Source organism: Hyla sarda, unplaced genomic scaffold (genome assembly GCF_029499605.1).
Source record: "Hyla sarda isolate aHylSar1 unplaced genomic scaffold, aHylSar1.hap1 scaffold_723, whole genome shotgun sequence".
Lineage (NCBI taxonomy): Eukaryota > Metazoa > Chordata > Amphibia > Anura > Hylidae > Hyla > Hyla sarda.
Genome location: NW_026610744.1, coordinates 1 through 139,162, shown reverse-complemented (window position 1 = coordinate 139,162; position 139,162 = coordinate 1). Strand labels below are relative to the sequence as shown.

Below are 139,162 nucleotides of genomic sequence, written 5' to 3'. Positions count from 1 at the left end.
GACCCTGAGAAGAAGGAGAGAGGCTTATTTTTCGTAGTGGAAGAGATTTTGTTCAAGCTCTTTGAGCTGAAGAAGGAACAGATATTATCCATGCTGGAATTTCCAAGAAGTGGTATCTATGACGTGGTTCTGGTTTCGGAGGAGGACTGTGGTACGTTCTGCAATAAAGCATTGCTGTGGAAGTCGCACCCTGTGTTGGGAGGGGTAGAGATTACTCCCCATTTTCCGACGCAGGAAAGACTTCTAACTGTAAGGATGTACAGTCCGTATATCCCAGAAGAGGAGATTGTTTTGTTCCTTTCCAGATTCTGTGAGGAGGTGAAGCCAAAAGGCAAGATATATAATCAATTCGGTCTTTGGACAACGAAGTGGAAATTTCAAGTAAAGTTTCAGAAAGGACCTGATGGAAGGCTAAGGTATCCGCCTGGTCGTTTTAAGATTGGTACAGTTAATGGGGACCTGTTCTTTTCTGGCATGGACGACTTTTGTCGAAAGTGTAAGAAGTACGGGCATAGGAAAGATTTCTGCGACATCTTGTGGTGCTATAAATGTCAAGGAGAAGGCCATGAACCAGAAGCATGTAAAGAAAAGAAAAAATGTCACCTATGTGGTGATGAGGGGCATCTGGTAGGCACGTGTCCTAAGAGGAAGAAGAAGAAGAAGAAGGAGGGTATGAAAAGAAATAGAGAGGAGGAAATTGAGGTGAGTGAAGAACCGGAAGGGGAAGAAGCTCCAACTAGAAAAGTGGTGGAGGAGAAGAAAAGGAAAGAAAATGAAGAAGATGAATTTATACCGGTAAGGTATGGAGGCTCTCTTGATGTTGTTTTCGAGAGTGTGACAAATAAAGAGAAAAAGGCCTTTGACAAGGATTTGGGTAGTCTAAAAGAAAGATTGGGATACAAAATCAATGAAGCAAGGGATAAAGTTTATCGTTTGTTTCACGCAGATGTGGATAGATTTGTGGAAACATACAAAGTTCCGGCGTGGCTGGCGGTTCCAGCTAAAAGTGAGATGCAGAGAGGTGCAATAACTTGTGGTTTCCTAGAGTTCTTGATGGTTTTTGCATGGAGAAGAGGAATGACCTTTTGGTAATTCTCTTTGGTGAAATATTGCATGGTTAGTTTTGGTTAAATATTTTTTTATGTTTTAAATATGGTTTCTTTTATTGTTAAAAAAGATAAAGAAATAAAGAAAAACGGGTTTTCCTGATGATGAACAAAAAAATCAAGCTCAAATAAGAACTTAGAGCTCTGATGGAGTTCTGAGGGTTAACTTAAAAAAAAAAAAAAAATCTGTTCTTATCAGTTTAATATCTGATACGTCCCCTATCTGGGGACCATATATTAAATGGATTTTTGAGAACGGGGGCCGATTTCGAAGCTTGCTTCCGTCGCCCTATGCATTGACCCGATATGGCAGTATCTTCGGGTACAGTGCACCACCCCCTTACAGGGTTAAAAAGAAAGATTCCTACTTTCATTGCTACCTGCTTGCTGGCTAGCCAGCTAGCCAGCCCTGTGGGCCTTGCTGCTGCTGCAGCCAAAAAACAAAAGGTGGTGCTGCTGCTGCTGCTTCTGCTTCTGCTTGTGTCTGGCCGCTGTTGGAGCGTCCAGGCACAGGACTTCTGCTGCTGCTGACTAAATGGCCTCCTTAATTGGATCATTTGAGTAGCCAGCACACCTGTGCAGGTAGGGCATGACATGATAGGCAGCTGCCTTGATAGCGGGTGGGTGCTGAATGTTCCTAATTGACAAAATAAGATTAATGCTTATGAAGAAATATAAAATCTCATCCCTTCCCCAATATCGCGCCACACCCCTACCCCTTAATTCCCTGGTTGAACTTGATGGACATATGTCTTTTTTCGACCGTACTAACTATGTAACTATGTAACATAACATGGGGGGGGGGGTCTCCTGGCTGTTCACACAGGTGTGTCATTGCTGTACATTGACCATGCATTGCTTCTGTGGTATTGCAAAGGCAAAGACAAATGCTTCCAGCCATCCATTGCACTAATGGATTGGTCATCAGCTGGCTGTCTATGTCCCGCATCAATATAGACCAAAGTACAGAGGGTTAGGCTATGCTATTGTGCACCTACCTGATGCATCAGAAGGTGCGAGGCCCTTGCTAAATTCTGTGCACAGACTTTGAGATCTATGCTTTAGACTGTATCTAAACCTGCTCCAACATGGACTGACATTCTGGCCTACTTTCAGCCGATGCGACTTGTCTGTCGCTGAACAGTCGCTTTTTATGTATTCAGCACCTATGTATAATGTTGTAAAAAGGCTCTAGAAGCTAAAGTCGCAGAAATGTCACACATATTTGGCCTGCAACTTTCTGTGCGACAAATTCAGACAGGAAAAATCAGTATAAATCCTTAGAAAATTATCCCCCAGTGTCTCCATCTGCTGGCGGTATTGAATAAGCATTGCTGCACTGATGGGGTATGCATTAGACGAAAAAAAAGAAGAAAAAGAAGAATAATACGCCCAGAAAAGAGGCGAAAAGGAGAAAAACGTAAAAAAACGTGAAAAAAAAGTAAGAGGAAGAGAAGGGAAAAAAAGGTGGAAATGGGTTTAAAAGTGATTTCGGCGGAGAAATATATATATATATATATATATATATATATATATATATATATACGCGCACACACACACATATATATAAACGTATTCTCCGTTGAGATATTGCAGCCGCTGCTGTGTCCAGGCCCAGGAGCCTTAGCACTGTGCTGTGATGTCACTCAATACCACTGACATCACTAGGTGTAAACAACATCTCTCCTTTGCTGTGTATGTGACTATGGAGCTGTTTGGTGATGTCGTCTATTACGGCCTTCATAGAAGCAACAGGAGATTGTTGCATCCATCTAGAACCCTCAGAACTACAGTGCTATGATGTCACTCACTTCCACAGGCCTTGCAGAGTGTAAACAACAACAACCCAGCTTTGTTGTGTATGTAACCATAGGGATTTGTGATGTCACCTAGAACCTTCACAGCAGCGACAGCTTTATGAGGAGCATCAGCACTGCTCTGCCTGAGCAGAACCATCACCGCCATAGGTTGTCAAATAACCCGGATTTAACCCACACAGGTAAGTCCAATGGGGTGCAGGCATGTCCTCTATGCTTACAGCTTCCCGTGGGTGTTGGTTTGATACCGTTTGGGGACAGCCAAGGAGGCATCTGCAGGCAACAAAGGTAGGTGTGTGCTTGTGTGTGTGTTTCCTATGCAGATCCTAAGCCCAGTGTCACATGCAAGTAGGAGGAGTAAGAAGGGTTCCTGGCAAATCCGGGTTATGGATTGCATTTAAAAAGGCCCCGTGGGAGTGCAATGGGCCCCTGTCTTGCTGCTTAGCAATAATGGTATGGGTTTAGGTTCTGCTGTGTGTACTGGTGGTTGACTGCCCCCCAGCCCAGAGTGTGCATGGAAAATTGTCTGGCAGCCTCCCTGACAGCAAGCAGTGATAGTGCCCATGAAGGGGACCTTGTTGGGCCCGCCCCTTTCACGGTTATCGCTTCTCGGCCTTTTGGCTAAGATCAAGTGTAGTATCTGTTCTTATCAGTTTAATATCTGATACGTCCCCTATCTGGGGACCATATATTAAATGGATTTTTGAGAACGGGGGCCGATTTCGAAGCTTGCTTCCGTCGCCCTATGCATTGACCCGATATGGCAGTATCTTCGGGTACAGTGCACCACCCCCTTACAGGGTTAAAAAGAAAGATTCCTACTTTCATTGCTACCTGCTTGCTGGCTAGCCAGCTAGCCAGCCCTGTGGGCCTTGCTGCTGCTGCAGCCAAAAAACAAAAGGTGGTGCTGCTGCTGCTGCTTCTGCTTCTGCTTGTGTCTGGCCGCTGTTGGAGCGTCCAGGCACAGGACTTCTGCTGCTGCTGACTAAATGGCCTCCTTAATTGGATCATTTGAGTAGCCAGCACACCTGTGCAGGTAGGGCATGACATTATAGGCAGCTGCCTTGATAGCGGGTGGGTGCTGAATGTTCCTAATTGACAAAATAAGATTAATGCTTATGAAGAAATATAAAATCTCATCCCTTCCCCAATATCGCGCCACACCCCTACCCCTTAATTCCCTGGTTGAACTTGATGGACATATGTCTTTTTTCGACCGTACTAACTATGTAACTATGTAACATAACATGGGGGGGGGGGTCTCCTGGCTGTTCACACAGGTGTGTCATTGCTGTACATTGACCATGCATTGCTTCTGTGGTATTGCAAAGGCAAAGACAAATGCTTCCAGCCATCCATTGCACTAATGGATTGGTCATCAGCTGGCTGTCTATGTCCCGCATCAATATAGACCAAAGTACAGAGGGTTAGGCTATGCTATTGTGCACCTACCTGATGCATCAGAAGGTGCGAGGCCCTTGCTAAATTCTGTGCACAGACTTTGAGATCTATGCTTTAGACTGTATCTAAACCTGCTCCAACATGGACTGACATTCTGGCCTACTTTCAGCCGATGCGACTTGTCTGTCGCTGAACAGTCGCTTTTTATGTATTCAGCACCTATGTATAATGTTGTAAAAAGGCTCTAGAAGCTAAAGTCGCAGAAATGTCACACATATTTGGCCTGCAACTTTCTGTGCGACAAATTCAGACAGGAAAAATCAGTATAAATCCTTAGAAAATTATCCCCCAGTGTCTCCATCTGCTGGCGGTATTGAATAAGCATTGCTGCACTGATGGGGTATGCATTAGACGAAAAAAAAGAAGAAAAAGAAGAATAATACGCCCAGAAAAGAGGCGAAAAGGAGAAAAACGTAAAAAAACGTGAAAAAAAAGTAAGAGGAAGAGAAGGGAAAAAAAGGTGGAAATGGGTTTAAAAGTGATTTTGGCGGAGAAATATATATATATATATATATATATATATATATATATATATATATACGCGCACACACACACATATATATAAACGTATTCTCCCTTGAGATATTGCAGCCGCTGCTGTGTCCAGACCCAGGAGCCTTAGCACTGTGCTGTGATGTCACTCAATACCACTGACATCACTAGGTGTAAACAACATCTCTCCTTTGCTGTGTATGTGACTATGGAGCTGTTTGGTGATGTCGTCTATTACGGCCTTCATAGAAGCAACAGGAGATTGTTGCATCCATCTAGAACCCTCAGAACTACAGTGCTATGATGTCACTCACTTCCACAGGCCTTGCAGAGTGTAAACAACAACAACCCAGCTTTGTTGTGTATGTAACCATAGGGATTTGTGATGTCACCTAGAACCTTCACAGCAGCGACAGCTTTATGAGGAGCATCAGCACTGCTCTGTCTGAGCAGAACCATCACCGCCATAGGTTGTCAAATAACCCGGATTTAACCCACACAGGTAAGTCCAATGGGGTGCAGGCATGTCCTCTATGCTTACAGCTTCCCGTGGGTGTTGGTTTGATACCGTTTGGGGACAGCCAAGGAGGCATCTGCAGGCAACAAAGGTAGGTGTGTGCTTGTGTGTGTGTTTCCTATGCAGATCCTAAGCCCAGTGTCACATGCAAGTAGGAGGAGTAAGAAGGGTTCCTGGCAAATCCGGGTTATGGATTGCATTTAAAAAGGCCCAGTGGGAGTGCAATGGGCCCCTGTCTTGCTGCTTAGCAATAATGGTATGGGTTTAGGTTCTGCTGTGTGTACTGGTGGTTGACTGCCCCCCAGCCCAGAGTGTGCATGGAAAATTGTCTGGCAGCCTCCCTGACAGCAAGCAGTGATAGTGCCCATGAAGGGCACCTTGTTGGGCCCGCCCCTTTCACGGTTATCGCTTCTCGGCCTTTTGGCTAAGATCAAGTGTAGTATCTGTTCTTATCAGTTTAATATCTGATACGTCCCCTATCTGGGGACCATATATTAAATGGATTTTTGAGAACGGGGGCCGATTTCGAAGCTTGCTTCCGTCGCCCTATGCATTGACCCGATATGGCAGTATCTTCGGGTACAGTGCACCACCCCCTTACAGGGTTAAAAAGAAAGATTCCTACTTTCATTGCTACCTGCTTGCTGGCTAGCCAGCTAGCCAGCCCTGTGGGCCTTGCTGCTGCTGCAGCCAAAAAACAAAAGGTGGTGCTGCTGCTGCTTCTGCTGCTTCTGCTTCTGCTTGTGTCTGGCCGCTGTTGGAGCGTCCAGGCACAGGACTTCTGCTGCTGCTGACTAAATGGCCTCCTTAATTGGATCATTTGAGTAGCCAGCACACCTGTGCAGGTAGGGCATGACATGATAGGCAGCTGCCTTGATAGCGGGTGGGTGCTGAATGTTCCTAATTGACAAAATAAGATTAATGCTTATGAAGAAATATAAAATCTCATCCCTTCCCCAATATCGCGCCACACCCCTACCCCTTAATTCCCTGGTTGAACTTGATGGACATATGTCTTTTTTCGACCGTACTAACTATGTAACTATGTAACATAACATGGGGGGGGGGGGGGGTCTCCTGGCTGTTCACACAGGTGTGTCATTGCTGTACATTGACCATGCATTGCTTCTGTGGTATTGCAAAGGCAAAGACAAATGCTTCCAGCCATCCATTGCACTAATGGATTGGTCATCAGCTGGCTGTCTATGTCCCGCATCAATATAGACCAAAGTACAGAGGGTTAGGCTATGCTATTGTGCACCTACCTGATGCATCAGAAGGTGCGAGGCCCTTGCTAAATTCTGTGCACAGACTTTGAGATCTATACTTTAGACTGTATCTAAACCTGCTCCAACATGGACTGACATTCTGGCCTACTTTCAGCCGATGCGACTTGTCTGTCGCTGAACAGTCGCTTTTTATGTATTCAGCACCTATGTATAATGTTGTAAAAATGCTCTAGAAGCTAAAGTCGCAGAAATGTCACACATATTTGGCCTGCAACTTTCTGTGCGACAAATTCAGACAGGAAAAATCAGTATAAATCCTTAGAAAATTATCCCCCAGTGTCTCCATCTGCTGGCGGTATTGAATAAGCATTGCTGCACTGATGGGGTATGCATTAGACGAAAAAAAAGAAGAAAAAGAAGAATAATACGCCCAGAAAAGAGGCGAAAAGGAGAAAAACGTAAAAAAACGTGAAAAAAAAGTAAGAGGAAGAGAAGGGAAAAAAAGGTGGAAATGGGTTTAAAAGTGATTTCGGCGGAGAAATATATATATATATATATATATATATATATATATATATATATACGCGCACACACACATATATATAAACGTATTCTCCGTTGAGATATTGCAGCCGCTGCTGTGTCCAGGCCCAGGAGCCTTAGCACTGTGCTGTGATGTCACTCAATACCACTGACATCACTAGGTGTAAACAACATCTCTCCTTTGCTGTGTATGTGACTATGGAGCTGTTTGGTGATGTCGTCTATTATGGCCTTCATAGAAGCAACAGGAGATTGTTGCATCCATCTAGAACCCTCAGAACTACAGTGCTATGATGTCACTCACTTCCACAGGCCTTGCAGAGTGTAAACAACAACAACCCAGCTTTGTTGTGTATGTAACCATAGGGATTTGTGATGTCACCTAGAACCTTCACAGCAGCGACAGCTTTATGAGGAGCATCAGCACTGCTCTGCCTGAGCAGAACCATCACCGCCATAGGTTGTCAAATAACCCGGATTTAACCCACACAGGTAAGTCCAATGGGGTGCAGGCATGTCCTCTATGCTTACAGCTTCCCGTGGGTGTTGGTTTGATACCGTTTGGGGACAGCCAAGGAGGCATCTGCAGGCAACAAAGGTAGGTGTGTGCTTGTGTGTGTGTTTCCTATGCAGATCCTAAGCCCAGTGTCACATGCAAGTAGGAGGAGTAAGAAGGGTTCCTGGCAAATCCGGGTTATGGATTGCATTTAAAAAGGCCCCGTGGGAGTGCAATGGGCCCCTGTCTTGCTGCTTAGCAATAATGGTATGGGTTTAGGTTCTGCTGTGTGTACTGGTGGTTGACTGCCCCCCAGCCCAGAGTGTGCATGGAAAATTGTCTGGCAGCCTCCCTGACAGCAAGCAGTGATAGTGCCCATGAAGGGCACCTTGTTGGGCCCGCCCCTTTCACGGTTATCGCTTCTCGGCCTTTTGGCTAAGATCAAGTGTAGTATCTGTTCTTATCAGTTTAATATCTGATACGTCCCCTATCTGGGGACCATATATTAAATGGATTTTTGAGAACGGGGGCCGATTTCGAAGCTTGCTTCCGTCGCCCTATGCATTGACCCGATATGGCAGTATCTTCGGGTACAGTGCACCACCCCCTTACAGGGTTAAAAAGAAAGATTCCTACTTTCATTGCTACCTGCTTGCTGGCTAGCCAGCTAGCCAGCCCTGTGGGCCTTGCTGCTGCTGCAGCCAAAAAACAAAAGGTGGTGCTGCTGCTGCTTCTGCTGCTTCTGCTTCTGCTTGTGTCTGGCCGCTGTTGGAGCGTCCAGGCACAGGACTTCTGCTGCTGCTGACTAAATGGCCTCCTTAATTGGATCATTTGAGTAGCCAGCACACCTGTGCAGGTAGGGCATGACATGATAGGCAGCTGCCTTGATAGCGGGTGGGTGCTGAATGTTCCTAATTGACAAAATAAGATTAATGCTTATGAAGAAATATAAAATCTCATCCCTTCCCCAATATCGCGCCACACCCCTACCCCTTAATTCCCTGGTTGAACTTGATGGACATATGTCTTTTTTCGACCGTACTAACTATGTAACTATGTAACATAACATGGGGGGGGGGGGGTCTCCTGGCTGTTCACACAGGTGTGTCATTGCTGTACATTGACCATGCATTGCTTCTGTGGTATTGCAAAGGCAAAGACAAATGCTTCCAGCCATCCATTGCACTAATGGATTGGTCATCAGCTGGCTGTCTATGTCCCGCATCAATATAGACCAAAGTACAGAGGGTTAGGCTATGCTATTGTGCACCTACCTGATGCATCAGAAGGTGCGAGGCCCTTGCTAAATTCTGTGCACAGACTTTGAGATCTATACTTTAGACTGTATCTAAACCTGCTCCAACATGGACTGACATTCTGGCCTACTTTCAGCCGATGCGACTTGTCTGTCGCTGAACAGTCGCTTTTTATGTATTCAGCACCTATGTATAATGTTGTAAAAATGCTCTAGAAGCTAAAGTCGCAGAAATGTCACACATATTTGGCCTGCAACTTTCTGTGCGACAAATTCAGACAGGAAAAATCAGTATAAATCCTTAGAAAATTATCCCCCAGTGTCTCCATCTGCTGGCGGTATTGAATAAGCATTGCTGCACTGATGGGGTATGCATTAGACGAAAAAAAAGAAGAAAAAGAAGAATAATACGCCCAGAAAAGAGGCGAAAAGGAGAAAAACGTAAAAAAACGTGAAAAAAAAGTAAGAGGAAGAGAAGGGAAAAAAAGGTGGAAATGGGTTTAAAAGTGATTTCGTCGGAGAAATATATATATATATATATATATATATATATATATATATATATACGCGCACACACACACATATATATAAACGTATTCTCCGTTGAGATATTGCAGCCGCTGCTGTGTCCAGGCCCAGGAGCCTTAGCACTGTGCTGTGATGTCACTCAATACCACTGACATCACTAGGTGTAAACAACATCTCTCCTTTGCTGTGTATGTGACTATGGAGCTGTTTGGTGATGTCGTCTATTATGGCCTTCATAGAAGCAACAGGAGATTGTTGCATCCATCTAGAACCCTCAGAACTACAGTGCTATGATGTCACTCACTTCCACAGGCCTTGCAGAGTGTAAACAACAACAACCCAGCTTTGTTGTGTATGTAACCATAGGGATTTGTGATGTCACCTAGAACCTTCACAGCAGCGACAGCTTTATGAGGAGCATCAGCACTGCTCTGCCTGAGCAGAACCATCACCGCCATAGGTTGTCAAATAACCCGGATTTAACCCACACAGGTAAGTCCAATGGGGTGCAGGCATGTCCTCTATGCTTACAGCTTCCCGTGGGTGTTGGTTTGATACCGTTTGGGGACAGCCAAGGAGGCATCTGCAGGCAACAAAGGTAGGTGTGTGCTTGTGTGTGTGTTTCCTATGCAGATCCTAAGCCCAGTGTCACATGCAAGTAGGAGGAGTAAGAAGGGTTCCTGGCAAATCCGGGTTATGGATTGCATTTAAAAAGGCCCCGTGGGAGTGCAATGGGCCCCTGTCTTGCTGCTTAGCAATAATGGTATGGGTTTAGGTTCTGCTGTGTGTACTGGTGGTTGACTGCCCCCCAGCCCAGAGTGTGCATGGAAAATTGTCTGGCAGCCTCCCTGACAGCAAGCAGTGATAGTGCCCATGAAGGGCACCTTGTTGGGCCCGCCCCTTTCACGGTTATCGCTTCTCGGCCTTTTGGCTAAGATCAAGTGTAGTATCTGTTCTTATCAGTTTAATATCTGATACGTCCCCTATCTGGGGACCATATATTAAATGGATTTTTGAGAACGGGGGCCGATTTCGAAGCTTGCTTCCGTCGCCCTATGCATTGACCCGATATGGCAGTATCTTCGGGTACAGTGCACCACCCCCTTACAGGGTTAAAAAGAAAGATTCCTACTTTCATTGCTACCTGCTTGCTGGCTAGCCAGCTAGCCAGCCCTGTGGGCCTTGCTGCTGCTGCAGCCAAAAAACAAAAGGTGGTGCTGCTGCTGCTTCTGCTGCTTCTGCTTCTGCTTGTGTCTGGCCGCTGTTGGAGCGTCCAGGCACAGGACTTCTGCTGCTGCTGACTAAATGGCCTCCTTAATTGGATCATTTGAGTAGCCAGCACACCTGTGCAGGTAGGGCATGACATGATAGGCAGCTGCCTTGATAGCGGGTGGGTGCTGAATGTTCCTAATTGACAAAATAAGATTAATGCTTATGAAGAAATATAAAATCTCATCCCTTCCCCAATATCGCGCCACACCCCTACCCCTTAATTCCCTGGTTGAACTTGATGGACATATGTCTTTTTTCGACCGTACTAACTATGTAACTATGTAACATAACATGGGGGGGGGGGGGGTCTCCTGGCTGTTCACACAGGTGTGTCATTGCTGTACATTGACCATGCATTGCTTCTGTGGTATTGCAAAGGCAAAGACAAATGCTTCCAGCCATCCATTGCACTAATGGATTGGTCATCAGCTGGCTGTCTATGTCCCGCATCAATATAGACCAAAGTACAGAGGGTTAGGCTATGCTATTGTGCACCTACCTGATGCATCAGAAGGTGCGAGGCCCTTGCTAAATTCTGTGCACAGACTTTGAGATCTATACTTTAGACTGTATCTAAACCTGCTCCAACATGGACTGACATTCTGGCCTACTTTCAGCCGATGCGACTTGTCTGTCGCTGAACAGTCGCTTTTTATGTATTCAGCACCTATGTATAATGTTGTAAAAATGCTCTAGAAGCTAAAGTCGCAGAAATGTCACACATATTTGGCCTGCAACTTTCTGTGCGACAAATTCAGACAGGAAAAATCAGTATAAATCCTTAGAAAATTATCCCCCAGTGTCTCCATCTGCTGGCGGTATTGAATAAGCATTGCTGCACTGATGGGGTATGCATTAGACGAAAAAAAAGAAGAAAAAGAAGAATAATACGCCCAGAAAAGAGGCGAAAAGGAGAAAAACGTAAAAAAACGTGAAAAAAAAGTAAGAGGAAGAGAAGGGAAAAAAAGGTGGAAATGGGTTTAAAAGTGATTTTGTCGGAGAAATATATATATATATATATATATATATATATATATATATATATATACGCGCACACACACACATATATATAAACGTATTCTCCGTTGAGATATTGCAGCCGCTGCTGTGTCCAGGCCCAGGAGCCTTAGCACTGTGCTGTGATGTCACTCAATACCACTGACATCACTAGGTGTAAACAACATCTCTCCTTTGCTGTGTATGTGACTATGGAGCTGTTTGGTGATGTCGTCTATTATGGCCTTCATAGAAGCAACAGGAGATTGTTGCATCCATCTAGAACCCTCAGAACTACAGTGCTATGATGTCACTCACTTCCACAGGCCTTGCAGAGTGTAAACAACAACAACCCAGCTTTGTTGTGTATGTAACCATAGGGATTTGTGATGTCACCTAGAACCTTCACAGCAGCGACAGCTTTATGAGGAGCATCAGCACTGCTCTGCCTGAGCAGAACCATCACCGCCATAGGTTGTCAAATAACCCGGATTTAACCCACACAGGTAAGTCCAATGGGGTGCAGGCATGTCCTCTATGCTTACAGCTTCCCGTGGGTGTTGGTTTGATACCGTTTGGGGACAGCCAAGGAGGCATCTGCAGGCAACAAAGGTAGGTGTGTGCTTGTGTGTGTGTTTCCTATGCAGATCCTAAGCCCAGTGTCACATGCAAGTAGGAGGAGTAAGAAGGGTTCCTGGCAAATCCGGGTTATGGATTGCATTTAAAAAGGCCCCGTGGGAGTGCAATGGGCCCCTGTCTTGCTGCTTAGCAATAATGGTATGGGTTTAGGTTCTGCTGTGTGTACTGGTGGTTGACTGCCCCCCAGCCCAGAGTGTGCATGGAAAATTGTCTGGCAGCCTCCCTGACAGCAAGCAGTGATAGTGCCCATGAAGGGGACCTTGTTGGGCCCGCCCCTTTCACGGTTATCGCTTCTCGGCCTTTTGGCTAAGATCAAGTGTAGTAATACAGGAGATCTGGTCAGAAGGTACTCGGGTACCCCTCTCCTCGGCCTTGTGGGATCGCCCAGGTTTATTGCCTGGGCTTCACCCACTTGTTGCTATTGGGGAGAGGGCCTAGTCCCAGGGTAACGAGTAGCGATCGCCTCTCAAGACCTTCGGGTGGAGAGAGGTTAGAACCATGGATGATGATCCGGATCCAGGTTCTGTGCCGGCATACGCAAGGATCAAAAACACCGTGAGAGTCATTCTCACGGATGATACCAAAAGGGCGGACGATTTGAAATTCGTAGTAGAGGACGTGCTCGGAGGAGTTTTCGGAATACAGAAGGGCGAGATATTGGCAATCCAGGACTACCCGAAGCGTAAAATTTTTGATGTGACGTTCACACAAAATGGCATCCACAGAGATTTTGTTACCAGAGCTGCTGCGAGTAAAGACAAAAAGCTTCAGGGTGTCCGGATTATTGAGCACGTTCTAGACGATATTAAGCTGGTGGTAGTAAAGATGTATTCCCCTTTCGCCAACCTACACGATGTTGAGTTGTTTTTACAAGTCTATTTTAGTAAGGTTGAGTGCAGAGGAAAAATCATGAACAGCTGTGGCATCTGGACATCTAAGTGGAGATTTCAGGTTACATGCAAAAAAGATGACAGATTGCCAGGGGGAATACAACTACCACCAGCTCGTTTTAAAATAAATAATATGTGTGGCGACCTCTTTTATGCGGGGATGCCAAGCTACTGCAGGAAGTGTCACAGATATGGACACACAAAAGAAAACTGTGAAAGTACATGCAAAAAATGTGGTAGCACACAGCACGAGACAGAGAAATGCACAAGAGGAGGGAGGTGCAATTTCTGTCAACAATTCGGTCACCTTTTCTCCTCTTGTCCCCACAGACATAGGACGGAGCAGCAGTGGCAACCCTGGAGGCAGCAAGGACAGCAACCGGGACACCAGCCGAGGCAAGCAGAGCCAGTGATTACCCCCCCACAAGAGGTAAGCGGTGAGATGGAGAAGGAGAAAGACCCCCCTCAGGCAAAAGGAGGGGACCCTAAAGAGCAGAGGATGGCCAAAAAACGTGCAAGTGGTGAAAAAACTGGCCCCCAGGAGCATGCTGGGTTAAGAGAGGAGCGGACGGCGGCCGAATCCGCTCCTCAGCAACCTCTGGCTCAGGGTCCCCCTGAGAGCGATGATCCGGGTGGAGAGGTGAAGGTTAAAAGGCGGAGGGGCTCCAGAAGACTCTATTCGGAGGCGGTCCAGGGGGAGCCGATGGAAGTACCTGCGGATGCAGGGAACCCAAGTGACGTTCCTCCACAGGTCCCCATAGGGGATACCCCCCCTCCTCCCTGCCAGGAGGAGGTTTCAGGGGTGACCGTCTCTGAGGTACCAGAGACGGAACTAAGTGAACACCCGACCCCTATGGAGGGGCAAGAGGTGGAAGAACCCAATGAGTCTGGAGCCCTGATTGCCAGGATGCCCGAGAACAACTATGCCTCAATCATGATGGAGGAGGGGGGTCGGCTGAGTGATGGTGCCTCCTCTCCTGCTTCCTCTATGCGTACAGTTGAGTCAGATTTTGGGGGGTATGAGGCTTCGGAGGGGGAATCAGAGGTGTAAGACGTTTTCTTGTACATTCCCATGGCTGAGTTGTCCGGTCTGTCCTTGAACGTGAGAAGTGTGAGCGCCAGAGTAAGAAGGGTTGCCCTATTTAATTACTTGTCGGTTTTTGCTGCTTCCGTCCTTTTCCTGCAGGAATGTGGCATCCCGCACAGATTAAATTATAAAGAATATGAAGATGATTGGGTGCACGGTCCATCAGTCTGGTCTGGATCAAATGAGTCCAGATCAGCAGGGGTCGCCATACTTTTTAAAGGGAACGTTTTAATTGAGAGTTTTAACGAAATTTTACCAGGCAGAATTTTATTGGTCAGCGCTTTTATTAATGGTATTAAATGGCAGTTTTTAAATTTTTATGGTTCTCCTGATAAGAATGAAAGAATAAAAATGTTGGAGATTTTACCCCTTTTTATTAACAATTCTAGTCCTCTTGTTTTATCAGGTGATTTTAATTGTATTTTAAGGGGAGAACGCCGTTTTTCGAACGCAGTGAGTAGGAACTATGATAAGACGTCTTTTATGTTAAAAAACTTGATTTTAGATTTTAATCTCACTGATGTTTTTAAAAAATGTAATTTTAACGTACCAGAGGAAGACGGTGTTACCTGGAGCAATGCAAGCTGTAGCTCCAGGATAGATTTTATTTTTTGTTCTTATCAAGTACTGCCTTTTAACTGTGATCTTTTTACCAATGTTTTTTCTGACCATAAATTATTGTATTTTAAAGTTAAAAGTGATTTTAAAAGGAGAACTGGTAGGAATGCCTGGAAGTTAAACGTGTCCCTTTTAGAAGATCCGCAGGTTTTATCAGATTTTATCACCTTTTACAAGGAATGCAGACGAGTAAAAGACCCCAACACTCCCACCAGTATCTGGTGGGAAAAAATGAAACTAAAAATAAAAGAATTTTTTATCCGTGTTGGGGTTAGGAAAGCTAAAGAAAAACGTGAATTTTATAATATTCTAAATACTTGTCTGCAAACCCTGTACAAATTCAGAGCACATGGGATGGAGGTGGAGAAGGAGGTACATGATCTTAAAAAAGAAATAACTAAGTGCCTGGAGCAGAAAGGAAAAGAAATTATCTTTAGGTCTCGAATACAGCATCTTGAGGAAAACGAGACCTGCTCCAGGTATTTTTTTAAGAAAATACATGAAAATAGAAGGTTAATAGAAAACATTGAAGGAGTGAATGATGTACAGGGTATTTTAAAAAAGGTGCAAGAGTTTTATGCGGATCTTTTTAATGTAAAACATATTGATGAATGTTTTATGAATGACTCGTTAAAGGAGATCACCAATTTTTTAGATCCTGTCTCACAGTCTTTTTTATTGCAGAATATTTCAGAGCAGGAGATTTTAGAGACCGTCAAGAGTTTTAAAACAGGTAAAGTGCCTGGGCCGGATGGTATACCCATTGAATTTTATGTTACTTTTTATGGTATTTTAAAAGAAGATTTGTTCTCCCTTTTTACGGAAGTCTTTAAGTCTAAAATCCTCCCAGGCTCATGGAAGAAGGGTGATGTCTCCCTGCTATTCAAAAAGGGAGACCGGTCGGAACTCAAAAACTGGAGACCAATCACCCTTCTGAACTGCGACTATAAAATAATGGCGAAACTGTGTGCTAACCGCTTAAAGAACGTAATCCATAAAATAATTCATACAAACCAAGTCTGTGGGGTGCCTGGGAGGAGTTTATGGGAGAACCTAAACCTTTTAAAGGATGTAATTAGCGACACCAAATTAAGAAAAGGAAAGCTGGCGGTTTTATCCATAGATTTTGAAAAAGCTTTCGACAGGGTGTCACATTTTTATCTTTTTAAGGTTTTAGAGAAAATGGGTATACCTGATGGCTTTTTATTGTCTCTTAGAGCTTTTTATGATAACTGTACTAGTAAAATTTTAGTAAATGGTTTTAAGACACAGGGCGTGATTTTAAATTCCGGAGTGAAGCAGGGGTGTCCCTTGTCCCCACTACTCTTCATTTGCGCAATAGAGCCTCTTTTATGTACAATACGAAAGGATAAGCAGATCCATGGAGTCCCCCTGCCAGGAGGAGGGGGACTAGAGGCGAAGGTAGTGGGGTACATGGACGATGTTGCGGTGTTTTGCAGGGACACCCCATCGCTTCAGAAGACGCTAAAACAGATTCAATATTTTAATTGTGCCTCCGGTTTTAAAGTCAATTTTAACAAAAGTAACATTTTAAACATAGGCGGAATGCCTTTGTATGATGTGCCCGTCCCTGTGTCTGAGTCGGTGCAGATTTTAGGTGTCTCCTTTGACGAGTCTAATAATGGTTTTAATAGCTGGGACTTGGTGGCTCAAAAAATAAATAAGAAAATATGTATGTGGAACATGCGAGAACTTACGATGGAAGGGAAGGTTTTAATTACAAAAATGGTGCTTTTACCTATTTTATTGTATTTAAGTCTGGTTTTCCCACCCCCCGAAATGGTTCTAAAGAAAATAACAAAAGCTTGTTTTACTTTCTTTTGGAGTTCTAAGAGCGAAAAATTAAAGAGACAAATTGTGATAAAACCGAACTCCAGGGGCGGTAAGGATTTTCCAGATTTTAAAGCTTTCCTTTTAATAAAGTTTTTTAGCATGTGTTTTACTACTGTTTTTAAAGATAGCTACTGGTCTTATTTTGTTCGTTTTAATACTGGTTATTTTATGCGGAGGAACGGCTGGTTTTCTACAGTTTTAAGTTGCCCTTATTCTTTGAATTTACCCCCTCAATACATGATTTTAGGAAAAATTTTAAACTTATATAATTTTAAAGGTAAAAGTGTTCAGGATCTGTGCAATAGCAAAAAACTACTAAAGGAAATAAAAGAAACCAGTACCGTGACTCCCATCAAAAATTTTAACGAACAGAAGTGTATACAGATTTGGAAGATGTTGAGTATTAATTATCTTTTTAATTCACAGAAGGACCTGGCCTGGAGCTGCGCACACGAGTGTCTTCCATGCCGGGCATTCCAGCACCGAAGAGGATTATCCAACTCTGCAACCTGCCCGAGGGAGGGATGCCGACAAGAGGAGACCGTGCACCATCTAATATGGACTTGTTTTTACTCGCAGAAAATATGGACAAAGATACTCCCTCTGGTAAAAAGGATAACTGGACTAAAAGACTTAAATATTGCAGTGGTTTTTTATGGTTGCCTGGAATGCCCAACACGGACTCAAGAGACTATTGCATGGAAGATCATAAACTGTGTGAAGGCAGCTCTGTGGAAGGCCAGGAATATTTTATTGTTCAAGCATGAGGTTTTATCTGTGAAGGACATTTTATCTATCTGTTTTTATGAAATGTACCAGTACTATCTTTTAGACAAGAAGAGATTTCCGCTTTTATCTAGAAAATGGTTTTTAAAAGAATGGAATTCTATCTTGTAAAGCCACCAAGTGCCCATTTTATGTTTTAATATGTTGTAAATATGTTATTTATATGTAACTGTATTTATTGACATATTTGCACAACTTTGTCAACATTATTTAATTTTTAATAAAGTTGCCCCCGTAAGGGTAGTCAAGTTAAAAAAAAAAATCTGTTCTTATCAGTTTAATATCTGATACGTCCCCTATCTGGGGACCATATATTAAATGGATTTTTGAGAACGGGGGCCGATTTCGAAGCTTGCTTCCGTCGCCCTATGCATTGACCCGATATGGCAGTATCTTCGGGTACAGTGCACCACCCCCTTACAGGGTTAAAAAGAAAGATTCCTACTTTCATTGCTACCTGCTTGCTGGCTAGCCAGCTAGCCAGCCCTGTGGGCCTTGCTGCTGCTGCAGCCAAAAAACAAAAGGTGGTGCTGCTGCTGCTTCTGCTGCTTCTGCTTCTGCTTGTGTCTGGCCGCTGTTGGAGCGTCCAGGCACAGGACTTCTGCTGCTGCTGACTAAATGGCCTCCTTAATTGGATCATTTGAGTAGCCAGCACACCTGTGCAGGTAGGGCATGACATGATAGGCAGCTGCCTTGATAGCGGGTGGGTGCTGAATGTTCCTAATTGACAAAATAAGATTAATGCTTATGAAGAAATATAAAATCTCATCCCTTCCCCAATATCGCGCCACACCCCTACCCCTTAATTCCCTGGTTGAACTTGATGGACATATGTCTTTTTTCGACCGTACTAACTATGTAACTATGTAACATAACATGGGGGGGGGGGGGGGGTCTCCTGGCTGTTCACACAGGTGTGTCATTGCTGTACATTGACCATGCATTGCTTCTGTGGTATTGCAAAGGCAAAGACAAATGCTTCCAGCCATCCATTGCACTAATGGATTGGTCATCAGCTGGCTGTCTATGTCCCGCATCAATATAGACCAAAGTACAGAGGGTTAGGCTATGCTATTGTGCACCTACCTGATGCATCAGAAGGTGCGAGGCCCTTGCTAAATTCTGTGCACAGACTTTGAGATCTATACTTTAGACTGTATCTAAACCTGCTCCAACATGGACTGACATTCTGGCCTACTTTCAGCCGATGCGACTTGTCTGTCGCTGAACAGTCGCTTTTTATGTATTCAGCACCTATGTATAATGTTGTAAAAATGCTCTAGAAGCTAAAGTCGCAGAAATGTCACACATATTTGGCCTGCAACTTTCTGTGCGACAAATTCAGACAGGAAAAATCAGTATAAATCCTTAGAAAATTATCCCCCAGTGTCTCCATCTGCTGGCGGTATTGAATAAGCATTGCTGCACTGATGGGGTATGCATTAGACGAAAAAAAAGAAGAAAAAGAAGAATAATACGCCCAGAAAAGAGGCGAAAAGGAGAAAAACGTAAAAAAACGTGAAAAAAAAGTAAGAGGAAGAGAAGGGAAAAAAAGGTGGAAATGGGTTTAAAAGTGATTTCGGCGGAGAAATATATATATATATATATATATATATATATATATATATACGCGCACACACACACATATATATAAACGTATTCTCCGTTGAGATATTGCAGCCGCTGCTGTGTCCAGGCCCAGGAGCCTTAGCACTGTGCTGTGATGTCACTCAATACCACTGACATCACTAGGTGTAAACAACATCTCTCCTTTGCTGTGTATGTGACTATGGAGCTGTTTGGTGATGTCGTCTATTATGGCCTTCATAGAAGCAACAGGAGATTGTTGCATCCATCTAGAACCCTCAGAACTACAGTGCTATGATGTCACTCACTTCCACAGGCCTTGCAGAGTGTAAACAACAACAACCCAGCTTTGTTGTGTATGTAACCATAGGGATTTGTGATGTCACCTAGAACCTTCACAGCAGCGACAGCTTTATGAGGAGCATCAGCACTGCTCTGCCTGAGCAGAACCATCACCGCCATAGGTTGTCAAATAACCCGGATTTAACCCACACAGGTAAGTCCAATGGGGTGCAGGCATGTCCTCTATGCTTACAGCTTCCCGTGGGTGTTGGTTTGATACCGTTTGGGGACAGCCAAGGAGGCATCTGCAGGCAACAAAGGTAGGTGTGTGCTTGTGTGTGTGTTTCCTATGCAGATCCTAAGCCCAGTGTCACATGCAAGTAGGAGGAGTAAGAAGGGTTCCTGGCAAATCCGGGTTATGGATTGCATTTAAAAAGGCCCCGTGGGAGTGCAATGGGCCCCTGTCTTGCTGCTTAGCAATAATGGTATGGGTTTAGGTTCTGCTGTGTGTACTGGTGGTTGACTGCCCCCCAGCCCAGAGTGTGCATGGAAAATTGTCTGGCAGCCTCCCTGACAGCAAGCAGTGATAGTGCCCATGAAGGGCACCTTGTTGGGCCCGCCCCTTTCACGGTTATCGCTTCTCGGCCTTTTGGCTAAGATCAAGTGTAGTATCTGTTCTTATCAGTTTAATATCTGATACGTCCCCTATCTGGGGACCATATATTAAATGGATTTTTGAGAACGGGGGCCGATTTCGAAGCTTGCTTCCGTCGCCCTATGCATTGACCCGATATGGCAGTATCTTCGGGTACAGTGCACCACCCCCTTACAGGGTTAAAAAGAAAGATTCCTACTTTCATTGCTACCTGCTTGCTGGCTAGCCAGCTAGCCAGCCCTGTGGGCCTTGCTGCTGCTGCAGCCAAAAAACAAAAGGTGGTGCTGCTGCTGCTTCTGCTGCTTCTGCTTCTGCTTGTGTCTGGCCGCTGTTGGAGCGTCCAGGCACAGGACTTCTGCTGCTGCTGACTAAATGGCCTCCTTAATTGGATCATTTGAGTAGCCAGCACACCTGTGCAGGTAGGGCATGACATGATAGGCAGCTGCCTTGATAGCGGGTGGGTGCTGAATGTTCCTAATTGACAAAATAAGATTAATGCTTATGAAGAAATATAAAATCTCATCCCTTCCCCAATATCGCGCCACACCCCTACCCCTTAATTCCCTGGTTGAACTTGATGGACATATGTCTTTTTTCGACCGTACTAACTATGTAACTATGTAACATAACATGGGGGGGGGGGGGGGGGGTCTCCTGGCTGTTCACACAGGTGTGTCATTGCTGTACATTGACCATGCATTGCTTCTGTGGTATTGCAAAGGCAAAGACAAATGCTTCCAGCCATCCATTGCACTAATGGATTGGTCATCAGCTGGCTGTCTATGTCCCGCATCAATATAGACCAAAGTACAGAGGGTTAGGCTATGCTATTGTGCACCTACCTGATGCATCAGAAGGTGCGAGGCCCTTGCTAAATTCTGTGCACAGACTTTGAGATCTATGCTTTAGACTGTATCTAAACCTGCTCCAACATGGACTGACATTCTGGCCTACTTTCAGCCGATGCGACTTGTCTGTCGCTGAACAGTCGCTTTTTATGTATTCAGCACCTATGTATAATGTTGTAAAAATGCTCTAGAAGCTAAAGTCGCAGAAATGTCACACATATTTGGCCTGCAACTTTCTGTGCGACAAATTCAGACAGGAAAAATCAGTATAAATCCTTAGAAAATTATCCCCCAGTGTCTCCATCTGCTGGCGGTATTGAATAAGCATTGCTGCACTGATGGGGTATGCATTAGACGAAAAAAAAAGAAGAAAAAGAAGAATAATACGCCCAGAAAAGAGGCGAAAAGGAGAAAAACGTAAAAAAACGTGAAAAAAAAGTAAGAGGAAGAGAAGGGAAAAAAAGGTGGAAATGGGTTTAAAAGTGATTTCGGCGGAGAAATATATATATATATATATATATATATATATATATATATATATATATATACGCGCACACACACACATATATATAAACGTATTCTCCGTTGAGATATTGCAGCCGCTGCTGTGTCCAGGCCCAGGAGCCTTAGCACTGTGCTGTGATGTCACTCAATACCACTGACATCACTAGGTGTAAACAACATCTCTCCTTTGCTGTGTATGTGACTATGGAGCTGTTTGGTGATGTCGTCTATTATGGCCTTCATAGAAGCAACAGGAGATTGTTGCATCCATCTAGAACCCTCAGAACTACAGTGCTATGATGTCACTCACTTCCACAGGCCTTGCAGAGTGTAAACAACAACAACCCAGCTTTGTTGTGTATGTAACCATAGGGATTTGTGATGTCACCTAGAACCTTCACAGCAGCGACAGCTTTATGAGGAGCATCAGCACTGCTCTGCCTGAGCAGAACCATCACCGCCATAGGTTGTCAAATAACCCGGATTTAACCCACACAGGTAAGTCCAATGGGGTGCAGGCATGTCCTCTATGCTTACAGCTTCCCGTGGGTGTTGGTTTGATACCGTTTGGGGACAGCCAAGGAGGCATCTGCAGGCAACAAAGGTAGGTGTGTGCTTGTGTGTGTGTTTCCTATGCAGATCCTAAGCCCAGTGTCACATGCAAGTAGGAGGAGTAAGAAGGGTTCCTGGCAAATCCGGGTTATGGATTGCATTTAAAAAGGCCCCGTGGGAGTGCAATGGGCCCCTGTCTTGCTGCTTAGCAATAATGGTATGGGTTTAGGTTCTGCTGTGTGTACTGGTGGTTGACTGCCCCCCAGCCCAGAGTGTGCATGGAAAATTGTCTGGCAGCCTCCCTGACAGCAAGCAGTGATAGTGCCCATGAAGGGCACCTTGTTGGGCCCGCCCCTTTCACGGTTATCGCTTCTCGGCCTTTTGGCTAAGATCAAGTGTAGTATCTGTTCTTATCAGTTTTTCATGCCGGTGTACAGTAACGCCGGTATGGGGCTGGTGGGGATGGGTGCTGCATGGAGGATGCAGGTGTACCAGGGCTTTCCGGGGCTGGTTCTGAGGAATCAGCTCGACGGCTGCCCCGATGTGACCTGTTCCCTCCGGGTCTCGCCATGAGGCTGAGAGGGTCTAGAGCCGAGGTACTTTTGTGCCTCGGGGAGTGGTGACCCCGAGGTGCCGAAACTCACTGGGAGAATAGACTCACTGAGTTGAAGCACGGGCACCATAATCTCTTCACCTTGTGGCACTCACCTCTTGATTCCCGGCCTTCTGGCTAGGATCAGAGAAATTTTTATAGATCCGGCCGGATGTCCGGGCAGTATATCTGCACACATTCACTTATTTATTTCTTTTTTGTCTCACTGTGTCACTTTTTGCGTGTTGTGTGTTCACAGGATTTGTCAGGATGCGGTAGCCCTTCTGGGTGTCCCTCCTGGCGGTCTAGGGGAGGTGTGTGTGGCCATTAGGTTCCGCACCTCCCTGCAAACACCCCGGGTACTCCTGCTTTGGCAGGGTACCTACCGTAATCGGCTCTGCGGGCAGATACCTTGGCTAACGCCAAGGGGGATGCCGGGAGCATTTGTGGTCCCCTAGTAGCTTCGGCGAAAAGGGACATCGAACCTGGAACCTCGCAGGTACCTTTTGGTCCGCAGGCGAAGGGTAAGGTTTGTTGGGGGGCCTCTCTCCTATCGGAGAAGGGCTTGCGATAGACCGCATCCTTTGTGCACGTTTTTTTAGTGTAACACGTTTGCACTTTTTCTTGCACTTTGGGTGAATCGAAAGCACGTTCCTCGGCTTTAGATAAAAAAAAAAAAAAAAAAAATGTACCGAGCAAAAGTGGACAAATTGGAGAAGGATGAAAAGTGTTCAAGATATTTTTTTAAGAAAGTGATTGGGAGAAAGGATGATTTAGTGAGTGTGTATGATAAGGATGGTGGTTTGGTGAGAGGCAAAGCTGTACTGAATGTGGTGAAAGAGTTTTATGAGGACTTATATGCAGTCAAACAGTGTGATAGGGGTTTGGCTGAGGAAGTGCTGGAAGTGATTGATAAGAAGGTAGATTGTAATGAGTATGAGAGTTTAATGAGAGAGATTGGAATGGAAGAAATTAAAAGGACGGTTGATAGTATGGCTAAAAATAAGACTCCTGGAGAGGATGGGTTGCCGGCTGAGTTTTATGTGAAATTGTGGGATGTACTGAAGGATGATATGGAGAGTATCTTTAAGTATATGTGGGCTAATGGAAGATTGGTGGAAAGTATGAAGAGTGGGATAGTGGTTTTGATTTATAAGAAAGGGGATGTGAATGATGTAAGGAATTGGAGGCCGATAACTTTGTTGAATGTGGATTATAAAATATTTGCAAAGCTGATTACAAATAGAATGAGGGACGTGATAGAGCAAGTGATTGGGGAGGAGCAAGTGTGTGGTGTGCCAGGAAGAAGAATTAGTGAGAATTTGTGTTTGTTGAGAGATATATTGTGGGATGGTATGTGTAGAAAGCAGGTGGTTCGTGTGTTGTCAATTGATTTTGAAAAAGCTTTTGACCGTTTGTCGCATGGGTTTTTGTTTAAGGTGCTAGTTAAAATGGGGTTTCCAGGTGATTTTGTGAATATTGTGAGAATGTTATATAAGGAAGTGTATAGTAAGATTCTGATTAATGGATGGATGACTGAGGAGATTAAAGTATGTTCAGGGGTGAGACAGGGATGTCCCTTGTCACCTATTGCTTTTATTTGTGCTATGGAACCATTATTAGAATTATTGCGTAAGGATAAATGTGTGAGAGGTGTGAGAGTTCCGGGGGGTCGTGGTAAAGAGGTTAAAGTGTTGGCTTATATGGATGATGTATGTGTGGTAAGTGAATCTGTTGCGGCTGTAAGAAGATCCAAGTTATTGGTAAGTCTGTTTTGTGGTGCGTCTGGTTTTAAGGTCAATTGGGGAAAGAGTGAATATAAATGTTTTGGTGGTGTGACTCAGAGTGAGGATGTTGGTATGGAAGGGGTGGAAGGGCCTATTCAGGTGTTGGGGGTGAAGATGGATGAACGGTTGGATGGTAGAAATAGTTGGGAGGATGTGGGGAAGAGAGTGCAAAAGAAATTGAATTTTTGGAGGTTGAGAGAGTTGTCAATGGTTGGTAAGGTTATGATAGTGAAGAGTGTGATTTTGCCAATACTGTTATATGTTGCTGTTGTGTTTCCGCCAAGTTATATGGTTTTGCGAAAGGTGAAAAGAATGTTATTTGTGTTTTTGTGGGGTACAAAGATGGAAAGAGTTAAGAGAGAGATTGTAATGAAAGATGGTAAAAATGGAGGAATGGACTTTCCGAATGTTGATGTGTATCTGGGTGTGAATATTGTTTTTGCTTTGAAAAGAATGATGGGAGGTGAAAAGAGTTGTGCATGTATGGTGAGATATTTGGGTGGCAGTGTGTTATGTAAATTGGGTTGGTTGGAAAGAGATTTGAGAGTGCCTTATGCTTTTGTGTGTCCTAGTTGGTATGTATATGTGGTGAAATTTTTGGAGAATTATAGGTTGATTGGTGTGGGTCCAGAAGTGTTTGTGAGTAAAAAGAGTATGATTGGGTACATTAAAAAAGACGAAGTTGAATGTTCAATTAATATGGTGAGAGCTGTAGATGTGGGGAGAGTGTGGAAGAGTATAATGACTGTTGGAGTAACAAATAGACAACGTGAGATAGCATGGCAGAGTTTGCATGGTGCGTTACCGGTAAGAGAATTTCAAAGAAATAGAGGGATTGGAAGGTATGAGAGGTGTCCAAGAGATGAGTGTGATGGGATTGAGAGTGTGATGCATGTATTTTGGAATTGTGAAATGGCGCAAGGTGTGTGGAAAGGGATGAGATTGCTGTTTAAAGAATTGACTGGTATAAGGTATATGTCGTATGATGTGGTTATGTTTGGACTTAGTATGGTAGGGAGAGATAAGGAAAGGGTTTTTTTTGTGTTGCTTGCCATTATTAAAGAAGTACTTTGGGATGTTAGGAATTTATGTGTATTCAAAAGAAAAAACGTGTCGGTGGAGGGTTGTATTAAGATGATTCTAGATAGGTTATATGTTGTTTATTTGTGTGATAGGAAGAATTTGGGGGATAAGGATGCTGAGGGGATATGGAAGTTTTTGAAATGGAGATATCTTGTAAGTTTGTAATTGGTGATGGTATTTATGTTTGTTTGAAATTGAAAATAAAAAGAAAGACCTAATGATGAGTTGGACTTTACTTCAGAAAGTCTAAGTGACGAAGTATGGAGTTGGATTATGATGTTTTAATGTCCAAACCTGAAGGTTTAAAAAAAAAAAAAAAAAAAAAAAAAAAATCTGTTCTTATCAGTTTAATATCTGATACGTCCCCTATCTGGGGACCATATATTAAATGGATTTTTGAGAACGGGGGCCGATTTCGAAGCTTGCTTCCGTCGCCCTATGCATTGACCCGATATGGCAGTATCTTCGGGTACAGTGCACCACCCCCTTACAGGGTTAAAAAGAAAGATTCCTACTTTCATTGCTACCTGCTTGCTGGCTAGCCAGCTAGCCAGCCCTGTGGGCCTTGCTGCTGCTGCAGGCAAAAAACAAAAGGTGGTGCTGCTGCTGCTTCTGCTGCTTCTGCTTCTGCTTGTGTCTGGCCCCTGTTGGAGCGTCCAGGCACAGGACTTCTGCTGCTGCTGACTAAATGGCCTCCTTAATTGGATCATTTGAGTAGCCAGCACACCTGTGCAGGTAGGGCATGACATGATAGGCAGCTGCCTTGATAGCGGGTGGGTGCTGAATGTTCCTAATTGACAAAATAAGATTAATGCTTATGAAGAAATATAAAATCTCATCCCTTCCCCAATATCGCGCCACACCCCTACCCCTTAATTCCCTGGTTGAACTTGATGGACATATGTCTTTTTTCGACCGTACTAACTATGTAACTATGTAACATAACATGGGGGGGGGGGGGGTCTCCTGGCTGTTCACACAGGTGTGTCATTGCTGTACATTGACCATGCATTGCTTCTGTGGTATTGCAAAGGCAAAGACAAATGCTTCCAGCCATCCATTGCACTAATGGATTGGTCATCAGCTGGCTGTCTATGTCCCGCATCAATATAGACCAAAGTACAGAGGGTTAGGCTATGCTATTGTGCACCTACCTGATGCATCAGAAGGTGCGAGGCCCTTGCTAAATTCTGTGCACAGACTTTGAGATCTATGCTTTAGACTGTATCTAAACCTGCTCCAACATGGACTGACATTCTGGCCTACTTTCAGCCGATGCGACTTGTCTGTCGCTGAACAGTCGCTTTTTATGTATTCAGCACCTATGTATAATGTTGTAAAAATGCTCTAGAAGCTAAAGTCGCAGAAATGTCACACATATTTGGCCTGCAACTTTCTGTGCGACAAATTCAGACAGGAAAAATCAGTATAAATCCTTAGAAAATTATCCCCCAGTGTCTCCATCTGCTGGCGGTATTGAATAAGCATTGCTGCACTGATGGGGTATGCATTAGACGAAAAAAAAGAAGAAAAAGAAGAATAATACGCCCAGAAAAGAGGCGAAAAGGAGAAAAACGTAAAAAAACGTGAAAAAAAAGTAAGAGGAAGAGAAGGGAAAAAAAGGTGGAAATGGGTTTAAAAGTGATTTCGGCGGAGAAATATATATATATATATATATATATATATATATATATATATATATGCGCACACACACACATAGATATAAACGTATTCTCCGTTGAGATATTGCAGCCGCTGCTGTGTCCAGGCCCAGGAGCCTTAGCACTGTGCTGTGATGTCACTCAATACCACTGACATCACTAGGTGTAAACAACATCTCTCCTTTGCTGTGTATGTGACTATGGAGCTGTTTGGTGATGTCGTCTATTACGGCCTTCATAGAAGCAACAGGAGATTGTTGCATCCATCTTGAACCCTCAGAACTACAGTGCTATGATGTCACTCACTTCCACAGGCCTTGCAGAGTGTAAACAACAACAACCCAGCTTTGTTGTGTATGTAACCATAGGGATTTGTGATGTCACCTAGAACCTTCACAGCAGCGACAGCTTTATGAGGAGCATCAGCACTGCTCTGCCTGAGCAGAACCATCACCGCCATAGGTTGTCAAATAACCCGGATTTAACCCACACAGGTAAGTCCAATGGGGTGCAGGCATGTCCTCTATGCTTACAGCTTCCCGTGGGTGTTGGTTTAATACCGTTTGGGGACAGCCAAGGAGGCATCTGCAGGCAACAAAGGTAGGTGTGTGCTTGTGTGTGTGTTTCCTATGCAGATCCTAAGCCCAGTGTCACATGCAAGTAGGAGGAGTAAGAAGGGTTCCTGGCAAATCCGAGTTATGGATTGCATTTAAAAAGGCCCCGTGGGAGTGCAATGGGCCCCTGTCTTGCTGCTTAGCAATAATGGTATGGGTTTAGGTTCTGCTGTGTGTACTGGTGGTTGACTGCCCCCCAGCCCAGAGTGTGCATGGAAAATTGTCTGGCAGCCTCCCTGACAGCAAGCAGTGATAGTGCCCATGAAGGGGACCTTGTTGGGCCCGCCCCTTTCACGGTTATCGCTTCTCGGCCTTTTGGCTAAGATCGGGGTTTATTGCCTCGGTCGGCGCTGAGGGTGCGAGTGAACTGCGCCGCGACTAGCTGCGTAGGTGATCAAGACTGTGGTACTCGTTACCGACAGATTTGGAAAGATGGCTGGATCCAACATGTCTGCAGTGGAGAAGACCGTACGCATCAAGGTGCTAACCACGGATCGTCTAAGAAACAGCATTGAATACATCGGCCATACCATTGTGGAGCGACTGGCAGGATTTTCCTTGAGCGACCTCTCTTGTGTCCAGGAGAACAAGCGCCAAGGTATTTATGACGTGTCCTTCTTATATGATGCTGACTGCCAGAACTTTTATGAGTGCTTAAAACGGAACAGTGGAAGTGAGGTTTTGCGGGATGTGTCCTTTTATCCCCTTTTTGAAATGGGGACAAAGACTTTGTTTATCCACATGTACAATCCGTTTGTTGATGTCTCTATGATTAAGAACTTCTTGAGCATCTATTGTGAGTCTATTGCTGGTGGTACTAAGCAGACAAGCAGCATTGGTGTATTTAATGGCACGTATAAGTTCTTTGTGAAGTTGCGGCTTGATGGAGATTGCATTGGAGGCGTTAAGCACCCTCCGGCGAACTTTACCATTGCTGGTTTCAGAGGTTATCTCTATTACTACGGACAGCCATCTTTCTGTAGAAATTGTCTATTGTTTGGACATGTGAAGGAGGCCTGCCCTGGCAGTAAGAAATGCAGGAACTGTAAGCAACCGGGGCATGAGGCGGGTGCATGTCCACACCCGAGGACCTGTGACCTATGTGGGGAAGCTGGCCATGTGTACAAGAACTGTCCAGTGTTGAAGAGGAGGGAGGAGGAGAGGAGAATGGAAGAGGAAATGGTGGAGAGGAGGAGGGCAGCTGCGGCTGCAGTGGTTCCTGCAAGAGAGAGCGTTATTATTGGAGAGGTACAGAGTCCTGTGGTGGTAGAGGAGCAAGTGAAGGTGGTGGAGGAGCAAGTGGTGGTGGAGGAGGAGCAAATGGCGGTGCAAGTGGAAGAAGGGGAGATTGAGGATGCTCCCAGTCCCCCGGCTGAGGAGTCGCCGCAAATTGAAGAGTGGTCTTCTTCTGAGGGTGAAGACCGTGAGGAGAGACATAGAGAGAGAGAGGATGACTTTGATCTTTTTCGTCCCCCCAAGAAGACGGCCAGGAAGCTTTCTGGTGGACAGATGGAGTCGACGCTGGTGGCTACGGACAATCGGTATCAACCGCTATCTGAGAGCGACATGGATGCGTGCTCTGCGGGAGAAGCTTCTCCCACACCGCTGAGGAAAGCTACCTAAATAACTTTCTTCTTTTCTGTCAAATTCTTCCTTAGGGTTGTTAAGATGGTGGTATGTCTTTTTTAGTCGGTTCTATAAACGTTAGAGTCTTTAGAAGTAAAGTCAGAAGGACAGTAATTTTGGAGGACTTGGCAGGGAAAAAAGCGGACATTATTTGTTTGCAGGAATGTGGGCTAAATGATATTCCGGGGAAGGGAGAATGGGCTTATGGTCCTGCTGTTTGGTCGGTGTCTGGGCATAATAGGAATGATGGGGTAGGGGTGCTTTTTAAGAGCTTTAAGTTTGAAGTTTGTAGTTATGTGGTAATAGAGGAGGGGAGGTGTATCATGGTGGAGGTTAAGGTGCAGGGGGTTAAATTTAGGTTGATAAATGTGTATGCGCCGGTAAGGAGGGAGGAGCGGGTGGGGTTGTTGGAGGTAATTAAGAGGTTTCTGCCGGGTAAAATACCTTTGGTGTGGGTGGGGGATTTCAACTGTGAAATTAAGGGGAATGTGGATGTATCTGGGAATATTCTTAAAAGTATGGTGTGTGACTTTAAGTTAAAGGATGTGGCTGAAGCGTGTGGAGTGTGTCCTTTGTTAGATACATATTATTCTGATAGTGGAAGTCATAGTTCCAGACTTGATATGTGTTTTGTGTCTAAGGGTGTGTTATGTAAGAATTATATGCAAGAAAAAGTAGGATATTCAGATCATGAGTATGTGTGTTGTGAGTTAGTATTGGATGCAGATTGTGTGAGTGGGAGGGGTGTATGGAAATTAAATGTTAAATTGTTGGAAGTGGAAGGAGTGTATGATAGATATGTTAATAAGTATAGGGGTTGGTGTAAGAAAAAGAATGATTTTCCTGATATATTGTGTTGGTGGGAATGGGTTAAGGGTCAAACAAAAGTTTTCTTTAAAAGAGAGGGATATAAGCGGAATGCTGGGAGGAAGAAGAAGTATGAATGGTTGAATAAAAGATTGGTGTTTCTCAATAAGTTAAAGAAGTATGGCTGGAGTGTGGGTGAGCAGATTGAGGTTGTGAAGAGTGATCTAAAAAATTGGTTGAATGAGAAAGGTAAAGAGTTGATGTATCAAGCAAAACTTGATAAGTTAGAGAAAGATGAGAAATGTTCGAGATATTTCTTTAAAAAAGTTATTGGGAAGAGAGAGGATATGGTAAGAGTGTATGATGATGATGGCTGTCTGGTTAAAGGTAAAGCTGTATTGGGAGTGGTTAAAAATTTTTATGAAGAGTTGTATGCGGTAAAAGATTGTGAAGAGGACTTGCAGGATGAAGTGTTGAGAGTGCTTGATAAGAGGGTGGATGGTAGTGAATATGGGACTCTGATGAGAGAGATTGGAGAGGAGGAAGTGAAGAGGACTGTGGATAGTATGTCAAGAAATAAAACGCCTGGAGAGGATGGGTTGCCTGTTGAATTTTATGCTTGGATTTGGGATGTTGTGAAGGATGATTTGGTGGAAGTGTATAGGTATATGTGGAGGAAGGAGAGAATGGTGGAAAGTATGAAGAGTGGAGTGGTTGTGTTGATTTATAAGAAAGGTGATGTGAATGATGTGAGGAATTGGAGGCCGATAACTTTGTTGAATGTAGATTATAAGGTGTTTGCTAAAATAATTACAAATAGGATGAGAGATGTGGTTGAGCAGGTGATTGGAGAAGAACAAGTGTGTGGAGTGCCTGGGAGAAGAATAAATGAAAATTTGTGTTTGTTGAGAGATTTGTTATGGGATAGTATGAGTAGGAAACAGGAGGTTAGAGTGATGTCGATAGATTTTGAAAAGGCGTTTGATCGTCTGTCACATAGGTTTTTGTTTAGAGTATTAGTGAGAATGGGATTCCCGGGTGATTTTGTAAATGTTGTAAGGATGCTGTATGATGGAGTATATAGTAAGGTTTTGATAAATGGTTGGATGTCTGAGAAGGTGAAAGTATGTTCTGGTGTAAGGCAGGGTTGTCCGTTGTCCCCTATGGCTTTTATATGTGCTATGGAGCCATTATTAGAGATGTTGCGGCGGGATAAGTGTGTTAGAGGGTTAAAAATTCCAGGGAGTGGTGGGAGAGAAGTCAAAGTTTTGGCCTACATGGATGATGTGTGTATTTTGGGAGAGTCTGTGGCTGTTATGAGAAGGGCAAAGTTACTAGTTGGATTGTTTTGTGGAGCGTCTGGGTTTAAGGTGAATTGGGACAAAAGTGAGTATAAATGTTTTGGTAGTATGCAAGGAAGTGAGGATGTGGGTATGAAGAATATTGAAGGTGGTATTCAGGTTTTAGGTGTTAAAATGGATGAAAGATTGGATGGGAGAGAAAGTTGGGATGATGTAGAGAAGAGAGTGTCCAAAAAATTGAGTCTTTGGAGGTTGAGAGATTTGTCTATGGTTGGGAAAGTGCTGGTTGTGAAAAGTGTAATATTGCCTATTTTATTGTATGTGGCAATAGTGTTTCCGCCAAGTTATATGGTTTTAAGGAAGTTAAAAAGAATTTTGTTTGTGTTTTTTTGGGGTACAAAAGTGGAAAGAGTGAGGAGAGAAGTTGTGATGAAGGATGGTAGTAAGGGTGGAATGGGATTTCCAAATCTAGATGTGTATTTGGGGGTGAATGTGGTGTTTGCGGTTAGAAGGATGATGAGAGGAGAAAAGAATTTTGCATGTATGTTGAGATATTTAGGTGGGCGTGTGTTATGCAAATTAGGTTGGCTGGAGAGAGATTTGAGAGTGCCTTATGCGTTTGTGTGCCCGAGTTGGTATTTGTATGTGGAAAAGTTTTTGGAGAGTTATAGGTTGATTGGTGTGAGAAAGGAGTTGTTTGAAAGTAAGAAGAATGTGTTTGGGTATGTCGCCGCAAGTGAGGTGGAGTGTCCGATTAATATGGTAAGAGGCCAGGATGTGTCTAAGGTGTGGAAGAGTTTAATGACAGATGGAATATCAAATAGACAGAGAGAGATAGGATGGCAGTGTTTGCATGGAGCCCTACCAGTAAGAGAGTTCCAAAGGAATAGAGGTATTGGAAGGAGTGAAATATGTCCGAGGGAAGATTGTAGTGGGGTTGAAAGTGTGATGCATGTGATTTGGAATTGTGACATGGCTCAGAATGTATGGAGAGGGATAGGTCCGTTGTGTAAGGAGTTGACTGGGATAAATAGGTTGTCATATGAGGTTGTGATGTTTGGTCTTAGTATGATTGGAAGAAAGAATGAAAGGGTGTTGTTTGTGTTGTTGGCGATTGCGAAGGAAGTCTTGTGGGATGTTAGAAATTTATATGTGTTTAAGAGAAAAGATGTGACTGTGGAAGGAAGTTTAAGAATGATTCTGGATAGGTTGTACAACGTTTATTTACGTGATAAAAAGAAATTAGGTGAAATAGATGCAGAGGGGATATGGAAATTTTTGAAGTGGAGACATGTTGTAAGGGTGTAATGGTGATGGTATTTGAATTTGTTTTGAATTTGCTTTGAACAAATAAAGAATGACCTAATGATGAGTTAGACTTTACCATGAGTCAAAAATGACGCGTTATCTAAGTGGTGTTTAGTCTAAACCTGAAGGTTTATAAAAAAAAAAAAAAAAAAAATCTGTTCTTATCAGTTTAATATCTGATACGTCCCCTATCTGGGGACCATATATTAAATGGATTTTTGAGAACGGGGGCCGATTTCGAAGCTTGCTTCCGTCGCCCTATGCATTGACCCGATATGGCAGTATCTTCGGGTACAGTGCACCACCCCCTTACAGGGTTAAAAAGAAAGATTCCTACTTTCATTGCTACCTGCTTGCTGGCTAGCCAGCTAGCCAGCCCTGTGGGCCTTGCTGCTGCTGCAGCCAAAAAACAAAAGGTGGTGCTGCTGCTGCTTCTGCTGCTTCTGCTTCTGCTTGTGTCTGGCCCCTGTTGGAGCGTCCAGGCACAGGACTTCTGCTGCTGCTGACTAAATGGCCTCCTTAATTGGATCATTTGAGTAGCCAGCACACCTGTGCAGGTAGGGCATGACATGATAGGCAGCTGCCTTGATAGCGGGTGGGTGCTGAATGTTCCTAATTGACAAAATAAGATTAATGCTTATGAAGAAATATAAAATCTCATCCCTTCCCCAATATCGCGCCACACCCCTACCCCTTAATTCCCTGGTTGAACTTGATGGACATATGTCTTTTTTCGACCGTACTAACTATGTAACTATGTAACATAACATGGGGGGGGGGGTCTCCTGGCTGTTCACACAGGTGTGTCATTGCTGTACATTGACCATGCATTGCTTCTGTGGTATTGCAAAGGCAAAGACAAATGCTTCCAGCCATCCATTGCACTAATGGATTGGTCATCAGCTGGCTGTCTATGTCCCGCATCAATATAGACCAAAGTACAGAGGGTTAGGCTATGCTATTGTGCACCTACCTGATGCATCAGAAGGTGCGAGGCCCTTGCTAAATTCTGTGCACAGACTTTGAGATCTATGCTTTAGACTGTATCTAAACCTGCTCCAACATGGACTGACATTCTGGCCTACTTTCAGCCGATGCGACTTGTCTGTCGCTGAACAGTCGCTTTTTATGTATTCAGCACCTATGTATAATGTTGTAAAAATGCTCTAGAAGCTAAAGTCGCAGAAATGTCACACATATTTGGCCTGCAACTTTCTGTGCGACAAATTCAGACAGGAAAAATCAGTATAAATCCTTAGAAAATTATCCCCCAGTGTCTCCATCTGCTGGCGGTATTGAATAAGCATTGCTGCACTGATGGGGTATGCATTAGACGAAAAAAAAGAAGAAAAAGAAGAATAATACGCCCAGAAAAGAGGCGAAAAGGAGAAAAACGTAAAAAAACGTGAAAAAAAAGTAAGAGGAAGAGAAGGGAAAAAAAGGTGGAAATGGGTTTAAAAGTGATTTCGGCGGAGAAATATATATATATATATATATATATATATATATATATATATATATATATGCGCACACACACACATAGATATAAACGTATTCTCCGTTGAGATATTGCAGCCGCTGCTGTGTCCAGGCCCAGGAGCCTTAGCACTGTGCTGTGATGTCACTCAATACCACTGACATCACTAGGTGTAAACAACATCTCTCCTTTGCTGTGTATGTGACTATGGAGCTGTTTGGTGATGTCGTCTATTACGGCCTTCATAGAAGCAACAGGAGATTGTTGCATCCATCTTGAACCCTCAGAACTACAGTGCTATGATGTCACTCACTTCCACAGGCCTTGCAGAGTGTAAACAACAACAACCCAGCTTTGTTGTGTATGTAACCATAGGGATTTGTGATGTCACCTAGAACCTTCACAGCAGCGACAGCTTTATGAGGAGCATCAGCACTGCTCTGCCTGAGCAGAACCATCACCGCCATAGGTTGTCAAATAACCCGGATTTAACCCACACAGGTAAGTCCAATGGGGTGCAGGCATGTCCTCTATGCTTACAGCTTCCCGTGGGTGTTGGTTTGATACCGTTTGGGGACAGCCAAGGAGGCATCTGCAGGCAACAAAGGTAGGTGTGTGCTTGTGTGTGTGTTTCCTATGCAGATCCTAAGCCCAGTGTCACATGCAAGTAGGAGGAGTAAGAAGGGTTCCTGGCAAATCCGGGTTATGGATTGCATTTAAAAAGGCCCCGTGGGAGTGCAATGGGCCCCTGTCTTGCTGCTTAGCAATAATGGTATGGGTTTAGGTTCTGCTGTGTGTACTGGTGGTTGACTGCCCCCCAGCCCAGAGTGTGCATGGAAAATTGTCTGGCAGCCTCCCTGACAGCAAGCAGTGATAGTGCCCATGAAGGGGACCTTGTTGGGCCCGCCCCTTTCACGGTTATCGCTTCTCGGCCTTTTGGCTAAGATCAAGTGTAGTATCTGTTCTTATCAGTTTAATATCTGATACGTCCCCTATCTGGGGACCATATATTAAATGGATTTTTGAGAACGGGGGCCGATTTCGAAGCTTGCTTCCGTCGCCCTATGCATTGACCCGATATGGCAGTATCTTCGGGTACAGTGCACCACCCCCTTACAGGGTTAAAAAGAAAGATTCCTACTTTCATTGCTACCTGCTTGCTGGCTAGCCAGCTAGCCAGCCCTGTGGGCCTTGCTGCTGCTGCAGCCAAAAAACAAAAGGTGGTGCTGCTGCTGCTTCTGCTGCTTCTGCTTCTGCTTGTGTCTGGCCCCTGTTGGAGCGTCCAGGCACAGGACTTCTGCTGCTGCTGACTAAATGGCCTCCTTAATTGGATCATTTGAGTAGCCAGCACACCTGTGCAGGTAGGGCATGACATGATAGGCAGCTGCCTTGATAGCGGGTGGGTGCTGAATGTTCCTAATTGACAAAATAAGATTAATGCTTATGAAGAAATATAAAATCTCATCCCTTCCCCAATATCGCGCCACACCCCTACCCCTTAATTCCCTGGTTGAACTTGATGGACATATGTCTTTTTTCGACCGTACTAACTATGTAACTATGTAACATAACATGGGGGGGGGGGGTCTCCTGGCTGTTCACACAGGTGTGTCATTGCTGTACATTGACCATGCATTGCTTCTGTGGTATTGCAAAGGCAAAGACAAATGCTTCCAGCCATCCATTGCACTAATGGATTGGTCATCAGCTGGCTGTCTATGTCCCGCATCAATATAGACCAAAGTACAGAGGGTTAGGCTATGCTATTGTGCACCTACCTGATGCATCAGAAGGTGCGAGGCCCTTGCTAAATTCTGTGCACAGACTTTGAGATCTATGCTTTAGACTGTATCTAAACCTGCTCCAACATGGACTGACATTCTGGCCTACTTTCAGCCGATGCGACTTGTCTGTCGCTGAACAGTCGCTTTTTATGTATTCAGCACCTATGTATAATGTTGTAAAAATGCTCTAGAAGCTAAAGTCGCAGAAATGTCACACATATTTGGCCTGCAACTTTCTGTGCGACAAATTCAGACAGGAAAAATCAGTATAAATCCTTAGAAAATTATCCCCCAGTGTCTCCATCTGCTGGCGGTATTGAATAAGCATTGCTGCACTGATGGGGTATGCATTAGACGAAAAAAAAGAAGAAAAAGAAGAATAATACGCCCAGAAAAGAGGCGAAAAGGAGAAAAACGTAAAAAAACGTGAAAAAAAAGTAAGAGGAAGAGAAGGGAAAAAAAGGTGGAAATGGGTTTAAAAGTGATTTCGGCGGAGAAATATATATATATATATATATATATATATATATATATATATATATATATATATATGCGCACACACACACATAGATATAAACGTATTCTCCGTTGAGATATTGCAGCCGCTGCTGTGTCCAGGCCCAGGAGCCTTAGCACTGTGCTGTGATGTCACTCAATACCACTGACATCACTAGGTGTAAACAACATCTCTCCTTTGCTGTGTATGTGACTATGGAGCTGTTTGGTGATGTCGTCTATTACGGCCTTCATAGAAGCAACAGGAGATTGTTGCATCCATCTTGAACCCTCAGAACTACAGTGCTATGATGTCACTCACTTCCACAGGCCTTGCAGAGTGTAAACAACAACAACCCAGCTTTGTTGTGTATGTAACCATAGGGATTTGTGATGTCACCTAGAACCTTCACAGCAGCGACAGCTTTATGAGGAGCATCAGCACTGCTCTGCCTGAGCAGAACCATCACCGCCATAGGTTGTCAAATAACCCGGATTTAACCCACACAGGTAAGTCCAATGGGGTGCAGGCATGTCCTCTATGCTTACAGCTTCCCGTGGGTGTTGGTTTGATACCGTTTGGGGACAGCCAAGGAGGCATCTGCAGGCAACAAAGGTAGGTGTGTGCTTGTGTGTGTGTTTCCTATGCAGATCCTAAGCCCAGTGTCACATGCAAGTAGGAGGAGTAAGAAGGGTTCCTGGCAAATCCGGGTTATGGATTGCATTTAAAAAGGCCCCGTGGGAGTGCAATGGGCCCCTGTCTTGCTGCTTAGCAATAATGGTATGGGTTTAGGTTCTGCTGTGTGTACTGGTGGTTGACTGCCCCCCAGCCCAGAGTGTGCATGGAAAATTGTCTGGCAGCCTCCCTGACAGCAAGCAGTGATAGTGCCCATGAAGGGGACCTTGTTGGGCCCGCCCCTTTCACGGTTATCGCTTCTCGGCCTTTTGGCTAAGATCAAGTGTAGTATCTGTTCTTATCAGTTTAATATCTGATACGTCCCCTATCTGGGGACCATATATTAAATGGATTTTTGAGAACGGGGGCCGATTTCGAAGCTTGCTTCCGTCGCCCTATGCATTGACCCGATATGGCAGTATCTTCGGGTACAGTGCACCACCCCCTTACAGGGTTAAAAAGAAAGATTCCTACTTTCATTGCTACCTGCTTGCTGGCTAGCCAGCTAGCCAGCCCTGTGGGCCTTGCTGCTGCTGCAGCCAAAAAACAAAAGGTGGTGCTGCTGCTGCTTCTGCTGCTTCTGCTTCTGCTTGTGTCTGGCCCCTGTTGGAGCGTCCAGGCACAGGACTTCTGCTGCTGCTGACTAAATGGCCTCCTTAATTGGATCATTTGAGTAGCCAGCACACCTGTGCAGGTAGGGCATGACATGATAGGCAGCTGCCTTGATAGCGGGTGGGTGCTGAATGTTCCTAATTGACAAAATAAGATTAATGCTTATGAAGAAATATAAAATCTCATCCCTTCCCCAATATCGCGCCACACCCCTACCCCTTAATTCCCTGGTTGAACTTGATGGACATATGTCTTTTTTCGACCGTACTAACTATGTAACTATGTAACATAACATGGGGGGGGGGGTCTCCTGGCTGTTCACACAGGTGTGTCATTGCTGTACATTGACCATGCATTGCTTCTGTGGTATTGCAAAGGCAAAGACAAATGCTTCCAGCCATCCATTGCACTAATGGATTGGTCATCAGCTGGCTGTCTATGTCCCGCATCAATATAGACCAAAGTACAGAGGGTTAGGCTATGCTATTGTGCACCTACCTGATGCATCAGAAGGTGCGAGGCCCTTGCTAAATTCTGTGCACAGACTTTGAGATCTATGCTTTAGACTGTATCTAAACCTGCTCCAACATGGACTGACATTCTGGCCTACTTTCAGCCGATGCGACTTGTCTGTCGCTGAACAGTCGCTTTTTATGTATTCAGCACCTATGTATAATGTTGTAAAAATGCTCTAGAAGCTAAAGTCGCAGAAATGTCACACATATTTGGCCTGCAACTTTCTGTGCGACAAATTCAGACAGGAAAAATCAGTATAAATCCTTAGAAAATTATCCCCCAGTGTCTCCATCTGCTGGCGGTATTGAATAAGCATTGCTGCACTGATGGGGTATGCATTAGACGAAAAAAAAGAAGAAAAAGAAGAATAATACGCCCAGAAAAGAGGCGAAAAGGAGAAAAACGTAAAAAAACGTGAAAAAAAAGTAAGAGGAAGAGAAGGGAAAAAAAGGTGGAAATGGGTTTAAAAGTGATTTCGGCGGAGAAATATATATATATATATATATATATATATATATATATATATGCGCACACACACACATAGATATAAACGTATTCTCCGTTGAGATATTGCAGCCGCTGCTGTGTCCAGGCCCAGGAGCCTTAGCACTGTGCTGTGATGTCACTCAATACCACTGACATCACTAGGTGTAAACAACATCTCTCCTTTGCTGTGTATGTGACTATGGAGCTGTTTGGTGATGTCGTCTATTACGGCCTTCATAGAAGCAACAGGAGATTGTTGCATCCATCTTGAACCCTCAGAACTACAGTGCTATGATGTCACTCACTTCCACAGGCCTTGCAGAGTGTAAACAACAACAACCCAGCTTTGTTGTGTATGTAACCATAGGGATTTGTGATGTCACCTAGAACCTTCACAGCAGCGACAGCTTTATGAGGAGCATCAGCACTGCTCTGCCTGAGCAGAACCATCACCGCCATAGGTTGTCAAATAACCCGGATTTAACCCACACAGGTAAGTCCAATGGGGTGCAGGCATGTCCTCTATGCTTACAGCTTCCCGTGGGTGTTGGTTTGATACCGTTTGGGGACAGCCAAGGAGGCATCTGCAGGCAACAAAGGTAGGTGTGTGCTTGTGTGTGTGTTTCCTATGCAGATCCTAAGCCCAGTGTCACATGCAAGTAGGAGGAGTAAGAAGGGTTCCTGGCAAATCCGGGTTATGGATTGCATTTAAAAAGGCCCCGTGGGAGTGCAATGGGCCCCTGTCTTGCTGCTTAGCAATAATGGTATGGGTTTAGGTTCTGCTGTGTGTACTGGTGGTTGACTGCCCCCCAGCCCAGAGTGTGCATGGAAAATTGTCTGGCAGCCTCCCTGACAGCAAGCAGTGATAGTGCCCATGAAGGGGACCTTGTTGGGCCCGCCCCTTTCACGGTTATCGCTTCTCGGCCTTTTGGCTAAGATCAAGTGTAGTATCTGTTCTTATCAGTTTAATATCTGATACGTCCCCTATCTGGGGACCATATATTAAATGGATTTTTGAGAACGGGGGCCGATTTCGAAGCTTGCTTCCGTCGCCCTATGCATTGACCCGATATGGCAGTATCTTCGGGTACAGTGCACCACCCCCTTACAGGGTTAAAAAGAAAGATTCCTACTTTCATTGCTACCTGCTTGCTGGCTAGCCAGCTAGCCAGCCCTGTGGGCCTTGCTGCTGCTGCAGCCAAAAAACAAAAGGTGGTGCTGCTGCTGCTTCTGCTGCTTCTGCTTCTGCTTGTGTCTGGCCCCTGTTGGAGCGTCCAGGCACAGGACTTCTGCTGCTGCTGACTAAATGGCCTCCTTAATTGGATCATTTGAGTAGCCAGCACACCTGTGCAGGTAGGGCATGACATGATAGGCAGCTGCCTTGATAGCGGGTGGGTGCTGAATGTTCCTAATTGACAAAATAAGATTAATGCTTATGAAGAAATATAAAATCTCATCCCTTCCCCAATATCGCGCCACACCCCTACCCCTTAATTCCCTGGTTGAACTTGATGGACATATGTCTTTTTTCGACCGTACTAACTATGTAACTATGTAACATAACATGGGGGGGGGGGGTCTCCTGGCTGTTCACACAGGTGTGTCATTGCTGTACATTGACCATGCATTGCTTCTGTGGTATTGCAAAGGCAAAGACAAATGCTTCCAGCCATCCATTGCACTAATGGATTGGTCATCAGCTGGCTGTCTATGTCCCGCATCAATATAGACCAAAGTACAGAGGGTTAGGCTATGCTATTGTGCACCTACCTGATGCATCAGAAGGTGCGAGGCCCTTGCTAAATTCTGTGCACAGACTTTGAGATCTATGCTTTAGACTGTATCTAAACCTGCTCCAACATGGACTGACATTCTGGCCTACTTTCAGCCGATGCGACTTGTCTGTCGCTGAACAGTCGCTTTTTATGTATTCAGCACCTATGTATAATGTTGTAAAAATGCTCTAGAAGCTAAAGTCGCAGAAATGTCACACATATTTGGCCTGCAACTTTCTGTGCGACAAATTCAGACAGGAAAAATCAGTATAAATCCTTAGAAAATTATCCCCCAGTGTCTCCATCTGCTGGCGGTATTGAATAAGCATTGCTGCACTGATGGGGTATGCATTAGACGAAAAAAAAGAAGAAAAAGAAGAATAATACGCCCAGAAAAGAGGCGAAAAGGAGAAAAACGTAAAAAAACGTGAAAAAAAAGTAAGAGGAAGAGAAGGGAAAAAAAGGTGGAAATGGGTTTAAAAGTGATTTCGGCGGAGAAATATATATATATATATATATATATATATATATATATATATATATGCGCACACACACACATAGATATAAACGTATTCTCCGTTGAGATATTGCAGCCGCTGCTGTGTCCAGGCCCAGGAGCCTTAGCACTGTGCTGTGATGTCACTCAATACCACTGACATCACTAGGTGTAAACAACATCTCTCCTTTGCTGTGTATGTGACTATGGAGCTGTTTGGTGATGTCGTCTATTACGGCCTTCATAGAAGCAACAGGAGATTGTTGCATCCATCTTGAACCCTCAGAACTACAGTGCTATGATGTCACTCACTTCCACAGGCCTTGCAGAGTGTAAACAACAACAACCCAGCTTTGTTGTGTATGTAACCATAGGGATTTGTGATGTCACCTAGAACCTTCACAGCAGCGACAGCTTTATGAGGAGCATCAGCACTGCTCTGCCTGAGCAGAACCATCACCGCCATAGGTTGTCAAATAACCCGGATTTAACCCACACAGGTAAGTCCAATGGGGTGCAGGCATGTCCTCTATGCTTACAGCTTCCCGTGGGTGTTGGTTTGATACCGTTTGGGGACAGCCAAGGAGGCATCTGCAGGCAACAAAGGTAGGTGTGTGCTTGTGTGTGTGTTTCCTATGCAGATCCTAAGCCCAGTGTCACATGCAAGTAGGAGGAGTAAGAAGGGTTCCTGGCAAATCCGGGTTATGGATTGCATTTAAAAAGGCCCCGTGGGAGTGCAATGGGCCCCTGTCTTGCTGCTTAGCAATAATGGTATGGGTTTAGGTTCTGCTGTGTGTACTGGTGGTTGACTGCCCCCCAGCCCAGAGTGTGCATGGAAAATTGTCTGGCAGCCTCCCTGACAGCAAGCAGTGATAGTGCCCATGAAGGGGACCTTGTTGGGCCCGCCCCTTTCACGGTTATCGCTTCTCGGCCTTTTGGCTAAGATCAAGTGTAGTATCTGTTCTTATCAGTTTAATATCTGATACGTCCCCTATCTGGGGACCATATATTAAATGGATTTTTGAGAACGGGGGCCGATTTCGAAGCTTGCTTCCGTCGCCCTATGCATTGACCCGATATGGCAGTATCTTCGGGTACAGTGCACCACCCCCTTACAGGGTTAAAAAGAAAGATTCCTACTTTCATTGCTACCTGCTTGCTGGCTAGCCAGCTAGCCAGCCCTGTGGGCCTTGCTGCTGCTGCAGCCAAAAAACAAAAGGTGGTGCTGCTGCTGCTTCTGCTGCTTCTGCTTCTGCTTGTGTCTGGCCCCTGTTGGAGCGTCCAGGCACAGGACTTCTGCTGCTGCTGACTAAATGGCCTCCTTAATTGGATCATTTGAGTAGCCAGCACACCTGTGCAGGTAGGGCATGACATGATAGGCAGCTGCCTTGATAGCGGGTGGGTGCTGAATGTTCCTAATTGACAAAATAAGATTAATGCTTATGAAGAAATATAAAATCTCATCCCTTCCCCAATATCGCGCCACACCCCTACCCCTTAATTCCCTGGTTGAACTTGATGGACATATGTCTTTTTTCGACCGTACTAACTATGTAACTATGTAACATAACATGGGGGGGGGGGTCTCCTGGCTGTTCACACAGGTGTGTCATTGCTGTACATTGACCATGCATTGCTTCTGTGGTATTGCAAAGGCAAAGACAAATGCTTCCAGCCATCCATTGCACTAATGGATTGGTCATCAGCTGGCTGTCTATGTCCCGCATCAATATAGACCAAAGTACAGAGGGTTAGGCTATGCTATTGTGCACCTACCTGATGCATCAGAAGGTGCGAGGCCCTTGCTAAATTCTGTGCACAGACTTTGAGATCTATGCTTTAGACTGTATCTAAACCTGCTCCAACATGGACTGACATTCTGGCCTACTTTCAGCCGATGCGACTTGTCTGTCGCTGAACAGTCGCTTTTTATGTATTCAGCACCTATGTATAATGTTGTAAAAATGCTCTAGAAGCTAAAGTCGCAGAAATGTCACACATATTTGGCCTGCAACTTTCTGTGCGACAAATTCAGACAGGAAAAATCAGTATAAATCCTTAGAAAATTATCCCCCAGTGTCTCCATCTGCTGGCGGTATTGAATAAGCATTGCTGCACTGATGGGGTATGCATTAGACGAAAAAAAAGAAGAAAAAGAAGAATAATACGCCCAGAAAAGAGGCGAAAAGGAGAAAAACGTAAAAAAACGTGAAAAAAAAGTAAAAGGAAGAGAAGGGAAAAAAAGGTGGAAATGGGTTTAAAAGTGATTTCGGCGGAGAAATATATATATATATATATATATATATATATATATATATATATATATATATGCGCACACACACACACATAGATATAAACGTATTCTCCGTTGAGATATTGCAGCCGCTGCTGTGTCCAGGCCCAGGAGCCTTAGCACTGTGCTGTGATGTCACTCAATACCACTGACATCACTAGGTGTAAACAACATCTCTCCTTTGCTGTGTATGTGACTATGGAGCTGTTTGGTGATGTCGTCTATTACGGCCTTCATAGAAGCAACAGGAGATTGTTGCATCCATCTTGAACCCTCAGAACTACAGTGCTATGATGTCACTCACTTCCACAGGCCTTGCAGAGTGTAAACAACAACAACCCAGCTTTGTTGTGTATGTAACCATAGGGATTTGTGATGTCACCTAGAACCTTCACAGCAGCGACAGCTTTATGAGGAGCATCAGCACTGCTCTGCCTGAGCAGAACCATCACCGCCATAGGTTGTCAAATAACCCGGATTTAACCCACACAGGTAAGTCCAATGGGGTGCAGGCATGTCCTCTATGCTTACAGCTTCCCGTGGGTGTTGGTTTGATACCGTTTGGGGACAGCCAAGGAGGCATCTGCAGGCAACAAAGGTAGGTGTGTGCTTGTGTGTGTGTTTCCTATGCAGATCCTAAGCCCAGTGTCACATGCAAGTAGGAGGAGTAAGAAGGGTTCCTGGCAAATCCGGGTTATGGATTGCATTTAAAAAGGCCCCGTGGGAGTGCAATGGGCCCCTGTCTTGCTGCTTAGCAATAATGGTATGGGTTTAGGTTCTGCTGTGTGTACTGGTGGTTGACTGCCCCCCAGCCCAGAGTGTGCATGGAAAATTGTCTGGCAGCCTCCCTGACAGCAAGCAGTGATAGTGCCCATGAAGGGGACCTTGTTGGGCCCGCCCCTTTCACGGTTATCGCTTCTCGGCCTTTTGGCTAAGATCAAGTGTCTTGCCCTAAGGTATTCGGGTACCCCTCTCCTCGGCCTTGTGGGATCGCCCAGGTTTATTGCCTGGGCTTCACCCACCTGCTGCTATTGGGGAGAGGGCTTAGTCCCAGGATAACGGGAAGGTGATCATCGGAGGACGGGTCTGCCGGAGAGGATGGCTAATGCGCCGAACGCTCCTAATACAGTACGGCTGTTTATCGAGGAGGAAAAGAGGAGTGCCTACGGGATTTTGCATGTCCAGCAGAAGGTCGTGGAAGGAGTGCTGAGGATGCCGCATGCTTCCATCTTCTGTGTCCAGGTCTTTCCCAGCCAAGGATTCTTTGACGTGACCTTCTACAACCTGGATGATCTCCGTACCTGTCTCTACCGGAGTAAGGAGAATGCTTCTCACCCTGACCTACAAGGGATCCGATTCATTTCCTGCGAGGCTCGGCCTAAGAAAGTTCCAGTGGTAGTGCATATGTACAACCCTTTTGTGCGGGATGAGGAGATCCAGACCTTTCTAAGAAGGTATTGTGTGTCTGTTTCTGGTGCGGAGAGGAAAAATAACATCCTGGGGACTTTCACAGGCATGAGACGTTTTTGGGTGGAGTTTAGGCCTGCCCCCGAGGGTGGTGCTGAAGGTTTTTGTCACCCCCCGCAGAACTTTGCGATAGGGAACAACAGGGGGTTTCTGCACTACCCGGGGATGCCAAGTTTTTGCCGGGACTGTTTTTGCTTTGGTCATACCAGAGAGAACTGTACAACCGGGCAGGTTTGCAGGAACTGCCACAAGCCTGATCACCGCACTGCAGACTGTCCCGAGAAACGCAAGTGTCATTTCTGTGGTTCTTCGGATCACCTGGCTAGGAGTTGCCCCACTTACCAGTCCGGGGCACCCCGATCATATGCAATGGCTCTTCGAGGTGGGACAGTTCCTGAGGACTCCAATGCTGCCAGGGCAGGCGATGCAGAGGTTAGCGTGCTGACCAGTGAAGCAGAGTCTGCCCCTGTTTTTCCTTCCATTTCTAGGTCTGTTCCGGATGCTTTGGTGGCAGAGGGGGAGAAGGCGGAGTCTGTTTCGGGGGCATCTGTTTCGGAGGCCTCTGATCCCCCAGAGGAGATGACTGTGGACAAAGAATCCTTGAAGAGAAAGATGCCGGTGGAAGAATCGGAGGATGACTGTCCGACTCCTCAGAGTCAAAGGATTGAGGACTTTCCTAGCCCGGGAAGGGAGGAGGCAGGTGGAGGGTCGTCATGTCAGATTGATTCTGACTCCTCTTTATCCTCCCTGGGCACAGGTTATTTGGAGGAATGTTCAGTCAAAAAATTGACAAAGACTCTTAAGTTTAAGGAAGGGGAGGCAAAAAATAAGGGTAGAGGTCGGGGAAAGGCTAGGCCTCCTTTTGATAATGCTTGATTTTGTATTTCCTTTTTTTCCTTCAAATGTTTGAATGAGTTTAACAATTGGTTCTCTAAATGTCCGCAGTATTAGATCTTTAGAAAGGAGATCCGCCATTTTTGATTTACTTTCTAGATATTCTTTTGATGTTCTAGGTCTCCAGGAGTGCTGCTTGGATGGGGAGCCAAATATCTCCTGGCCTTATGGGCAATCGGTATGGTCTGGTTCAATGGAACGTAATTCGGGGGTGGGGATTTTGTTCAAAAGTAATGAGTTTGTTGTTAAAAAAGTTGTCCATATTGTTCCGGGTAGGGTATTATTAGTGCATTTTATTTTCAGGGGTTTCACATATAAAGTAATTAATGTTTATGCTCCAACTGGGAGGAAGGAAAGAGGGGAGGTGTTTGAGAAATTATATTTCTTTTTGAGTGGGAGGGATGATGTGTTCCTTATAGGGGATTTCAATTGTATAATAACAGAGGGGGATAGGAGTAGTACTACGGTGGGTGGTGGGTCTGGTTTAGACAGTACTAGTAAGCAGCTTAAAGAGATTGTAAATTTATTTGGGTTAAAGGATTCCTTTGTTGCCCATAATGATGGTACTATCGGTTATACATATTTTTCTAACAATACAAGTTCGCGTATTGATTTCATTTTTGTCTCAAAACTAATGTCTGTTTCTAATTTCAGACGGAGGAGGTTACCGTTCACGGATCATGCCTGGATTGAGTGTGTGGTAAAAGGTGGTGGTCTAAGTGAGTATGGAAAGGGTGTTTGGAAGTTGAATGTGTCTTTATTGGATAATGAATGTGTATTACAAGAATATAGGGAGCGTTTTGATGGATGGGTGTTGAGGAAGGATGCATTTTATAGTGTGGTTGAGTGGTGGGAGTGGGTGAAGTTAGAGACTAAAAGGTTTTTTATTAAAAAAGGGTGTGAGAAAGGGAGGAAAGATAGAGAAGAGTATGAGAGATGGCAAAGAAGGTTAGAGTATTTGTATGAATTGAGGCGTTTGGGGATGAGTGTTGAGAAGGAGATTGAGGAAGCTCGTGGAAGTGTGAATGAGTGTCTGGAGAGGAATGGAAGGAAGATTATTGCACAGGCTAGGGTTGAAGTGAAAGAGAAGGATGAGAAATGTAGCAAATTTTTCTTTAAAAAGGCATTCAGTAAAAAAACTGAGATGATGAGTGTTTTTACGAATGATGGGGTAGAGGTCTTTGGTAAGGATGAGGTGTTAGAGGAAGTGTGGAAGTTTTATTCTGATTTATTCACGGAGAAGGAGCGGGACGTGACTCTAGAGGAGGAATGTTTGGGATATGTGGATAAGCGTTTGGATGAAATTGATGGGTTCTTTATGGAAGAGGATGTGAGGAAGAGTGAGGTGGAGGATGCTGTGAATGGGATGAAGAAAGGAAAGGTGGCAGGGAGTGATGGTTTGCCTGTGGAATTTTATCTTGTGTTTTGGGATATGTTAGGGGATTATGTATGGGAGGTGTGTAAGGAAGTACTTAGGAGAGGGAAGTTATCTAAAAGTATGAGTGAGAGTGTGACTGTGTTATTGTTTAAAAAAGGGGATAAGAGGGATCTTAAAAATTGGAGGCCTATAGCGCTCTTGAATTGTGATTACAAAATTATTGCTAAAGTTATTGCGAATAGGTTAAAGGATGTGATTGATTGTATGGTAGGTGAGGAGCAAATGTGTACAGTGCCTGATCGTAGGATTTCTGAATGTCTGTTAGGTCTGAGGGATGTATTGTGGGACTGTAAAACTAGGAAGCAAGGTGTGGCTGTTGTTACGGTGGATTTTGAAAAAGCGTATGATAGGGTGGTGCATGATTTATTGTTTAGGGTTTTGAGGAGGATGAATGTGCCGGACAGAATGGTGAAGTGGATTGAATGTTTGTATAGGGACATTTATAGTAAGATTCAGGTCAATGGTTTTCTGAGTAGGGAAGTGAGTATAAAATCTGGAGTGCGGCAGGGGTGTCCCCTGTCGCCAATTCTTTTTATTTGTATGATTGAGCCTTTGTTGGGGATGATTAGGAGAGATAAGGTGATGCGGGGTATAGAAATACCTGGTAGTCATGGGAAGGATATGCGAGTGATTGGTTACATGGATGATGTTACTGTTGTATGTAAGTCAATGGCAGGGGTAAGGCGTGCTAAGTTATTGATTGAGTGTTTCTGTTTAATGAGTGGGTTTAAGCTTAATGTTGGGAAGAGTGGTTGTAAATTTTTTGAGGGGTGGGGAGAGAGTGGGTTGTGCGAGTGGCCTGTGAGAGAGGGGGGTGTGGAAGTGCTTGGGGTGGTGTTTGATAATGATTTGTATGGGAAAGAAAGTTGGGAGAGGGTTTTGGGGAGGGTGGGGAATAAAATAAACTTCTGGTCTTTAAGGACTTTATCGATTGAGGGAAGGATTCTGGTTATTAAAGCTGTTATAATTCCTATTTTGCTTTATGTTAATTATGTGTTTCCTCCACCGGATAGGTGTCTGGCAAGAATTATCAGGCAGATCTTTGTTTTCTTATGGAATTCAAGGATGGAGAAATTGAGTCGTGGGAAGGTGGTGAAAAGCAGAATGCATGGTGGGAAAGGAATGATGAATGTGGAAGTGTTCCTGGCTGTGAAGTATGTCAGTTTTTGTCTCGCTGTAAGTAAGAAGGAATGTGTGTTTGGGTGCATGGTAAGGTATTTGGCTGGTAATGTGTTGTTGAAATATAAGCTAATGGAAAGGGACTTAAGGGTACCTGTAAGTTTTGAGGTTCCTTGGTTCTATCAGAGAATAGGGCGGTGTGTCAGGAAAAATAATCTGGAATGTGTGACTGAATGGAATGATAGTAAGAAGGTGATGAAAGTGTTGGAGCAGAGAGAAACAGTGGAATGTGTGGGAGGTCTGTCTGAGAAGGATTGTAAGGTAGTGTGGAAAAATGTCAGTCACAAGGAACTGACAAATAAACAAAAGGACTTGTCTTGGATGTTAGCTCATGGGTGTCTGCCAACAAGGGAATTTCAGAGGAGAAGGAGATTGGTAGACAGTGAAGTGTGTCCCAGGGATGGTTGCGGTGGATGTGAGAATTATGTACATGTGTTTTGGGAGTGTGGTTATGCGAAGTCTGTGTGGAGAAAAATGTCTGGTCTAATTAAAAATCTTACTGGAATTGAAATCTTATCCTTTAATATGATGATGTTTGGTTTGTGTGCAGTGGAGAGAGAGAAGGCAAGAGTGTTATGGTTCATAGTAAATTGTGTAAAAGAGGTTCTGTGGGATGTAAGGAATATTAGGATTTTCAATCAAACTGAAGTAAGTGTGAAGGAGTGTCTGGGCATGATCCGTGGTAAAATTTACCTTTACGTATTATGTGATAGGAAAAACTATGGTTCTGATGATGCAGAGGGGATCTGGAAACACAAAAAATGGAAGTACTGGTTATGATTGTATTCTTATTTGTCTTTCTTTTTCTTTTCTTACAGATTATATCCTGATATGAAGGGACAGTTGGAGGGACAGAATCCGCTGCAATTTATTTTTTCTGAGGGAAAGTCATGAAGGGAAAGCTTTTTGTTATATGTACATGTAAAGACATGATTCCTGTATATATTGTATATGTCAAATATGTGTTATTCATGTGTTTTCAGATGAATATGTAATTTTTTGAATGATTTACTTGGTTATGTATTGTATATTTCCTTTTCAATAAAAAAAAAAAAAAAAAAAAAAAATCTGTTCTTATCAGTTTAATATCTGATACGTCCCCTATCTGGGGACCATATATTAAATGGATTTTTGAGAACGGGGGCCGATTTCGAAGCTTGCTTCCGTCGCCCTATGCATTGACCCGATATGGCAGTATCTTCGGGTACAGTGCACCACCCCCTTACAGGGTTAAAAAGAAAGATTCCTACTTTCATTGCTACCTGCTTGCTGGCTAGCCAGCTAGCCAGCCCTGTGGGCCTTGCTGCTGCTGCAGCCAAAAAACAAAAGGTGGTGCTGCTGCTGCTTCTGCTGCTTCTGCTTCTGCTTGTGTCTGGCCCCTGTTGGAGCGTCCAGGCACAGGACTTCTGCTGCTGCTGACTAAATGGCCTCCTTAATTGGATCATTTGAGTAGCCAGCACACCTGTGCAGGTAGGGCATGACATGATAGGCAGCTGCCTTGATAGCGGGTGGGTGCTGAATGTTCCTAATTGACAAAATAAGATTAATGCTTATGAAGAAATATAAAATCTCATCCCTTCCCCAATATCGCGCCACACCCCTACCCCTTAATTCCCTGGTTGAACTTGATGGACATATGTCTTTTTTCGACCGTACTAACTATGTAACTATGTAACATAACATGGGGGGGGGGGTCTCCTGGCTGTTCACACAGGTGTGTCATTGCTGTACATTGACCATGCATTGCTTCTGTGGTATTGCAAAGGCAAAGACAAATGCTTCCAGCCATCCATTGCACTAATGGATTGGTCATCAGCTGGCTGTCTATGTCCCGCATCAATATAGACCAAAGTACAGAGGGTTAGGCTATGCTATTGTGCACCTACCTGATGCATCAGAAGGTGCGAGGCCCTTGCTAAATTCTGTGCACAGACTTTGAGATCTATGCTTTAGACTGTATCTAAACCTGCTCCAACATGGACTGACATTCTGGCCTACTTTCAGCCGATGCGACTTGTCTGTCGCTGAACAGTCGCTTTTTATGTATTCAGCACCTATGTATAATGTTGTAAAAATGCTCTAGAAGCTAAAGTCGCAGAAATGTCACACATATTTGGCCTGCAACTTTCTGTGCGACAAATTCAGACAGGAAAAATCAGTATAAATCCTTAGAAAATTATCCCCCAGTGTCTCCATCTGCTGGCGGTATTGAATAAGCATTGCTGCACTGATGGGGTATGCATTAGACGAAAAAAAAGAAGAAAAAGAAGAATAATACGCCCAGAAAAGAGGCGAAAAGGAGAAAAACGTAAAAAAACGTGAAAAAAAAGTAAGAGGAAGAGAAGGGAAAAAAAGGTGGAAATGGGTTTAAAAGTGATTTCGGCGGAGAAATATATATATATATATATATATATATATATATATATATATATATATGCGCACACACACACATAGATATAAACGTATTCTCCGTTGAGATATTGCAGCCGCTGCTGTGTCCAGGCCCAGGAGCCTTAGCACTGTGCTGTGATGTCACTCAATACCACTGACATCACTAGGTGTAAACAACATCTCTCCTTTGCTGTGTATGTGACTATGGAGCTGTTTGGTGATGTCGTCTATTACGGCCTTCATAGAAGCAACAGGAGATTGTTGCATCCATCTTGAACCCTCAGAACTACAGTGCTATGATGTCACTCACTTCCACAGGCCTTGCAGAGTGTAAACAACAACAACCCAGCTTTGTTGTGTATGTAACCATAGGGATTTGTGATGTCACCTAGAACCTTCACAGCAGCGACAGCTTTATGAGGAGCATCAGCACTGCTCTGCCTGAGCAGAACCATCACCGCCATAGGTTGTCAAATAACCCGGATTTAACCCACACAGGTAAGTCCAATGGGGTGCAGGCATGTCCTCTATGCTTACAGCTTCCCGTGGGTGTTGGTTTGATACCGTTTGGGGACAGCCAAGGAGGCATCTGCAGGCAACAAAGGTAGGTGTGTGCTTGTGTGTGTGTTTCCTATGCAGATCCTAAGCCCAGTGTCACATGCAAGTAGGAGGAGTAAGAAGGGTTCCTGGCAAATCCGGGTTATGGATTGCATTTAAAAAGGCCCCGTGGGAGTGCAATGGGCCCCTGTCTTGCTGCTTAGCAATAATGGTATGGGTTTAGGTTCTGCTGTGTGTACTGGTGGTTGACTGCCCCCCAGCCCAGAGTGTGCATGGAAAATTGTCTGGCAGCCTCCCTGACAGCAAGCAGTGATAGTGCCCATGAAGGGGACCTTGTTGGGCCCGCCCCTTTCACGGTTATCGCTTCTCGGCCTTTTGGCTAAGATCAAGTGTAGTATCTGTTCTTATCAGTTTAATATCTGATACGTCCCCTATCTGGGGACCATATATTAAATGGATTTTTGAGAACGGGGGCCGATTTCGAAGCTTGCTTCCGTCGCCCTATGCATTGACCCGATATGGCAGTATCTTCGGGTACAGTGCACCACCCCCTTACAGGGTTAAAAAGAAAGATTCCTACTTTCATTGCTACCTGCTTGCTGGCTAGCCAGCTAGCCAGCCCTGTGGGCCTTGCTGCTGCTGCAGCCAAAAAACAAAAGGTGGTGCTGCTGCTGCTTCTGCTGCTTCTGCTTCTGCTTGTGTCTGGCCCCTGTTGGAGCGTCCAGGCACAGGACTTCTGCTGCTGCTGACTAAATGGCCTCCTTAATTGGATCATTTGAGTAGCCAGCACACCTGTGCAGGTAGGGCATGACATGATAGGCAGCTGCCTTGATAGCGGGTGGGTGCTGAATGTTCCTAATTGACAAAATAAGATTAATGCTTATGAAGAAATATAAAATCTCATCCCTTCCCCAATATCGCGCCACACCCCTACCCCTTAATTCCCTGGTTGAACTTGATGGACATATGTCTTTTTTCGACCGTACTAACTATGTAACTATGTAACATAACATGGGGGGGGGGTCTCCTGGCTGTTCACACAGGTGTGTCATTGCTGTACATTGACCATGCATTGCTTCTGTGGTATTGCAAAGGCAAAGACAAATGCTTCCAGCCATCCATTGCACTAATGGATTGGTCATCAGCTGGCTGTCTATGTCCCGCATCAATATAGACCAAAGTACAGAGGGTTAGGCTATGCTATTGTGCACCTACCTGATGCATCAGAAGGTGCGAGGCCCTTGCTAAATTCTGTGCACAGACTTTGAGATCTATGCTTTAGACTGTATCTAAACCTGGACATTCTGGCCTACTTTCAGCCGATGCGACTTGTCTGTCGCTGAACAGTCGCTTTTTATGTATTCAGCACCTATGTATAATGTTGTAAAAATGCTCTAGAAGCTAAAGTCGCAGAAATGTCACACATATTTGGCCTGCAACTTTCTGTGCGACAAATTCAGACAGGAAAAATCAGTATAAATCCTTAGAAAATTATCCCCCAGTGTCTCCATCTGCTGGCGGTATTGAATAAGCATTGCTGCACTGATGGGGTATGCATTAGACGAAAAAAAAGAAGAAAAAGAAGAATAATACGCCCAGAAAAGAGGCGAAAAGGAGAAAAACGTAAAAAAACGTGAAAAAAAAGTAAGAGGAAGAGAAGGGAAAAAAAGGTGGAAATGGGTTTAAAAGTGATTTCGGCGGAGAAATATATATATATATATATATATATATATATATATATATATATATATGCGCACACACACACATAGATATAAACGTATTCTCCGTTGAGATATTGCAGCCGCTGCTGTGTCCAGGCCCAGGAGCCTTAGCACTGTGCTGTGATGTCACTCAATACCACTGACATCACTAGGTGTAAACAACATCTCTCCTTTGCTGTGTATGTGACTATGGAGCTGTTTGGTGATGTCGTCTATTACGGCCTTCATAGAAGCAACAGGAGATTGTTGCATCCATCTTGAACCCTCAGAACTACAGTGCTATGATGTCACTCACTTCCACAGGCCTTGCAGAGTGTAAACAACAACAACCCAGCTTTGTTGTGTATGTAACCATAGGGATTTGTGATGTCACCTAGAACCTTCACAGCAGCGACAGCTTTATGAGGAGCATCAGCACTGCTCTGCCTGAGCAGAACCATCACCGCCATAGGTTGTCAAATAACCCGGATTTAACCCACACAGGTAAGTCCAATGGGGTGCAGGCATGTCCTCTATGCTTACAGCTTCCCGTGGGTGTTGGTTTGATACCGTTTGGGGACAGCCAAGGAGGCATCTGCAGGCAACAAAGGTAGGTGTGTGCTTGTGTGTGTGTTTCCTATGCAGATCCTAAGCCCAGTGTCACATGCAAGTAGGAGGAGTAAGAAGGGTTCCTGGCAAATCCGGGTTATGGATTGCATTTAAAAAGGCCCCGTGGGAGTGCAATGGGCCCCTGTCTTGCTGCTTAGCAATAATGGTATGGGTTTAGGTTCTGCTGTGTGTACTGGTGGTTGACTGCCCCCCAGCCCAGAGTGTGCATGGAAAATTGTCTGGCAGCCTCCTGACAGCAAGCAGTGATAGTGCCCATGAAGGGGACCTTGTTGGGCCCGCCCCTTTCACGGTTATCGCTTCTCGGCCTTTTGGCTAAGATCAAGTGTAGTATCTGTTCTTATCAGTTTAATATCTGATACGTCCCCTATCTGGGGACCATATATTAAATGATTTTTGAGAACGGGGGCCGATTTCGAAGCTTGCTTCCGTCGCCCTATGCATTGACCCGATATGGCAGTATCTTCGGGTACAGTGCACCACCCCCTTACAGGGTTAAAAAGAAAGATTCCTACTTTCATTGCTACCTGCTTGCTGGCTAGCCAGCTAGCCAGCCCTGTGGGCCTTGCTGCTGCTGCTGCAGCCAAAAAACAAAAGGTGGTGCTGCTGCTGCTTCTGCTGCTTCTGCTTCTGCTTGTGTCTGGCCCCTGTTGGAGCGTCCAGGCACAGGACTTCTGCTGCTGCTGACTAAATGGCCTCCTTAATTGGATCATTTGAGTAGCCAGCACACCTGTGCAGGTAGGGCATGACATGATAGGCAGCTGCCTTGATAGCGGGTGGGTGCTGAATGTTCCTAATTGACAAAATAAGATTAATGCTTATGAAGAAATATAAAATCTCATCCCTTCCCCAATATCGCGCCACACCCCTACCCCTTAATTCCCTGGTTGAACTTGATGGACATATGTCTTTTTTCGACCGTACTAACTATGTAACTATGTAACATAACATGGGGGGGGGGGTCTCCTGGCTGTTCACACAGGTGTGTCATTGCTGTACATTGACCATGCATTGCTTCTGTGGTATTGCAAAGGCAAAGGACAAATGCTTCCAGCCATCCATTGCACTAATGGATTGGTCATCAGCTGGCTGTCTATGTCCCGCATCAATATAGACCAAAGTACAGAGGGTTAGGCTATGCTATTGTGCACCTACCTGATGCATCAGAAGGTGCGAGGCCCTTGCTAAATTCTGTGCACAGACTTTGAGATCTATGCTTTAGACTGTATCTAAACCTGCTCCAACATGGACTGACATTCTGGCCTACTTTCAGCCGATGCGACTTGTCTGTCGCTGAACAGTCGCTTTTTATGTATTCAGCACCTATGTATAATGTTGTAAAAATGCTCTAGAAGCTAAAGTCGCAGAAATGTCACACATATTTGGCCTGCAACTTTCTGTGCGACAAATTCAGACAGGAAAAATCAGTATAAATCCTTAGAAAATTATCCCCCAGTGTCTCCATCTGCTGGCGGTATTGAATAAGCATTGCTGCACTGATGGGGGTATGCATTAGACGAAAAAAAAGAAGAAAAAGAAGAATAATACGCCCAGAAAAGAGGCGAAAAGGAGAAAAACGTAAAAAAACGTGAAAAAAAAGTAAGAGGAAGAGAAGGGAAAAAAAGGTGGAAATGGGTTTAAAAGTGATTTCGGCGGAGAAATATATATATATATATATATATATATATATATATATATATATATATATGCGCACACACACACATAGATATAAACGTATTCTCCGTTGAGATATTGCAGCCGCTGCTGTGTCCAGGCCCAGGAGCCTTAGCACTGTGCTGTGATGTCACTCAATACCACTGACATCACTAGGTGTAAACAACATCTCTCCTTTGCTGTGTATGTGACTATGGAGCTGTTTGGTGATGTCGTCTATTACGGCCTTCATAGAAGCAACAGGAGATTGTTGCATCCATCTTGAACCCTCAGAACTACAGTGCTATGATGTCACTCACTTCCACAGGCCTTGCAGAGTGTAAACAACAACAACCCAGCTTTGTTGTGTATGTAACCATAGGGATTTGTGATGTCACCTAGAACCTTCACAGCAGCGACAGCTTTATGAGGAGCATCAGCACTGCTCTGCCTGAGCAGAACCATCACCGCCATAGGTTGTCAAATAACCCGGATTTAACCCACACAGGTAAGTCCAATGGGGTGCAGGCATGTCCTCTATGCTTACAGCTTCCCGTGGGTGTTGGTTTGATACCGTTTGGGGACAGCCAAGGAGGCATCTGCAGGCAACAAAGGTAGGTGTGTGCTTGTGTGTGTGTTTCCTATGCAGATCCTAAGCCCAGTGTCACATGCAAGTAGGAGGAGTAAGAAGGGTTCCTGGCAAATCCGGGTTATGGATTGCATTTAAAAAGGCCCCGTGGGAGTGCAATGGGCCCCTGTCTTGCTGCTTAGCAATAATGGTATGGGTTTAGGTTCTGCTGTGTGTACTGGTGGTTGACTGCCCCCCAGCCCAGAGTGTGCATGGAAAATTGTCTGGCAGCCTCCCTGACAGCAAGCAGTGATAGTGCCCATGAAGGGGACCTTGTTGGGCCCGCCCCTTTCACGGTTATCGCTTCTCGGCCTTTTGGCTAAGATCAAGTGTAGTATCTGTTCTTATCAGTTTAATATCTGATACGTCCCCTATCTGGGGACCATATATTAAATGGATTTTTGAGAACGGGGGCCGATTTCGAAGCTTGCTTCCGTCGCCCTATGCATTGACCCGATATGGCAGTATCTTCGGGTACAGTGCACCACCCCCTTACAGGGTTAAAAAGAAAGATTCCTACTTTCATTGCTACCTGCTTGCTGGCTAGCCAGCTAGCCAGCCCTGTGGGCCTTGCTGCTGCTGCTGCAGCCAAAAAACAAAAGGTGGTGCTGCTGCTGCTTCTGCTGCTTCTGCTTCTGCTTGTGTCTGGCCCCTGTTGGAGCGTCCAGGCACAGGACTTCTGCTGCTGCTGACTAAATGGCCTCCTTAATTGGATCATTTGAGTAGCCAGCACACCTGTGCAGGTAGGGCATGACATGATAGGCAGCTGCCTTGATAGCGGGTGGGTGCTGAATGTTCCTAATTGACAAAATAAGATTAATGCTTATGAAGAAATATAAAATCTCATCCCTTCCCCAATATCGCGCCACACCCCTACCCCTTAATTCCCTGGTTGAACTTGATGGACATATGTCTTTTTTCGACCGTACTAACTATGTAACTATGTAACATAACATGGGGGGGGGGGTCTCCTGGCTGTTCACACAGGTGTGTCATTGCTGTACATTGACCATGCATTGCTTCTGTGGTATTGCAAAGGCAAAGACAAATGCTTCCAGCCATCCATTGCACTAATGGATTGGTCATCAGCTGGCTGTCTATGTCCCGCATCAATATAGACCAAAGTACAGAGGGTTAGGCTATGCTATTGTGCACCTACCTGATGCATCAGAAGGTGCGAGGCCCTTGCTAAATTCTGTGCACAGACTTTGAGATCTATGCTTTAGACTGTATCTAAACCTGCTCCAACATGGACTGACATTCTGGCCTACTTTCAGCCGATGCGACTTGTCTGTCGCTGAACAGTCGCTTTTTATGTATTCAGCACCTATGTATAATGTTGTAAAAATGCTCTAGAAGCTAAAGTCGCAGAAATGTCACACATATTTGGCCTGCAACTTTCTGTGCGACAAATTCAGACAGGAAAAATCAGTATAAATCCTTAGAAAATTATCCCCCAGTGTCTCCATCTGCTGGCGGTATTGAATAAGCATTGCTGCACTGATGGGGTATGCATTAGACGAAAAAAAAGAAGAAAAAGAAGAATAATACGCCCAGAAAAGAGGCGAAAAGGAGAAAAACGTAAAAAAACGTGAAAAAAAAGTAAGAGGAAGAGAAGGGAAAAAAAGGTGGAAATGGGTTTAAAAGTGATTTCGGCGGAGAAATATATATATATATATATATATATATATATATATATATATATATGCGCACACACACACATAGATATAAACGTATTCTCCGTTGAGATATTGCAGCCGCTGCTGTGTCCAGGCCCAGGAGCCTTAGCACTGTGCTGTGATGTCACTCAATACCACTGACATCACTAGGTGTAAACAACATCTCTCCTTTGCTGTGTATGTGACTATGGAGCTGTTTGGTGATGTCGTCTATTACGGCCTTCATAGAAGCAACAGGAGATTGTTGCATCCATCTTGAACCCTCAGAACTACAGTGCTATGATGTCACTCACTTCCACAGGCCTTGCAGAGTGTAAACAACAACAACCCAGCTTTGTTGTGTATGTAACCATAGGGATTTGTGATGTCACCTAGAACCTTCACAGCAGCGACAGCTTTATGAGGAGCATCAGCACTGCTCTGCCTGAGCAGAACCATCACCGCCATAGGTTGTCAAATAACCCGGATTTAACCCACACAGGTAAGTCCAATGGGGTGCAGGCATGTCCTCTATGCTTACAGCTTCCCGTGGGTGTTGGTTTGATACCGTTTGGGGACAGCCAAGGAGGCATCTGCAGGCAACAAAGGTAGGTGTGTGCTTGTGTGTGTGTTTCCTATGCAGATCCTAAGCCCAGTGTCACATGCAAGTAGGAGGAGTAAGAAGGGTTCCTGGCAAATCCGGGTTATGGATTGCATTTAAAAAGGCCCCGTGGGAGTGCAATGGGCCCCTGTCTTGCTGCTTAGCAATAATGGTATGGGTTTAGGTTCTGCTGTGTGTACTGGTGGTTGACTGCCCCCCAGCCCAGAGTGTGCATGGAAAATTGTCTGGCAGCCTCCCTGACAGCAAGCAGTGATAGTGCCCATGAAGGGGACCTTGTTGGGCCCGCCCCTTTCACGGTTATCGCTTCTCGGCCTTTTGGCTAAGATCAAGTGTAGTATCTGTTCTTATCAGTTTAATATCTGATACGTCCCCTATCTGGGGACCATATATTAAATGGATTTTTGAGAACGGGGGCCGATTTCGAAGCTTGCTTCCGTCGCCCTATGCATTGACCCGATATGGCAGTATCTTCGGGTACAGTGCACCACCCCCTTACAGGGTTAAAAAGAAAGATTCCTACTTTCATTGCTACCTGCTTGCTGGCTAGCCAGCTAGCCAGCCCTGTGGGCCTTGCTGCTGCTGCTGCAGCCAAAAAACAAAAGGTGGTGCTGCTGCTGCTTCTGCTGCTTCTGCTTCTGCTTGTGTCTGGCCCCTGTTGGAGCGTCCAGGCACAGGACTTCTGCTGCTGCTGACTAAATGGCCTCCTTAATTGGATCATTTGAGTAGCCAGCACACCTGTGCAGGTAGGGCATGACATGATAGGCAGCTGCCTTGATAGCGGGTGGGTGCTGAATGTTCCTAATTGACAAAATAAGATTAATGCTTATGAAGAAATATAAAATCTCATCCCTTCCCCAATATCGCGCCACACCCCTACCCCTTAATTCCCTGGTTGAACTTGATGGACATATGTCTTTTTTCGACCGTACTAACTATGTAACTATGTAACATAACATGGGGGGGGGGGTCTCCTGGCTGTTCACACAGGTGTGTCATTGCTGTACATTGACCATGCATTGCTTCTGTGGTATTGCAAAGGCAAAGACAAATGCTTCCAGCCATCCATTGCACTAATGGATTGGTCATCAGCTGGCTGTCTATGTCCCGCATCAATATAGACCAAAGTACAGAGGGTTAGGCTATGCTATTGTGCACCTACCTGATGCATCAGAAGGTGCGAGGCCCTTGCTAAATTCTGTGCACAGACTTTGAGATCTATGCTTTAGACTGTATCTAAACCTGCTCCAACATGGACTGACATTCTGGCCTACTTTCAGCCGATGCGACTTGTCTGTCGCTGAACAGTCGCTTTTTATGTATTCAGCACCTATGTATAATGTTGTAAAAATGCTCTAGAAGCTAAAGTCGCAGAAATGTCACACATATTTGGCCTGCAACTTTCTGTGCGACAAATTCAGACAGGAAAAATCAGTATAAATCCTTAGAAAATTATCCCCCAGTGTCTCCATCTGCTGGCGGTATTGAATAAGCATTGCTGCACTGATGGGGTATGCATTAGACGAAAAAAAAGAAGAAAAAGAAGAATAATACGCCCAGAAAAGAGGCGAAAAGGAGAAAAACGTAAAAAAACGTGAAAAAAAAGTAAGAGGAAGAGAAGGGAAAAAAAGGTGGAAATGGGTTTAAAAGTGATTTCGGCGGAGAAATATATATATATATATATATATATATATATATATGCGCACACACACACATAGATATAAACGTATAATACGTTGAGATCTTGCAGCCGCTGCTGTGTCCAGGCCCAGGAGCCTTAGCACTGTGCTGTGATGTCACTCAATACCACTGACATCACTAGGTGTAAACAACATCTCTCCTTTGCTGTGTATGTGACTATGGAGCTGTTTGGTGATGTCGTCTATTACGGCCTTCATAGAAGCAACAGGAGATTGTTGCATCCATCTTGAACCCTCAGAACTACAGTGCTATGATGTCACTCACTTCCACAGGCCTTGCAGAGTGTAAACAACAACAACCCAGCTTTGTTGTGTATGTAACCATAGGGATTTGTGATGTCACCTAGAACCTTCACAGCAGCGACAGCTTTATGAGGAGCATCAGCACTGCTCTGCCTGAGCAGAACCATCACCGCCATAGGTTGTCAAATAACCCGGATTTAACCCACACAGGTAAGTCCAATGGGGTGCAGGCATGTCCTCTATGCTTACAGCTTCCCGTGGGTGTTGGTTTGATACCGTTTGGGGACAGCCAAGGAGGCATCTGCAGGCAACAAAGGTAGGTGTGTGCTTGTGTGTGTGTTTCCTATGCAGATCCTAAGCCCAGTGTCACATGCAAGTAGGAGGAGTAAGAAGGGTTCCTGGCAAATCCGGGTTATGGATTGCATTTAAAAAGGCCCCGTGGGAGTGCAATGGGCCCCTGTCTTGCTGCTTAGCAATAATGGTATGGGTTTAGGTTCTGCTGTGTGTACTGGTGGTTGACTGCCCCCCAGCCCAGAGTGTGCATGGAAAATTGTCTGGCAGCCTCCCTGACAGCAAGCAGTGATAGTGCCCATGAAGGGGACCTTGTTGGGCCCGCCCCTTTCACGGTTATCGCTTCTCGGCCTTTTGGCTAAGATCAAGTGTAGTATCTGTTCTTATCAGTTTAATATCTGATACGTCCCCTATCTGGGGACCATATATTAAATGGATTTTTGAGAACGGGGGCCGATTTCGAAGCTTGCTTCCGTCGCCCTATGCATTGACCCGATATGGCAGTATCTTCGGGTACAGTGCACCACACCCTTACAGGGTTAAAAAGAAAGATTCCTGCTTTCATTGCTACCTGCTTGCTGGCTAGCCAGCTAGCCAGCCCTGTGGGCCTTGCTGCTGCTGCAGCCAAAAAACAAAAGGTGGTGCTGCTGCTGCTTCTGCTGCTTCTGCTTCTGCTTGTGTCTGGCCCCTGTTGGAGCGTCCAGGCACAGGACTTCTGCTGCTGCTGACTAAATGGCCTCCTTAATTGGATCATTTGAGTAGCCAGCACACCTGTGCAGGTAGGGCATGACATGATAGGCAGCTGCCTTGATAGCGGGTGGGTGCTGAATGTTCCTAATTGACAAAATAAGATTAATGCTTATGAAGAAATATAAAATCTCATCCCTTCCCCAATATCGCGCCACACCCCTACCCCTTAATTCCCTGGTTGAACTTGATGGACATATGTCTTTTTTCGACCGTACTAACTATGTAACTATGTAACATAACATGGGGGGGGGGGTCTCCTGGCTGTTCACACAGGTGTGTCATTGCTGTACATTGACCATGCATTGCTTCTGTGGTATTGCAAAGGCAAAGACAAATGCTTCCAGCCATCCATTGCACTAATGGATTGGTCATCAGCTGGCTGTCTATGTCCCGCATCAATATAGACCAAAGTACAGAGGGTTAGGCTATGCTATTGTGCACCTACCTGATGCATCAGAAGGTGCGAGGCCCTTGCTAAATTCTGTGCACAGACTTTGAGATCTATGCTTTAGACTGTATCTAAACCTGCTCCAACATGGACTGACATTCTGGCCTACTTTCAGCCGATGCGACTTGTCTGTCGCTGAACAGTCGCTTTTTATGTATTCAGCACCTATGTATAATGTTGTAAAAATGCTCTAGAAGCTAAAGTCGCAGAAATGTCACACATATTTGGCCTGCAACTTTCTGTGCGACAAATTCAGACAGGAAAAATCAGTATAAATCCTTAGAAAATTATCCCCCAGTGTCTCCATCTGCTGGCGGTATTGAATAAGCATTGCTGCACTGATGGGGTATGCATTAGACGAAAAAAAAGAAGAAAAAGAAGAATAATACGCCCAGAAAAGAGGCGAAAAGGAGAAAAACGTAAAAAAACGTGAAAAAAAAGTAAGAGGAAGAGAAGGGAAAAAAAGGTGGAAATGGGTTTAAAAGTGATTTCGGCGGAGAAATATATATATATATATATATATATATATATATATATATATATATATGCGCACACACACACATAGATATAAACGTATTCTCCGTTGAGATATTGCAGCCGCTGCTGTGTCCAGGCCCAGGAGCCTTAGCACTGTGCTGTGATGTCACTCAATACCACTGACATCACTAGGTGTAAACAACATCTCTCCTTTGCTGTGTATGTGACTATGGAGCTGTTTGGTGATGTCGTCTATTACGGCCTTCATAGAAGCAACAGGAGATTGTTGCATCCATCTTGAACCCTCAGAACTACAGTGCTATGATGTCACTCACTTCCACAGGCCTTGCAGAGTGTAAACAACAACAACCCAGCTTTGTTGTGTATGTAACCATAGGGATTTGTGATGTCACCTAGAACCTTCACAGCAGCGACAGCTTTATGAGGAGCATCAGCACTGCTCTGCCTGAGCAGAACCATCACCGCCATAGGTTGTCAAATAACCCGGATTTAACCCACACAGGTAAGTCCAATGGGGTGCAGGCATGTCCTCTATGCTTACAGCTTCCCGTGGGTGTTGGTTTGATACCGTTTGGGGACAGCCAAGGAGGCATCTGCAGGCAACAAAGGTAGGTGTGTGCTTGTGTGTGTGTTTCCTATGCAGATCCTAAGCCCAGTGTCACATGCAAGTAGGAGGAGTAAGAAGGGTTCCTGGCAAATCCGGGTTATGGATTGCATTTAAAAAGGCCCCGTGGGAGTGCAATGGGCCCCTGTCTTGCTGCTTAGCAATAATGGTATGGGTTTAGGTTCTGCTGTGTGTACTGGTGGTTGACTGCCCCCCAGCCCAGAGTGTGCATGGAAAATTGTCTGGCAGCCTCCCTGACAGCAAGCAGTGATAGTGCCCATGAAGGGGACCTTGTTGGGCCCGCCCCTTTCACGGTTATCGCTTCTCGGCCTTTTGGCTAAGATCAAGTGTAGTATCTGTTCTTATCAGTTTAATATCTGATACGTCCCCTATCTGGGGACCATATATTAAATGGATTTTTGAGAACGGGGGCCGATTTCGAAGCTTGCTTCCGTCGCCCTATGCATTGACCCGATATGGCAGTATCTTCGGGTACAGTGCACCACCCCCTTACAGGGTTAAAAAGAAAGATTCCTACTTTCATTGCTACCTGCTTGCTGGCTAGCCAGCTAGCCAGCCCTGTGGGCCTTGCTGCTGCTGCAGCCAAAAAACAAAAGGTGGTGCTGCTGCTGCTTCTGCTGCTTCTGCTTCTGCTTGTGTCTGGCCCCTGTTGGAGCGTCCAGGCACAGGACTTCTGCTGCTGCTGACTAAATGGCCTCCTTAATTGGATCATTTGAGTAGCCAGCACACCTGTGCAGGTAGGGCATGACATGATAGGCAGCTGCCTTGATAGCGGGTGGGTGCTGAATGTTCCTAATTGACAAAATAAGATTAATGCTTATGAAGAAATATAAAATCTCATCCCTTCCCCAATATCGCGCCACACCCCTACCCCTTAATTCCCTGGTTGAACTTGATGGACATATGTCTTTTTTCGACCGTACTAACTATGTAACTATGTAACATAACATGGGGGGGGGGTCTCCTGGCTGTTCACACAGGTGTGTCATTGCTGTACATTGACCATGCATTGCTTCTGTGGTATTGCAAAGGCAAAGACAAATGCTTCCAGCCATCCATTGCACTAATGGATTGGTCATCAGCTGGCTGTCTATGTCCCGCATCAATATAGACCAAAGTACAGAGGGTTAGGCTATGCTATTGTGCACCTACCTGATGCATCAGAAGGTGCGAGGCCCTTGCTAAATTCTGTGCACAGACTTTGAGATCTATGCTTTAGACTGTATCTAAACCTGCTCCAACATGGACTGACATTCTGGCCTACTTTCAGCCGATGCGACTTGTCTGTCGCTGAACAGTCGCTTTTTATGTATTCAGCACCTATGTATAATGTTGTAAAAATGCTCTAGAAGCTAAAGTCGCAGAAATGTCACACATATTTGGCCTGCAACTTTCTGTGCGACAAATTCAGACAGGAAAAATCAGTATAAATCCTTAGAAAATTATCCCCCAGTGTCTCCATCTGCTGGCGGTATTGAATAAGCATTGCTGCACTGATGGGGTATGCATTAGACGAAAAAAAAGAAGAAAAAGAAGAATAATACGCCCAGAAAAGAGGCGAAAAGGAGAAAAACGTAAAAAAACGTGAAAAAAAAGTAAGAGGAAGAGAAGGGAAAAAAAGGTGGAAATGGGTTTAAAAGTGATTTCGGCGGAGAAATATATATATATATATATATATATATATATATATATATATATATATGCGCACACACACACATAGATATAAACGTATTCTCCGTTGAGATATTGCAGCCGCTGCTGTGTCCAGGCCCAGGAGCCTTAGCACTGTGCTGTGATGTCACTCAATACCACTGACATCACTAGGTGTAAACAACATCTCTCCTTTGCTGTGTATGTGACTATGGAGCTGTTTGGTGATGTCGTCTATTACGGCCTTCATAGAAGCAACAGGAGATTGTTGCATCCATCTTGAACCCTCAGAACTACAGTGCTATGATGTCACTCACTTCCACAGGCCTTGCAGAGTGTAAACAACAACAACCCAGCTTTGTTGTGTATGTAACCATAGGGATTTGTGATGTCACCTAGAACCTTCACAGCAGCGACAGCTTTATGAGGAGCATCAGCACTGCTCTGCCTGAGCAGAACCATCACCGCCATAGGTTGTCAAATAACCCGGATTTAACCCACACAGGTAAGTCCAATGGGGTGCAGGCATGTCCTCTATGCTTACAGCTTCCCGTGGGTGTTGGTTTGATACCGTTTGGGGACAGCCAAGGAGGCATCTGCAGGCAACAAAGGTAGGTGTGTGCTTGTGTGTGTGTTTCCTATGCAGATCCTAAGCCCAGTGTCACATGCAAGTAGGAGGAGTAAGAAGGGTTCCTGGCAAATCCGGGTTATGGATTGCATTTAAAAAGGCCCCGTGGGAGTGCAATGGGCCCCTGTCTTGCTGCTTAGCAATAATGGTATGGGTTTAGGTTCTGCTGTGTGTACTGGTGGTTGACTGCCCCCCAGCCCAGAGTGTGCATGGAAAATTGTCTGGCAGCCTCCCTGACAGCAAGCAGTGATAGTGCCCATGAAGGGGACCTTGTTGGGCCCGCCCCTTTCACGGTTATCGCTTCTCGGCCTTTTGGCTAAGATCAAGTGTAGTATCTGTTCTTATCAGTTTAATATCTGATACGTCCCCTATCTGGGGACCATATATTAAATGGATTTTTGAGAACGGGGGCCGATTTCGAAGCTTGCTTCCGTCGCCCTATGCATTGACCCGATATGGCAGTATCTTCGGGTACAGTGCACCACCCCCTTACAGGGTTAAAAAGAAAGATTCCTACTTTCATTGCTACCTGCTTGCTGGCTAGCCAGCTAGCCAGCCCTGTGGGCCTTGCTGCTGCTGCAGCCAAAAAACAAAAGGTGGTGCTGCTGCTGCTTCTGCTGCTTCTGCTTCTGCTTGTGTCTGGCCCCTGTTGGAGCGTCCAGGCACAGGACTTCTGCTGCTGCTGACTAAATGGCCTCCTTAATTGGATCATTTGAGTAGCCAGCACACCTGTGCAGGTAGGGCATGACATGATAGGCAGCTGCCTTGATAGCGGGTGGGTGCTGAATGTTCCTAATTGACAAAATAAGATTAATGCTTATGAAGAAATATAAAATCTCATCCCTTCCCCAATATCGCGCCACACCCCTACCCCTTAATTCCCTGGTTGAACTTGATGGACATATGTCTTTTTTCGACCGTACTAACTATGTAACTATGTAACATAACATGGGGGGGGGGGTCTCCTGGCTGTTCACACAGGTGTGTCATTGCTGTACATTGACCATGCATTGCTTCTGTGGTATTGCAAAGGCAAAGACAAATGCTTCCAGCCATCCATTGCACTAATGGATTGGTCATCAGCTGGCTGTCTATGTCCCGCATCAATATAGACCAAAGTACAGAGGGTTAGGCTATGCTATTGTGCACCTACCTGATGCATCAGAAGGTGCGAGGCCCTTGCTAAATTCTGTGCACAGACTTTGAGATCTATGCTTTAGACTGTATCTAAACCTGCTCCAACATGGACTGACATTCTGGCCTACTTTCAGCCGATGCGACTTGTCTGTCGCTGAACAGTCGCTTTTTATGTATTCAGCACCTATGTATAATGTTGTAAAAATGCTCTAGAAGCTAAAGTCGCAGAAATGTCACACATATTTGGCCTGCAACTTTCTGTGCGACAAATTCAGACAGGAAAAATCAGTATAAATCCTTAGAAAATTATCCCCCAGTGTCTCCATCTGCTGGCGGTATTGAATAAGCATTGCTGCACTGATGGGGTATGCATTAGACGAAAAAAAAGAAGAAAAAGAAGAATAATACGCCCAGAAAAGAGGCGAAAAGGAGAAAAACGTAAAAAAACGTGAAAAAAAAGTAAGAGGAAGAGAAGGGAAAAAAAGGTGGAAATGGGTTTAAAAGTGATTTCGGCGGAGAAATATATATATATATATATATATATATATATATATATATATATATATATGCGCACACACACACATAGATATAAACGTATTCTCCGTTGAGATATTGCAGCCGCTGCTGTGTCCAGGCCCAGGAGCCTTAGCACTGTGCTGTGATGTCACTCAATACCACTGACATCACTAGGTGTAAACAACATCTCTCCTTTGCTGTGTATGTGACTATGGAGCTGTTTGGTGATGTCGTCTATTACGGCCTTCATAGAAGCAACAGGAGATTGTTGCATCCATCTTGAACCCTCAGAACTACAGTGCTATGATGTCACTCACTTCCACAGGCCTTGCAGAGTGTAAACAACAACAACCCAGCTTTGTTGTGTATGTAACCATAGGGATTTGTGATGTCACCTAGAACCTTCACAGCAGCGACAGCTTTATGAGGAGCATCAGCACTGCTCTGCCTGAGCAGAACCATCACCGCCATAGGTTGTCAAATAACCCGGATTTAACCCACACAGGTAAGTCCAATGGGGTGCAGGCATGTCCTCTATGCTTACAGCTTCCCGTGGGTGTTGGTTTGATACCGTTTGGGGACAGCCAAGGAGGCATCTGCAGGCAACAAAGGTAGGTGTGTGCTTGTGTGTGTGTTTCCTATGCAGATCCTAAGCCCAGTGTCACATGCAAGTAGGAGGAGTAAGAAGGGTTCCTGGCAAATCCGGGTTATGGATTGCATTTAAAAAGGCCCCGTGGGAGTGCAATGGGCCCCTGTCTTGCTGCTTAGCAATAATGGTATGGGTTTAGGTTCTGCTGTGTGTACTGGTGGTTGACTGCCCCCCAGCCCAGAGTGTGCATGGAAAATTGTCTGGCAGCCTCCCTGACAGCAAGCAGTGATAGTGCCCATGAAGGGGACCTTGTTGGGCCCGCCCCTTTCACGGTTATTGCTTCTCGGCCTTTTGGCTAAGATCAAGTGTAGTATCTGTTCTTATCAGTTTAATATCTGATACGTCCCCTATCTGGGGACCATATATTAAATGGATTTTTGAGAACGGGGGCCGATTTCGAAGCTTGCTTCCGTCGCCCTATGCATTGACCCGATATGGCAGTATCTTCGGGTACAGTGCACCACCCCCTTACAGGGTTAAAAAGAAAGATTCCTACTTTCATTGCTACCTGCTTGCTGGCTAGCCAGCTAGCCAGCCCTGTGGGCCTTGCTGCTGCTGCAGCCAAAAAACAAAAGGTGGTGCTGCTGCTGCTTCTGCTGCTTCTGCTTCTGCTTGTGTCTGGCCCCTGTTGGAGCGTCCAGGCACAGGACTTCTGCTGCTGCTGACTAAATGGCCTCCTTAATTGGATCATTTGAGTAGCCAGCACACCTGTGCAGGTAGGGCATGACATGATAGGCAGCTGCCTTGATAGCGGGTGGGTGCTGAATGTTCCTAATTGACAAAATAAGATTAATGCTTATGAAGAAATATAAAATCTCATCCCTTCCCCAATATCGCGCCACACCCCTACCCCTTAATTCCCTGATTGAACTTGATGGACATATGTCTTTTTTCGACCGTACTAACTATGTAACTATGTAACATAACATGGGGGGGGGGGTCTCCTGGCTGTTCACACAGGTGTGTCATTGCTGTACATTGACCATGCATTGCTTCTGTGGTATTGCAAAGGCAAAGACAAATGCTTCCAGCCATCCATTGCACTAATGGATTGGTCATCAGCTGGCTGTCTATGTCCCGCATCAATATAGACCAAAGTACAGAGGGTTAGGCTATGCTATTGTGCACCTACCTGATGCATCAGAAGGTGCGAGGCCCTTGCTAAATTCTGTGCACAGACTTTGAGATCTATGCTTTAGACTGTATCTAAACCTGCTCCAACATGGACTGACATTCTGGCCTACTTTCAGCCGATGCGACTTGTCTGTCGCTGAACAGTCGCTTTTTATGTATTCAGCACCTATGTATAATGTTGTAAAAATGCTCTAGAAGCTAAAGTCGCAGAAATGTCACACATATTTGGCCTGCAACTTTCTGTGCGACAAATTCAGACAGGAAAAATCAGTATAAATCCTTAGAAAATTATCCCCCAGTGTCTCCATCTGCTGGCGGTATTGAATAAGCATTGCTGCACTGATGGGGTATGCATTAGACGAAAAAAAAGAAGAAAAAGAAGAATAATACGCCCAGAAAAGAGGCGAAAAGGAGAAAAACGTAAAAAAACGTGAAAAAAAAGTAAGAGGAAGAGAAGGGAAAAAAAGGTGGAAATGGGTTTAAAAGTGATTTCGGCGGAGAAATATATATATATATATATATATATATATATATATATATATATATGCGCACACACACACATAGATATAAACGTATTCTCCGTTGAGATATTGCAGCCGCTGCTGTGTCCAGGCCCAGGAGCCTTAGCACTGTGCTGTGATGTCACTCAATACCACTGACATCACTAGGTGTAAACAACATCTCTCCTTTGCTGTGTATGTGACTATGGAGCTGTTTGGTGATGTCGTCTATTACGGCCTTCATAGAAGCAACAGGAGATTGTTGCATCCATCTTGAACCCTCAGAACTACAGTGCTATGATGTCACTCACTTCCACAGGCCTTGCAGAGTGTAAACAACAACAACCCAGCTTTGTTGTGTATGTAACCATAGGGATTTGTGATGTCACCTAGAACCTTCACAGCAGCGACAGCTTTATGAGGAGCATCAGCACTGCTCTGCCTGAGCAGAACCATCACCGCCATAGGTTGTCAAATAACCCGGATTTAACCCACACAGGTAAGTCCAATGGGGTGCAGGCATGTCCTCTATGCTTACAGCTTCCCGTGGGTGTTGGTTTGATACCGTTTGGGGACAGCCAAGGAGGCATCTGCAGGCAACAAAGGTAGGTGTGTGCTTGTGTGTGTGTTTCCTATGCAGATCCTAAGCCCAGTGTCACATGCAAGTAGGAGGAGTAAGAAGGGTTCCTGGCAAATCCGGGTTATGGATTGCATTTAAAAAGGCCCCGTGGGAGTGCAATGGGCCCCTGTCTTGCTGCTTAGCAATAATGGTATGGGTTTAGGTTCTGCTGTGTGTACTGGTGGTTGACTGCCCCCCAGCCCAGAGTGTGCATGGAAAATTGTCTGGCAGCCTCCCTGACAGCAAGCAGTGATAGTGCCCATGAAGGGGACCTTGTTGGGCCCGCCCCTTTCACGGTTATCGCTTCTCGGCCTTTTGGCTAAGATCAAGTGTAGTATCTGTTCTTATCAGTTTAATATCTGATACGTCCCCTATCTGGGGACCATATATTAAATGGATTTTTGAGAACGGGGGCCGATTTCGAAGCTTGCTTCCGTCGCCCTATGCATTGACCCGATATGGCAGTATCTTCGGGTACAGTGCACCACCCCCTTACAGGGTTAAAAAGAAAGATTCCTACTTTCATTGCTACCTGCTTGCTGGCTAGCCAGCTAGCCAGCCCTGTGGGCCTTGCTGCTGCTGCAGCCAAAAAACAAAAGGTGGTGCTGCTGCTGCTTCTGCTGCTTCTGCTTCTGCTTGTGTCTGGCCCCTGTTGGAGCGTCCAGGCACAGGACTTCTGCTGCTGCTGACTAAATGGCCTCCTTAATTGGATCATTTGAGTAGCCAGCACACCTGTGCAGGTAGGGCATGACATGATAGGCAGCTGCCTTGATAGCGGGTGGGTGCTGAATGTTCCTAATTGACAAAATAAGATTAATGCTTATGAAGAAATATAAAATCTCATCCCTTCCCCAATATCGCGCCACACCCCTACCCCTTAATTCCCTGGTTGAACTTGATGGACATATGTCTTTTTTCGACCGTACTAACTATGTAACTATGTAACATAACATGGGGGGGGGGGGTCTCCTGGCTGTTCACACAGGTGTGTCATTGCTGTACATTGACCATGCATTGCTTCTGTGGTATTGCAAAGGCAAAGACAAATGCTTCCAGCCATCCATTGCACTAATGGATTGGTCATCAGCTGGCTGTCTATGTCCCGCATCAATATAGACCAAAGTACAGAGGGTTAGGCTATGCTATTGTGCACCTACCTGATGCATCAGAAGGTGCGAGGCCCTTGCTAAATTCTGTGCACAGACTTTGAGATCTATGCTTTAGACTGTATCTAAACCTGCTCCAACATGGACTGACATTCTGGCCTACTTTCAGCCGATGCGACTTGTCTGTCGCTGAACAGTCGCTTTTTATGTATTCAGCACCTATGTATAATGTTGTAAAAATGCTCTAGAAGCTAAAGTCGCAGAAATGTCACACATATTTGGCCTGCAACTTTCTGTGCGACAAATTCAGACAGGAAAAATCAGTATAAATCCTTAGAAAATTATCCCCCAGTGTCTCCATCTGCTGGCGGTATTGAATAAGCATTGCTGCACTGATGGGGTATGCATTAGACGAAAAAAAAGAAGAAAAAGAAGAATAATACGCCCAGAAAAGAGGCGAAAAGGAGAAAAACGTAAAAAAACGTGAAAAAAAAGTAAGAGGAAGAGAAGGGAAAAAAAGGTGGAAATGGGTTTAAAAGTGATTTCGGCGGAGAAATATATATATATATATATATATATATATATATATATATATATATATATATATGCGCACACACACACATAGATATAAACGTATTCTCCGTTGAGATATTGCAGCCGCTGCTGTGTCCAGGCCCAGGAGCCTTAGCACTGTGCTGTGATGTCACTCAATACCACTGACATCACTAGGTGTAAACAACATCTCTCCTTTGCTGTGTATGTGACTATGGAGCTGTTTGGTGATGTCGTCTATTACGGCCTTCATAGAAGCAACAGGAGATTGTTGCATCCATCTTGAACCCTCAGAACTACAGTGCTATGATGTCACTCACTTCCACAGGCCTTGCAGAGTGTAAACAACAACAACCCAGCTTTGTTGTGTATGTAACCATAGGGATTTGTGATGTCACCTAGAACCTTCACAGCAGCGACAGCTTTATGAGGAGCATCAGCACTGCTCTGCCTGAGCAGAACCATCACCGCCATAGGTTGTCAAATAACCCGGATTTAACCCACACAGGTAAGTCCAATGGGGTGCAGGCATGTCCTCTATGCTTACAGCTTCCCGTGGGTGTTGGTTTGATACCGTTTGGGGACAGCCAAGGAGGCATCTGCAGGCAACAAAGGTAGGTGTGTGCTTGTGTGTGTGTTTCCTATGCAGATCCTAAGCCCAGTGTCACATGCAAGTAGGAGGAGTAAGAAGGGTTCCTGGCAAATCCGGGTTATGGATTGCATTTAAAAAGGCCCCGTGGGAGTGCAATGGGCCCCTGTCTTGCTGCTTAGCAATAATGGTATGGGTTTAGGTTCTGCTGTGTGTACTGGTGGTTGACTGCCCCCCAGCCCAGAGTGTGCATGGAAAATTGTCTGGCAGCCTCCCTGACAGCAAGCAGTGATAGTGCCCATGAAGGGGACCTTGTTGGGCCCGCCCCTTTCACGGTTATCGCTTCTCGGCCTTTTGGCTAAGATCAAGTGTAGTATCTGTTCTTATCAGTTTAATATCTGATACGTCCCCTATCTGGGGACCATATATTAAATGGATTTTTGAGAACGGGGGCCGATTTCGAAGCTTGCTTCCGTCGCCCTATGCATTGACCCGATATGGCAGTATCTTCGGGTACAGTGCACCACCCCCTTACAGGGTTAAAAAGAAAGATTCCTACTTTCATTGCTACCTGCTTGCTGGCTAGCCAGCTAGCCAGCCCTGTGGGCCTTGCTGCTGCTGCAGCCAAAAAACAAAAGGTGGTGCTGCTGCTGCTTCTGCTGCTTCTGCTTCTGCTTGTGTCTGGCCCCTGTTGGAGCGTCCAGGCACAGGACTTCTGCTGCTGCTGACTAAATGGCCTCCTTAATTGGATCATTTGAGTAGCCAGCACACCTGTGCAGGTAGGGCATGACATGATAGGCAGCTGCCTTGATAGCGGGTGGGTGCTGAATGTTCCTAATTGACAAAATAAGATTAATGCTTATGAAGAAATATAAAATCTCATCCCTTCCCCAATATCGCGCCACACCCCTACCCCTTAATTCCCTGGTTGAACTTGATGGACATATGTCTTTTTTCGACCGTACTAACTATGTAACTATGTAACATAACATGGGGGGGGGGGTCTCCTGGCTGTTCACACAGGTGTGTCATTGCTGTACATTGACCATGCATTGCTTCTGTGGTATTGCAAAGGCAAAGACAAATGCTTCCAGCCATCCATTGCACTAATGGATTGGTCATCAGCTGGCTGTCTATGTCCCGCATCAATATAGACCAAAGTACAGAGGGTTAGGCTATGCTATTGTGCACCTACCTGATGCATCAGAAGGTGCGAGGCCCTTGCTAAATTCTGTGCACAGACTTTGAGATCTATGCTTTAGACTGTATCTAAACCTGCTCCAACATGGACTGACATTCTGGCCTACTTTCAGCCGATGCGACTTGTCTGTCGCTGAACAGTCGCTTTTTATGTATTCAGCACCTATGTATAATGTTGTAAAAATGCTCTAGAAGCTAAAGTCGCAGAAATGTCACACATATTTGGCCTGCAACTTTCTGTGCGACAAATTCAGACAGGAAAAATCAGTATAAATCCTTAGAAAATTATCCCCCAGTGTCTCCATCTGCTGGCGGTATTGAATAAGCATTGCTGCACTGATGGGGTATGCATTAGACGAAAAAAAAGAAGAAAAAGAAGAATAATACGCCCAGAAAAGAGGCGAAAAGGAGAAAAACGTAAAAAAACGTGAAAAAAAAGTAAGAGGAAGAGAAGGGAAAAAAAGGTGGAAATGGGTTTAAAAGTGATTTCGGCGGAGAATATATATATATATATATATATATATATATATATATATATATGCGCACACACACACATAGATATAAACGTATTCTCCGTTGAGATATTGCAGCCGCTGCTGTGTCCATGCCCAGGAGCCTTAGCACTGTGCTGTGATGTCACTCAATACCACTGACATCACTAGGTGTAAACAACATCTCTCCTTTGCTGTGTATGTGACTATGGAGCTGTTTGGTGATGTCGTCTATTACGGCCTTCATAGAAGCAACAGGAGATTGTTGCATCCATCTTGAACCCTCAGAACTACAGTGCTATGATGTCACTCACTTCCACAGGCCTTGCAGAGTGTAAACAACAACAACCCAGCTTTGTTGTGTATGTAACCATAGGGATTTGTGATGTCACCTAGAACCTTCACAGCAGCGACAGCTTTATGAGGAGCATCAGCACTGCTCTGCCTGAGCAGAACCATCACCGCCATAGGTTGTCAAATAACCCGGATTTAACCCACACAGGTAAGTCCAATGGGGTGCAGGCATGTCCTCTATGCTTACAGCTTCCCGTGGGTGTTGGTTTGATACCGTTTGGGGACAGCCAAGGAGGCATCTGCAGGCAACAAAGGTAGGTGTGTGCTTGTGTGTGTGTTTCCTATGCAGATCCTAAGCCCAGTGTCACATGCAAGTAGGAGGAGTAAGAAGGGTTCCTGGCAAATCCGGGTTATGGATTGCATTTAAAAAGGCCCCGTGGGAGTGCAATGGGCCCCTGTCTTGCTGCTTAGCAATAATGGTATGGGTTTAGGTTCTGCTGTGTGTACTGGTGGTTGACTGCCCCCCAGCCCAGAGTGTGCATGGAAAATTGTCTGGCAGCCTCCCTGACAGCAAGCAGTGATAGTGCCCATGAAGGGGACCTTGTTGGGCCCGCCCCTTTCACGGTTATCGCTTCTCGGCCTTTTGGCTAAGATCAAGTGTAGTATCTGTTCTTATCAGTTTAATATCTGATACGTCCCCTATCTGGGGACCATATATTAAATGGATTTTTGAGAACGGGGGCCGATTTCGAAGCTTGCTTCCGTCGCCCTATGCATTGACCCGATATGGCAGTATCTTCGGGTACAGTGCACCACCCCCTTACAGGGTTAAAAAGAAAGATTCCTACTTTCATTGCTACCTGCTTGCTGGCTAGCCAGCTAGCCAGCCCTGTGGGCCTTGCTGCTGCTGCAGCCAAAAAACAAAAGGTGGTGCTGCTGCTGCTTCTGCTGCTTCTGCTTCTGCTTGTGTCTGGCCCCTGTTGGAGCGTCCAGGCACAGGACTTCTGCTGCTGCTGACTAAATGGCCTCCTTAATTGGATCATTTGAGTAGCCAGCACACCTGTGCAGGTAGGGCATGACATGATAGGCAGCTGCCTTGATAGCGGGTGGGTGCTGAATGTTCCTAATTGACAAAATAAGATTAATGCTTATGAAGAAATATAAAATCTCATCCCTTCCCCAATATCGCGCCACACCCCTACCCCTTAATTCCCTGGTTGAACTTGATGGACATATGTCTTTTTTCGACCGTACTAACTATGTAACTATGTAACATAACATGGGGGGGGGGGGTCTCCTGGCTGTTCACACAGGTGTGTCATTGCTGTACATTGACCATGCATTGCTTCTGTGGTATTGCAAAGGCAAAGACAAATGCTTCCAGCCATCCATTGCACTAATGGATTGGTCATCAGCTGGCTGTCTATGTCCCGCATCAATATAGACCAAAGTACAGAGGGTTAGGCTATGCTATTGTGCACCTACCTGATGCATCAGAAGGTGCGAGGCCCTTGCTAAATTCTGTGCACAGACTTTGAGATCTATGCTTTAGACTGTATCTAAACCTGCTCCAACATGGACTGACATTCTGGCCTACTTTCAGCCGATGCGACTTGTCTGTCGCTGAACAGTCGCTTTTTATGTATTCAGCACCTATGTATAATGTTGTAAAAATGCTCTAGAAGCTAAAGTCGCAGAAATGTCACACATATTTGGCCTGCAACTTTCTGTGCGACAAATTCAGACAGGAAAAATCAGTATAAATCCTTAGAAAATTATCCCCCAGTGTCTCCATCTGCTGGCGGTATTGAATAAGCATTGCTGCACTGATGGGGTATGCATTAGACGAAAAAAAAGAAGAAAAAGAAGAATAATACGCCCAGAAAAGAGGCGAAAAGGAGAAAAACGTAAAAAAACGTGAAAAAAAAGTAAGAGGAAGAGAAGGGAAAAAAAGGTGGAAATGGGTTTAAAAGTGATTTCGGCGGAGAAATATATATATATATATATATATATATATATATATATATGCGCACACACACACATAGATATAAACGTATTCTCCGTTGAGATATTGCAGCCGCTGCTGTGTCCAGGCCCAGGAGCCTTAGCACTGTGCTGTGATGTCACTCAATACCACTGACATCACTAGGTGTAAACAACATCTCTCCTTTGCTGTGTATGTGACTATGGAGCTGTTTGGTGATGTCGTCTATTACGGCCTTCATAGAAGCAACAGGAGATTGTTGCATCCATCTTGAACCCTCAGAACTACAGTGCTATGATGTCACTCACTTCCACAGGCCTTGCAGAGTGTAAACAACAACAACCCAGCTTTGTTGTGTATGTAACCATAGGGATTTGTGATGTCACCTAGAACCTTCACAGCAGCGACAGCTTTATGAGGAGCATCAGCACTGCTCTGCCTGAGCAGAACCATCACCGCCATAGGTTGTCAAATAACCTGGATTTAACCCACACAGGTAAGTCCAATGGGGTGCAGGCATGTCCTCTATGCTTACAGCTTCCCGTGGGTGTTGGTTTGATACCGTTTGGGGACAGCCAAGGAGGCATCTGCAGGCAACAAAGGTAGGTGTGTGCTTGTGTGTGTGTTTCCTATGCAGATCCTAAGCCCAGTGTCACATGCAAGTAGGAGGAGTAAGAAGGGTTCCTGGCAAATCCGGGTTATGGATTGCATTTAAAAAGGCCCCGTGGGAGTGCAATGGGCCCCTGTCTTGCTGCTTAGCAATAATGGTATGGGTTTAGGTTCTGCTGTGTGTACTGGTGGTTGACTGCCCCCCAGCCCAGAGTGTGCATGGAAAATTGTCTGGCAGCCTCCCTGACAGCAAGCAGTGATAGTGCCCATGAAGGGGACCTTGTTGGGCCCGCCCCTTTCACGGTTATCGCTTCTCGGCCTTTTGGCTAAGATCAAGTGTAGTATCTGTTCTTATCAGTTTAATATCTGATACGTCCCCTATCTGGGGACCATATATTAAATGGATTTTTGAGAACGGGGGCCGATTTCGAAGCTTGCTTCCGTCGCCCTATGCATTGACCCGATATGGCAGTATCTTCGGGTACAGTGCACCACCCCCTTACAGGGTTAAAAAGAAAGATTCCTACTTTCATTGCTACCTGCTTGCTGGCTAGCCAGCTAGCCAGCCCTGTGGGCCTTGCTGCTGCTGCAGCCAAAAAACAAAAGGTGGTGCTGCTGCTGCTTCTGCTGCTTCTGCTTCTGCTTGTGTCTGGCCCCTGTTGGAGCGTCCAGGCACAGGACTTCTGCTGCTGCTGACTAAATGGCCTCCTTAATTGGATCATTTGAGTAGCCAGCACACCTGTGCAGGTAGGGCATGACATGATAGGCAGCTGCCTTGATAGCGGGTGGGTGCTGAATGTTCCTAATTGACAAAATAAGATTAATGCTTATGAAGAAATATAAAATCTCATCCCTTCCCCAATATCGCGCCACACCCCTACCCCTTAATTCCCTGGTTGAACTTGATGGACATATGTCTTTTTTCGACCGTACTAACTATGTAACTATGTAACATAACATGGGGGGGGGGGGGGTCTCCTGGCTGTTCACACAGGTGTGTCATTGCTGTACATTGACCATGCATTGCTTCTGTGGTATTGCAAAGGCAAAGACAAATGCTTCCAGCCATCCATTGCACTAATGGATTGGTCATCAGCTGGCTGTCTATGTCCCGCATCAATATAGACCAAAGTACAGAGGGTTAGGCTATGCTATTGTGCACCTACCTGATGCATCAGAAGGTGTGAGGCCCTTGCTAAATTCTGTGCACAGACTTTGAGATCTATGCTTTAGACTGTATCTAAACCTGCTCCAACATGGACTGACATTCTGGCCTACTTTCAGCCGATGCGACTTGTCTGTCGCTGAACAGTCGCTTTTTATGTATTCAGCACCTATGTATAATGTTGTAAAAATGCTCTAGAAGCTAAAGTCGCAGAAATGTCACACATATTTGGCCTGCAACTTTCTGTGCGACAAATTCAGACAGGAAAAATCAGTATAAATCCTTAGAAAATTATCCCCCAGTGTCTCCATCTGCTGGCGGTATTGAATAAGCATTGCTGCACTGATGGGGTATGCATTAGACGAAAAAAAAGAAGAAAAAGAAGAATAATACGCCCAGAAAAGAGGCGAAAAGGAGAAAAACGTAAAAAAACGTGAAAAAAAAGTAAGAGGAAGAGAAGGGAAAAAAAGGTGGAAATGGGTTTAAAAGTGATTTCGGCGGAGAAATATATATATATATATATATATATATATATATATATATATATATATATGCGCACACACACACATAGATATAAACGTATTCTCCGTTGAGATATTGCAGCCGCTGCTGTGTCCAGGCCCAGGAGCCTTAGCACTGTGCTGTGATGTCACTCAATACCACTGACATCACTAGGTGTAAACAACATCTCTCCTTTGCTGTGTATGTGACTATGGAGCTGTTTGGTGATGTCGTCTATTACGGCCTTCATAGAAGCAACAGGAGATTGTTGCATCCATCTTGAACCCTCAGAACTACAGTGCTATGATGTCACTCACTTCCACAGGCCTTGCAGAGTGTAAACAACAACAACCCAGCTTTGTTGTGTATGTAACCATAGGGATTTGTGATGTCACCTAGAACCTTCACAGCAGCGACAGCTTTATGAGGAGCATCAGCACTGCTCTGCCTGAGCAGAACCATCACCGCCATAGGTTGTCAAATAACCTGGATTTAACCCACACAGGTAAGTCCAATGGGGTGCAGGCATGTCCTCTATGCTTACAGCTTCCCGTGGGTGTTGGTTTGATACCGTTTGGGGACAGCCAAGGAGGCATCTGCAGGCAACAAAGGTAGGTGTGTGCTTGTGTGTGTGTTTCCTATGCAGATCCTAAGCCCAGTGTCACATGCAAGTAGGAGGAGTAAGAAGGGTTCCTGGCAAATCCGGGTTATGGATTGCATTTAAAAAGGCCCCGTGGGAGTGCAATGGGCCCCTGTCTTGCTGCTTAGCAATAATGGTATGGGTTTAGGTTCTGCTGTGTGTACTGGTGGTTGACTGCCCCCCAGCCCAGAGTGTGCATGGAAAATTGTCTGGCAGCCTCCCTGACAGCAAGCAGTGATAGTGCCCATGAAGGGGACCTTGTTGGGCCCGCCCCTTTCACGGTTATCGCTTCTCGGCCTTTTGGCTAAGATCAAGTGTAGTATCTGTTCTTATCAGTTTAATATCTGATACGTCCCCTATCTGGGGACCATATATTAAATGGATTTTTGAGAACGGGGGCCGATTTCGAAGCTTGCTTCCGTCGCCCTATGCATTGACCCGATATGGCAGTATCTTCGGGTACAGTGCACCACCCCCTTACAGGGTTAAAAAGAAAGATTCCTACTTTCATTGCTACCTGCTTGCTGGCTAGCCAGCTAGCCAGCCCTGTGGGCCTTGCTGCTGCTGCAGCCAAAAAACAAAAGGTGGTGCTGCTGCTGCTTCTGCTGCTTCTGCTTCTGCTTGTGTCTGGCCCCTGTTGGAGCGTCCAGGCACAGGACTTCTGCTGCTGCTGACTAAATGGCCTCCTTAATTGGATCATTTGAGTAGCCAGCACACCTGTGCAGGTAGGGCATGACATGATAGGCAGCTGCCTTGATAGCGGGTGGGTGCTGAATGTTCCTAATTGACAAAATAAGATTAATGCTTATGAAGAAATATAAAATCTCATCCCTTCCCCAATATCGCGCCACACCCCTACCCCTTAATTCCCTGGTTGAACTTGATGGACATATGTCTTTTTTCGACCGTACTAACTATGTAACTATGTAACATAACATGGGGGGGGGGGGGTCTCCTGGCTGTTCACACAGGTGTGTCATTGCTGTACATTGACCATGCATTGCTTCTGTGGTATTGCAAAGGCAAAGACAAATGCTTCCAGCCATCCATTGCACTAATGGATTGGTCATCAGCTGGCTGTCTATGTCCCGCATCAATATAGACCAAAGTACAGAGGGTTAGGCTATGCTATTGTGCACCTACCTGATGCATCAGAAGGTGCGAGGCCCTTGCTAAATTCTGTGCACAGACTTTGAGATCTATGCTTTAGACTGTATCTAAACCTGCTCCAACATGGACTGACATTCTGGCCTACTTTCAGCCGATGCGACTTGTCTGTCGCTGAACAGTCGCTTTTTATGTATTCAGCACCTATGTATAATGTTGTAAAAATGCTCTAGAAGCTAAAGTCGCAGAAATGTCACACATATTTGGCCTGCAACTTTCTGTGCGACAAATTCAGACAGGAAAAATCAGTATAAATCCTTAGAAAATTATCCCCCAGTGTCTCCATCTGCTGGCGGTATTGAATAAGCATTGCTGCACTGATGGGGTATGCATTAGACGAAAAAAAAGAAGAAAAAGAAGAATAATACGCCCAGAAAAGAGGCGAAAAGGAGAAAAACGTAAAAAAACGTGAAAAAAAAGTAAGAGGAAGAGAAGGGAAAAAAAGGTGGAAATGGGTTTAAAAGTGATTTCGGCGGAGAAATATATATATATATATATATATATATATATATATATATATATATATATATATATATGCGCACACACACACATAGATATAAACGTATTCTCCGTTGAGATATTGCAGCCGCTGCTGTGTCCAGGCCCAGGAGCCTTAGCACTGTGCTGTGATGTCACTCAATACCACTGACAACACTAGGTGTAAACAACATCTCTCCTTTGCTGTGTATGTGACTATGGAGCTGTTTGGTGATGTCGTCTATTACGGCCTTCATAGAAGCAACAGGAGATTGTTGCATCCATCTTGAACCCTCAGAACTACAGTGCTATGATGTCACTCACTTCCACAGGCCTTGCAGAGTGTAAACAACAACAACCCAGCTTTGTTGTGTATGTAACCATAGGGATTTGTGATGTCACCTAGAACCTTCACAGCAGCGACAGCTTTATGAGGAGCATCAGCACTGCTCTGCCTGAGCAGAACCATCACCGCCATAGGTTGTCAAATAACCCGGATTTAACCCACACAGGTAAGTCCAATGGGGTGCAGGCATGTCCTCTATGCTTACAGCTTCCCGTGGGTGTTGGTTTGATACCGTTTGGGGACAGCCAAGGAGGCATCTGCAGGCAACAAAGGTAGGTGTGTGCTTGTGTGTGTGTTTCCTATGCAGATCCTAAGCCCAGTGTCACATGCAAGTAGGAGGAGTAAGAAGGGTTCCTGGCAAATCCGGGTTATGGATTGCATTTAAAAAGGCCCCGTGGGAGTGCAATGGGCCCCTGTCTTGCTGCTTAGCAATAATGGTATGGGTTTAGGTTCTGCTGTGTGTACTGGTGGTTGACTGCCCCCCAGCCCAGAGTGTGCATGGAAAATTGTCTGGCAGCCTCCCTGACAGCAAGCAGTGATAGTGCCCATGAAGGGGACCTTGTTGGGCCCGCCCCTTTCACGGTTATCGCTTCTCGGCCTTTTGGCTAAGATCAAGTGTAGTAATACAGGAGATCTGGTCAGAAGGTACTCGGGTACCCCTCTCCTCGGCCTTGTGGGATCGCCCACTTGTTGCTATTGGGGAGAGGGCCTAGTCCCAGGGTAACGAGTGGCGATCGCCTCTCAAGACCTTCGGGTGGAGAGAGGTTAGAACCATGGATGATGATCCGGATCCAGGTTCTGTGCCGGCATACGCAAGGATCAAAAACACCGTGAGAGTCATTCTCACGGATGATACCAAAAGGGCGGACGATTTGAAATTCGTAGTAGAGGACGTGCTCGGAGGAGTTTTCGGAATACAGAAGGGCGAGATATTGGCAATCCAGGACTACCCGAAGCGTAAAATTTTTGATGTGACGTTCACACAAAATGGCATCCACAGAGATTTTGTTACCAGAGCTGCTGCGAGTAAAGACAAAAAGCTTCAGGGTGTCCGGATTATTGAGCACGTTCTAGACGATATTAAGCTGGTGGTAGTAAAGATGTATTCCCCTTTCGCCAACCTACACGATGTTGAGTTGTTTTTACAAGTCTATTTTAGTAAGGTTGAGTGCAGAGGAAAAATCATGAACAGCTGTGGCATCTGGACATCTAAGTGGAGATTTCAGGTTACATGCAAAAAAGATGACAGATTGCCAGGGGGAATACAACTACCACCAGCTCGTTTTAAAATAAATAATATGTGTGGCGACCTCTTTTATGCGGGGATGCCAAGCTACTGCAGGAAGTGTCACAGATATGGACACACAAAAGAAAACTGTGAAAGTACATGCAAAAAATGTGGTAGCACACAGCACGAGACAGAGAAATGCACAAGAGGAGGGAGGTGCAATTTCTGTCAACAATTCGGTCACCTTTTCTCCTCTTGTCCCCACAGACATAGGACGGAGCAGCAGTGGCAACCCTGGAGGCAGCAAGGACAGCAACCGGGACACCAGCCGAGGCAAGCAGAGCCAGTGATTACCCCCCCACAAGAGGTAAGCGGTGAGATGGAGAAGGAGAAAGACCCCCCTCAGGCAAAAGGAGGGGACCCTAAAGAGCAGAGGATGGCCAAAAAACGTGCAAGTGGTGGAAAAACTGGCCCCCAGGAGCATGCTGGGTTAAGAGAGGAGCGGACGGCGGCCGAATCCGCTTCTCAGCAACCTCTGGCTCAGGGTCCCCCTGAGAGCGATGATCCGGGTGGAGAGGTGAAGGTTAAAAGGCGGAGGGGCTCCAGAAGACTCTATTCGGAGGCGGTCCAGGGGGAGCCGATGGAAGTACCTGCGGATGCAGGGAACCCAAGTGACGTTCCTCCACAGGTCCCCATAGGGGATACCCCCCCATCTCCCTGCCAGGAGGAGGTTTCAGGGGTGACCGTCTCTGAGGTACCAGAGACGGAACTAAGTGAACACCCGACCCCTATGGAGGGGCAAGAGGTGGAAGAACCCAATGAGTCTGGAGCCCTGATTGCCAGGATGCCCGAGAACAACTATGCCTCAATCATGATGGAGGAGGGGGGTCGGCTGAGTGATGGTGCCTCCTCTCCTGCTTCCTCTATGCGTACAGTTGAGTCAGATTTTGGGGGGTATGAGGCTTCGGAGGGGGAATCAGAGGTGTAAGACGTTTTCTTGTACATTCCCATGGCTGAGTTGTCCGGTCTGTCCTTGAATGTGAGAAGTGTGAGCGCCAGAGTAAGAAGGGTTGCCCTATTTAATTACTTGTCGGTTTTTGCTGCTTCCGTCCTTTTCCTGCAGGAATGTGGCATCCCGCACAGATTAAATTATAAAGAATATGAAGATGATTGGGTGCACGGTCCATCTGTCTGGTCTGGATCAAATGAGTCCAGATCAGCAGGGGTCGCCATACTTTTTAAAGGGAACGTTTTAATTGAGAGTTTTAACGAAATTTTATCAGGCAGAATTTTATTGGTCAGCGCTTTTATTAATGGTATTAAATGGCAGTTTTTTAATTTTTATGGTTCTCCTGATAAGAATGAAAGAATAAAAATGTTGGAGATTTTACCCCTTTTTATTAACAATTCTAGTCCTCTTGTTTTATCAGGTGATTTTAATTGTATTTTAAGGGGAGAACGCCGTTTTTCGAACGCAGTGAGTAGGAACTATGATAAGACGTCTTTTATGTTAAAAAACTTGATTTTAGATTTTAATCTCACTGATGTTTTTAAAAAATGTAATTTTAACGTACCAGAGGAAGACGGTGTTACCTGGAGCAATGCAAGCTGTAGCTCCAGGATAGATTTTATTTTTTGTTCTTATCAAGTACTGCCTTTTAACTGTGATCTTTTTACCAATGTTTTTTCTGACCATAAATTATTGTATTTTAAAGTTAAAAGTGATTTTAAAAGGAGAACTGGTAGGAATGCCTGGAAGTTAAACGTGTCCCTTTTAGAAGATCCGCAGGTTTTATCAGATTTTATCACCTTTTACAAGGAATGCAGACGAGTAAAAGACCCCAACACTCCCACCAGTATCTGGTGGGAAAAAATGAAACTAAAAATAAAAGAATTTTTTATCCGTGTTGGGGTTAGGAAAGCTAAAGAAAAACGTGAATTTTATAATATCCTAAATACTCGTCTGCAAACCCTGTACAAATTCAGAGCACATGGGATGGAGGTGGAGAAGGAGGTACATGATCTTAAAAAAGAAATAACTAAGTGCCTGGAGCAGAAAGGAAAAGAAATTATCTTTAGGTCTCGAATACAGCATCTTGAGGAAAACGAGACCTGCTCCAGGTATTTTTTTAAGAAAATACATGAAAATAGAAGGTTAATAGAAAACATTGAAGGAGTGAATGATGTACAGGGTATTTTTAAAAAGGTGCAAGAGTTTTATGCGGATCTTTTTAATGTAAAACACATTGATGAATGTTTTATGAATGACTCGTTAAAGGAGATCACCAATTTTTTAGATCCTGTCTCACAGTCTTTTTTATTGCAGAATATTTCAGAGCAGGAGATTTTAGAGACCGTCAAGAGTTTTAAAACAGGTAAAGTGCCTGGGCCGGATGGTATACCCATTGAATTTTATGTTACTTTTTATGGTATTTTAAAAGAAGATTTGTTCTCCCTTTTTACGGAAGTCTTTAAGTCTAAAATCCTCCCAGGCTCATGGAAGAAGGGTGATGTCTCCCTGCTATTCAAAAAGGGAGACCGGTCGGAACTCAAAAACTGGAGACCAATCACCCTTCTGAACTGCGACTATAAAATAATGGCGAAACTGTGTGCTAACCGCTTAAAGAACGTAATCCATAAAATAATTCATACAAACCAAGTCTGTGGGGTGCCTGGGAGGAGTTTATGGGAGAACCTAAACCTTTTAAAGGATGTAATTAGCGACACCAAATTAAGAAAAGGAAAGCTGGCGGTTTTATCCATAGATTTTGAAAAAGCTTTCGACAGGGTGTCACATTTTTATCTTTTTAAGGTTTTAGAGAAAATGGGTATACCTGATGGCTTTTTATTGTCTCTTAGAGCTTTTTATGATAACTGTACTAGTAAAATTTTAGTAAATGGTTTTAAGACACAGGGCGTGATTTTAAATTCCGGAGTGAAGCAGGGGTGTCCCTTGTCCCCACTACTCTTCATTTGCGCAATAGAGCCTCTTTTATGTACAATACGAAAGGATAAGCAGATCCATGGAGTCCCCCTGCCAGGAGGAGGGGGACTAGAGGCGAAGGTAGTGGGGTACATGGACGATGTTGCGGTGTTTTGCAGGGACACCCCATCGCTTCAGAAGACGCTAAAACAGATTCAATATTTTAATTGTGCCTCCGGTTTTAAAGTCAATTTTAACAAAAGTAACATTTTAAACATAGGCGGAATGCCTTTGTATGATGTGCCCGTCCCTGTGTCTGAGTCGGTGCAGATTTTAGGTGTCTCCTTTGACGAGTCTAATAATGGTTTTAATAGCTGGGACTTGGTGGCTCAAAAAATAAATAAGAAAATATGTATGTGGAACATGCGAGAACTTACAATGGAAGGGAAGGTTTTAATTACAAAAATGGTGCTTTTACCTATTTTATTGTATTTAAGTCTGGTTTTCCCACCCCCCGAAATGGTTCTAAAGAAAATAACAAAAGCTTGTTTTACTTTCTTTTGGAGTTCTAAGAGCGAAAAATTAAAGAGACAAATTGTGATAAAACCGAACTCCAGGGGCGGTAAGGATTTTCCAGATTTTAAAGCTTTCCTTTTAATAAAGTTTTTTAGCATGTGTTTTACTACTGTTTTTAAAGATAGCTACTGGTCTTATTTTGTTCGTTTTAATACTGGTTATTTTATGCGGAGGAACGGCTGGTTTTCTACAGTTTTAAGTTGCCCTTATTCTTTGAATTTACCCCCTCAATACATGATTTTAGGAAAAATTTTAAACTTATATAATTTTAAAGGTAAAAGTGTTCAGGATCTGTGCAATAGCAAAAAACTACTAAAGGAAATAAAAGAAACCAGTACCGTGACTCCCATCAAAAATTTTAACGAACAGAAGTGTATACAGATTTGGAAGATGTTGAGTATTAATTATCTTTTTAATTCACAGAAGGACCTGGCCTGGAGCTGCGCACACGAGTGTCTTCCATGCCGGGCATTCCAGCACCGAAGAGGATTATCCAACTCTGCAACCTGCCCGAGGGAGGGATGCCGACAAGAGGAGACCGTGCACCATCTAATATGGACTTGTTTTTACTCGCAGAAAATATGGACAAAGATACTCCCTCTGGTAAAAAGGATAACTGGACTAAAAGACTTAAATATTGCAGTGGTTTTTTATGGTTGCCTGGAATGCCCAACACGGACTCAAGAGACTATTGCATGGAAGATCATAAACTGTGTGAAGGCAGCTCTGTGGAAGGCCAGGAATATTTTATTGTTCAAGCATGAGGTTTTATCTGTGAAGGACATTTTATCTATCTGTTTTTATGAAATGTACCAGTACTATCTTTTAGACAAGAAGAGATTTCCGCTTTTATCTAGAAAATGGTTTTTAAAAGAATGGAATTCTATCTTGTAAAGCCACCAAGTGCCCATTTTATGTTTTAATATGTTGTAAATATGTTATTTATATGTAACTGTATTTATTGACATATTTGCACAACTTTGTTAACATTATTTAATTTTTAATAAAGTTGCCCCCGTAAGGGTAGTCAAGTTAAAAAAAAATCTGTTCTTATCAGTTTAATATCTGATACGTCCCCTATCTGGGGACCATATATTAAATGGATTTTTGAGAACGGGGGCCGATTTCGAAGCTTGCTTCCGTCGCCCTATGCATTGACCCGATATGGCAGTATCTTCGGGTACAGTGCACCACCCCCTTACAGGGTTAAAAAGAAAGATTCCTACTTTCATTGCTACCTGCTTGCTGGCTAGCCAGCTAGCCAGCCCTGTGGGCCTTGCTGCTGCTGCAGCCAAAAAACAAAAGGTGGTGCTGCTGCTGCTTCTGCTGCTTCTGCTTCTGCTTGTGTCTGGCCCCTGTTGGAGCGTCCAGGCACAGGACTTCTGCTGCTGCTGACTAAATGGCCTCCTTAATTGGATCATTTGAGTAGCCAGCACACCTGTGCAGGTAGGGCATGACATGATAGGCAGCTGCCTTGATAGCGGGTGGGTGCTGAATGTTCCTAATTGACAAAATAAGATTAATGCTTATGAAGAAATATAAAATCTCATCCCTTCCCCAATATCGCGCCACACCCCTACCCCTTAATTCCCTGGTTGAACTTGATGGACATATGTCTTTTTTCGACCGTACTAACTATGTAACTATGTAACATAACATGGGGGGGGGGGGTCTCCTGGCTGTTCACACAGGTGTGTCATTGCTGTACATTGACCATGCATTGCTTCTGTGGTATTGCAAAGGCAAAGACAAATGCTTCCAGCCATCCATTGCACTAATGGATTGGTCATCAGCTGGCTGTCTATGTCCCGCATCAATATAGACCAAAGTACAGAGGGTTAGGCTATGCTATTGTGCACCTACCTGATGCATCAGAAGGTGCGAGGCCCTTGCTAAATTCTGTGCACAGACTTTGAGATCTATGCTTTAGACTGTATCTAAACCTGCTCCAACATGGACTGACATTCTGGCCTACTTTCAGCCGATGCGACTTGTCTGTCGCTGAACAGTCGCTTTTTATGTATTCAGCACCTATGTATAATGTTGTAAAAATGCTCTAGAAGCTAAAGTCGCAGAAATGTCACACATATTTGGCCTGCAACTTTCTGTGCGACAAATTCAGACAGGAAAAATCAGTATAAATCCTTAGAAAATTATCCCCCAGTGTCTCCATCTGCTGGCGGTATTGAATAAGCATTGCTGCACTGATGGGGTATGCATTAGACGAAAAAAAAGAAGAAAAAGAAGAATAATACGCCCAGAAAAGAGGCGAAAAGGAGAAAAACGTAAAAAAACGTGAAAAAAAAGTAAGAGGAAGAGAAGGGAAAAAAAGGTGGAAATGGGTTTAAAAGTGATTTCGGCGGAGAAATATATATATATATATATATATATATATATATATATATATATATATATGCGCACACACACACATAGATATAAACGTATTCTCCGTTGAGATATTGCAGCCGCTGCTGTGTCCAGGCCCAGGAGCCTTAGCACTGTGCTGTGATGTCACTCAATACCACTGACATCACTAGGTGTAAACAACATCTCTCCTTTGCTGTGTATGTGACTATGGAGCTGTTTGGTGATGTCGTCTATTACGGCCTTCATAGAAGCAACAGGAGATTGTTGCATCCATCTTGAACCCTCAGAACTACAGTGCTATGATGTCACTCACTTCCACAGGCCTTGCAGAGTGTAAACAACAACAACCCAGCTTTGTTGTGTATGTAACCATAGGGATTTGTGATGTCACCTAGAACCTTCACAGCAGCGACAGCTTTATGAGGAGCATCAGCACTGCTCTGCCTGAGCAGAACCATCACCGCCATAGGTTGTCAAATAACCCGGATTTAACCCACACAGGTAAGTCCAATGGGGTGCAGGCATGTCCTCTATGCTTACAGCTTCCCGTGGGTGTTGGTTTGATACCGTTTGGGGACAGCCAAGGAGGCATCTGCAGGCAACAAAGGTAGGTGTGTGCTTGTGTGTGTGTTTCCTATGCAGATCCTAAGCCCAGTGTCACATGCAAGTAGGAGGAGTAAGAAGGGTTCCTGGCAAATCCGGGTTATGGATTGCATTTAAAAAGGCCCCGTGGGAGTGCAATGGGCCCCTGTCTTGCTGCTTAGCAATAATGGTATGGGTTTAGGTTCTGCTGTGTGTACTGGTGGTTGACTGCCCCCCAGCCCAGAGTGTGCATGGAAAATTGTCTGGCAGCCTCCCTGACAGCAAGCAGTGATAGTGCCCATGAAGGGGACCTTGTTGGGCCCGCCCCTTTCACGGTTATCGCTTCTCGGCCTTTTGGCTAAGATCAAGTGTAGTATCTGTTCTTATCAGTTTAATATCTGATACGTCCCCTATCTGGGGACCATATATTAAATGGATTTTTGAGAACGGGGGCCGATTTCGAAGCTTGCTTCCGTCGCCCTATGCATTGACCCGATATGGCAGTATCTTCGGGTACAGTGCACCACCCCCTTACAGGGTTAAAAAGAAAGATTCCTACTTTCATTGCTACCTGCTTGCTGGCTAGCCAGCTAGCCAGCCCTGTGGGCCTTGCTGCTGCTGCAGCCAAAAAACAAAAGGTGGTGCTGCTGCTGCTTCTGCTGCTTCTGCTTCTGCTTGTGTCTGGCCCCTGTTGGAGCGTCCAGGCACAGGACTTCTGCTGCTGCTGACTAAATGGCCTCCTTAATTGGATCATTTGAGTAGCCAGCACACCTGTGCAGGTAGGGCATGACATGATAGGCAGCTGCCTTGATAGCGGGTGGGTGCTGAATGTTCCTAATTGACAAAATAAGATTAATGCTTATGAAGAAATATAAAATCTCATCCCTTCCCCAATATCGCGCCACACCCCTACCCCTTAATTCCCTGGTTGAACTTGATGGACATATGTCTTTTTTCGACCGTACTAACTATGTAACTATGTAACATAACATGGGGGGGGGGGGTCTCCTGGCTGTTCACACAGGTGTGTCATTGCTGTACATTGACCATGCATTGCTTCTGTGGTATTGCAAAGGCAAAGACAAATGCTTCCAGCCATCCATTGCACTAATGGATTGGTCATCAGCTGGCTGTCTATGTCCCGCATCAATATAGACCAAAGTACAGAGGGTTAGGCTATGCTATTGTGCACCTACCTGATGCATCAGAAGGTGCGAGGCCCTTGCTAAATTCTGTGCACAGACTTTGAGATCTATGCTTTAGACTGTATCTAAACCTGCTCCAACATGGACTGACATTCTGGCCTACTTTCAGCCGATGCGACTTGTCTGTCGCTGAACAGTCGCTTTTTATGTATTCAGCACCTATGTATAATGTTGTAAAAATGCTCTAGAAGCTAAAGTCGCAGAAATGTCACACATATTTGGCCTGCAACTTTCTGTGCGACAAATTCAGACAGGAAAAATCTGTATAAATCCTTAGAAAATTATCCCCCAGTGTCTCCATCTGCTGGCGGTATTGAATAAGCATTGCTGCACTGATGGGGTATGCATTAGACGAAAAAAAAGAAGAAAAAGAAGAATAATACGCCCAGAAAAGAGGCGAAAAGGAGAAAAACGTAAAAAAACGTGAAAAAAAAGTAAGAGGAAGAGAAGGGAAAAAAAGGTGGAAATGGGTTTAAAAGTGATTTCGGCGGAGAAATATATATATATATATATATATATATATATATATATATATATATATGCGCACACACACACATAGATATAAACGTATTCTCCGTTGAGATATTGCAGCCGCTGCTGTGTCCAGGCCCAGGAGCCTTAGCACTGTGCTGTGATGTCACTCAATACCACTGACATCACTAGGTGTAAACAACATCTCTCCTTTGCTGTGTATGTGACTATGGAGCTGTTTGGTGATGTCGTCTATTACGGCCTTCATAGAAGCAACAGGAGATTGTTGCATCCATCTTGAACCCTCAGAACTACAGTGCTATGATGTCACTCACTTCCACAGGCCTTGCAGAGTGTAAACAACAACAACCCAGCTTTGTTGTGTATGTAACCATAGGGATTTGTGATGTCACCTAGAACCTTCACAGCAGCGACAGCTTTATGAGGAGCATCAGCACTGCTCTGCCTGAGCAGAACCATCACCGCCATAGGTTGTCAAATAACCCGGATTTAACCCACACAGGTAAGTCCAATGGGGTGCAGGCATGTCCTCTATGCTTACAGCTTCCCGTGGGTGTTGGTTTGATACCGTTTGGGGACAGCCAAGGAGGCATCTGCAGGCAACAAAGGTAGGTGTGTGCTTGTGTGTGTGTTTCCTATGCAGATCCTAAGCCCAGTGTCACATGCAAGTAGGAGGAGTAAGAAGGGTTCCTGGCAAATCCGGGTTATGGATTGCATTTAAAAAGGCCCCGTGGGAGTGCAATGGGCCCCTGTCTTGCTGCTTAGCAATAATGGTATGGGTTTAGGTTCTGCTGTGTGTACTGGTGGTTGACTGCCCCCCAGCCCAGAGTGTGCATGGAAAATTGTCTGGCAGCCTCCCTGACAGCAAGCAGTGATAGTGCCCATGAAGGGGACCTTGTTGGGCCCGCCCCTTTCACGGTTATCGCTTCTCGGCCTTTTGGCTAAGATCAAGTGTAGTATCTGTTCTTATCAGTTTAATATCTGATACGTCCCCTATCTGGGGACCATATATTAAATGGATTTTTGAGAACGGGGGCCGATTTCGAAGCTTGCTTCCGTCGCCCTATGCATTGACCCGATATGGCAGTATCTTCGGGTACAGTGCACCACCCCCTTACAGGGTTAAAAAGAAAGATTCCTACTTTCATTGCTACCTGCTTGCTGGCTAGCCAGCTAGCCAGCCCTGTGGGCCTTGCTGCTGCTGCAGCCAAAAAACAAAAGGTGGTGCTGCTGCTGCTTCTGCTGCTTCTGCTTCTGCTTGTGTCTGGCCCCTGTTGGAGCGTCCAGGCACAGGACTTCTGCTGCTGCTGACTAAATGGCCTCCTTAATTGGATCATTTGAGTAGCCAGCACACCTGTGCAGGTAGGGCATGACATGATAGGCAGCTGCCTTGATAGCGGGTGGGTGCTGAATGTTCCTAATTGACAAAATAAGATTAATGCTTATGAAGAAATATAAAATCTCATCCCTTCCCCAATATCGCGCCACACCCCTACCCCTTAATTCCCTGGTTGAACTTGATGGACATATGTCTTTTTTCGACCGTACTAACTATGTAACTATGTAACATAACATGGGGGGGGGGGGGTCTCCTGGCTGTTCACACAGGTGTGTCATTGCTGTACATTGACCATGCATTGCTTCTGTGGTATTGCAAAGGCAAAGACAAATGCTTCTAGCCATCCATTGCACTAATGGATTGGTCATCAGCTGGCTGTCTATGTCCCGCATCAATATAGACCAAAGTACAGAGGGTTAGGCTATGCTATTGTGCACCTACCTGATGCATCAGAAGGTGCGAGGCCCTTGCTAAATTCTGTGCACAGACTTTGAGATCTATGCTTTAGACTGTATCTAAACCTGCTCCAACATGGACTGACATTCTGGCCTACTTTCAGCCGATGCGACTTGTCTGTCGCTGAACAGTCGCTTTTTATGTATTCAGCACCTATGTATAATGTTGTAAAAATGCTCTAGAAGCTAAAGTCGCAGAAATGTCACACATATTTGGCCTGCAACTTTCTGTGCGACAAATTCAGACAGGAAAAATCAGTATAAATCCTTAGAAAATTATCCCCCAGTGTCTCCATCTGCTGGCGGTATTGAATAAGCATTGCTGCACTGATGGGGTATGCATTAGACGAAAAAAAAGAAGAAAAAGAAGAATAATACGCCCAGAAAAGAGGCGAAAAGGAGAAAAACGTAAAAAAACGTGAAAAAAAAGTAAGAGGAAGAGAAGGGAAAAAAAGGTGGAAATGGGTTTAAAAGTGATTTCGGCGGAGAAATATATATATATATATATATATATATATATATATATATATATATGCGCACACACACACATATATATAAACGTATTCTCCGTTGAGATATTGCAGCCGCTGCTGTGTCCAGGCCCAGGAGCCTTAGCACTGTGCTGTGATGTCACTCAATACCACTGACATCACTAGGTGTAAACAACATCTCTCCTTTGCTGTGTATGTGACTATGGAGCTGTTTGGTGATGTCGTCTATTACGGCCTTCATAGAAGCAACAGGAGATTGTTGCATCCATCTTGAACCCTCAGAACTACAGTGCTATGATGTCACTCACTTCCACAGGCCTTGCAGAGTGTAAACAACAACAACCCAGCTTTGTTGTGTATGTAACCATAGGGATTTGTGATGTCACCTAGAACCTTCACAGCAGCGACAGCTTTATGAGGAGCATCAGCACTGCTCTGCCTGAGCAGAACCATCACCGCCATAGGTTGTCAAATAACCCGGATTTAACCCACACAGGTAAGTCCAATGGGGTGCAGGCATGTCCTCTATGCTTACAGCTTCCCGTGGGTGTTGGTTTGATACCGTTTGGGGACAGCCAAGGAGGCATCTGCAGGCAACAAAGGTAGGTGTGTGCTTGTGTGTGTGTTTCCTATGCAGATCCTAAGCCCAGTGTCACATGCAAGTAGGAGGAGTAAGAAGGGTTCCTGGCAAATCCGGGTTATGGATTGCATTTAAAAAGGCCCCGTGGGAGTGCAATGGGCCCCTGTCTTGCTGCTTAGCAATAATGGTATGGGTTTAGGTTCTGCTGTGTGTACTGGTGGTTGACTGCCCCCCAGCCCAGAGTGTGCATGGAAAATTGTCTGGCAGCCTCCCTGACAGCAAGCAGTGATAGTGCCCATGAAGGGGACCTTGTTGGGCCCGCCCCTTTCACGGTTATCGCTTCTCGGCCTTTTGGCTAAGATCAAGTGTAGTATCTGTTCTTATCAGTTTAATATCTGATACGTCCCCTATCTGGGGACCATATATTAAATGGATTTTTGAGAACGGGGGCCGATTTCGAAGCTTGCTTCCGTCGCCCTATGCATTGACCCGATATGGCAGTATCTTCGGGTACAGTGCACCACCCCCTTACAGGGTTAAAAAGAAAGATTCCTACTTTCATTGCTACCTGCTTGCTGGCTAGCCAGCTAGCCAGCCCTGTGGGCCTTGCTGCTGCTGCAGCCAAAAAACAAAAGGTGGTGCTGCTGCTGCTTCTGCTGCTTCTGCTTGTGTCTGGCCCCTGTTGGAGCGTCCAGGCACAGGACTTCTGCTGCTGCTGACTAAATGGCCTCCTTAATTGGATCATTTGAGTAGCCAGCACACCTGTGCAGGTAGGGCATGACATGATAGGCAGCTGCCTTGATAGCGGGTGGGTGCTGAATGTTCCTAATTGACAAAATAAGATTAATGCTTATGAAGAAATATAAAATCTCATCCCTTCCCCAATATCGCGCCACACCCCTACCCCTTAATTCCCTGGTTGAACTTGATGGACATATGTCTTTTTTCGACCGTACTAACTATGTAACTATGTAACATAACATGGGGGGGGGGTCTCCTGGCTGTTCACACAGGTGTGTCATTGCTGTACATTGACCATGCATTGCTTCTGTGGTATTGCAAAGGCAAAGACAAATGCTTCCAGCCATCCATTGCACTAATGGATTGGTCATCAGCTGGCTGTCTATGTCCCGCATCAATATAGACCAAAGTACAGAGGGTTAGGCTATGCTATTGTGCACCTACCTGATGCATCAGAAGGTGCGAGGCCCTTGCTAAATTCTGTGCACAGACTTTGAGATCTATGCTTTAGACTGTATCTAAACCTGCTCCAACATGGACTGACATTCTGGCCTACTTTCAGCCGATGCGACTTGTCTGTCGCTGAACAGTCGCTTTTTATGTATTCAGCACCTATGTATAATGTTGTAAAAATGCTCTAGAAGCTAAAGTCGCAGAAATGTCACACATATTTGGCCTGCAACTTTCTGTGCGACAAATTCAGACAGGAAAAATCAGTATAAATCCTTAGAAAATTATCCCCCAGTGTCTCCATCTGCTGGCGGTATTGAATAAGCATTGCTGCACTGATGGGGTATGCATTAGACGAAAAAAAAGAAGAAAAAGAAGAATAATACGCCCAGAAAAGAGGCGAAAAGGAGAAAAACGTAAAAAAACGTGAAAAAAAAGTAAGAGGAAGAGAAGGGAAAAAAAGGTGGAAATGGGTTTAAAAGTGATTTCGGCGGAGAAATATATATATATATATATATATATATATATATATATATATATATATGCGCACACACACACATAGATATAAACGTATTCTCCGTTGAGATATTGCAGCCGCTGCTGTGTCCAGGCCCAGGAGCCTTAGCACTGTGCTGTGATGTCACTCAATACCACTGACATCACTAGGTGTAAACAACATCTCTCCTTTGCTGTGTATGTGACTATGGAGCTGTTTGGTGATGTCGTCTATTACGGCCTTCATAGAAGCAACAGGAGATTGTTGCATCCATCTTGAACCCTCAGAACTACAGTGCTATGATGTCACTCACTTCCACAGGCCTTGCAGAGTGTAAACAACAACAACCCAGCTTTGTTGTGTATGTAACCATAGGGATTTGTGATGTCACCTAGAACCTTCACAGCAGCGACAGCTTTATGAGGAGCATCAGCACTGCTCTGCCTGAGCAGAACCATCACCGCCATAGGTTGTCAAATAACCCGGATTTAACCCACACAGGTAAGTCCAATGGGGTGCAGGCATGTCCTCTATGCTTACAGCTTCCCGTGGGTGTTGGTTTGATACCGTTTGGGGACAGCCAAGGAGGCATCTGCAGGCAACAAAGGTAGGTGTGTGCTTGTGTGTGTGTTTCCTATGCAGATCCTAAGCCCAGTGTCACATGCAAGTAGGAGGAGTAAGAAGGGTTCCTGGCAAATCCGGGTTATGGATTGCATTTAAAAAGGCCCCGTGGGAGTGCAATGGGCCCCTGTCTTGCTGCTTAGCAATAATGGTATGGGTTTAGGTTCTGCTGTGTGTACTGGTGGTTGACTGCCCCCCAGCCCAGAGTGTGCATGGAAAATTGTCTGGCAGCCTCCCTGACAGCAAGCAGTGATAGTGCCCATGAAGGGGACCTTGTTGGGCCCGCCCCTTTCACGGTTATCGCTTCTCGGCCTTTTGGCTAAGATCAAGTGTAGTATCTGTTCTTATCAGTTTAATATCTGATACGTCCCCTATCTGGGGACCATATATTAAATGGATTTTTGAGAACGGGGGCCGATTTCGAAGCTTGCTTCCGTCGCCCTATGCATTGACCCGATATGGCAGTATCTTCGGGTACAGTGCACCACCCCCTTACAGGGTTAAAAAGAAAGATTCCTACTTTCATTGCTACCTGCTTGCTGGCTAGCCAGCTAGCCAGCCCTGTGGGCCTTGCTGCTGCTGCAGCCAAAAAACAAAAGGTGGTGCTGCTGCTGCTTCTGCTGCTTCTGCTTCTGCTTGTGTCTGGCCCCTGTTGGAGCGTCCAGGCACAGGACTTCTGCTGCTGCTGACTAAATGGCCTCCTTAATTGGATCATTTGAGTAGCCAGCACACCTGTGCAGGTAGGGCATGACATGATAGGCAGCTGCCTTGATAGCGGGTGGGTGCTGAATGTTCCTAATTGACAAAATAAGATTAATGCTTATGAAGAAATATAAAATCTCATCCCTTCCCCAATATCGCGCCACACCCCTACCCCTTAATTCCCTGGTTGAACTTGATGGACATATGTCTTTTTTCGACCGTACTAACTATGTAACTATGTAACATAACATGGGGGGGGGGGTCTCCTGGCTGTTCACACAGGTGTGTCATTGCTGTACATTGACCATGCATTGCTTCTGTGGTATTGCAAAGGCAAAGACAAATGCTTCCAGCCATCCATTGCACTAATGGATTGGTCATCAGCTGGCTGTCTATGTCCCGCATCAATATAGACCAAAGTACAGAGGGTTAGGCTATGCTATTGTGCACCTACCTGATGCATCAGAAGGTGCGAGGCCCTTGCTAAATTCTGTGCACAGACTTTGAGATCTATGCTTTAGACTGTATCTAAACCTGCTCCAACATGGACTGACATTCTGGCCTACTTTCAGCCGATGCGACTTGTCTGTCGCTGAACAGTCGCTTTTTATGTATTCAGCACCTATGTATAATGTTGTAAAAATGCTCTAGAAGCTAAAGTCGCAGAAATGTCACACATATTTGGCCTGCAACTTTCTGTGCGACAAATTCAGACAGGAAAAATCAGTATAAATCCTTAGAAAATTATCCCCCAGTGTCTCCATCTGCTGGCGGTATTGAATAAGCATTGCTGCACTGATGGGGTATGCATTAGACGAAAAAAAAGAAGAAAAAGAAGAATAATACGCCCAGAAAAGAGGCGAAAAGGAGAAAAACGTAAAAAAACGTGAAAAAAAAGTAAGAGGAAGAGAAGGGAAAAAAAGGTGGAAATGGGTTTAAAAGTGATTTCGGCGGAGAAATATATATATATATATATATATATATATATATATATATATATATATATATATATATATGCGCACACACACACATAGATATAAACGTATTCTCCGTTGAGATATTGCAGCCGCTGCTGTGTCCAGGCCCAGGAGCCTTAGCACTGTGCTGTGATGTCACTCAATACCACTGACATCACTAGGTGTAAACAACATCTCTCCTTTGCTGTGTATGTGACTATGGAGCTGTTTGGTGATGTCGTCTATTACGGCCTTCATAGAAGCAACAGGAGATTGTTGCATCCATCTTGAACCCTCAGAACTACAGTGCTATGATGTCACTCACTTCCACAGGCCTTGCAGAGTGTAAACAACAACAACCCAGCTTTGTTGTGTATGTAACCATAGGGATTTGTGATGTCACCTAGAACCTTCACAGCAGCGACAGCTTTATGAGGAGCATCAGCACTGCTCTGCCTGAGCAGAACCATCACCGCCATAGGTTGTCAAATAACCCGGATTTAACCCACACAGGTAAGTCCAATGGGGTGCAGGCATGTCCTCTATGCTTACAGCTTCCCGTGGGTGTTGGTTTGATACCGTTTGGGGACAGCCAAGGAGGCATCTGCAGGCAACAAAGGTAGGTGTGTGCTTGTGTGTGTGTTTCCTATGCAGATCCTAAGCCCAGTGTCACATGCAAGTAGGAGGAGTAAGAAGGGTTCCTGGCAAATCCGGGTTATGGATTGCATTTAAAAAGGCCCCGTGGGAGTGCAATGGGCCCCTGTCTTGCTGCTTAGCAATAATGGTATGGGTTTAGGTTCTGCTGTGTGTACTGGTGGTTGACTGCCCCCCAGCCCAGAGTGTGCATGGAAAATTGTCTGGCAGCCTCCCTGACAGCAAGCAGTGATAGTGCCCATGAAGGGGACCTTGTTGGGCCCGCCCCTTTCACGGTTATCGCTTCTCGGCCTTTTGGCTAAGATCAAGTGTAGTATCTGTGTTACGCCGAGCGCTCGCTTCACTCTCCCCGCGGCAGCGCTCCGGTCACGTCCTCTGACCCGGGGCGCTGCGATTCCGCTGCCAGCCGGGATGCGATTCGCGATGCGGGTAGCGCCCGCTCGCGATGCGCACCCCGGCTCCCCTACCTGACTCGCTCTCCGTCTGTTCTGTCCCGGCGCGCGCGGCCCCGCTCCCTAGGGCGCGCGCGCGCCGGGTCTCTGCGATTTAAAGGGCCACTGCGCCGCTGATTGGCGCAGTGGTTCCAATTAGTGTGTTCACCTGTGCACTTCCCTATATCACCTCACTTCCCCTGCACTCCCTTGCCGGATCTTGTTGCCTTAGTGCCAGTGAAAGCGTTCCTTGTGTGTTCCTTGCCTGTGTTTCCAGACCTTCTGCCGTTGCCCCTGACTACGATCCTTGCTGCCTGCCCCGACCTTCTGCTACGTCCGACCTTGCTTTTGCCTACTCCCTTGTACCGCGCCTATCTTCAGCAGCCAGAGAGGTGAGCCGTTGCTAGTGGATACGACCTGGTCACTACCGCCGCAGCAAGACCATCCCGCTTTGCGGCGGGCTCTGGTGAAAACCAGTAGTGGCTTAGAACCGGTCCACTAGCACGGTCCACGCCAATCCCTCTCTGGCACAGAGGATCCACTACCTGCCAGCCGGCATCGTGACAGTAGATCCGGCCATGGATCCCGCTGAAGTTCCTCTGCCAGTTGTCGCTGACCTCACCACGGTGGTCGCCCAGCAGTCACAACAGATAGCGCAACAAGGCCAACAGCTGTCTCAACTGACCGTTATGCTACAACAGTTACTACCACAGCTTCAGCAGTCATCTCCTCCGCCAGCTCCTGCACCTCCTCCGCAGCGAGTGGCCGCTCCTGGGATACGCTTATCCTTGCCGGATAAATTTGATGGGGACTCTAAGTTTTGCCGTGGCTTTCTTTCCCAATGTTCCCTGCATCTGGAGATGATGTCGGACCTGTTTCCCACTGAAAGGTCTAAGGTGGCTTTCGTAGTCAGCCTTCTGTCCGGAAAAGCCCTGTCATGGGCCACACCGCTCTGGGACCGCAATGACCCCGTCACTGCCTCTGTACACTCCTTCTTCTCGGAAATCCGAAGTGTCTTTGAGGAACCTGCCCGAGCCTCTTCTGCTGAGACTGCCCTGTTGAACCTGGTCCAGGGTAATTCTTCCGTTGGCGAGTATGCCGTACAATTCCGTACTCTTGCTTCAGAATTGTCCTGGAATAATGAGGCCCTCTGCGCGACCTTCAAAAAAGGCCTATCCAGCAACATTAAAGATGTTCTGGCCGCACGAGAAATTCCTGCTAATCTACATGAACTTATTCACCTAGCCACTCGCATTGACATGCGTTTTTCCGAAAGGCGTCAGGAACTCCGCCAAGATATGGACTCTGTTCGCACGAGGCGTTTCTCCTCCTCGGCTCCTCTCTCCTCTGGTCCCCTGCAATCTGTTCCTGTGCCTCCCGCCGTGGAGGCTATGCAGGTCGACCGGTCTCGCCTGACACCTCAAGAGAGGACACGACGCCGTATGGAGAACCTCTGCCTGTACTGTGCTAGTACCGAACACTTCCTGAGAGATTGTCCTATCCGTCCTCCCCGCCTGGAAAGACGTACGCTGACTCCGCACAAAAGTGAGACAGTCCTTGATGTCTACTCTGCTTCTCCACGTCTTACTGTGCCTGTGCGGATGTCTGCCTCTGCCTTCTCCTTCTCTACAGTGGCCTTCTTGGACTCTGGATCTGCAGGAAATTTTATTTTGGCCTCTCTCGTCAACAGGTTCAACATGCCGGTGACCAGTCTCGCCAGACCCCTCTACATCAATTGTGTAAATAATGAAAGATTGGACTGTACCATACGTTTCCGCACGGAGCCCCTTCTTATGAGCATCGGATCTCATCATGAGAGGATTGAACTTTTGGTCCTCCCCAATTGCACCTCGGAAATTCTCCTTGGACTTCCCTGGCTTCAACTTCATTCCCCTACCCTGGATTGGTCCACTGGGGAGATCAAGAGTTGGGGGTCCTCTTGTTCCAAGAACTGTCTAAAACCGGTTCCCAGTAACCCTTGCCGTAACTCTGTGGTTCCTCCAGTAACCGGTCTCCCTAAGGCCTATATGGACTTCGCGGATGTTTTCTGCAAAAAACAAGCTGAGACTCTACCTCCTCACAGGCCTTATGATTGCCCTATCGACCTCCTCCCGGGCACTACTCCACCCCGGGGCAGAATTTATCCTCTCTCTGCCCCAGAGACTCTTGCCTTGTCCGAATACGTCCAGGAGAATCTAAAAAAGGGCTTTATCCGTAAATCCTCCTCTCCTGCCGGAGCCGGATTTTTCTTTGTGTCCAAAAAAGATGGCTCCTTACGTCCTTGCATTGACTACCGCGGTCTTAATAAAATCACGGTTAAGAACCGCTACCCCTTACCCCTCATCTCTGAACTCTTTGATCGCCTCCAAGGTGCCCACATCTTCACTAAATTGGACTTAAGAGGCGCCTATAACCTCATTCGCATCAGAGAGGGGGACGAGTGGAAAACGGCATTTAACACCAGAGATGGACACTTTGAGTATCTGGTCATGCCCTTTGGACTGTGCAACGCCCCTGCCGTCTTCCAAGACTTTGTCAATGAAATTTTTCGTGATCTGTTATACTCCTGTGTTGTTGTATATCTGGACGATATCCTAATTTTTTCTGCCAATCTAGAAGAACACCGCCAGCATGTCCGTATGGTTCTTCAGAGACTTCGTGACAACCAACTCTATGCCAAAATTGAGAAATGTCTGTTTGAATGCCAATCTCTTCCTTTTCTAGGATATTTGGTCTCTGGCCAGGGACTACAGATGGATCCAGACAAACTCTCTGCCGTCTTAGATTGGCCACGCCCCTCCGGACTCCGTGCTATCCAACGCTTTTTGGGGTTCGCCAATTATTACAGGCAATTTATTCCACATTTTTCTACCATTGTGGCTCCTATCGTGGCTTTAACCAAAAAAAATGCTGATCCCAAGTCCTGGCCTCCTCAAGCAGAAGACGCCTTTAAACGACTCAAGTCTGCCTTTTCTTCGGCTCCCGTCCTCTCCAGACCTGACCCTTCCAAACCCTTCCTATTGGAGGTTGATGCCTCCTCAGTGGGAGCTGGAGCTGTTCTTCTACAAAAAAATTCTTCCGGGCATGCTGTCACTTGTGGTTTTTTCTCTAGGACCTTCTCTCCAGCGGAGAGGAACTACTCCATCGGGGATCGAGAGCTTCTAGCCATCAAATTAGCACTTGAGGAATGGAGGCATCTGCTGGAGGGATCAAGTTCTCCTGTTATTATCTACACCGACCACAAGAACCTCTCCTACCTCCAGTCTGCCCAACGGCTGAATCCTCGCCAGGCCCGGTGGTCTCTGTTCTTTGCCCGATTTAATTTTGAGATTCACTTTCGTCCTGCCGATAAGAACATTAGGGCCGATGCTCTCTCTCGTTCCTCGGATGCCTCAGAAGTTGAACTCTCTCCGCAACACATCATTCCACCTGACTGCCTGATCTCCACTTCTCCTGCCTCCATCAGGCAGACTCCTCCAGGAAAGACCTTTGTTTCTCCTCGCCAACGCCTCGGAATCCTCAAATGGGGTCACTCCTCCCATCTCGCAGGTCATGCGGGTATCAAGAAATCTGTGCAACTCATCTCCCGCTTCTATTGGTGGCCGACTCTGGAGACGGATGTTGTGGACTTTGTGCGAGCCTGCACTATCTGTGCCCGGGATAAGACTCCTCGCCAGAAGCCCGCTGGTTTTCTTCATCCTCTGCCTGTCCCCGAACAGCCTTGGTCTCTGATTGGTATGGATTTTATTACTGATTTACCCCCTTCCCGTGGCAACACTGTTATTTGGGTGGTCGTTGATCGATTCTCCAAAATGGCACATTTCATCCCTCTTCCTGGTCTTCCTTCTGCGCCTCAGTTGGCTAAACAATTTTTTGTACACATTTTTCGTCTTCACGGGTTGCCTACGCAGATTGTCTCGGATAGAGGCGTCCAATTCGTGTCTAAATTCTGGAGGGCTCTCTGTAAACAACTCAAGATTAAATTAAATTTTTCTTCTGCATATCATCCCCAGTCCAATGGACAAGTAGAAAGGATTAACCAGATCTTGGGTGATTATTTGCGACATTTTGTTTCCTCCCGCCAGGATGACTGGGCAGATCTCCTCCCATGGGCCGAATTCTCGTATAACTTCAGGGTCTCTGAGTCTTCCTCCAAATCCCCATTTTTCGTGGTGTACGGCCGTCACCCTCTTCCCCCCCTCCCTACTCCCTTGCCCTCTGGTCTGCCCGCTGTGGATGAAATTTCTCGTGACCTTTCCATCATATGGAGAGAGACCCAAAATTCTCTCTTACAGGCTTCATCACGCATGAAGAAGTTCGCGGATAAGAAAAGAAGAGCTCCCCCCGTTTTTTCCCCTGGAGACAAGGTATGGCTCTCCGCTAAATATGTCCGCTTCCGTGTCCCTAGCTACAAGTTGGGACCACGCTATCTTGGTCCTTTCAAAATTTTGTGTCAAATTAATCCTGTCTCTTATAAACTTCTTCTTCCTCCCTCTCTTCGTATCCCTAATGCCTTTCACGTCTCTCTTCTCAAACCACTCATCCTCAACCGTTTTTCTCCCAAATCTGTTCCTCCCACTCCTGTTTCCGGCTCCTCGGACATCTTCTCGGTCAAAGAAATTTTAGCTGCCAAAAAGGTCAGAGGGAAAAAATTTTTTTTAGTGGACTGGGAGGGTTGTGGTCCTGAAGAGAGATCCTGGGAACCTGAGGACAACATCCTAGACAAAAGTCTGCTCCTCAGGTTCTCAGGCTCCAAGAAGAGGGGGAGACCCAAGGGGGGGGGTACTGTTACGCCGAGCGCTCCGGGTCCCCGCTCCTCCCCGGAGCGCTCGCTTCACTCTCCCCGCGGCAGCGCTCCGGTCACGTCCTCTGACCCGGGGCGCTGCGATTCCGCTGCCAGCCGGGATGCGATTCGCGATGCGGGTAGCGCCCGCTCGCGATGCGCACCCCGGCTCCCCTACCTGACTCGCTCTCCGTCTGTTCTGTCCCGGCGCGCGCGGCCCCGCTCCCTAGGGCGCGCGCGCGCCGGGTCTCTGCGATTTAAAGGGCCACTGCGCCGCTGATTGGCGCAGTGGTTCCAATTAGTGTGTTCACCTGTGCACTTCCCTATATCACCTCACTTCCCCTGCACTCCCTTGCCGGATCTTGTTGCCTTAGTGCCAGTGAAAGCGTTCCTTGTGTGTTCCTTGCCTGTGTTTCCAGACCTTCTGCCGTTGCCCCTGACTACGATCCTTGCTGCCTGCCCCGACCTTCTGCTACGTCCGACCTTGCTTTTGCCTACTCCCTTGTACCGCGCCTATCTTCAGCAGCCAGAGAGGTGAGCCGTTGCTAGTGGATACGACCTGGTCACTACCGCCGCAGCAAGACCATCCCGCTTTGCGGCGGGCTCTGGTGAAAACCAGTAGTGGCTTAGAACCGGTCCACTAGCACGGTCCACGCCAATCCCTCTCTGGCACAGAGGATCCACTACCTGCCAGCCGGCATCGTGACAATCTGTTCTTATCAGTTTAATATCTGATACGTCCCCTATCTGGGGACCATATATTAAATGGATTTTTGAGAACGGGGGCCGATTTTGAAGCTTGCTTCCGTCGCCCTATGCATTGACCCGATATGGCAGTATCTTCGGGTACAGTGCACCACCCCCTTACAGGGTTAAAAAGAAAGATTCCTACTTTCATTGCTACCTGCTTGCTGGCTAGCCAGCTAGCCAGCCCTGTGGGCCTTGCTGCTGCTGCAGCCAAAAAACAAAAGGTGGTGCTGCTGCTGCTTCTGCTGCTTCTGCTTCTGCTTGTGTCTGGCCCCTGTTGGAGCGTCCAGGCACAGGACTTCTGCTGCTGCTGACTAAATGGCCTCCTTAATTGGATCATTTGAGTAGCCAGCACACCTGTGCAGGTAGGGCATGACATGATAGGCAGCTGCCTTGATAGCGGGTGGGTGCTGAATGTTCCTAATTGACAAAATAAGATTAATGCTTATGAAGAAATATAAAATCTCATCCCTTCCCCAATATCGCGCCACACCCCTACCCCTTAATTCCCTGGTTGAACTTGATGGACATATGTCTTTTTTCGACCGTACTAACTATGTAACTATGTAACATAACATGGGGGGGGGGGGTCTCCTGGCTGTTCACACAGGTGTGTCATTGCTGTACATTGACCATGCATTGCTTCTGTGGTATTGCAAAGGCAAAGACAAATGCTTCCAGCCATCCATTGCACTAATGGATTGGTCATCAGCTGGCTGTCTATGTCCCGCATCAATATAGACCAAAGTACAGAGGGTTAGGCTATGCTATTGTGCACCTACCTGATGCATCAGAAGGTGCGAGGCCCTTGCTAAATTCTGTGCACAGACTTTGAGATCTATGCTTTAGACTGTATCTAAACCTGCTCCAACATGGACTGACATTCTGGCCTACTTTCAGCCGATGCGACTTGTCTGTCGCTGAACAGTCGCTTTTTATGTATTCAGCACCTATGTATAATGTTGTAAAAATGCTCTAGAAGCTAAAGTCGCAGAAATGTCACACATATTTGGCCTGCAACTTTCTGTGCGACAAATTCAGACAGGAAAAATCAGTATAAATCCTTAGAAAATTATCCCCCAGTGTCTCCATCTGCTGGCGGTATTGAATAAGCATTGCTGCACTGATGGGGTATGCATTAGACGAAAAAAAAGAAGAAAAAGAAGAATAATACGCCCAGAAAAGAGGCGAAAAGGAGAAAAACGTAAAAAAACGTGAAAAAAAAGTAAGAGGAAGAGAAGGGAAAAAAAGGTGGAAATGGGTTTAAAAGTGATTTCGGCGGAGAAATATATATATATATATATATATATATATATATATATATATGCGCACACACACATAGATATAAACGTATTCTCCGTTGAGATATTGCAGCCGCTGCTGTGTCCAGGCCCAGGAGCCTTAGCACTGTGCTGTGATGTCACTCAATACCACTGACATCACTAGGTGTAAACAACATCTCTCCTTTGCTGTGTATGTGACTATGGAGCTGTTTGGTGATGTCGTCTATTACGGCCTTCATAGAAGCAACAGGAGATTGTTGCATCCATCTTGAACCCTCAGAACTACAGTGCTATGATGTCACTCACTTCCACAGGCCTTGCAGAGTGTAAACAACAACAACCCAGCTTTGTTGTGTATGTAACCATAGGGATTTGTGATGTCACCTAGAACCTTCACAGCAGCGACAGCTTTATGAGGAGCATCAGCACTGCTCTGCCTGAGCAGAACCATCACCGCCATAGGTTGTCAAATAACCCGGATTTAACCCACACAGGTAAGTCCAATGGGGTGCAGGCATGTCCTCTATGCTTACAGCTTCCCGTGGGTGTTGGTTTGATACCGTTTGGGGACAGCCAAGGAGGCATCTGCAGGCAACAAAGGTAGGTGTGTGCTTGTGTGTGTGTTTCCTATGCAGATCCTAAGCCCAGTGTCACATGCAAGTAGGAGGAGTAAGAAGGGTTCCTGGCAAATCCGGGTTATGGATTGCATTTAAAAAGGCCCCGTGGGAGTGCAATGGGCCCCTGTCTTGCTGCTTAGCAATAATGGTATGGGTTTAGGTTCTGCTGTGTGTACTGGTGGTTGACTGCCCCCCAGCCCAGAGTGTGCATGGAAAATTGTCTGGCAGCCTCCCTGACAGCAAGCAGTGATAGTGCCCATGAAGGGGACCTTGTTGGGCCCGCCCCTTTCACGGTTATCGCTTCTCGGCCTTTTGGCTAAGATCAAGTGTAGTATCTGTTCTTATCAGTTTAATATCTGATACGTCCCCTATCTGGGGACCATATATTAAATGGATTTTTGAGAACGGGGGCCGATTTCGAAGCTTGCTTCCGTCGCCCTATGCATTGACCCGATATGGCAGTATCTTCGGGTACAGTGCACCACCCCCTTACAGGGTTAAAAAGAAAGATTCCTACTTTCATTGCTACCTGCTTGCTGGCTAGCCAGCTAGCCAGCCCTGTGGGCCTTGCTGCTGCTGCAGCCAAAAAACAAAAGGTGGTGCTGCTGCTGCTTCTGCTGCTTCTGCTTCTGCTTGTGTCTGGCCCCTGTTGGAGCGTCCAGGCACAGGACTTCTGCTGCTGCTGACTAAATGGCCTCCTTAATTGGATCATTTGAGTAGCCAGCACACCTGTGCAGGTAGGGCATGACATGATAGGCAGCTGCCTTGATAGCGGGTGGGTGCTGAATGTTCCTAATTGACAAAATAAGATTAATGCTTATGAAGAAATATAAAATCTCATCCCTTCCCCAATATCGCGCCACACCCCTACCCCTTAATTCCCTGGTTGAACTTGATGGACATATGTCTTTTTTCGACCGTACTAACTATGTAACTATGTAACATAACATGGGGGGGGGGGTCTCCTGGCTGTTCACACAGGTGTGTCATTGCTGTACATTGACCATGCATTGCTTCTGTGGTATTGCAAAGGCAAAGACAAATGCTTCCAGCCATCCATTGCACTAATGGATTGGTCATCAGCTGGCTGTCTATGTCCCGCATCAATATAGACCAAAGTACAGAGGGTTAGGCTATGCTATTGTGCACCTACCTGATGCATCAGAAGGTGCGAGGCCCTTGCTAAATTCTGTGCACAGACTTTGAGATCTATGCTTTAGACTGTATCTAAACCTGCTCCAACATGGACTGACATTCTGGCCTACTTTCAGCCGATGCGACTTGTCTGTCGCTGAACAGTCGCTTTTTATGTATTCAGCACCTATGTATAATGTTGTAAAAATGCTCTAGAAGCTAAAGTCGCAGAAATGTCACACATATTTGGCCTGCAACTTTCTGTGCGACAAATTCAGACAGGAAAAATCAGTATAAATCCTTAGAAAATTATCCCCCAGTGTCTCCATCTGCTGGCGGTATTGAATAAGCATTGCTGCACTGATGGGGTATGCATTAGACGAAAAAAAAGAAGAAAAAGAAGAATAATACGCCCAGAAAAGAGGCGAAAAGGAGAAAAACGTAAAAAAACGTGAAAAAAAAGTAAGAGGAAGAGAAGGGAAAAAAAGGTGGAAATGGGTTTAAAAGTGATTTCGGCGGAGAAATATATATATATATATATATATATATATATATATATATATATATATATATATATATATGCGCACACACACACATAGATATAAACGTATTCTCCGTTGAGATATTGCAGCCGCTGCTGTGTCCAGGCCCAGGAGCCTTAGCACTGTGCTGTGATGTCACTCAATACCACTGACATCACTAGGTGTAAACAACATCTCTCCTTTGCTGTGTATGTGACTATGGAGCTGTTTGGTGATGTCGTCTATTACGGCCTTCATAGAAGCAACAGGAGATTGTTGCATCCATCTTGAACCCTCAGAACTACAGTGCTATGATGTCACTCACTTCCACAGGCCTTGCAGAGTGTAAACAACAACAACCCAGCTTTGTTGTGTATGTAACCATAGGGATTTGTGATGTCACCTAGAACCTTCACAGCAGCGACAGCTTTATGAGGAGCATCAGCACTGCTCTGCCTGAGCAGAACCATCACCGCCATAGGTTGTCAAATAACCCGGATTTAACCCACACAGGTAAGTCCAATGGGGTGCAGGCATGTCCTCTATGCTTACAGCTTCCCGTGGGTGTTGGTTTGATACCGTTTGGGGACAGCCAAGGAGGCATCTGCAGGCAACAAAGGTAGGTGTGTGCTTGTGTGTGTGTTTCCTATGCAGATCCTAAGCCCAGTGTCACATGCAAGTAGGAGGAGTAAGAAGGGTTCCTGGCAAATCCGGGTTATGGATTGCATTTAAAAAGGCCCCGTGGGAGTGCAATGGGCCCCTGTCTTGCTGCTTAGCAATAATGGTATGGGTTTAGGTTCTGCTGTGTGTACTGGTGGTTGACTGCCCCCCAGCCCAGAGTGTGCATGGAAAATTGTCTGGCAGCCTCCCTGACAGCAAGCAGTGATAGTGCCCATGAAGGGGACCTTGTTGGGCCCGCCCCTTTCACGGTTATCGCTTCTCGGCCTTTTGGCTAAGATCAAGTGTAGTATCTGTTCTTATCAGTTTAATATCTGATACGTCCCCTATCTGGGGACCATATATTAAATGGATTTTTGAGAACGGGGGCCGATTTCGAAGCTTGCTTCCGTCGCCCTATGCATTGACCCGATATGGCAGTATCTTCGGGTACAGTGCACCACCCCCTTACAGGGTTAAAAAGAAAGATTCCTACTTTCATTGCTACCTGCTTGCTGGCTAGCCAGCTAGCCAGCCCTGTGGGCCTTGCTGCTGCTGCAGCCAAAAAACAAAAGGTGGTGCTGCTGCTGCTTCTGCTGCTTCTGCTTCTGCTTGTGTCTGGCCCCTGTTGGAGCGTCCAGGCACAGGACTTCTGCTGCTGCTGACTAAATGGCCTCCTTAATTGGATCATTTGAGTAGCCAGCACACCTGTGCAGGTAGGGCATGACATGATAGGCAGCTGCCTTGATAGCGGGTGGGTGCTGAATGTTCCTAATTGACAAAATAAGATTAATGCTTATGAAGAAATATAAAATCTCATCCCTTCCCCAATATCGCGCCACACCCCTACCCCTTAATTCCCTGGTTGAACTTGATGGACATATGTCTTTTTTCGACCGTACTAACTATGTAACTATGTAACATAACATGGGGGGGGGGGTCTCCTGGCTGTTCACACAGGTGTGTCATTGCTGTACATTGACCATGCATTGCTTCTGTGGTATTGCAAAGGCAAAGACAAATGCTTCCAGCCATCCATTGCACTAATGGATTGGTCATCAGCTGGCTGTCTATGTCCCGCATCAATATAGACCAAAGTACAGAGGGTTAGGCTATGCTATTGTGCACCTACCTGATGCATCAGAAGGTGCGAGGCCCTTGCTAAATTCTGTGCACAGACTTTGAGATCTATGCTTTAGACTGTATCTAAACCTGCTCCAACATGGACTGACATTCTGGCCTACTTTCAGCCGATGCGACTTGTCTGTCGCTGAACAGTCGCTTTTTATGTATTCAGCACCTATGTATAATGTTGTAAAAATGCTCTAGAAGCTAAAGTCGCAGAAATGTCACACATATTTGGCCTGCAACTTTCTGTGCGACAAATTCAGACAGGAAAAATCAGTATAAATCCTTAGAAAATTATCCCCCAGTGTCTCCATCTGCTGGCGGTATTGAATAAGCATTGCTGCACTGATGGGGTATGCATTAGACGAAAAAAAAGAAGAAAAAGAAGAATAATACGCCCAGAAAAGAGGCGAAAAGGAGAAAAACGTAAAAAAACGTGAAAAAAAAGTAAGAGGAAGAGAAGGGAAAAAAAGGTGGAAATGGGTTTAAAAGTGATTTCGGCGGAGAAATATATATATATATATATATATATATATATATATATACGCGCACACACACACATATATATAAACGTATTCTCCGTTGAGATATTGCAGCCGCTGCTGTGTCCAGGCCCAGGAGCCTTAGCACTGTGCTGTGATGTCACTCAATACCACTGACATCACTAGGTGTAAACAACATCTCTCCTTTGCTGTGTATGTGACTATGGAGCTGTTTGGTGATGTCGTCTATTACGGCCTTCATAGAAGCAACAGGAGATTGTTGCATCCATCTTGAACCCTCAGAACTACAGTGCTATGATGTCACTCACTTCCACAGGCCTTGCAGAGTGTAAACAACAACAACCCAGCTTTGTTGTGTATGTAACCATAGGGATTTGTGATGTCACCTAGAACCTTCACAGCAGCGACAGCTTTATGAGGAGCATCAGCACTGCTCTGCCTGAGCAGAACCATCACCGCCATAGGTTGTCAAATAACCCGGATTTAACCCACACAGGTAAGTCCAATGGGGTGCAGGCATGTCCTCTATGCTTACAGCTTCCCGTGGGTGTTGGTTTGATACCGTTTGGGGACAGCCAAGGAGGCATCTGCAGGCAACAAAGGTAGGTGTGTGCTTGTGTGTGTGTTTCCTATGCAGATCCTAAGCCCAGTGTCACATGCAAGTAGGAGGAGTAAGAAGGGTTCCTGGCAAATCCGGGTTATGGATTGCATTTAAAAAGGCCCCGTGGGAGTGCAATGGGCCCCTGTCTTGCTGCTTAGCAATAATGGTATGGGTTTAGGTTCTGCTGTGTGTACTGGTGGTTGACTGCCCCCCAGCCCAGAGTGTGCATGGAAAATTGTCTGGCAGCCTCCCTGACAGCAAGCAGTGATAGTGCCCATGAAGGGGACCTTGTTGGGCCCGCCCCTTTCACGGTTATCGCTTCTCGGCCTTTTGGCTAAGATCAAGTGTAGTATCTGTTCTTATCAGTTTAATATCTGATACGTCCCCTATCTGGGGACCATATATTAAATGGATTTTTGAGAACGGGGGCCGATTTCGAAGCTTGCTTCCGTCGCCCTATGCATTGACCCGATATGGCAGTATCTTCGGGTACAGTGCACCACCCCCTTACAGGGTTAAAAAGAAAGATTCCTACTTTCATTGCTACCTGCTTGCTGGCTAGCCAGCTAGCCAGCCCTGTGGGCCTTGCTGCTGCTGCTGCAGCCAAAAAACAAAAGGTGGTGCTGCTGCTGCTTCTGCTGCTTCTGCTTCTGCTTGTGTCTGGCCCCTGTTGGAGCGTCCAGGCACAGGACTTCTGCTGCTGCTGACTAAATGGCCTCCTTAATTGGATCATTTGAGTAGCCAGCACACCTGTGCAGGTAGGGCATGACATGATAGGCAGCTGCCTTGATAGCGGGTGGGTGCTGAATGTTCCTAATTGACAAAATAAGATTAATGCTTATGAAGAAATATAAAATCTCATCCCTTCCCCAATATCGCGCCACACCCCTACCCCTTAATTCCCTGGTTGAACTTGATGGACATATGTCTTTTTTCGACCGTACTAACTATGTAACTATGTAACATAACATGGGGGGGGGGGGTCTCCTGGCTGTTCACACAGGTGTGTCATTGCTGTACATTGACCATGCATTGCTTCTGTGGTATTGCAAAGGCAAAGACAAATGCTTCCAGCCATCCATTGCACTAATGGATTGGTCATCAGCTGGCTGTCTATGTCCCGCATCAATATAGACCAAAGTACAGAGGGTTAGGCTATGCTATTGTGCACCTACCTGATGCATCAGAAGGTGCGAGGCCCTTGCTAAATTCTGTGCACAGACTTTGAGATCTATGCTTTAGACTGTATCTAAACCTGCTCCAACATGGACTGACATTCTGGCCTACTTTCAGCCGATGCGACTTGTCTGTCGCTGAACAGTCGCTTTTTATGTATTCAGCACCTATGTATAATGTTGTAAAAATGCTCTAGAAGCTAAAGTCGCAGAAATGTCACACATATTTGGCCTGCAACTTTCTGTGCGACAAATTCAGACAGGAAAAATCAGTATAAATCCTTAGAAAATTATCCCCCAGTGTCTCCATCTGCTGGCGGTATTGAATAAGCATTGCTGCACTGATGGGGTATGCATTAGACGAAAAAAAAGAAGAAAAAGAAGAATAATACGCCCAGAAAAGAGGCGAAAAGGAGAAAAACGTAAAAAAACGTGAAAAAAAAGTAAGAGGAAGAGAAGGGAAAAAAAGGTGGAAATGGGTTTAAAAGTGATTTCGGCGGAGAAATATATATATATATATATATATATATATATATATATATATATATGCGCACACACACACATAGATATAAACGTATTCTCCGTTGAGATATTGCAGCCGCTGCTGTGTCCAGGCCCAGGAGCCTTAGCACTGTGCTGTGATGTCACTCAATACCACTGACATCACTAGGTGTAAACAACATCTCTCCTTTGCTGTGTATGTGACTATGGAGCTGTTTGGTGATGTCGTCTATTACGGCCTTCATAGAAGCAACAGGAGATTGTTGCATCCATCTTGAACCCTCAGAACTACAGTGCTATGATGTCACTCACTTCCACAGGCCTTGCAGAGTGTAAACAACAACAACCCAGCTTTGTTGTGTATGTAACCATAGGGATTTGTGATGTCACCTAGAACCTTCACAGCAGCGACAGCTTTATGAGGAGCATCAGCACTGCTCTGCCTGAGCAGAACCATCACCGCCATAGGTTGTCAAATAACCCGGATTTAACCCACACAGGTAAGTCCAATGGGGTGCAGGCATGTCCTCTATGCTTACAGCTTCCCGTGGGTGTTGGTTTGATACCGTTTGGGGACAGCCAAGGAGGCATCTGCAGGCAACAAAGGTAGGTGTGTGCTTGTGTGTGTGTTTCCTATGCAGATCCTAAGCCCAGTGTCACATGCAAGTAGGAGGAGTAAGAAGGGTTCCTGGCAAATCCGGGTTATGGATTGCATTTAAAAAGGCCCCGTGGGAGTGCAATGGGCCCCTGTCTTGCTGCTTAGCAATAATGGTATGGGTTTAGGTTCTGCTGTGTGTACTGGTGGTTGACTGCCCCCCAGCCCAGAGTGTGCATGGAAAATTGTCTGGCAGCCTCCCTGACAGCAAGCAGTGATAGTGCCCATGAAGGGGACCTTGTTGGGCCCGCCCCTTTCACGGTTATCGCTTCTCGGCCTTTTGGCTAAGATCAAGTGTAGTATCTGTTCTTATCAGTTTAATATCTGATACGTCCCCTATCTGGGGACCATATATTAAATGGATTTTTGAGAACGGGGGCCGATTTCGAAGCTTGCTTCCGTCGCCCTATGCATTGACCCGATATGGCAGTATCTTCGGGTACAGTGCACCACCCCCTTACAGGGTTAAAAAGAAAGATTCCTACTTTCATTGCTACCTGCTTGCTGGCTAGCCAGCTAGCCAGCCCTGTGGGCCTTGCTGCTGCTGCTGCAGCCAAAAAACAAAAGGTGGTGCTGCTGCTGCTTCTGCTGCTTCTGCTTCTGCTTGTGTCTGGCCCCTGTTGGAGCGTCCAGGCACAGGACTTCTGCTGCTGCTGACTAAATGGCCTCCTTAATTGGATCATTTGAGTAGCCAGCACACCTGTGCAGGTAGGGCATGACATGATAGGCAGCTGCCTTGATAGCGGGTGGGTGCTGAATGTTCCTAATTGACAAAATAAGATTAATGCTTATGAAGAAATATAAAATCTCATCCCTTCCCCAATATCGCGCCACACCCCTACCCCTTAATTCCCTGGTTGAACTTGATGGACATATGTCTTTTTTCGACCGTACTAACTATGTAACTATGTAACATAACATGGGGGGGGGGTCTCCTGGCTGTTCACACAGGTGTGTCATTGCTGTACATTGACCATGCATTGCTTCTGTGGTATTGCAAAGGCAAAGACAAATGCTTCCAGCCATCCATTGCACTAATGGATTGGTCATCAGCTGGCTGTCTATGTCCCGCATCAATATAGACCAAAGTACAGAGGGTTAGGCTATGCTATTGTGCACCTACCTGATGCATCAGAAGGTGCGAGGCCCTTGCTAAATTCTGTGCACAGACTTTGAGATCTATGCTTTAGACTGTATCTAAACCTGCTCCAACATGGACTGACATTCTGGCCTACTTTCAGCCGATGCGACTTGTCTGTCGCTGAACAGTCGCTTTTTATGTATTCAGCACCTATGTATAATGTTGTAAAAATGCTCTAGAAGCTAAAGTCGCAGAAATGTCACACATATTTGGCCTGCAACTTTCTGTGCGACAAATTCAGACAGGAAAAATCAGTATAAATCCTTAGAAAATTATCCCCCAGTGTCTCCATCTGCTGGCGGTATTGAATAAGCATTGCTGCACTGATGGGGTATGCATTAGACGAAAAAAAAGAAGAAAAAGAAGAATAATACGCCCAGAAAAGAGGCGAAAAGGAGAAAAACGTAAAAAAACGTGAAAAAAAAGTAAGAGGAAGAGAAGGGAAAAAAAGGTGGAAATGGGTTTAAAAGTGATTTCGGCGGAGAAATATATATATATATATATATATATATATATATATATATATGCGCACACACACACATAGATATAAACGTATTCTCCGTTGAGATATTGCAGCCGCTGCTGTGTCCAGGCCCAGGAGCCTTAGCACTGTGCTGTGATGTCACTCAATACCACTGACATCACTAGGTGTAAACAACATCTCTCCTTTGCTGTGTATGTGACTATGGAGCTGTTTGGTGATGTCGTCTATTACGGCCTTCATAGAAGCAACAGGAGATTGTTGCATCCATCTTGAACCCTCAGAACTACAGTGCTATGATGTCACTCACTTCCACAGGCCTTGCAGAGTGTAAACAACAACAACCCAGCTTTGTTGTGTATGTAACCATAGGGATTTGTGATGTCACCTAGAACCTTCACAGCAGCGACAGCTTTATGAGGAGCATCAGCACTGCTCTGCCTGAGCAGAACCATCACCGCCATAGGTTGTCAAATAACCCGGATTTAACCCACACAGGTAAGTCCAATGGGGTGCAGGCATGTCCTCTATGCTTACAGCTTCCCGTGGGTGTTGGTTTGATACCGTTTGGGGACAGCCAAGGAGGCATCTGCAGGCAACAAAGGTAGGTGTGTGCTTGTGTGTGTGTTTCCTATGCAGATCCTAAGCCCAGTGTCACATGCAAGTAGGAGGAGTAAGAAGGGTTCCTGGCAAATCCGGGTTATGGATTGCATTTAAAAAGGCCCTGTGGGAGTGCAATGGGCCCCTGTCTTGCTGCTTAGCAATAATGGTATGGGTTTAGGTTCTGCTGTGTGTACTGGTGGTTGACTGCCCCCCAGCCCAGAGTGTGCATGGAAAATTGTCTGGCAGCCTCCCTGACAGCAAGCAGTGATAGTGCCCATGAAGGGGACCTTGTTGGGCCCGCCCCTTTCACGGTTATCGCTTCTCGGCCTTTTGGCTAAGATCAAGTGTAGTATCTGTTCTTATCAGTTTAATATCTGATACGTCCCCTATCTGGGGACCATATATTAAATGGATTTTTGAGAACGGGGGCCGATTTCGAAGCTTGCTTCCGTCGCCCTATGCATTGACCCGATATGGCAGTATCTTCGGGTACAGTGCACCACCCCCTTACAGGGTTAAAAAGAAAGATTCCTACTTTCATTGCTACCTGCTTGCTGGCTAGCCAGCTAGCCAGCCCTGTGGGCCTTGCTGCTGCTGCAGCCAAAAAACAAAAGGTGGTGCTGCTGCTGCTTCTGCTGCTTCTGCTTCTGCTTGTGTCTGGCCCCTGTTGGAGCGTCCAGGCACAGGACTTCTGCTGCTGCTGACTAAATGGCCTCCTTAATTGGATCATTTGAGTAGCCAGCACACCTGTGCAGGTAGGGCATGACATGATAGGCAGCTGCCTTGATAGCGGGTGGGTGCTGAATGTTCCTAATTGACAAAATAAGATTAATGCTTATGAAGAAATATAAAATCTCATCCCTTCCCCAATATCGCGCCACACCCCTACCCCTTAATTCCCTGGTTGAACTTGATGGACATATGTCTTTTTTCGACCGTACTAACTATGTAACTATGTAACATAACATGGGGGGGGGGGGGTCTCCTGGCTGTTCACACAGGTGTGTCATTGCTGTACATTGACCATGCATTGCTTCTGTGGTATTGCAAAGGCAAAGACAAATGCTTCCAGCCATCCATTGCACTAATGGATTGGTCATCAGCTGGCTGTCTATGTCCCGCATCAATATAGACCAAAGTACAGAGGGTTAGGCTATGCTATTGTGCACCTACCTGATGCATCAGAAGGTGCGAGGCCCTTGCTAAATTCTGTGCACAGACTTTGAGATCTATGCTTTAGACTGTATCTAAACCTGCTCCAACATGGACTGACATTCTGGCCTACTTTCAGCCGATGCGACTTGTCTGTCGCTGAACAGTCGCTTTTTATGTATTCAGCACCTATGTATAATGTTGTAAAAATGCTCTAGAAGCTAAAGTCGCAGAAATGTCACACATATTTGGCCTGCAACTTTCTGTGCGACAAATTCAGACAGGAAAAATCAGTATAAATCCTTAGAAAATTATCCCCCAGTGTCTCCATCTGCTGGCGGTATTGAATAAGCATTGCTGCACTGATGGGGTATGCATTAGACGAAAAAAAAGAAGAAAAAGAAGAATAATACGCCCAGAAAAGAGGCGAAAAGGAGAAAAACGTAAAAAAACGTGAAAAAAAAGTAAGAGGAAGAGAAGGGAAAAAAAGGTGGAAATGGGTTTAAAAGTGATTTCGGCGGAGAAATATATATATATATATATATATATATATATATATATATATATGCGCACACACACACATAGATATAAACGTATTCTCCGTTGAGATATTGCAGCCGCTGCTGTGTCCAGGCCCAGGAGCCTTAGCACTGTGCTGTGATGTCACTCAATACCACTGACATCACTAGGTGTAAACAACATCTCTCCTTTGCTGTGTATGTGACTATGGAGCTGTTTGGTGATGTCGTCTATTACGGCCTTCATAGAAGCAACAGGAGATTGTTGCATCCATCTTGAACCCTCAGAACTACAGTGCTATGATGTCACTCACTTCCACAGGCCTTGCAGAGTGTAAACAACAACAACCCAGCTTTGTTGTGTATGTAACCATAGGGATTTGTGATGTCACCTAGAACCTTCACAGCAGCGACAGCTTTATGAGGAGCATCAGCACTGCTCTGCCTGAGCAGAACCATCACCGCCATAGGTTGTCAAATAACCCGGATTTAACCCACACAGGTAAGTCCAATGGGGTGCAGGCATGTCCTCTATGCTTACAGCTTCCCGTGGGTGTTGGTTTGATACCGTTTGGGGACAGCCAAGGAGGCATCTGCAGGCAACAAAGGTAGGTGTGTGCTTGTGTGTGTGTTTCCTATGCAGATCCTAAGCCCAGTGTCACATGCAAGTAGGAGGAGTAAGAAGGGTTCCTGGCAAATCCGGGTTATGGATTGCATTTAAAAAGGCCCCGTGGGAGTGCAATGGGCCCCTGTCTTGCTGCTTAGCAATAATGGTATGGGTTTAGGTTCTGCTATGTGTACTGGTGGTTGACTGCCCCCCAGCCCAGAGTGTGCATGGAAAATTGTCTGGCAGCCTCCCTGACAGCAAGCAGTGATAGTGCCCATGAAGGGGACCTTGTTGGGCCCGCCCCTTTCACGGTTATCGCTTCTCGGCCTTTTGGCTAAGATCAAGTGTAGTAATACAGGAGATCTGGTCAGAAGGTACTCGGGTACCCCTCTCCTCGGCCTTGTGGGATCGCCCAGGTTTATTGCCTGGGCTTCACCCACTTGTTGCTATTGGGGAGAGGGCCTAGTCCCAGGGTAACGAGTAGCGATCGCCTCTCAAGACCTTCGGGTGGAGAGAGGTTAGAACCATGGATGATGATCCGGATCCAGGTTCTGTGCCGGCATACGCAAGGATCAAAAACACCGTGAGAGTCATTCTCACGGATGATACCAAAAGGGCGGACGATTTGAAATTCGTAGTAGAGGACGTGCTCGGAGGAGTTTTCGGAATACAGAAGGGCAAGATATTGGCAATCCAGGACTAGCCGAAGCGTAAAATTTTTGATGTGACGTTCACACAAAATGGCATCCACAGAGATTTTGTTACCAGAGCTGCTGCGAGTAAAGACAAAAAGCTTCAGGGTGTCCGGATTATTGAGCACGTTCTAGACGATATTAAGCTGGTGGTAGTAAAGATGTATTCCCCTTTCGCCAACCTACACGATGTTGAGTTGTTTTTACAAGTCTATTTTAGTAAGGTTGAGTGCAGAGGAAAAATCATGAACAGCTGTGGCATCTGGACATCTAAGTGGAGATTTCAGGTTACATGCAAAAAAGATGACAGATTGCCAGGGGGAATACAACTACCACCAGCTCGTTTTAAAATAAATAATATGTGTGGCGACCTCTTTTATGCGGGGATGCCAAGCTACTGCAGGAAGTGTCACAGATATGGACACACAAAAGAAAACTGTGAAAGCACATGCAAAAAATGTGGTAGCACACAGCACGAGACAGAAAAATGCACAAGAGGAGGGAGGTGCAATTTCTGTCAACAATTCGGTCACCTTTTCTCCTCTTGTCCCCACAGACATAGGACGGAGCAGCAGTGGCAACCCTGGAGGCAGCAAGGACAGCAACCGGGACACCAGCCGAGGCAAGCAGAGCCAGTGATTACCCCCCCACAAGAGGTAAGCGGTGAGATGGAGAAGGAGAAAGACCCCCCTCAGGCAAAAGGAGGGGACCCTAAAGAGCAGAGGATGGCCAAAAAACGTGCAAGTGGTGGAAAAACTGGCCCCCAGGAGCATGCTGGGTTAAGAGAGGAGCGAACGGCGGCCGAATCCGCTCCTCAGCAACCTCTGGCTCAGGGTCCCCCTGAGAGCGATGATCCGGGTGGAGAGGTGAAGGTTAAAAGGCGGAGGGGCTCCAGAAGACTCTATTCGGAGGCGGTCCAGGGGGAGCCGATGGAAGTACCTGCGGATGCAGGGAACCCAAGTGACGTTCCTCCACAGGTCCCCATAGGGGATACCCCCCCTCCTCCCTGCCAGGAGGAGGTTTCAGGGGTGACCGTCTCTGAGGTACCAGAGACGGAACTAAGTGAACACCCGACCCCTATGGAGGGGCAAGAGGTGGAAGAACCCAATGAGTCTGGAGCCCTGATTGCCAGGATGCCCGAGAACAACTATGCCTCAATCATGATGGAGGAGGGGGGTCGGCTGAGTGATGGTGCCTCCTCTCCTGCTTCCTCTATGCGTACAGTTGAGTCAGATTTTGGGGGGTATGAGGCTTCGGAGGGGGAATCAGAGGTGTAAGACATTTTCTTGTACATTCCCATGGCTGAGTTGTCCGGTCTGTCCTTGAACGTGAGAAGTGTGAGCGCCAGAGTAAGAAGGGTTGCCCTATTTAATTACTTGTCGGTTTTTGCTGCTTCCGTCCTTTTCCTGCAGGAATGTGGCATCCCGCACAGATTAAATTATAAAGAATATGAAGATGATTGGGTGCACGGTCCATCAGTCTGGTCTGGATCAAATGAGTCCAGATCAGCAGGGGTCGCCATACTTTTTAAAGGGAACGTTTTAATTGAGAGTTTTAACGAAATTTTACCAGGCAGAATTTTATTGGTCAACGCTTTTATTAATGGTATTAAATGGCAGTTTTTAAATTTTTATGGTTCTCCTGATAAGAATGAAAGAATAAAAATGTTGGAGATTTTACCCCTTTTTATTAACAATTCTAGTCCTCTTGTTTTATCAGGTGATTTTAATTGTATTTTAAGGGGAGAACGCCGTTTTTCGAACGCAGTGAGTAGGAACTATGATAAGACGTCTTTTATGTTAAAAAACTTGATTTTAGATTTTAATCTCACTGATGTTTTTAAAAAATGTAATTTTAACGTACCAGAGGAAGACGGTGTTACCTGGAGCAATGCAAGCTGTAGCTCCAGGATAGATTTTATTTTTTGTTCTTATCAAGTACTGCCTTTTAACTGTGATCTTTTTACCAATGTTTTTTCTGACCATAAATTATTGTATTTTAAAGTTAAAAGTGATTTTAAAAAGAGAACTGGTAGGAATGCCTGGAAGTTAAACGTGTCCCTTTTAGAAGATCCGCAGGTTTTATCAGATTTTATCACCTTTTACAAGGAATGCAGACGAGTAAAAGACCCCAACACTCCCACCAGTATCTGGTGGGAAAAAATGAAACTAAAAATAAAAGAATTTTTTATCCGTGTTGGGGTTAGGAAAGCTAAAGAAAAACGTGAATTTTATAATATCCTAAATACTCGTCTGCAAACCCTGTACAAATTCAGAGCACATGGGATGGAGGTGGAGAAGGAGGTACATGATCTTAAAAAAGAAATAACTAAGTGCCTGGAGCAGAAAGGAAAATAAATTATCTTTAGGTCTCGAATACAGCATCTTGAGGAAAACGAGACCTGCTCCAGGTATTTTTTTAAGAAAATACATGAAAATAGAAGGTTAATAGAAAACATTGAAGGAGTGAATGATGTACAGGGTATTTTAAAAAAGGTGCAAGAGTTTTATGCGGATCTTTTTAATGTAAAACACATTGATGAATGTTTTATGAATGACTCGTTAAAGGAGATCACCAATTTTTTAGATCCTGTCTCACAGTCTTTTTTATTGCAGAATATTTCAGAGCAGGAGATTTTAGAGACCGTCAAGAGTTTTAAAACAGGTAAAGTGCCTGGGCCGGATGGTATACCCATTGAATTTTATGTTACTTTTTATGGTATTTTAAAAGAAGATTTGTTCTCCCTTTTTACGGAAGTCTTTAAGTCTAAAATCCTCCCAGGCTCATGGAAGAAGGGTGATGTCTCCCTGCTATTCAAAAAGGGAGACCGGTCGGAACTCAAAAACTGGAGACCAATCACCCTTCTGAACTGCGACTATAAAATAATGGCGAAACTGTGTGCTAACCGCTTAAAGAACGTAATCCATAAAATAATTCATACAAACCAAGTCTGTGGGGTGCCTGGGAGGAGTTTATGGGAGAACCTAAACCTTTTAAAGGATGTAATTAGCGACACCAAATTAAGAAAAGGAAAGCTGGCGGTTTTATCCATAGATTTTGAAAAAGCTTTCGACAGGGTGTCACATTTTTATCTTTTTAAGGTTTTAGAGAAAATGGGTATACCTGATGGCTTTTTATTGTCTCTTAGAGCTTTTTATGATAACTGTACTAGTAAAATTTTAGTAAATGGTTTTAAGACACAGGGCGTGATTTTAAATTCCGGAGTGAAGCAGGGGTGTCCCTTGTCCCCACTACTCTTCATTTGCGCAATAGAGCCTCTTTTATGTACAATACGAAAGGATAAGCAGATCCATGGAGTCCCCCTGCCAGGAGGAGGGGGACTAGAGGCGAAGGTAGTGGGGTACATGGACGATGTTGCGGTGTTTTGCAGGGACACCCCATCGCTTCAGAAGACGCTAAAACAGATTCAATATTTTAATTGTGCCTCCGGTTTTAAAGTCAATTTTAACAAAAGTAACATTTTAAACATAGGCGGAATGCCTTTGTATGATGTGCCCGTCCCTGTGTCTGAGTCGGTGCAGATTTTAGGTGTCTCCTTTGACGAGTCTAATAATGGTTTTAATAGCTGGGACTTGGTGGCTCAAAAAATAAATAAGAAAATATGTATGTGGAACATGCGAGAACTTACAATGGAAGGGAAGGTTTTAATTACAAAAATGGTGCTTTTACCTATTTTATTGTATTTAAGTCTGGTTTTCCCACCCCCCGAAATGGTTCTAAAGAAAATAACAAAAGCTTGTTTTACTTTCTTTTGGAGTTCTAAGAGCGAAAAATTAAAGAGACAAATTGTGATAAAACCGAACTCCAGGGGCGGTAAGGATTTTCCAGATTTTAAAGCTTTCCTTTTAATAAAGTTTTTTAGCATGTGTTTTACTACTGTTTTTAAAGATAGCTACTGGTCTTATTTTGTTCGTTTTAATACTGGTTATTTTATGCGGAGGAACGGCTGGTTTTCTACAGTTTTAAGTTGCCCTTATTCTTTGAATTTACCCCCTCAATACATGATTTTAGGAAAAATTTTAAACTTATATAATTTTAAAGGTAAAAGTGTTCAGGATCTGTGCAATAGCAAAAAACTACTAAAGGAAATAAAAGAAACCAGTACCGTGACTCCCATCAAAAATTTTAACGAACAGAAGTGTATACAGATTTGGAAGATGTTGAGTATTAATTATCTTTTTAATTCACAGAAGGACCTGGCCTGGAGCTGCGCACACGAGTGTCTTCCATGCCGGGCATTCCAGCACCGAAGAGGATTATCCAACTCTGCAACCTGCCCGAGGGAGGGATGCCGACAAGAGGAGACCGTGCACCATCTAATATGGACTTGTTTTTACTCGCAGAAAATATGGACAAAGATACTCCCTCTGGTAAAAAGGATAACTGGACTAAAAGACTTAAATATTGCAGAGGTTTTTTATGGTTGCCTGGAATGCCCAACACGGACTCAAGAGACTATTATAAACTGTGTGAAGGCAGCTCTGTGGAAGGCCAGGAATATTTTATTGTTCAAGCATGAGGTTTTATCTGTGAAGGACATTTTATCTATCTGTTTTTATGAAATGTACCAGTACTATCTTTTAGACAAGAAGAGATTTCCGCTTTTATCTAGAAAATGGTTTTTAAAAGAATGGAATTCTATCTTGTAAAGCCACCAAGTGCCCATTTTATGTTTTAATATGTTGTAAATATGTTATTTATATGTAACTGTATTTATTGACATATTTGCACAACTTTGTTAACATTATTTAATTTTTAATAAAGTTGCCCCCGTAAGGGTAGTCAAGTTAAAAAAAAAAATCTGTTCTTATCAGTTTAATATCTGATACGTCCCCTATCTGGGGACCATATATTAAATGGATTTTTGAGAACGGGGGGCCGATTTCGAAGCTTGCTTCCGTCGCCCTATGCATTGACCCGATATGGCAGTATCTTCGGGTACAGTGCACCACCCCCTTACAGGGTTAAAAAGAAAGATTCCTACTTTCATTGCTACCTGCTTGCTGGCTAGCCAGCTAGCCAGCCCTGTGGGCCTTGCTGCTGCTGCAGCCAAAAAACAAAAGGTGGTGCTGCTGCTGCTTCTGCTGCTTCTGCTTCTGCTTGTGTCTGGCCCCTGTTGGAGCGTCCAGGCACAGGACTTCTGCTGCTGCTGACTAAATGGCCTCCTTAATTGGATCATTTGAGTAGCCAGCACACCTGTGCAGGTTAGGGCATGACATGATAGGCAGCTGCCTTGATAGCGGGTGGGTGCTGAATGTTCCTAATTGACAAAATAAGATTAATGCTTATGAAGAAATATAAAATCTCATCCCTTCCCCAATATCGCGCCACACCCCTACCCCTTAATTCCCTGGTTGAACTTGATGGACATATGTCTTTTTTCGACCGTACTAACTATGTAACTATGTAACATAACATGGGGGGGGGGGGGTCTCCTGGCTGTTCACACAGGTGTGTCATTGCTGTACATTGACCATGCATTGCTTCTGTGGTATTGCAAAGGCAAAGACAAATGCTTCCAGCCATCCATTGCACTAATGGATTGGTCATCAGCTGGCTGTCTATGTCCCGCATCAATATAGACCAAAGTACAGAGGGTTAGGCTATGCTATTGTGCACCTACCTGATGCATCAGAAGGTGCGAGGCCCTTGCTAAATTCTGTGCACAGACTTTGAGATCTATGCTTTAGACTGTATCTAAACCTGCTCCAACATGGACTGACATTCTGGCCTACTTTCAGCCGATGCGACTTGTCTGTCGCTGAACAGTCGCTTTTTATGTATTCAGCACCTATGTATAATGTTGTAAAAATGCTCTAGAAGCTAAAGTCGCAGAAATGTCACACATATTTGGCCTGCAACTTTCTGTGCGACAAATTCAGACAGGAAAAATCAGTATAAATCCTTAGAAAATTATCCCCCAGTGTCTCCATCTGCTGGCGGTATTGAATAAGCATTGCTGCACTGATGGGGTATGCATTAGACGAAAAAAAAGAAGAAAAAGAAGAATAATACGCCCAGAAAAGAGGCGAAAAGGAGAAAAACGTAAAAAAACGTGAAAAAAAAGTAAGAGGAAGAGAAGGGAAAAAAAGGTGGAAATGGGTTTAAAAGTGATTTCGGCGGAGAAATATATATATATATATATATATATATATATAATATATATATATATATGCGCACACACACACATAGATATAAACGTATTCTCCGTTGAGATATTGCAGCCGCTGCTGTGTCCAGGCCCAGGAGCCTTAGCACTGTGCTGTGATGGTCACTCAATACCACTGACATCACTAGGTGTAAACAACATCTCTCCTTTGCTGTGTATGTGACTATGGAGCTGTTTGGTGATGTCGTCTATTACGGCCTTCATAGAAGCAACAGGAGATTGTTGCATCCATCTTGAACCCTCAGAACTACAGTGCTATGATGTCACTCACTTCCACAGGCCTTGCAGAGTGTAAACAACAACAACCCAGCTTTGTTGTGTATGTAACCATAGGGATTTGTGATGTCACCTAGAACCTTCACAGCAGCGACAGCTTTATGAGGAGCATCAGCACTGCTCTGCCTGAGCAGAACCATCACCGCCATAGGTTGTCAAATAACCCGGATTTAACCCACACAGGTAAGTCCAATGGGGTGCAGGCATGTCCTCTATGCTTACAGCTTCCCGTGGGTGTTGGTTTGATACCGTTTGGGACAGCCAAGGAGGCATCTGCAGGCAACAAAGGTAGGTGTGTGCTTGTGTGTGTGTTTCCTATGCAGATCCTAAGCCCAGTGTCACATGCAAGTAGGAGGAGTAAGAAGGGTTCCTGGCAAATCCGGGGTTATGGATTGCATTTAAAAAGGCCCCGTGGGAGTGCAATGGGCCCCTGTCTTGCTGCTTAGCAATAATGGTATGGGTTTAGGTTCTGCTGTGTGTACTGGTGGTTGACTGCCCCCCAGCCCAGAGTGTGCATGGAAAATTGTCTGGCAGCCTCCCTGACAGCAAGCAGTGATAGTGCCCATGAAGGGGACCTTGTTGGGCCCGCCCCCTTTCACGGTTATCGCTTCTCGGCCTTTTGGCTAAGATCAAGTGTAGTATCTGTTCTTATCAGTTTAATATCTGATACGTCCCCCTATCTGGGGACCATATATTAAATGGATTTTTGAGAACGGGGGCCGATTTCGAAGCTTGCTTCCGTCGCCCTATGCATTGACCCGATATGGCAGTATCTTCGGGTACAGTGCACCACCCCCTTACAGGGTTAAAAAGAAAGATTCCTACTTTCATTGCTACCTGCTTGCTGGCTAGCCAGCTAGCCAGCCCTGTGGGCCTTGCTGCTGCTGCAGCCAAAAAACAAAAGGTGGTGCTGCTGCTGCTTCTGCTGCTTCTGCTTCTGCTTGTGTCTGGCCCCTGTTGGAGCGTCCAGGCACAGGACTTCTGCTGCTGCTGACTAAATGGCCTCCTTAATTGGATCATTTGAGTAGCCAGCACACCTGTGCAGGTAGGGCATGACATGATAGGCAGCTGCCTTGATAGCGGGTGGGTGCTGAATGTTCCTAATTGACAAAATAAGATTAATGCTTATGAAGAAATATAAAATCTCATCCCTTCCCCAATATCGCGCCACACCCCTACCCCTTAATTCCCTGGTTGAACTTGATGGACATATGTCTTTTTTCGACCGTACTAACTATGTAACTATGTAACATAACATGGGGGGGGGGGTTCTCCTGGCTGTTCACACAGGTGTGTCATTGCTGTACATTGACCATGCATTGCTTCTGTGGTATTGCAAAGGCAAAGACAAATGCTTCCAGCCATCCATTGCACTAATGGATTGGTCATCAGCTGGCTGTCTATGTCCCGCATCAATATAGACCAAAGTACAGAGGGTTAGGCTATGCTATTGTGCACCTACCTGATGCATCAGAAGGTGCGAGGCCCTTGCTAAATTCTGTGCACAGACTTTGAGATCTATGCTTTAGACTGTATCTAAACCTGCTCCAACATGGACTGACATTCTGGCCTACTTTCAGCCGATGCGACTTGTCTGTCGCTGAACAGTCGCTTTTTTATGTATTCAGCACCTATGTATAATGTTGTAAAAATGCTCTAGAAGCTAAAGTCGCAGAAATGTCACACATATTTGGCCTGCAACTTTCTGTGCGACAAATTCAGACAGGAAAAATCAGTATAAATCCTTAGAAAATTATCCCCCAGTGTCTCCATCTGCTGGCGGTATTGAATAAGCATTGCTGCACTGATGGGGTATGCATTAGACGAAAAAAAAGAAGAAAAAGAAGAATAATACGCCCAGAAAAGAGGCGAAAAGGAGAAAAACGTAAAAAAACGTGAAAAAAAAGTAAGAGGAAGAGAAGGGAAAAAAAGGTGGAAATGGGTTTAAAAGTGATTTCGGCGGAGAAATATATATATATATATATATATATATATATATATATATATATATGCGCACACACACACATAGATATAAACGTATTCTCCGTTGAGATATTGCAGCCGCTGCTGTGTCCAGGCCCAGGAGCCTTAGCACTGTGCTGTGATGTCACTCAATACCACTGACATCACTAGGTGTAAACAACATCTCTCCTTTGCTGTGTATGTGACTATGGAGCTGTTTGGTGATGTCGTCTATTACGGCCTTCATAGAAGCAACAGGAGATTGTTGCATCCATCTTGAACCCTCAGAACTACAGTGCTATGATGTCACTCACTTCCACAGGCCTTGCAGAGTGTAAACAACAACAACCCAGCTTTGTTGTGTATGTAACCATAGGGATTTGTGATGTCACCTAGAACCTTCACAGCAGCGACAGCTTTATGAGGAGCATCAGCACTGCTCTGCCTGAGCAGAACCATCACCGCCATAGGTTGTCAAATAACCCGGATTTAACCCACACAGGTAAGTCCAATGGGGTGCAGGCATGTCCTCTATGCTTACAGCTTCCCGTGGGTGTTGGTTTGATACCGTTTGGGGACAGCCAAGGAGGCATCTGCAGGCAACAAAGGTAGGTGTGTGCTTGTGTGTGTGTTTCCTATGCAGATCCTAAGCCCAGTGTCACATGCAAGTAGGAGGAGTAAGAAGGGTTCCTGGCAAATCCGGGTTATGGATTGCATTTAAAAAGGCCCCGTGGGAGTGCAATGGGCCCCTGTCTTGCTGCCTTAGCAATAATGGTATGGGTTTAGGTTCTGCTGTGTGTACTGGTGGTTGACTGCCCCCCAGCCCAGAGTGTGCATGGAAAATTGTCTGGCAGCCTCCCTGACAGCAAGCAGTGATAGTGCCCATGAAGGGGACCTTGTTGGGCCCGCCCCTTTCACGGTTATCGCTTCTCGGCCTTTTGGCTAAGATCAAGTGTAGTATCTGTTCTTATCAGTTTAATATCTGATACGTCCCCTATCTGGGGACCATATATTAAATGGATTTTTGAGAACGGGGGCCGATTTCGAAGCTTGCTTCCGTCGCCCTATGCATTGACCCGATATGGCAGTATCTTCGGGTACAGTGCACCACCCCCTTACAGGGTTAAAAAGAAAGATTCCTACTTTCATTGCTACCTGCTTGCTGGCTAGCCAGCTAGCCAGCCCTGTGGGCCTTGCTGCTGCTGCAGCCAAAAAACAAAAGGTGGTGCTGCTGCTGCTTCTGCTGCTTCTGCTTGTGTCTGGCCCCTGTTGGAGCGTCCAGGCACAGGACTTCTGCTGCTGCTGACTAAATGGCCTCCTTAATTGGATCATTTGAGTAGCCAGCACACCTGTGCAGGTAGGGCATGACATGATAGGCAGCTGCCTTGATAGCGGGTGGGTGCTGAATGTTCCTAATTGACAAAATAAGATTAATGCTTATGAAGAAATATAAAATCTCATCCCTTCCCCAATATCGCGCCACACCCCTACCCCTTAATTCCCTGGTTGAACTTGATGGACATATGTCTTTTTTCGACCGTACTAACTATGTAACTATGTAACATAACATGGGGGGGGGGGGGGGGGGGGGTCTCCTGGCTGTTCACACAGGTGTGTCATTGCTGTACATTGACCATGCATTGCTTCTGTGGTATTGCAAAGGCAAAGACAAATGCTTCCAGCCATCCATTGCACTAATGGATTGGTCATCAGCTGGCTGTCTATGTCCCGCATCAATATAGACCAAAGTACAGAGGGTTAGGCTATGCTATTGTGCACCTACCTGATGCATCAGAAGGTGCGAGGCCCTTGCTAAATTCTGTGCACAGACTTTGAGATCTATGCTTTAGACTGTATCTAAACCTGCTCCAACATGGACTGACATTCTGGCCTACTTTCAGCCGATGCGACTTGTCTGTCGCTGAACAGTCGCTTTTTATGTATTCAGCACCTATGTATAATGTTGTAAAAATGCTCTAGAAGCTAAAGTCGCAGAAATGTCACACATATTTGGCCTGCAACTTTCTGTGCGACAAATTCAGACAGGAAAAATCAGTATAAATCCTTAGAAAATGATCCCCCAGTGTCTCCATCTGCTGGCGGTATTGAATAAGCATTGCTGCACTGATGGGGTATGCATTAGACGAAAAAAAAGAAGAAAAAGAAGAATAATACGCCCAGAAAAGAGGCGAAAAGGAGAAAAACGTAAAAAAACGTGAAAAAAAAGTAAGAGGAAGAGAAGGGAAAAAAAGGTGGAAATGGGTTTAAAAGTGATTTCGGCGGAGAATATATATATATATATATATATATATATATATATATATATATATATATATGCGCACACACACACATAGATATAAACGTATTCTCCGTTGAGATATTGCAGCCGCTGCTGTGTCCAGGCCCAGGAGCCTTAGCACTGTGCTGTGATGTCACTCAATACCACTGACATCACTAGGTGTAAACAACATCTCTCCTTTGCTGTGTATGTGACTATGGAGCTGTTTGGTGATGTCGTCTATTACGGCCTTCATAGAAGCAACAGGAGATTGTTGCATCCATCTTGAACCCTCAGAACTACAGTGCTATGATGTCACTCACTTCCACAGGCCTTGCAGAGTGTAAACAACAACAACCCAGCTTTGTTGTGTATGTAACCATAGGGATTTGTGATGTCACCTAGAACCTTCACAGCAGCGACAGCTTTATGAGGAGCATCAGCACTGCTCTGCCTGAGCAGAACCATCACCGCCATAGGTTGTCAAATAACCCGGATTTAACCCACACAGGTAAGTCCAATGGGGTGCAGGCATGTCCTCTATGCTTACAGCTTCCCGTGGGTGTTGGTTTGATACCGTTTGGGGACAGCCAAGGAGGCATCTGCAGGCAACAAAGGTAGGTGTGTGCTTGTGTGTGTGTTTCCTATGCAGATCCTAAGCCCAGTGTCACATGCAAGTAGGAGGAGTAAGAAGGGTTCCTGGCAAATCCGGGTTATGGATTGCATTTAAAAAGGCCCCGTGGGAGTGCAATGGGCCCCTGTCTTGCTGCTTAGCAATAATGGTATGGGTTTAGGTTCTGCTGTGTGTACTGGTGGTTGACTGCCCCCCAGCCCAGAGTGTGCATGGAAAATTGTCTGGCAGCCTCCCTGACAGCAAGCAGTGATAGTGCCCATGAAGGGGACCTTGTTGGGCCCGCCCCTTTCACGGTTATCGCTTCTCGGCCTTTTGGCTAAGATCAAGTGTAGTTTCGGCTCACTTGGTCTGGCCAGAGGGTGTCTGGGGTACCCGGCTCCTTGGCCTTGGGGGATCGTCCTTCCTAACGGAGGGACTTCACCCCCTTGCTGCAATTGGGGAGCCGGCCTAGTCCCCGGACAACGGGGAGCGATCCCCTTTCACTGCCCACATTCTGTGGGGGAGTGTCTTTTGTTCCTGTTGGACGTGATTTTCTACAAGATGGCAGAAGAACCGGAGATGCCTGGAACCAGAGAAGAGGAGATGCCCTTTTTCGGGAGGATTAAAAATGGCGTTCGCATCCTGCTGAAGGACTCTGCTAAGAGAGGAAGAGGACTTTCTTTTGTAGTGGAGGACATGCTGTTTGGACTTCTGCACGTATCCAAGGTACAGATTCTTTCTATGCTGGAATTCCCCAAGAGGGGGTGTTATGACATAATCTTTGTCTCTGATGAAGATTGTGATTCATTTTGTAAGAAAGTGGATGCCTCTAAGACTCATGTAATCTGGGAAGGCGTGGAAGTTATTCCCCATTTTCCAGGGAAAGAAAAAATATAAACTGTAAGAATGTATAGTCCATATATCCCTGAGGAGGACATAGTTGTTTTTTTGGACCAGTTTTGTGAAGAGATTGTGCCTTTGGGTAAAGTATTTAACCAGTATGGGGTTTGGACAACAAAATGGAAGTTTAAAGTAAAATTTAGGGAGGAGGCGGGAGGGGGAACAGTGTTTCCTCCTTCCCGTTTCAAGATAGGTTCCATAAATGGGGACCTGTTTTTTGCTGGAATGCAGAATTTCTGCCGTAAGTGCAGACAATATGGACACCTGAAAGATGAATGTACGTATCTATGGTGTTATAAATGCCAGAAGGAAGGACATGGAACAGAGTCGTGTACCCTGAGGGGTAAATGTAATTTGTGTAACCAAAGTGGACATTTGTACGCAAATTGTCCAAAGAAGAAAAAGAAGAGAGAAGATGTGGGTTTGCTGCAAGATGAACCAGAAATTAATAAGAAGACTGGGCATTACTCTAAAAACTGCCCAGAAAAATCTGTGGCTATGGAGTTTGAAAGTGAAGTAAAGTTGAAGAGGAAGAAAAAAGAAGAAGAAAGTGGGAGTGAGGCTTCTGAAGGGGAGCCAACAGAGGAATTGAAGAAAAGATTTCTTGGTGAATATTTTGTTGGTTTTTTGGGCGAGGTGCTGGACCAAGCCCCAAAGGAAGAAAGAGAAGTATTTGTGCAAGATTTACTAAAATTTAAAATAAAAGTGAACACTCGACTTGAAACTGCGAGGGAAAAAGTATTGCAGTCCTTAAAGCCTGATGTGGGACGCTTCATGGCGACCTACCAAGTGTCGCCATGGTTGGCAGTTCCAGTTAAAAAAGCTTTGAAGAGTGGAGCTCTTCAATTCGGATTAATTGATTATTTGGGAGTTTTTGCTTGGAGAAAGGGTTTGATTTTGGAATAAGGTTTATTTGAGTTTTTGTTGTTAGTTATGTTGTTTTAATTTGTTTTATTTTGGAAATAAATAAAAAAGTTACCTGATGATGAGCACAAAAATCTAGTTCACATAAGATCTTAGAACTATGATTTAGTTCTGAGGGAAACTTAAAAAAAAATCTGTTCTTATCAGTTTAATATCTGATACGTCCCCTATCTGGGGACCATATATTAAATGGATTTTTGAGAACGGGGGCCGATTTCGAAGCTTGCTTCCGTCGCCCTATGCATTGACCCGATATGGCAGTATCTTCGGGTACAGTGCACCACCCCCTTACAGGGTTAAAAAGAAAGATTCCTACTTTCATTGCTACCTGCTTGCTGGCTAGCCAGCTAGCCAGCCCTGTGGGCCTTGCTGCTGCTGCAGCCAAAAAACAAAAGGTGGTGGTGCTTCTGCTGCTTCTGCTTCTGCTTGTGTCTGGCCCCTGTTGGAGCGTCCAGGCACAGGACTTCTGCTGCTGCTGACTAAATGGCCTCCTTAATTGGATCATTTGAGTAGCCAGCACACCTGTGCAGGTAGGGCATGACATGATAGGCAGCTGCCTTGATAGCGGGTGGGTGCTGAATGTTCCTAATTGACAAAATAAGATTAATGCTTATGAAGAAATATAAAATCTCATCCCTTCCCCAATATCGCGCCACACCCCTACCCCTTAATTCCCTGGTTGAACTTGATGGACATATGTCTTTTTTCGACCGTACTAACTATGTAACTATGTAACATAACATGGGGGGGGGGGGGGGTCTCCTGGCTGTTCACACAGGTGTGTCATTGCTGTACATTGACCATGCATTGCTTCTGTGGTATTGCAAAGGCAAAGACAAATGCTTCCAGCCATCCATTGCACTAATGGATTGGTCATCAGCTGGCTGTCTATGTCCCGCATCAATATAGACCAAAGTACAGAGGGTTAGGCTATGCTATTGTGCACCTACCTGATGCATCAGAAGGTGCGAGGCCCTTGCTAAATTCTGTGCACAGACTTTGAGATCTATGCTTTAGACTGTATCTAAACCTGCTCCAACATGGACTGACATTCTGGCCTACTTTCAGCCGATGCGACTTGTCTGTCGCTGAACAGTCGCTTTTTATGTATTCAGCACCTATGTATAATGTTGTAAAAATGCTCTAGAAGCTAAAGTCGCAGAAATGTCACACATATTTGGCCTGCAACTTTCTGTGCGACAAATTCAGACAGGAAAAATCAGTATAAATCCTTAGAAAATGATCCCCCAGTGTCTCCATCTGCTGGCGGTATTGAATAAGCATTGCTGCACTGATGGGGTATGCATTAGACGAAAAAAAAGAAGAAAAAGAAGAATAATACGCCCAGAAAAGAGGCGAAAAGGAGAAAAACGTAAAAAAACGTGAAAAAAAAGTAAGAGGAAGAGAAGGGAAAAAAAGGTGGAAATGGGTTTAAAAGTGATTTCGGCGGAGTATATATATATATATATATATATATATATATATATATATATATATATATATGCGCACACACACACATAGATATAAACGTATTCTCCGTTGAGATATTGCAGCCGCTGCTGTGTCCAGGCCCAGGAGCCTTAGCACTGTGCTGTGATGTCACTCAATACCACTGACATCACTAGGTGTAAACAACATCTCTCCTTTGCTGTGTATGTGACTATGGAGCTGTTTGGTGATGTCGTCTATTACGGCCTTCATAGAAGCAACAGGAGATTGTTGCATCCATCTTGAACCCTCAGAACTACAGTGCTATGATGTCACTCACTTCCACAGGCCTTGCAGAGTGTAAACAACAACAACCCAGCTTTGTTGTGTATGTAACCATAGGGATTTGTGATGTCACCTAGAACCTTCACAGCAGCGACAGCTTTATGAGGAGCATCAGCACTGCTCTGCCTGAGCAGAACCATCACCGCCATAGGTTGTCAAATAACCCGGATTTAACCCACACAGGTAAGTCCAATGGGGTGCAGGCATGTCCTCTATGCTTACAGCTTCCCGTGGGTGTTGGTTTGATACCGTTTGGGGACAGCCAAGGAGGCATCTGCAGGCAACAAAGGTAGGTGTGTGCTTGTGTGTGTGTTTCCTATGCAGATCCTAAGCCCAGTGTCACATGCAAGTAGGAGGAGTAAGAAGGGTTCCTGGCAAATCCGGGTTATGGATTGCATTTAAAAAGGCCCCATGGGAGTGCAATGGGCCCCTGTCTTGCTGCTTAGCAATAATGGTATGGGTTTAGGTTCTGCTGTGTGTACTGGTGGTTGACTGCCCCCCAGCCCAGAGTGTGCATGGAAAATTGTCTGGCAGCCTCCCTGACAGCAAGCAGTGATAGTGCCCATGAAGGGGACCTTGTTGGGCCCGCCCCTTTCACGGTTATCGCTTCTCGGCCTTTTGGCTAAGATCAAGTGTAGTATCTGTTCTTATCAGTTTAATATCTGATACGTCCCCTATCTGGGGACCATATATTAAATGGATTTTTGAGAACGGGGGCCGATTTCGAAGCTTGCTTCCGTCGCCCTATGCATTGACCCGATATGGCAGTATCTTCGGGTACAGTGCACCACCCCCTTACAGGGTTAAAAAGAAAGATTCCTACTTTCATTGCTACCTGCTTGCTGGCTAGCCAGCTAGCCAGCCCTGTGGGCCTTGCTGCTGCTGCAGCCAAAAAACAAAAGGTGGTGCTGCTGCTGCTTCTGCTGCTTCTGCTTCTGCTTGTGTCTGGCCCCTGTTGGAGCGTCCAGGCACAGGACTTCTGCTGCTGCTGACTAAATGGCCTCCTTAATTGGATCATTTGAGTAGCCAGCACACCTGTGCAGGTAGGGCATGACATGATAGGCAGCTGCCTTGATAGCGGGTGGGTGCTGAATGTTCCTAATTGACAAAATAAGATTAATGCTTATGAAGAAATATAAAATCTCATCCCTTCCCCAATATCGCGCCACACCCCTACCCCTTAATTCCCTGGTTGAACTTGATGGACATATGTCTTTTTTCGACCGTACTAACTATGTAACTATGTAACATAACATGGGGGGGGGGGGGGTCTCCTGGCTGTTCACACAGGTGTGTCATTGCTGTACATTGACCATGCATTGCTTCTGTGGTATTGCAAAGGCAAAGACAAATGCTTCCAGCCATCCATTGCACTAATGGATTGGTCATCAGCTGGCTGTCTATGTCCCGCATCAATATAGACCAAAGTACAGAGGGTTAGGCTATGCTATTGTGCACCTACCTGATGCATCAGAAGGTGCGAGGCCCTTGCTAAATTCTGTGCACAGACTTTGAGATCTATGCTTTAGACTGTATCTAAACCTGCTCCAACATGGACTGACATTCTGGCCTACTTTCAGCCGATGCGACTTGTCTGTCGCTGAACAGTCGCTTTTTATGTATTCAGCACCTATGTATAATGTTGTAAAAATGCTCTAGAAGCTAAAGTCGCAGAAATGTCACACATATTTGGCCTGCAACTTTCTGTGCGACAAATTCAGACAGGAAAAATCAGTATAAATCCTTAGAAAATGATCCCCCAGTGTCTCCATCTGCTGGCGGTATTGAATAAGCATTGCTGCACTGATGGGGTATGCATTAGACGAAAAAAAAGAAGAAAAAGAAGAATAATACGCCCAGAAAAGAGGCGAAAAGGAGAAAAACGTAAAAAAACGTGAAAAAAAAGTAAGAGGAAGAGAAGGGAAAAAAAGGTGGAAATGGGTTTAAAAGTGATTTCGGCGGAGAAATATATATATATATATATATATATATATATATATATATATATATATATATGCGCACACACACACATAGATATAAACGTATTCTCCGTTGAGATATTGCAGCCGCTGCTGTGTCCAGGCCCAGGAGCCTTAGCACTGTGCTGTGATGTCACTCAATACCACTGACATCACTAGGTGTAAACAACATCTCTCCTTTGCTGTGTATGTGACTATGGAGCTGTTTGGTGATGTCGTCTATTACGGCCTTCATAGAAGCAACAGGAGATTGTTGCATCCATCTTGAACCCTCAGAACTACAGTGCTATGATGTCACTCACTTCCACAGGCCTTGCAGAGTGTAAACAACAACAACCCAGCTTTGTTGTGTATGTAACCATAGGGATTTGTGATGTCACCTAGAACCTTCACAGCAGCGACAGCTTTATGAGGAGCATCAGCACTGCTCTGCCTGAGCAGAACCATCACCGCCATAGGTTGTCAAATAACCCGGATTTAACCCACACAGGTAAGTCCAATGGGGTGCAGGCATGTCCTCTATGCTTACAGCTTCCCGTGGGTGTTGGTTTGATACCGTTTGGGGACAGCCAAGGAGGCATCTGCAGGCAACAAAGGTAGGTGTGTGCTTGTGTGTGTGTTTCCTATGCAGATCCTAAGCCCAGTGTCACATGCAAGTAGGAGGAGTAAGAAGGGTTCCTGGCAAATCCGGGTTATGGATTGCATTTAAAAAGGCCCCGTGGGAGTGCAATGGGCCCCTGTCTTGCTGCTTAGCAATAATGGTATGGGTTTAGGTTCTGCTGTGTGTACTGGTGGTTGACTGCCCCCCAGCCCAGAGTGTGCATGGAAAATTGTCTGGCAGCCTCCCTGACAGCAAGCAGTGATAGTGCCCATGAAGGGGACCTTGTTGGGCCCGCCCCTTTCACGGTTATCGCTTCTCGGCCTTTTGGCTAAGATCAAGTGTAGTATCTGTTCTTATCAGTTTAATATCTGATACGTCCCCTATCTGGGGACCATATATTAAATGGATTTTTGAGAACGGGGGCCGATTTCGAAGCTTGCTTCCGTCGCCCTATGCATTGACCCGATATGGCAGTATCTTCGGGTACAGTGCACCACCCCCTTACAGGGTTAAAAAGAAAGATTCCTACTTTCATTGCTACCTGCTTGCTGGCTAGCCAGCTAGCCAGCCCTGTGGGCCTTGCTGCTGCTGCAGCCAAAAAACAAAAGGTGGTGCTGCTGCTGCTTCTGCTGCTTCTGCTTCTGCTTGTGTCTGGCCCCTGTTGGAGCGTCCAGGCACAGGACTTCTGCTGCTGCTGACTAAATGGCCTCCTTAATTGGATCATTTGAGTAGCCAGCACACCTGTGCAGGTAGGGCATGACATGATAGGCAGCTGCCTTGATAGCGGGTGGGTGCTGAATGTTCCTAATTGACAAAATAAGATTAATGCTTATGAAGAAATATAAAATCTCATCCCTTCCCCAATATCGCGCCACACCCCTACCCCTTAATTCCCTGGTTGAACTTGATGGACATATGTCTTTTTTCGACCGTACTAACTATGTAACTATGTAACATAACATGGGGGGGGGGGGGGTCTCCTGGCTGTTCACACAGGTGTGTCATTGCTGTACATTGACCATGCATTGCTTCTGTGGTATTGCAAAGGCAAAGACAAATGCTTCCAGCCATCCATTGCACTAATGGATTGGTCATCAGCTGGCTGTCTATGTCCCGCATCAATATAGACCAAAGTACAGAGGGTTAGGCTATGCTATTGTGCACCTACCTGATGCATCAGAAGGTGCGAGGCCCTTGCTAAATTCTGTGCACAGACTTTGAGATCTATGCTTTAGACTGTATCTAAACCTGCTCCAACATGGACTGACATTCTGGCCTACTTTCAGCCGATGCGACTTGTCTGTCGCTGAACAGTCGCTTTTTATGTATTCAGCACCTATGTATAATGTTGTAAAAATGCTCTAGAAGCTAAAGTCGCAGAAATGTCACACATATTTGGCCTGCAACTTTCTGTGCGACAAATTCAGACAGGAAAAATCAGTATAAATCCTTAGAAAATTATCCCCCAGTGTCTCCATCTGCTGGCGGTATTGAATAAGCATTGCTGCACTGATGGGGTATGCATTAGACGAAAAAAAAGAAGAAAAAGAAGAATAATACGCCCAGAAAAGAGGCGAAAAGGAGAAAAACGTAAAAAAACGTGAAAAAAAAGTAAGAGGAAGAGAAGGGAAAAAAAGGTGGAAATGGGTTTAAAAGTGATTTCGGCGGAGAAATATATATATATATATATATATATATATATATATATATATATATATATATGCGCACACACACACATAGATATAAACGTATTCTCCGTTGAGATATTGCAGCCGCTGCTGTGTCCAGGCCCAGGAGCCTTAGCACTGTGCTGTGATGTCACTCAATACCACTGACATCACTAGGTGTAAACAACATCTCTCCTTTGCTGTGTATGTGACTATGGAGCTGTTTGGTGATGTCGTCTATTACGGCCTTCATAGAAGCAACAGGAGATTGTTGCATCCATCTAGAACCCTCAGAACTACAGTGCTATGATGTCACTCACTTCCACAGGCCTTGCAGAGTGTAAACAACAACAACCCAGCTATGTTGTGTATGTAACCATAGGGATTTGTGATGTCACCTAGAACCTTCACAGCAGCGACAGCTTTATGAGGAGCATCAGCACTGCTCTGCCTGAGCAGAACCATCACCGCCATAGGTTGTCAAATAACCCGGATTTAACCCACACAGGTAAGTCCAATGGGGTGCAGGCATGTCCTCTATGCTTACAGCTTCCCGTGGGTGTTGGTTTGATACCGTTTGGGGACAGCCAAGGAGGCATCTGCAGGCAACAAAGGTAGGTGTGTGCTTGTGTGTGTGTTTCCTATGCAGATCCTAAGCCCAGTGTCACATGCAAGTAGGAGGAGTAAGAAGGGTTCCTGGCAAATCCGGGTTATGGATTGCATTTAAAAAGGCCCCGTGGGAGTGCAATGGGCCCCTGTCTTGCTGCTTAGCAATAATGGTATGGGTTTAGGTTCTGCTGTGTGTACTGGTGGTTGACTGCCCCCCAGCCCAGAGTGTGCATGGAAAATTGTCTGGCAGCCTCCCTGACAGCAAGCAGTGATAGTGCCCATGAAGGGGACCTTGTTGGGCCCGCCCCTTTCACGGTTATCGCTTCTCGGCCTTTTGGCTAAGATCAAGTGTAGTATCTGTTCTTATCAGTTTAATATCTGATACGTCCCCTATCTGGGGACCATATATTAAATGGATTTTTGAGAACGGGGGCCGATTTCGAAGCTTGCTTCCGTCGCCCTATGCATTGACCCGATATGGCAGTATCTTCGGGTACAGTGCACCACCCCCTTACAGGGTTAAAAAGAAAGATTCCTACTTTCATTGCTACCTGCTTGCTGGCTAGCCAGCTAGCCAGCCCTGTGGGCCTTGCTGCTGCTGCAGCCAAAAAACAAAAGGTGGTGCTGCTGCTGCTTCTGCTGCTTCTGCTTCTGCTTGTGTCTGGCCCCTGTTGGAGCGTCCAGGCACAGGACTTCTGCTGCTGCTGACTAAATGGCCTCCTTAATTGGATCATTTGAGTAGCCAGCACACCTGTGCAGGTAGGGCATGACATGATAGGCAGCTGCCTTGATAGCGGGTGGGTGCTGAATGTTCCTAATTGACAAAATAAGATTAATGCTTATGAAGAAATATAAAATCTCATCCCTTCCCCAATATCGCGCCACACCCCTACCCCTTAATTCCCTGGTTGAACTTGATGGACATATGTCTTTTTTCGACCGTACTAACTATGTAACTATGTAACATAACATGGGGGGGGGTCTCCTGGCTGTTCACACAGGTGTGTCATTGCTGTACATTGACCATGCATTGCTTCTGTGGTATTGCAAAGGCAAAGACAAATGCTTCCAGCCATCCATTGCACTAATGGATTGGTCATCAGCTGGCTGTCTATGTCCCGCATCAATATAGACCAAAGTACAGAGGGTTAGGCTATGCTATTGTGCACCTACCTGATGCATCAGAAGGTGCGAGGCCCTTGCTAAATTCTGTGCACAGACTTTGAGATCTATGCTTTAGACTGTATCTAAACCTGCTCCAACATGGACTGACATTCTGGCCTACTTTCAGCCGATGCGACTTGTCTGTCGCTGAACAGTCGCTTTTTATGTATTCAGCACCTATGTATAATGTTGTAAAAATGCTCTAGAAGCTAAAGTCGCAGAAATGTCACACATATTTGGCCTGCAACTTTCTGTGCGACAAATTCAGACAGGAAAAATCAGTATAAATCCTTAGAAAATGATCCCCCAGTGTCTCCATCTGCTGGCGGTATTGAATAAGCATTGCTGCACTGATGGGGTATGCATTGGACGAAAAAAAAGAAGAAAAAGAAGAATAATACGCCCAGAAAAGAGGCGAAAAGGAGAAAAACGTAAAAAAACGTGAAAAAAAAGTAAGAGGAAGAGAAGGGAAAAAAAGGTGGAAATGGGTTTAAAAGTGATTTCGGCGGAGAAATATATATATATATATATATATATATATATATATATATATATGCGCACACACACACATAGATATAAACGTATTCTCCGTTGAGATATTGCAGCCGCTGCTGTGTCCAGGCCCAGGAGCCTTAGCACTGTGCTGTGATGTCACTCAATACCACTGACATCACTAGGTGTAAACAACATCTCTCCTTTGCTGTGTATGTGACT

At 45.3% G+C, this 139,162-nt stretch overlaps 44 non-coding genes and 5 pseudogenes across 44 annotated transcripts; all 49 read left to right on the top strand.

Annotated features, from left to right (window-relative positions):
* The first annotated feature begins 1,253 nt into the window (after positions 1 to 1,253).
* Positions 1,254 to 1,444, top strand: LOC130344591 (U2 spliceosomal RNA). Its single transcript, XR_008883490.1, has one exon. It is a non-coding gene; the product is annotated as a U2 spliceosomal RNA (small nuclear RNA).
* A 2,080-nt stretch (positions 1,445 to 3,524) lies between these two features.
* LOC130344641 (U2 spliceosomal RNA) lies at positions 3,525 to 3,715 on the top strand. Its single transcript, XR_008883527.1, has one exon. It is a non-coding gene; the product is annotated as a U2 spliceosomal RNA (small nuclear RNA).
* A 2,082-nt stretch (positions 3,716 to 5,797) lies between these two features.
* Positions 5,798 to 5,988, top strand: LOC130344639 (U2 spliceosomal RNA). The gene has a single exon (XR_008883526.1). It is a non-coding gene; the product is annotated as a U2 spliceosomal RNA (small nuclear RNA).
* A 2,088-nt stretch (positions 5,989 to 8,076) lies between these two features.
* Positions 8,077 to 8,267, top strand: LOC130344638 (U2 spliceosomal RNA). Its single transcript, XR_008883525.1, has one exon. It is a non-coding gene; the product is annotated as a U2 spliceosomal RNA (small nuclear RNA).
* Positions 8,268 to 10,355: 2,088 nt separating this feature from the next.
* LOC130344637 (U2 spliceosomal RNA) lies at positions 10,356 to 10,546 on the top strand. Its single transcript, XR_008883524.1, has one exon. It is a non-coding gene; the product is annotated as a U2 spliceosomal RNA (small nuclear RNA).
* Positions 10,547 to 12,637: 2,091 nt separating this feature from the next.
* Positions 12,638 to 12,770, top strand: LOC130344605 (U2 spliceosomal RNA; annotated as a pseudogene).
* Positions 12,771 to 17,796: 5,026 nt separating this feature from the next.
* On the top strand, positions 17,797 to 18,001 carry LOC130344594 (U2 spliceosomal RNA; annotated as a pseudogene).
* A 2,087-nt stretch (positions 18,002 to 20,088) lies between these two features.
* LOC130344636 (U2 spliceosomal RNA) lies at positions 20,089 to 20,279 on the top strand. Its single transcript, XR_008883523.1, has one exon. It is a non-coding gene; the product is annotated as a U2 spliceosomal RNA (small nuclear RNA).
* A 2,100-nt stretch (positions 20,280 to 22,379) lies between these two features.
* LOC130344602 (U2 spliceosomal RNA) lies at positions 22,380 to 22,567 on the top strand. Its single transcript, XR_008883498.1, has one exon. It is a non-coding gene; the product is annotated as a U2 spliceosomal RNA (small nuclear RNA).
* A 3,206-nt stretch (positions 22,568 to 25,773) lies between these two features.
* On the top strand, positions 25,774 to 25,961 carry LOC130344601 (U2 spliceosomal RNA). The gene has a single exon (XR_008883496.1). It is a non-coding gene; the product is annotated as a U2 spliceosomal RNA (small nuclear RNA).
* Positions 25,962 to 32,918: 6,957 nt separating this feature from the next.
* LOC130344600 (U2 spliceosomal RNA) lies at positions 32,919 to 33,100 on the top strand. Its single transcript, XR_008883495.1, has one exon. It is a non-coding gene; the product is annotated as a U2 spliceosomal RNA (small nuclear RNA).
* Positions 33,101 to 35,190: 2,090 nt separating this feature from the next.
* Positions 35,191 to 35,381, top strand: LOC130344635 (U2 spliceosomal RNA). The gene has a single exon (XR_008883522.1). It is a non-coding gene; the product is annotated as a U2 spliceosomal RNA (small nuclear RNA).
* Positions 35,382 to 37,478: 2,097 nt separating this feature from the next.
* On the top strand, positions 37,479 to 37,669 carry LOC130344634 (U2 spliceosomal RNA). The gene has a single exon (XR_008883521.1). It is a non-coding gene; the product is annotated as a U2 spliceosomal RNA (small nuclear RNA).
* A 2,082-nt stretch (positions 37,670 to 39,751) lies between these two features.
* Positions 39,752 to 39,942, top strand: LOC130344633 (U2 spliceosomal RNA). The gene has a single exon (XR_008883520.1). It is a non-coding gene; the product is annotated as a U2 spliceosomal RNA (small nuclear RNA).
* Positions 39,943 to 42,029: 2,087 nt separating this feature from the next.
* On the top strand, positions 42,030 to 42,220 carry LOC130344631 (U2 spliceosomal RNA). The gene has a single exon (XR_008883518.1). It is a non-coding gene; the product is annotated as a U2 spliceosomal RNA (small nuclear RNA).
* A 7,191-nt stretch (positions 42,221 to 49,411) lies between these two features.
* LOC130344660 (U2 spliceosomal RNA) lies at positions 49,412 to 49,601 on the top strand. The gene has a single exon (XR_008883545.1). It is a non-coding gene; the product is annotated as a U2 spliceosomal RNA (small nuclear RNA).
* A 2,088-nt stretch (positions 49,602 to 51,689) lies between these two features.
* Positions 51,690 to 51,880, top strand: LOC130344630 (U2 spliceosomal RNA). Its single transcript, XR_008883517.1, has one exon. It is a non-coding gene; the product is annotated as a U2 spliceosomal RNA (small nuclear RNA).
* Positions 51,881 to 53,952: 2,072 nt separating this feature from the next.
* LOC130344658 (U2 spliceosomal RNA) lies at positions 53,953 to 54,142 on the top strand. Its single transcript, XR_008883543.1, has one exon. It is a non-coding gene; the product is annotated as a U2 spliceosomal RNA (small nuclear RNA).
* A 2,095-nt stretch (positions 54,143 to 56,237) lies between these two features.
* Positions 56,238 to 56,428, top strand: LOC130344628 (U2 spliceosomal RNA). Its single transcript, XR_008883516.1, has one exon. It is a non-coding gene; the product is annotated as a U2 spliceosomal RNA (small nuclear RNA).
* Positions 56,429 to 58,517: 2,089 nt separating this feature from the next.
* On the top strand, positions 58,518 to 58,708 carry LOC130344627 (U2 spliceosomal RNA). The gene has a single exon (XR_008883515.1). It is a non-coding gene; the product is annotated as a U2 spliceosomal RNA (small nuclear RNA).
* Positions 58,709 to 60,787: 2,079 nt separating this feature from the next.
* LOC130344590 (U2 spliceosomal RNA) lies at positions 60,788 to 60,978 on the top strand. The gene has a single exon (XR_008883489.1). It is a non-coding gene; the product is annotated as a U2 spliceosomal RNA (small nuclear RNA).
* A 2,088-nt stretch (positions 60,979 to 63,066) lies between these two features.
* LOC130344626 (U2 spliceosomal RNA) lies at positions 63,067 to 63,257 on the top strand. The gene has a single exon (XR_008883514.1). It is a non-coding gene; the product is annotated as a U2 spliceosomal RNA (small nuclear RNA).
* Positions 63,258 to 65,344: 2,087 nt separating this feature from the next.
* LOC130344625 (U2 spliceosomal RNA) lies at positions 65,345 to 65,535 on the top strand. Its single transcript, XR_008883513.1, has one exon. It is a non-coding gene; the product is annotated as a U2 spliceosomal RNA (small nuclear RNA).
* Positions 65,536 to 67,625: 2,090 nt separating this feature from the next.
* LOC130344657 (U2 spliceosomal RNA) lies at positions 67,626 to 67,816 on the top strand. The gene has a single exon (XR_008883542.1). It is a non-coding gene; the product is annotated as a U2 spliceosomal RNA (small nuclear RNA).
* A 2,086-nt stretch (positions 67,817 to 69,902) lies between these two features.
* Positions 69,903 to 70,093, top strand: LOC130344624 (U2 spliceosomal RNA). The gene has a single exon (XR_008883512.1). It is a non-coding gene; the product is annotated as a U2 spliceosomal RNA (small nuclear RNA).
* Positions 70,094 to 72,188: 2,095 nt separating this feature from the next.
* LOC130344623 (U2 spliceosomal RNA) lies at positions 72,189 to 72,379 on the top strand. The gene has a single exon (XR_008883511.1). It is a non-coding gene; the product is annotated as a U2 spliceosomal RNA (small nuclear RNA).
* Positions 72,380 to 74,462: 2,083 nt separating this feature from the next.
* Positions 74,463 to 74,653, top strand: LOC130344622 (U2 spliceosomal RNA). The gene has a single exon (XR_008883510.1). It is a non-coding gene; the product is annotated as a U2 spliceosomal RNA (small nuclear RNA).
* Positions 74,654 to 76,734: 2,081 nt separating this feature from the next.
* On the top strand, positions 76,735 to 76,925 carry LOC130344621 (U2 spliceosomal RNA). The gene has a single exon (XR_008883509.1). It is a non-coding gene; the product is annotated as a U2 spliceosomal RNA (small nuclear RNA).
* Positions 76,926 to 79,018: 2,093 nt separating this feature from the next.
* Positions 79,019 to 79,209, top strand: LOC130344619 (U2 spliceosomal RNA). The gene has a single exon (XR_008883507.1). It is a non-coding gene; the product is annotated as a U2 spliceosomal RNA (small nuclear RNA).
* Positions 79,210 to 86,456: 7,247 nt separating this feature from the next.
* Positions 86,457 to 86,647, top strand: LOC130344593 (U2 spliceosomal RNA). Its single transcript, XR_008883492.1, has one exon. It is a non-coding gene; the product is annotated as a U2 spliceosomal RNA (small nuclear RNA).
* A 2,091-nt stretch (positions 86,648 to 88,738) lies between these two features.
* On the top strand, positions 88,739 to 88,929 carry LOC130344617 (U2 spliceosomal RNA). The gene has a single exon (XR_008883506.1). It is a non-coding gene; the product is annotated as a U2 spliceosomal RNA (small nuclear RNA).
* A 2,089-nt stretch (positions 88,930 to 91,018) lies between these two features.
* Positions 91,019 to 91,209, top strand: LOC130344616 (U2 spliceosomal RNA). Its single transcript, XR_008883505.1, has one exon. It is a non-coding gene; the product is annotated as a U2 spliceosomal RNA (small nuclear RNA).
* Positions 91,210 to 93,297: 2,088 nt separating this feature from the next.
* Positions 93,298 to 93,488, top strand: LOC130344615 (U2 spliceosomal RNA). Its single transcript, XR_008883504.1, has one exon. It is a non-coding gene; the product is annotated as a U2 spliceosomal RNA (small nuclear RNA).
* A 2,081-nt stretch (positions 93,489 to 95,569) lies between these two features.
* LOC130344614 (U2 spliceosomal RNA) lies at positions 95,570 to 95,760 on the top strand. Its single transcript, XR_008883503.1, has one exon. It is a non-coding gene; the product is annotated as a U2 spliceosomal RNA (small nuclear RNA).
* Positions 95,761 to 97,860: 2,100 nt separating this feature from the next.
* On the top strand, positions 97,861 to 97,931 carry LOC130344603 (U2 spliceosomal RNA; annotated as a pseudogene).
* Positions 97,932 to 103,474: 5,543 nt separating this feature from the next.
* Positions 103,475 to 103,658, top strand: LOC130344661 (U2 spliceosomal RNA). Its single transcript, XR_008883546.1, has one exon. It is a non-coding gene; the product is annotated as a U2 spliceosomal RNA (small nuclear RNA).
* A 2,081-nt stretch (positions 103,659 to 105,739) lies between these two features.
* LOC130344613 (U2 spliceosomal RNA) lies at positions 105,740 to 105,930 on the top strand. The gene has a single exon (XR_008883502.1). It is a non-coding gene; the product is annotated as a U2 spliceosomal RNA (small nuclear RNA).
* Positions 105,931 to 108,030: 2,100 nt separating this feature from the next.
* On the top strand, positions 108,031 to 108,221 carry LOC130344612 (U2 spliceosomal RNA). The gene has a single exon (XR_008883501.1). It is a non-coding gene; the product is annotated as a U2 spliceosomal RNA (small nuclear RNA).
* Positions 108,222 to 110,301: 2,080 nt separating this feature from the next.
* On the top strand, positions 110,302 to 110,492 carry LOC130344611 (U2 spliceosomal RNA). Its single transcript, XR_008883500.1, has one exon. It is a non-coding gene; the product is annotated as a U2 spliceosomal RNA (small nuclear RNA).
* Positions 110,493 to 112,582: 2,090 nt separating this feature from the next.
* LOC130344609 (U2 spliceosomal RNA) lies at positions 112,583 to 112,773 on the top strand. The gene has a single exon (XR_008883499.1). It is a non-coding gene; the product is annotated as a U2 spliceosomal RNA (small nuclear RNA).
* Positions 112,774 to 114,857: 2,084 nt separating this feature from the next.
* Positions 114,858 to 115,048, top strand: LOC130344597 (U2 spliceosomal RNA). Its single transcript, XR_008883493.1, has one exon. It is a non-coding gene; the product is annotated as a U2 spliceosomal RNA (small nuclear RNA).
* A 2,086-nt stretch (positions 115,049 to 117,134) lies between these two features.
* LOC130344604 (U2 spliceosomal RNA) lies at positions 117,135 to 117,267 on the top strand (annotated as a pseudogene).
* Positions 117,268 to 122,281: 5,014 nt separating this feature from the next.
* On the top strand, positions 122,282 to 122,487 carry LOC130344598 (U2 spliceosomal RNA; annotated as a pseudogene).
* A 2,094-nt stretch (positions 122,488 to 124,581) lies between these two features.
* Positions 124,582 to 124,773, top strand: LOC130344659 (U2 spliceosomal RNA). Its single transcript, XR_008883544.1, has one exon. It is a non-coding gene; the product is annotated as a U2 spliceosomal RNA (small nuclear RNA).
* A 2,089-nt stretch (positions 124,774 to 126,862) lies between these two features.
* On the top strand, positions 126,863 to 127,053 carry LOC130344656 (U2 spliceosomal RNA). Its single transcript, XR_008883541.1, has one exon. It is a non-coding gene; the product is annotated as a U2 spliceosomal RNA (small nuclear RNA).
* A 3,700-nt stretch (positions 127,054 to 130,753) lies between these two features.
* On the top strand, positions 130,754 to 130,941 carry LOC130344599 (U2 spliceosomal RNA). Its single transcript, XR_008883494.1, has one exon. It is a non-coding gene; the product is annotated as a U2 spliceosomal RNA (small nuclear RNA).
* Positions 130,942 to 133,030: 2,089 nt separating this feature from the next.
* On the top strand, positions 133,031 to 133,221 carry LOC130344644 (U2 spliceosomal RNA). The gene has a single exon (XR_008883530.1). It is a non-coding gene; the product is annotated as a U2 spliceosomal RNA (small nuclear RNA).
* Positions 133,222 to 135,316: 2,095 nt separating this feature from the next.
* LOC130344632 (U2 spliceosomal RNA) lies at positions 135,317 to 135,507 on the top strand. Its single transcript, XR_008883519.1, has one exon. It is a non-coding gene; the product is annotated as a U2 spliceosomal RNA (small nuclear RNA).
* Positions 135,508 to 137,602: 2,095 nt separating this feature from the next.
* LOC130344620 (U2 spliceosomal RNA) lies at positions 137,603 to 137,793 on the top strand. Its single transcript, XR_008883508.1, has one exon. It is a non-coding gene; the product is annotated as a U2 spliceosomal RNA (small nuclear RNA).
* Positions 137,794 to 139,162: the final 1,369 nt, after the last annotated feature.